At 40.1% G+C, this 144,179-nt stretch overlaps 2 protein-coding genes and 1 long non-coding RNA gene across 10 annotated transcripts; 2 read left to right on the top strand and 1 right to left on the bottom strand.

The window, feature by feature from the left end:
- The first annotated feature begins 26,480 nt into the window (after positions 1 to 26,480).
- On the top strand, positions 26,481 to 28,327 carry LOC134158168 (uncharacterized). Its single transcript, XR_009962623.1, has 3 exons — positions 26,481 to 26,873; positions 27,433 to 27,538; positions 28,262 to 28,327. It is a non-coding gene; the product is annotated as an uncharacterized LOC134158168 (long non-coding RNA).
- Positions 28,328 to 30,397: 2,070 nt separating this feature from the next.
- On the top strand, positions 30,398 to 77,109 carry VRK2 (VRK serine/threonine kinase 2). 6 transcript variants are annotated; one of them, XM_062609421.1, is made up of 15 exons: positions 30,539 to 30,597; positions 30,754 to 30,894; positions 41,713 to 41,768; positions 42,254 to 42,323; positions 43,137 to 43,224; positions 43,365 to 43,473; positions 44,431 to 44,523; positions 53,942 to 54,074; positions 64,458 to 64,578; positions 67,133 to 67,191; positions 68,918 to 69,099; positions 73,004 to 73,192; positions 73,509 to 73,673; positions 74,380 to 74,474; positions 76,478 to 76,684. In XM_062609421.1, coding segments are annotated over exons 2-15 (1,497 nt in total). In that variant the 5' UTR covers positions 30,539 to 30,597; positions 30,754 to 30,758; the 3' UTR covers positions 76,479 to 76,684. The 6 variants fall into 6 exon arrangements, with proteins under 6 accessions (XP_062465383.1, XP_062465405.1, XP_062465410.1 ...); XM_062609426.1 differs by having other exon boundaries at positions 74,383 to 74,474; XM_062609399.1 differs by lacking the exons at positions 30,539 to 30,597; positions 74,380 to 74,474 and adding an exon at positions 30,398 to 30,514 and having other exon boundaries at positions 76,478 to 77,109.
- FANCL (FA complementation group L) lies at positions 76,681 to 107,468 on the bottom strand. 3 transcript variants are annotated; one of them, XM_062609508.1, is made up of 14 exons: positions 107,363 to 107,468; positions 103,843 to 103,901; positions 102,903 to 102,963; positions 101,887 to 101,943; positions 100,106 to 100,203; positions 94,270 to 94,366; positions 89,402 to 89,470; positions 81,533 to 81,683; positions 79,506 to 79,589; positions 78,905 to 78,950; positions 78,733 to 78,814; positions 77,886 to 78,002; positions 77,253 to 77,324; positions 76,681 to 76,816 (listed from the first exon to the last, which is right to left on the bottom strand). In XM_062609508.1, the coding sequence occupies exons 1-14, from the start codon at positions 107,453 to 107,455 to the stop codon at positions 76,781 to 76,783; spliced, it is 1,122 nt and encodes a 373-aa protein (XP_062465492.1). In that variant the 5' UTR covers positions 107,456 to 107,468; the 3' UTR covers positions 76,681 to 76,780. The 3 variants fall into 3 exon arrangements, with proteins under 3 accessions (XP_062465492.1, XP_062465511.1, XP_062465500.1); XM_062609527.1 differs by having other exon boundaries at positions 103,843 to 103,896; positions 107,363 to 107,467; XM_062609516.1 differs by lacking the exon at positions 102,903 to 102,963 and having other exon boundaries at positions 103,843 to 103,896; positions 107,363 to 107,467.
- Positions 107,469 to 144,179: the final 36,711 nt, after the last annotated feature.

The raw sequence follows: 144,179 nt of genomic DNA on the forward strand, positions 1-144,179 counted from the left end.
CAAGAGGGATAAAAGCAGCATTGTTAAACATGTTGTCCCAGTTCTTAGCAAAGCTCAAAGCTGGACTGAAGAAAACACAAGATATTAGTACTAAGGCAAAGATTTATAATTATAGCTGGAATATCAGTTAAATAAGTCAACTTTGACTCCAGAGTACAAATGCATGTCCATGGAAAGATGAGATACACAGGTATGAAATAAAGAGATAAATTCTCTTTTTACTTCTGCTACTGATCCCCTTGCTGTCTCTGTGTTTCCTGTCACTCTATCCACAACTTTAGTTTTGGTTCTACTGTTTTGGTTTGGTTTTCACGCTTGCTTTGTGGGTTTTTTTCATATTTACCCTGTAAGGTAAAGGACTTGATCTCTAGTGGAACCACTTGGTGCTACCAGAGCACACAGCAACATCTGACTTACTGGGGTGTGTGTGAGAACAACCACAAAATTTGTAGTTAATGCTAAAATATGCTGTTGTGCTTAACAAATCAAGTATTTGTAACATGCCACCTTCCTGAGAGGCATGCTTATTGTAGCCATAAGACAATGGGTGATAGGCTCAAACGGAAACGGGAAGTTCAGGTTAGGTATAAGGAAGAAGTTCTTTACTGTGAGGGTGCTGAGGCACTGGAACAGGTTGCCCAGAGAAGTGGTAAATGCTCTACCCCTGGCAGTGCTCAAGGCCAGGTTGGACAGAGCCTTGGGCCACATGGTCTAGTGTGAGGCATCCCTGCCCACGGCATTGGGTTGGAACTGAATGATCTTAAGGTCCTTCCCAGCCCTAACTGTTCTATGATTCTATGCTAGTGTCCGTGCTGGTTACACTGCTTGCTTTCATCTGACACTGCTTGCAATCAACTTTGAAAAACAAAACCAAACCAAAGCCACCACTTGGTACAAACATTTCCTTCAGGAAATGCCAACAGTTTCTGAAGACACACACCAAAGTGCATTTTAGCATTTTATCCCAGAATACAGCAGGTAAAGATCCTTAAGGAGAGCTCTGCTCTGACATGTTTTAAGCAGTGTTATTCATTAGCATTGAAGAGCACAACCTAAATCTGCTGGAGCGCAAAAATTTCATTTTAATATCATCAACAAAGAGCTTTTACATACCCACAATACAGTTTAGAAGCAAAACCCTCCTGTTTAATTATGAGGCAGTGCAGGCTCTCCAAGGCTGAGTACCTATTTCTGTCTACAGATCAACACGAAGTGTTCTAAAATCCACATAATTGCTCAAGTTGCCTTGAAATTTGGTGTGCCTCATGGCACACCAAGGCAAGGTTACAGTCATCAGCTTAGGGTCACATTTGCCTGTGCTTCTCAAGATACGGCGTGAAAAAACGCTAGCTTTTCCTAAGTGATGAAATTATGGTAAACTGCTGTTATTTTCCTGCATATCCACAGTGGATCAAACCAGAGCTTTACACAATGTTCCAAGTGTTAGCATTCAACATTTGGCACCCTGAATAGGTAAGCATTTAAATGCCTGATCCTAAGAGATTATAGAACATATTAGGATTCTCAAATCAAGAATGGCTTCTACCTTACTGACCAGCCTTAAAATGAGGTGGGTGGTACAAGGGGATGTATAATAGTAACTCACTCTATACCTAGAGGCAGTTTGCTTTTAATCCTCAGAAGGAATTGTGAAAGCCAGCTGAGCAGATATTAGGAATGCAGAGACCATTGAAAAAGACATATTTTGTTATTGGGGTCAATACAGTTCAAACATTTCTGAAAAAGAAAGCAAGTTACGTCTATGGATTCTTGCTTTGGAGGACAGGGGAACTAATGAACAGTGAGGAGACCAAGGAAGAGCATTTGAAGGGCAGTGGGGAGCCAGAGAGGAAGGTCACCAGACTCTGCAAAGAACTTGAAGACACCAGGGAGGAAGGGGGTGAGCAATTCTCATGCTCATTTTCCACCATTTTATGTGTATTTCAGGAGGTTCAGAGGCTCCTTCACAATCACATCAGGTCCTCGGAAACCCTGTTCCTCTGGGAAGAAAGGATGGGTCTCCAGAAGTATGTCCTGTCCACACACAAGGAACAGAAAACCAGGACACTAAAAATAAGCTACCTGCCACCTCACTGTAGAGTTGGGATGAGGGAATGGACCAGCCCTCACTGGTCACTTGGACAAAGGCCCAGGTAACAAGGCCACAGAGGTGGGGGAATAAGAAGTCATCAGCGTACAAAGAAAAGGAATCTTATGACCTTATTTCTGGCTTAATGAGACAGAAGAAAGAGCCTGGAAATGGTGACCAGTGAGGCTCTATGTTTTTAGGAAAATTATAGAAGACAGACTCAGCCATTAGTTTTATGCTACATATTTAAAATTCGTGTAGCCATCCCATAATTAAAAAAAAAAAAAGCCCAAATGTTGGGCAATGTGTCATATTTGTGATTTCTCTGTTAGTAAGCAGGAAATTCTGATTACATAAAGCATCTGCTTGCTGATGGTGTTGTGAGGAAAATATGGCATGAGCTGATGACCATACGCTTAGTGATTTCCCTGCAATGATTTGTTGAGGGGCTGCCTCAGCTCAGGGCATGTGGTGTCAGCCTTATAAGGAGAAACTGAAGTTGAGCTTTAATGCTGTTTAAGCTCAAAAAGTCAAACTCATGCATGTCCCTACATATATAAAGCTATATGCTTCGATCACACTTCAAATCTATTTGTTTTGACTCAGAGCTTTGATCGTGACAGTCTTAAGGAGTCCTGTATAGTCCAGGATCACTGGCTCCTCCCTTTCCACTTTAACATGCCTATACATCTTTGGCATGTTAAATTTGGGGGTTAATGTTGCCACAAAAAAGCACAATTTGTATAATCTTATATCTGTGGAATGGGACATCTGTGTATGTGCTATGGTTGTGTATTAGTCAGTAAGGTGTTCTGAATAGAAATTCTCTCAATAAAATGTGGTTTCAAATATCCCCAAACTGTTATTGTAGTCAGGCTGAATTGATTTCAAAGATCCAGGTGAAAAAGAGTACTTGAAGAGAAAATACCACAACAAGAGATTTCCAAGAGGAAATGTGGGTAGCACCAGAAATGGGTCATTTGAGGTTGTGCTGGTATAAAACTCAGTCTAAAGCTCTTGACAGTGGTATAACTTCTTGCAAGTATGACTTTTTCTGTCATTGCTTTAGAGAACAGACAGATTTTGAAAACCAGTATATAATATCCTGGATTGAATCTAATTAGAATCCCAGACTGGTTTGTGTTGGAAGGGACCTTAAAGCTCATCCAGTTCCAACCCCCTGCCACGGGCAGGGACCCCTTCCACTAGAGCAGCTTGCTCCAAGCCCCTGTGTCCAACCTGGCCTTGAATACTGCCAGGGATGGGGCAGCCACAGCTTCTCCGGGCACCCTGTGCCAGCGCCTCAGCACCCTCACAGGGAAGAACTTCTGCCTAAGAGCTCATCTCGGTCTCCCCTCTGGCAGGTTAAAGCCATTCTGCTTGTCCTTGATTTTTAATATTTCATCATATATTTCCCAAATGCATCACACAAAAATAATGCAAAATACAAGCTTATAAAGCCATAACTTAATTCTTCCTCAGTTTTGTCTTTCTTAAATTCACTTCTAAACTTTCATCCACATAAGGCCAAATGATTCTGGAAAGCTAAAAGGCACCAGGTAAAGCTTGTAAAGCTTACAAAAACTGCTCTATGAAGGAAAGATAGAATCAACAAGAGGTAGGAGGAGCCTTTTGTAAGGCTGCAGTACAAGAAACTTTTTGTTAGATCTCCTGTAAGAATGCCACAGCAGAGCTGCTGGCCCATCTGCTGCTGAAACACATACGCCTCCTGGCACCATATCTAACAGTGTCAGACTCACAAAATTGCTGGATTAGGGTTTCCTGGAGGTGCTCAGCCAGGACATGAAACCTTTTCATCAGCCAAGATCTGAGCCTTGAGAAGTAAAAGAGGAAATGCAGTTATAGCATATCAAAGTTGCCTAAAAAAGCCCAACTCCAAGCTACTGTCTTCTTTCAGAATGTGCCCAGTGTACTCCGAAACACATATTGTCCCCTTCTGATACATTACAAGGAAGCTGGTTGCTAGTTTTGTCCTTCTTGTAGTTTGACATACATATGCCTGTTACAGCATTCAGGCATTTGAGTCTGCAGGTATGTGCCATTCATTATATACAAGAAAAATGTTTACAGAAGCCAGAGAGACAGCACTGCAGAGGCCTGTCTTGTGAACACGAGCACAAATCATGCCCCTGTAGCAGCAGCCAGCTCAAACCACAGATGTCCAGAGCATATTGCTGAGAACATGCTGGAGGTCAGAGCTGCTGCTCCAGGTTGGTGTATAGGGAGTGAGAAGGGGAAGCAGCTGGCACGAAGACATTCAATACTAACCTAAGCGGCAGACAGAAGTGTACCTGACACTCCTGAGTGAGCAGCATGCTGCCCATCATGAGGAAAGTCAGCTTCTCATCATTATACACACTTAACAGAGAGTTGAATTTACTATGCAAAACAATAGCTATATTTTTCTCCATTCCCAAACAGATCATAATAGAATTAGATTGAGCAAGACAGCCCAGCAACTGGGGAAAAACATTAGGTGTCATCAGAAAAGACCAGCAAAGCAGCAGTTTCAGACACCATGCCTAAACACTCCAGGAGAACTAATTCGCTTTTCAAATGTAGCCAAGATCTGTTCAGTCACATTCCTGAGCAGTGTAAGGGTTAATGATTTTCCTGATAGCAAAGGCTCTTCCTGTAAGTAGTAATGTAATAGCAGAGGGATGGATTCAGGGACTTGAGAAACACACTATTCAAATGCACAGGGTCAATATGGTGAAACAGATCTTTGCCATTATCCTAGCAACACTGTTCATAAAAGCAAGATCTAAATGGTGGGAACACAGAAGAGGCACACTACTGTGTAGCCACACAGGTGATAATCCATGCATTTATATCAGCACTGACACAATACATAAATATTAATTAAATATTGAAAATACTGAAGACTATTACATCTCTTACTGTACATAAAGTTTTCACCAGGCACCACTTCAGTTCAACTGGGTGGCTCACGGCAGTCTCTTTCAGAAGGGTGAAGGAAGGAAGAATAATAATGGGATAATCAATAGTCAGCCCCTAACATGATGGTTAAAGTCCCAGATACTGATCCATTACTGTACAGACACAACAGCTCACAAAGCAAGAAGTCTTCACTAACCATAGAAATCTGTTGCTCTGGGTAACTACCCAAAGGTGAAGTTACTCCCAGTTTTCTCTTTAGAGGTGTTGTGGCTCCATTCTCTGATATTTTTAAGGGCCACCCCTCTGAAAGCAATCGTGGGAAACAAGCATATAGAAGAGGGGTTTTTGCCTCACTAGAAAGAACATAAGGACCATATGGTTAGAAAGGGACAGGCTTCAGTTTCTTTGTCAGCATGAGGACTGTGCACACTACAGCACAGAATAAAAGCTTCTGAAAACTGTGGGAGAAAATGGTTAGTGTAAGCCATTAACTCTGTAATTTTCTACATGTGCTGGGCAAGTATCCTGTGAAATAGCAGGACTCTCTCTGCGGTTACAGGGACTATAAAGCAACCCTCAACAACTGTTTAGATAGGAACTTGTTTTAAATCCTGAAAGCCTGGAACCACTTTATTTAGTCAGCAGTGGGGCAAAAGATGATTTAGAAATAGCTTCCTGGTGTGTCTGGAAATACATCTGTATTTCATCATATAATGGAACAAACATGGCATAGTTCAAATACAGGAATCAGTTATATAGATGATGTGTTCATTATAGGTACAAATTAGGAAGCTCCTTTGGGAAGATCAGCCTATTCTGAAGGTCACTGTAAGGTCAGATTTATTCCAAAGCAGCTTCTTTCTACGGAGCCTGGAACTAACACACTTTTACATGCTCAGCTTTTGTTCAGCTGAGGTTTTATTTGTGTTTTCTTTTTAACTTCAGAGAAGCCCCAAACACTGGCATACTCATTGCTGTCTTTACAGCATTTCAAAACTTCATGCTGCATTGTCATACCACTTGCCACTGCTGTCACTCTCTTTCTGCTCCTGATGCGAGGCTCCTGACTGCATACACTGAGCCCTGTTTCCCCTGAAGCTCTACTCCAGTAACAGATGATGCTTTGCATTTCTGAGCAGAGGAGCAGCATAGCTGTCCCCTAGACTTCTCACCCCAGTTGGATCTCACATCTCAATGAAAGAGGCATTACAGCTGGACAGGAGTGCTGAAAGGATTTTCTGCCAAGAAGTGAAAGGAGTGTGCAGTGGTCTAGAAAAGAAGAGCTGAGGGATAAGGTTGTTCTTTTCCAAGAAGAGTGGAGTGCAATGGGAAGGGAAAAGCAAGGGAAAAGGAAAGGGATCAATAGGAAGAACAGGGTGAAAACACTAACAGAAAGACAGTCAAGGAAGGAAAAGTCTCACAATTATAAATGTCCAAAGTGTAGATGAGGCCCCCAGAGATATGCTTTAGTGGTGGTCTTAGCAGTCTTGGAGTAATGGCTGGACTCAATCTTAAAAGTCTTTTCCAACTCTGCTGATTCTATACATTTATGTATACATATACACATCTATTTTGATCTTTGATACTGATTTCCTGTGGGACCTTAAAAAAGGTGTGACTTTTTCATTTGCATCTGTAAAGTGAAGATACAGACACTTCCACCCCACAAGAAAGTGGCAGTAGCTCCAGCTACTTGGAAGGAAATACTGCTGCTTATACAGGCTATAGCTATAGCAGAACTAATGGGTTTGTATTAAAAGCAGGCAGTGAAAATAATCAGTGCAAACTCTTAAGTAGTTTATTGGGGTAAACCAGGCTGAGGAACAATACACAAAATTCTATCTTTTCTTCTCCAAGCCAAAAATTCAAGACTCTTATGAGTTTATTCCAGTTAGAAGGCAGAACTGGCAGTGGAGCTATGTATCCCCTTCCAAGCAATTCTGTTCATCTGTAAAGAGCATACGAAGCTCTATTTCCCTGAAGGTGCCAAGGCTTAACAAGAAGCACTTTTTCTACTCAAATTCCAAGACCCCTTCTCAGCCAGTTCCTAAGTCTGTACTCATCCCCCTAGGATCTTTCTGTGACCAAAACACTTAGCCTTGTTTTTCTTCTCTCTCCAATGCTCAGGAATGCAGATACACGCACTTAGTTAATTCCACTTAGAATCATAGAGAAGTTAGGATTGGAAAGACCCTTAAGATCATCTAGCTCCAATCCCCCTGCCATGGCAGATGTATCAGTCCCTGGAAATACATCTTAGTGCTGTTTGTCCTCACTTTTGTCTTCTTTTGACAGATTAAAATATAGAGTGGCACATTTGGATCAAAACTAAAACTAGTTTTACCCCTTCTGAAGCTTAGTTCTTAGAATCATAGAATGGTTTGGGTTGGAAATGACCTTAAGATCATCCAGTTCCAATCCCCTGCCATGGGCAGGGACACCTCACACTAGACCATTTCACCCAAGGCCCTGTGCAACCTGGCCTTGATCACTGCCAGAGATGGAGCATTTACCACTTCTCTGGGCAACCTGTTTCGGCACCTCACCACCCTCACAGTAAAGAACTTTCCTGTTGTATTTAACCTGAACTTCCCCTGTTTCAGTTTTAACCTATCACCCCTTGTCCTATCACTACAGTCCCTGATGAAGAGTCCCTCTCCAGCATCCCTGTAGGCCCCGTTCAGACACTGGAAGCTGCTCTGAAGTCTCTATGCAACTTTTCTCCAGGCTGAACAGCTCCAACTTTCTCACAGCCTTTTTCATACCAAAGGTGTTCCAGCCCCTGATCATCCTCGTGGCCTCCTCTGGACTTGCTCCAACAACAGACTGCTTTGTACTTACCAGATGGTAGGGCAATGCACCACCTGCAGCTGTTTGTGCATGGTATTAGCCTCAAAAATGAGCAAAATATGTCAAATCAGTTGTGTCTCATCAAGGACCTTCTTTGTTCTTTCATTGTTGCCCTCTGATACTTGAAGTATCTCAAATGCCTGAGTTTCTTGGGGTATTGTGAGTCAATAAAAATTCCAGCTCATTCTAAAAGACTGCAAACTTTGCAATTAAAAAGAAAAGTTGGAAAACACAAACTCCTAGAAACCCAGAAGATAAACTTGACAAATTTGTACTCAATCAATTCTAGTCAATGCTGAAATTTTGCAGAGGTGGGTGTACAAGTTTGAACACTTGAAACTGACAATTCTGCAGCTTTAAAAACTGAATTTTCAAGTTACATAGAATTCACGTGACAGATGAGACACAGCCACTTCCCAGCAAAAGCAGATCCATGTATGCAGCAGCTGTGTCAGAAAGCTTCAGTGATTTTTATCTCTTCCTTTTTGAATTGAAAATTTCACAATGTTATCACTAGTCCATAGGATAGGTAAAAAGCCTTACAACGGGGTCCTTATAGACAATCTTATTTAGACTAGAAAATATACATAACACATAAATATACCTTCAGCCTACACTTTTGTCAGGACTGGAATGACTGCCTGTCATGTGAAATATTAATAAGTGCTAAAGGGTAAGCTGCTTTCAGAAATTAACATTACTTTAAAGCAAAAAACCTCAGCCAAACCAACACCACAACAACCCCCTAAAAAAAATTACAGAATCATAGAATCATAAAACGGTTTGGGTTGGAAGGAACCTTAAGCTCATCCAGTTCCAACCCCCTGCCATAGGCAGGGACACCTTCCACTAGGTTGCTCCATGCCCCATCCAACCTAGCCTTGAACAGTCAGGGATGGGGCACAGCTTCTCTGGGTACCCTGTGCCAGTGCTTCAGCACCCTCACAGGGAAGAACTTGTGCTTTATATCTTATCTGAACTTCCCCTGTTTCAATTTGAAACCATCAGCACTTGTCTTATCATTATAGTCCCCAGTGCGGAGTCCTCCCCTGCAGCACCCTTGGAGCCTTCCAATACCTGAGGGGGGGCTACAAGGGGGGAATACACACAAACTTAAGATTTAAAATAAAAGGAGATGTTCCGAGTACCTGCTGGAATTTGGAAATCCATTAGATTTCTGAATAGGAAGTTGTTTTTATTTTTATCAGATCACAAACATCTTGTGAACATTTTAGGTCAAAACTTAAATGGTTAAAAAAGCCTCGTATCACTAAGTGAAGGTTTCTGCCAGTTACTTTCTGGGAAATCAGTCAAATCAATGGCTCACTTTACAGATGCACAACTCTGCCTGTTCAGGGTTTAAAATACTGCGTTGGGATGGATAGCAAAAATCTAGCTGCAATCACCTGCTAAAGCCAGCAGAAAAATACAGAAATTTGGATGCAATCTGTAGCTGCCATTAGATACAAGAGAATGAAAACCCTGCAATCTTGTAGAGCCTCAAAGAAAATCAGACTGAGAATATCCCCATCGCAGGGAAGATAATCCTGTTGAAAGAATTGTGTCTGGGGCTCAGATGAGGCTCCTTCTAAATTCATCTGAACAGCCAAATACTATAAGGGGAAGGGATATATAGACCATATTTTGTGATGTTTATGTATCATGACAAAGGTCTTCTTGACAGAATTGCTTGGAAGGATCTCCTGAAAGACTGGGATAAATACCAAATCAGCAAAAAGGAATTTTTGGGGCCACACATATAGGAGATGACTGTAGAAGAGAACAGATACCAGTAAGAACAAAGCAGTCCGTTGAGTCTGGCAATGTAATCTATTAGGAAAACATGACTGAGCATACGGAGCAAATGTTCCCCATAATGTGCTATAACATCGCATCCTGCCAAACATACTTTAAGCAACAGGGCTTCCAAGAAGACTTCTAAAGTTCTAGTTGTTATGGGTTTTGCATAAAATCTTACAAAAACTTTTCAAACATAATGGGTTTAAACTTAAACAGTGAAAGTTCAGGTTAGATAGAAGGAAGAAGTTCTTCACTGTGAGGGGGGTAAGGCACAGGGTGCCAAAAGAAGTGGTAAATGCTCCATCCCTGGCAGTGTTCAAGGCCAGGTTGGACAGAGCCTTGGGTGACATGGTTTAGTGTGAGGTGTCCCTGCCCATAGCAGGGGGGTTGGAACTAGAAGTTTCCAACCCAAACCATTCTATGATTCACCTTTATATCTGAAGAACTCTAAACATTTCCAGTAAGACAAAAAAAGATGAAACACAATGACTGGCTTTTCAACACCTTAACTCAAATAGGATCACAAAGTTTTCTGTCCAAATATCAGCATGCTAGAAATGGTATTTTTGGGAAAAGCACCCTATTCAGTCTATGGATGAGTGCCACATAACTAGCTTAATCTTTTCTTCCTGTGCTGACCTAATTAAACATATCATCTTTGAATCCAATTTCCATTTTCACATGAGAATTGCATGAAGATAGGCTGAGAAAGTTGGGGCTACTCAGCCTGGAGAAGAGAAGCTACGTGGAGACCTCAAAACTGTCTTCCAGTATCTGAAGGGGGCCTATAAGGATGCTGGGGAGGGACTCTTCATTAGGGACTGTACTGACAGGACAAGGGGTAACAGGTTAAAACTTAAACAGGGGAAGTTTAGATTGGATATAAGGAGGAAAGTCTTTACTGTAAGGGTGGTGAGGCACTGGAATGGGTTGACAAGGAAGTTGTGAATGCTCCATCCCTGGCGGTGTTAAGGCTAGGCTGGACAGAGCCTTGGGTGACATGGTTTAGTGTGAGGTGTCTCTGCCCATGGCAGGCGGGTTGGAACTGGATGATCTTAAGGTCCTTTCCAACTCTATCTATTCTATGATTCTATTCTGTGATTCTATGATTCTATCCTAAGCCTCTTGTGTTTCCACAGAACACAAAGAGTTTTCCAATTGACTTCACTGAGCTGGGATTTTGCTTCAAGGAAGTGGAGAGAAGTAAAAGAAAATAGCGCAGTATTTAGGCTTCTAATACACATTGTGAGTACACAACATAAAAAGATTCAAAGGAACTCAAGTAATTTAGCCATTAGATAGTTAATAAGACTTTTCAGATTCTTGAAAGCCTTCTGTAAGTAAAAATTTTGCAGAAGGCAGTTATCTTCCCTTTATTTAATAAGCTAAATTTTCATGCCACAGACCAAAGAGGACTTTCTGATGTGGTACAGGCCTTGATTAAATTCAAATTATTCTAGATATTCTGTTCTATGTTACAGTTGACTCAGTGGATTTGTTCAGAATAACAGAAAAAGAACAAACCATTAATAATTATATTCCTTAAACAATTTTAACAAGGGGTAAAAAGATAGAGGAGAAAGCAAAATAGTTGAAAAGGCTTTTCGCTTGATTGAAAAAACAATTGAAATTACTCTGTATATATCTGAAAAGTTGTGTTTGTAGTGGGGTGAAAAATTATAAGGAAAAGGATTTTTACTGTGATGGTGGTGAGGAAGCTGGGAATGCTCCATCCCTGGTGGTGTTCAAGGCCAGGTTGGACAGAGCCTTGGGTGATATGGTTTAGTAGGAGGTGTCCCTGCCCATGGCAGGGGGGTTGGAACTGGGTGATCTTAAGGTCTTTTCCAACCCTAACTGTTCCATGATTCTGTGATTATATATCTGTCACACAGGATGCATTTTAATTATATGAATTAAAATATAAAAATATAGTATTCAATTAAGTTTTAAATACATTCTTTGTATTCTGGAAATCCACTATGATGTCACTGCCTTCATGGGCTACCAACAGCACTGTAGAGCAATTCACTAACACTACACAAATGCACTTTCATACAGGCTTGCTAATGTGCCGCTTTCCTCGGAAGTCAGTGGTTTAATTACACAGCACCACAACAACCACCACAAACAAATTAACAAAACCCCTACACAGATACAGATGTTTTGTGAAATAAAACCCTCCAAGTTCTGAATGTGTGTTATGCACCTTGCACTGGCATCTGCCAAAGAGATGCACATTCCACAAAAACCTTAATACTGACAGAGGTGAGTTTGATTCCCTTTAGTGCCTCAGGCTTCTGCCAAATAGCCATTAATTACATCATCAGACTAATTGCCCATTGTACCTCACCAAAGCAAAGACCTGAGGTTTGTTTGGATTCCATTTAAACTTCAGAGCAACTTCAATGCTGTGATCACCCCAGTAAAAGCACCTGCTTTGACTCTATTTTCAACTGCTTCACTTTTCAAAGCAGCACATGCTCTTTAACAGGCTTTTTTTCCCCCTCCCTTTTATGATAGTGCATAGTCTCGAGCTTGGTGCAGAGAAGAGACTCACACTTGTAAGTTAGTAGTTTGATGCATAAACTACAAAGCTTGTGCTTTCTTTGCAAAACTGCAAAATCCTCAAATGACCTCGTATGTAAGCATCATAAATCACCTGGGACAGTCCATCATGTACAAGCTCACAGCATATCATAAGAGTGAAAAACAAAACCAAACTTGAAAGCATGTTGCATGCCTTAACAGTAACCAGATAAACAGAAGAATAATGCATTGAACTTTAATACTTTTCCACGCTTGTGTACGTTTCTGTTTCTTCTGCTTGTGTTCCTTCACTCATTCAAATGTCAGCATGAAAATCCCACTTATGAACACAGCCCCGTAAGCATTTACTGTGCATTTCAAACAACCTTTCTGATATTCATTTTACAAGCAATTAATGAAAAACCACTCTGAGCTATAAAGAGGAAATTATGCCAGGTTCTGACAGAGGTTTTGCATGCAGATGTGCTGCAGTTATTACAATGGTTTCACTGTAAAGCTAAAACGAGGAGCTGCAAATAATATGTTAATTTGTTGCACCTTAAAAATGCATTTTGGGGAACAGTCAAGAAAATCAATGAAGAAACTCATTCCAGACATTGAGAACAAAGTTCCTTGAAGTTCCCAACATTCCTGCCCTATAGAATGAAAATTGAAGTTCTTTTCTTATTCTCTTTTACTTCTCTTTTTACAGTCTCTTTAACCCTGGAATGTAAAACATCTACTACCCTTTTCCACTTACTACACTTGGATGTTCTTTGCCTTCTAGATTTCGCTATAGAATCAGATCCTGGAGGAGTACCACCAGAACCTTTCAGCAGAGGCTGAGCCTGAGTCTTTGTATCAGTGATTATTGCTTGCAATAGTCTCATTAAACTGTTTTGTCCCCAGCTACAGAGTTCAACAGGGAGATGGTTTATATGCCTTCTCCGTTTAGAAATTACCTCTGTCAAATCCACAAACATCCTTCTTTCCTTAAATATTGTTTTTAAAAAAGCTATATTATACCAGCAATTCTTATTTTGCCATAAAAAAGAAAAAACAAAGCAAATAATCCCTTCTATAACAACAAAAATTTAAAACTCACGTTACCCTTGACTTTTTTTCCGAATGGCCTCATACAAAACATCCCAGAGTATCTGATAAAAAGAACACACCTTTTAAAACTTAATCTTGCTGAAGTTCTACCTTTTCTAACTGAAAATTCTAATGGCTTTTTCATCAACCTGCCTCACACAGTTGCATTACAGCGATGCTCAGCATCAGCAGCAGTGGGTCATCCAGGGCAGCGTGGGGCTGTGGAGGATAAACCTGAACTGAAGAAGCAAATTCCTCTGAGGGCTGCAGTGACTCCCTCATGAAGCTCATCAGGAATCACAAGCAGGGCTGCATTTAGGCTCTCTGCACTAAGCAGCAGGTTGCTCATGACAGTAACTGCTCACTAAAGGAGATGAGCTAAAACATGGGAGCAGGAAGGTTTACACAGGGCAAGGTAACTTCTCTGCCATGGACTGACACCAAGATTTTGCTCAGTGTTAGGAAGACCCTCTGGAGAGGCCATTCTCCAAGCAGATCAAAGGTGATATGGGCAGTTACCAAGCATACACTTATTTAATCAGGAAGCCTGTAGAAGAACACTGATGAGATTAAAGCCTCTTATTAGACAAATACAAAAGCATCACAGAACTGAGGAGTCAAGAAACAGAGTAATGCCCAAACTGTTTGGAATTATCTTACTCTTCCTTACACCAAAAAATAAACCCCTAATAGTACAGAACTGGGGACAAGAAATATCCTCCATGAACTAGAAATGAACCTCACTCCCTTGTGCATTTAGCTATTAGAAAAGAGTTTTAAAAGTCACAGTGAAACTCCAATACAGAGTCAAGAACAAAGCACTTGAGAGCTAGAGAATTACAACATCTCTGATAGCTTGAGGGAAACTTTGAGAACCTGGAAACAACCTATTCTGAAAATGAAGCAATTCCAATTCCTCTAATTGTAGGGAACAAGTGCCTTCTGTAGGGCAGTAAACCAGCCTGAACTGATTTCTATTGGGATTACAAACTTATGTTAAACTACTGCACAGAATTGCTATGAAACCAGAAACAATGCTTATATCCAATTAACAATATGCTAAAACATCACTGGATGATAGCATCTATTTTCAAGTTAGGAGCAACTATACAGAGGCGGGGAACAGAGCTTCCTTTTAATAACAGGAGTGGCAACCAGGGTTACAACTATGCAGTAGGCACACCTTTGCCTGACAGTGCATACAGCTGAAAGGCCTAGAGATTTCAGATGTGAAGACTGTGACATCCACTGTGATCATCTGTTCAAATGATCACAAGCTATAAAACTTGACCTCACAATTTCTCCACCCAACCTAGGTAATGGGGCTAAACCTGTGGCCTGTCATAACTTGGTAGGATAGAAGAGCTGATAGGGATTTAATCTGAAAGGATACTGTTATAGCATGTAAGCAAGAAATCTCACAAGACACCTACCCATACTTCCTCTCTTCCATACTTTATAATTTGCAGTCAGTACACAAGGCAAACCAAAAAGGTTTCTAGACATTTTAGAGTAAACACAGTTTTGGGAAGCTGAGGTATGGATTTACTTCCTCTGCCAACACTGTGACTTGATCATTAACTTAATCTTATAACAGTTGGCTGGGAGCTTTTGGCTTCATGTCATCAAGTCTCTTTTAAAATAATCTGGCCATTTTCCATGGAGAAAAGGAATCTATTTGTCAATATGCATTGTGTGTAACCATACATCTGAAAACATCTCTACTTGGTAACTGGCTACTTTTCCCTTCTGGAAGAGGAAGGTGGGCCTGTAGCCAAATACATATCATATAGACAATGCAACGGGAAGCTGTACAGTATGCTTTAAAATCTGTGATTCCAGGAATGATAAAGAAGACTCAGCAGCAAAGCAGATGTTTTGAGGCCTGGATTGGTGTTGGATTAAAGCTGATGGCAAGGATTCTATGAAGGCCTTTTTGTTGAGGTGCTCCTCATACATGTGTTCTGACCATACTGTGCAGCACATATACACACCCTATAACATTAGTACACAGTGGGCTTATCTTTTGTATGGGTGACATTTACCTTGGCTGCATTATTGCTTTCTTTATACGCCTTGTGAACAAATTTACAAAGACCTTCTTTATAGATATTCTGCTACCTATTAGAATACGGAATAAAACTCCCTTTTCTCTACATGTATTGTCTGTCATTAGGATTCAGGTGCCCTTCACTCATTAAGAGTAGGGTCAGGTTTTTGATAAAGAAAGTGCAAGACTTCCTTAATCCAAACAGGATGTTCTCTATATGGCGATACTGCTGCTGGTTTGCATATGGCTCTTGTAGTGTTTATAATGGCCATATAAGAATGCAAATACAATTCAAAATAACTTATAAAGCTGTGCTGCTTACAACTGTTGTATAGCTAAAACTATACTTCCTCCTTATAGTGTTCAATTCCAATCTCTTCCAGAAATTTAGCCACATGCCTACCAAGACCTCTCGCCAAAATTCCTGGGATATCAGTTTCTAGCACTGTTTCCACAATCATTAACTCCATTAGGTGCTGAACTGAGCCACACTGATGGAATAGATACAACAGATAAGACCTGGAGTATTGTGTGCAGTTCTGGGGTCCTCAACATAAAAAGGACATGGAACTGTTGGAACAAGTCCAGGGAAGGGCCACGAGGATGATCAGGGGACTGGAGCACCTCCCATATGAAGACAGGCTGAGGAAGCTGGGGCTGTTCAGCCTGGAGAAGAGAAGGCTGCGTGCAGACCTCATAGCAGCCTTCCAGTATCTGAAGGGGGCCTATAGGGATGCTGGAGAGGGACTGTTCATTAGAGACTGCAGTGACAGGACAAGGGGGAACGGGTTAAAACTTAAACAGGGGAAGTTTAGATTGGATATAAGAAGGAAATTCTTTCCTGTTAGGGTGGTGAGGCACTGGAATGGGTTGCCCAGAGAGGTTGTGAATGCTCCAGCCCTGGCAGTGCTCAAGGCCAGGTTGGACGAGGCCTTGGGTGATATGATTTAGCATAAGGTGTCCCTGCCCACAGTAGGGGGGCTGGAACTAGATGATCTTAAGGTCCTTTCCAACCCTAACGATTCTGTGATTCTATGATTCTACGATTCTATTGACTTACTGTGTATGTACACAGGCAGTGGTGTAGCAGAGGAGAATGGAAGGTGTGGGCTTTTTTCCCCCAGCTCCAGCCCCAGAGACAGGAAGAGAGCCATGTGTATGTCTTTTCCCACATAAAAAGTGATAGGACAAAAGGAAATAGCCTCAAGATGTGCTACGGAGGCTTAGATAGGATATTAGGAAAAATTACTTCACTGAAAGGCTTGTCAAGCACTGGAACAGGCTGCCCAGGGAAGTGGATGAATCACCTGCCCTAGAGTTATTCAAAAGACATGTAGATGTGGCACTTACAGAGAAGGGTTAGTGGTGGACTTAGCAGTGTTAGGTTTATGGTTGGACTTGATGATCTTAAGTGCCTTTTCCAACCTAAATGATTCTACCATTCTATTCTACATGAACAAAGAGACAGACTGGGTTAAATTACTAGATCTTTATGTCCCCTTAATTTGTTGTTGACATTTACTCAGAGGAGGCAACAGAACAGAGAAGAGAGCTATAAGCAAAGGCAAGGAGATTGTCTGGGGTTCGGTGCCTGTGTAAGCAAAGTTAGTGTATGCTTTCAACGGTTATGCTAAACAGTTGTTCCATTATTTATGTAAAAAGTAGTAACACATTAAGATTTGGATTCTTGGAAGGAATCTTATTTTTTCTTTTCCTAAAGACATGCCTCTGTATTCCTGAAAGTAATGCTTATATCCTTAAGGAATTTCATCAAATGCCTCCTCATAGCAATTTACTCTCCCTAAAGCCTCAATCTGATGAGCCACTCAAGTACAGTAGGTCACTGCAATGATGTAACGACAATGTCAGGGATAGACACTTATACAAGGCAGTAAGGCAGATTTATCTTATAGAAGTAGAAAAACTGTAGTCATCTCAGCTGAATTTCTGGTTATTTCAGTTACAGTGCTTTATTTTAGAGTTGCTTTTATCCTCTTGGTGTCATTTTCCAAGTGGGGCTTAACACAGTTTGCAAACAAAGTTCCCTGTGAAACTAAAGCATTCTAAGATGGTCTAAACAACTGCTTTCCAGACCTGCCTGCACCAGATTTCAGGAGCAGCCTTCTTCCTGCCCAAGCCACTCCAGAACACTGGCTGCGAGGGGGATGGCACAAAGCCTTGACCCTCTGCTGACTGCTCATGATCCTGCTAAAGGGAGAGTCTTGTAATCTACATATTAGTGATGAGCCTCTTCTGATTTATGCCTAATGCTGTAAAAACTACCATGACCCCTCCTTGGCTCCCTTCCTGCCAGCTTTTTCTCCATTCTCATCTAATCTTTTTATCTTTGGGAATGTTCCTGCCACTTGGACTCTAATAGAGCAAAATCCTCTCCAAGTACTCAACTCCCCTTGGACCCCTGTAGCTTCACCACCTCTATTTCTACCATGTTTGCTATGAGAAAGATCCTAACAAAAGCCTGTGGATGCCACTATAATATACAGCTGTTATTAGTGCAGATGAAAGCAATCAGAAAAAATGCAAATTGTAATAAAACTGCCAGACATGCAGTAACTACTACAGCTTTCAAATGACAGGAAAGCTCTGGCTCTGAGCAATTTCACTTCAAAGATTGATATAACTTCAGAATTGGTCCTGCTTTGTGTATTGGCATGGGACCAGGTGACCTCAAGAGACTTCAAGTCCTTTTTGGTCTAAGTTATGATTTTTGTGAAATTATATTTACCAAAGTGAAATATAGTCTCAAACTTTTACACAATATTAATTTACACCTTCAAACTGTAACTTGTATATATGGTACAATTAATTCCACGAGCTACCTAAAAGCCTTCGTTAGATGTAATGCATGACGAGAATTTATCACCCAAGGAATCAAATTCTCAATAAAGAAATTAATATGGTACATAACACCATAATGCACAAAAAGAAATAGGATATTTTGTGCAGAAGCTTTCTATTACTACAGTCCTTTTACCATCAAGTTTAACTTGCAAACTCTCCTGTCTAAATGTGGTTGTTTAGCAGTAATGCTGGAGACCTGGACCTGTACTTGCTTCACCTTTTCTTCTAAACTATGGATGCACCTCCATTTGTTTTCATGGAATCACTGAGGTTGGAAAAGACTTAAGATCATCAAGTCCAACCATTACCCCAGGACTACCAAGACCACCACTAAAGCAGAAAGTTTTAGTTCAGATCCTGGTTGTCTCCCCTTGTCATGCATTGGTTTGCGTTATGGAACAGTTGTGCAGAATGAGACTTGACCCCTTTTAGAGTGAATAAAGCTGTGCACATTTTGGAGTGAATGAGACTATAACTAGAAAGTTATTTACTGGTGAGTTCTAGGATACTGATGCTGTTGAGCTGAGCTGCCTTTTTCCACTGTGCACATCAAACATTACTAAAAACTAATCCTGTGATACACATAAAAGGTAAGTAAATATGATTCATATATTACCAGTGATGGTAATGGCCTACCCAGCTAATACCACAGCATTGGCAGAGTGACTATTAGAAGGCCAGCAGCACCCTGAATTCCTGCTCTCCTCCATTGTTAGGCATTGAGATGGAACTGGAATGTCAGTAAGTGAGAACTATTGCAAGCTACTGCTCAGTGGGCCAAAAGTCCTTTTAATGCCCCAGCACAGAAGGAACAGTTAACGGCTTTCGTACAACCTTTGACACCCTATTTGCAACTTTGAGGGATGACTGCTGTAATTTGTCCTAATGCCCATCCTCTGGCTTGCTCACGAATTCATAGTTTCACTGCTGTGTCTATATAATACCTTAAATATTGGTGATATGGTCTCCGTTCAGCAGTTAAAGCAAGTATGGTGTGTGCTGCAGTAAAACAAACAGCTGTACCCTACACAGAACAGTTCAAACCTCCAAATGAAATACTGAAATGAATCTCTACAGTACATCTAGCTTTATTGCACAGAGAGATGAGTCCATGAAGACTATATACACAGAAGCATTATTTTTTGATGGAAGTATAGTACTTAGGTTTTAGAAAAGCAGTGCTGACTGGTTTTCCTGTGCTCAACTTGTAAGTACCATGTACCCAGCTGTCCGTTTTACACAGCTTTGTGTATCATTCTATGTATTATTTATACTTGGAAAAGACAGAGCCTCACAGGAGTCAGAACTTTGTTATGTATCAGTTATGTAGCAAGCCATTGATATGGTTGTGTCAAAGGTTTTTTGTTTATTAGTCTTATGATCCACAGACAAAAAAAGAAATTAAAAGCCCCACAAAAATGAAGTTTCAATTCAGAAACACTTGTGACAGTTCCTCCCAAATATATTATAGTTCTATACTGATTTAATGGCCTGCTACTTTTAAAGTGACTGCTTTTCAGATAGCTGCACATAGTTGCTTTTATTATTACAAAAGCATTGTCAAGTGTAGAAGTACAGAATTAGTGTACTTACATTAGAGAAAATTAAGGCAGAATGCCCATCTTTTTAACTCTATGTTCCTATAATAGACACTCATTCTTCATCTTTTTCCTTTCAAATGTAAGAAAGCTTGAAAGACTTAAACTAGGTTTAGTTTAATAAGAGAAAATAAGGAGCCTGCCACACAGAAAATGACTAGATTATGCTCAGTTTAGGGGTTCCACTTTTGCCTCAGGCTTTTGGGACATTAAGGCCACCTTATAAATCCTGGTCAGCGCTTTTTTTCTAAAGAGCAGAAATGAGAGTTTATTAGCATCACAGTGGTTGCCTCAATAATGACAAAACAGTTGCTCATTACTGCTCATTAGATTCATATTAGATTCATTTGCAATAGCAATACATCTTCTATTCATACTCGATTGCAGAACAACAGATATGATTTGACACCTGCTGTAGTACAGAATTCATTAGAAAGTAATAATACAAATAGGAACTCAATGGATGGACTTAGTCTTCTGTCTCTGATGGGTCTAAAATCTGTCATTTAATGTTGAATTTATATAGGATAAATACCACAGCAGGCAATCAGGGTCTTCAAATCATACGTACTCCAGTAAAATATCACACACAGAAGCAGATATGCAAAGAGCAGACATACAAGTAAGCAAATAAACAGTACCAGATGCAGTATTTTTTGCACAGCGGTAACATACGTGGACCGTTTCTGTTGATATCACTCATATAAATGTAGTTACTAATCTTTAAAATTGTAGAAAAATGTAAAAAGTTAAGTTTTTCATCACTATTAAGTCAACAAGTAAACAGGCCTGATTTTCCCTTGAAAACATCTGGGACAAACCAAGCCCAGGAGGTTACTTAGCTGCTGTTGTCTTAATTTACTCAAATAGTAAATCAGTATTGTATTGCTATACTTTGGAAGCACCAATCTAGTGATAGTGCTTAAATGACCTAAAATCTCTACTTCTTCCCAAAAATTCCATGGGGAAAAAGACCCCAAATTATATCAAAATTCAAAAGTTCTTGCCTTTTTTCCTGTACCAGGGATGAAAGTATACCCAATAGGCCTTCACATCATGAAGCAGAGAAAGAGAGGAATGGGCCGATTCCAAAATATAGCCTTGCATATCCTAAAATAATTCACTTTATATCATCCTCAGCCTTACTATTACCTTTCACGATATTTCTGATGCTCTTTCTCAAGGTACAAACCAAATATCCCCTTGCTGTCTTCTGCCCAGCTCCTCATTATCCCTGGTGGTGTTCAAGGCCAGGTTGGACAAAGCCTTGGGTGACATGGTTTAGCATTAGGTGTCCCTGCTCATGGCAGGTGGGTTGGAACTAGACGATTTTAAGGTCCTTTCCAACCCTAACTATTCTATGACAGCTATGATAATTCATCAATTCAGTTAAATAATTCCTACCACTTACTGTTTATGTAAAGGGATTTCTGTGTGTTCCTACTACCTCAGCACAAATAATATGAAAAACTATATCACTTTGCTTAATCTATCCCTGGAAAGAAATTTCTTCACAACTTCTTTTCAAATCCATTTCTTACAAGAGGCGCTTTCCAACAGAAGAGGTCCTCTTTCAATTCAATCCACAGTCATAATTTAGCTCTGCTTTCCACTGCAGAACTGAATATAGTCATTGCTCTCTGCATGCACTGGATAGCATTCATGATTTCACGCTCAAGGAGCATATAGGACAGTAGAGATGAATTCTCAATGAAACACTTCCAAATAAGTCTTCTGAATCTCATAATGAAAGTACCAATACAACCTACAATCAGGCCTGACTTTTGGACTCCTTAAGTCACATTATCAGCTCATGGCCATTCTGTGATTCTCTTTTTCTTTCAAACCAGCACTCTAAAAGAAGCATAGCCTCAAATGTTGCATTATGAAATACTGTTGTTTCTCTTGCACCGATACTCCAATGCCTCACAACTTCATATTCGGCAGCAAATTGTGTAAGGACACATCTGTTTTGGTTTTGCTGCTCATGAAATAAGTAATAATGTTGTGGTTTAAGCCATTAAATAGGTGCTGAAGTTGATCCTTAGGAAACCAGTAACCTCTTTGTCATTCACTGTTTCCCCATTCAGTTTATTACTTGCTCATTTCACCAGTTTCACACTTTTTACACTTACATTCTCCAGCTTAATTAATAATTTCCTATACGATTCTGCATAAAATGCCTGAAAGCCCAAATAAATTGGTTCTATCATACTTCTCTTGTCCAGTAAATCGTTACCTTAAACATAGATACAAGTTAGTTTGGCATGACACAAAGCAATACTGCATTTTATCTCAGTTTCCATTTATCATCATGGACTCTTCTTCCAAAATCAAAGTTCTAAAGGTACAAACTGTTGAAGTCAGGCAACCAGATATTTGGTTGCTCAAATCACTTTCTTTACTTAATTGTAATTATTTTCTGCATGGCAATATGCCATACTAGACATTTCTTCCCCTTGCTGTCTGTAAACTATGGAAGTTGTCGTCTTTCCTCTTGACTTAAGTCACCTGACACAAAGCACTCAAAACATGCACTAAAAAGAAAGACCACGTATAAAACTGTTCATAAAAGGCATACAAATATTCCTCCTCTGTCTAAGCGAGCACAACTTTCTCAGGACCACTATGCAGTATTATTTAAAGGTTATTTCAATGTGAGCTCTCTTCTCCCTGTGTTTTACAGAGCAGACTTGATAGAAAATTCATACACAATCACTCTATGAGGAATACTTAAAGCCACCAGATCTGCCTTGGTTCAGCCACCAGTAGAACAGCAGTTCTAAGCCTGGATTTTCAAGAGTTACCATAAATGTAAAAAAAAAAGGGGGAAAAAAAACATCAAATTATCCCATCAGTCTTCTTTCACAAGTGTGATTCTCCTCATGGAATTGACTATGACTATCAGGTAATGACAGCACCTTGCTTTCTTGGGCATGCTGGAAAAGCAACACATATCTATCTTATTAGATGCATTACACAACCTATTTGCCACTTCACTACTGTTCTTAATTTTAAAAACAAAAAAAAACACAAACCCTAAAACAAAGCAAAACATCACATTTAAAGGAGTCTGAACAGTCATTAGAAATAACAGCTTCCTGATTTCTCCTAGAAAAGAAGGCATTGGTACCTTGCCTCTTTCCTTCTGGATGGGATCTGAGAAATAACAATGCAAATATATTAATATTGCATGGTCAGGGCTACTTTCTATTAATATGCCATTAATAAAATGACCTTTGCACTACATTTAAAGATCATGAAAATCAATATTTATTCTGAGGTCAGGGGAAAAAGAAATCAATCTTGCAGTGAAATGTGTCATATTTAACATATCCTATCATCGTAATTAACTTTATACATAAAAAGTAGCATTGACAGGTGAATAATTAATGTTATAACAGATGAGTTTCCTTTCTCAAACAACTTTATGTGGATAATCTCAGAAATGGAAAGCCCTTCTCCCCAGATGCTTTGCCAGATTCATTCCTCTCCATTTCTCTAAACCTTTTCACATCACTGCTCTACAGGGGGGGGAAAAGTCACTGTTTCCTGTAAATCAAGAACACTAGTGAGATCCTACTAATATTCCTGTAATTTCTTCATTTCCATTTCTAGATATCCTTTGAAAAGGCCTGGTGTCTAAGCATTAACCACCATAGAAGCTTAGCAACCTTCCCCCTGCTCTTATGCCTAGGATAAAATGTACAATACCGCCAGTGGAGGCAAACTTTTTATTTTCTTTGCAAGGCTGTAATACCCAACTTCATAGAAATCTTGTGTTCTGTATGTGTTTGGTTTTGGAGGGGAAAAGCCTACATTAGAAAAGAAAGCTTGAAACAACAACAGAAACAATGACAAACACAAACATACATTGGAGCTGACTATATGGGATACCATTTCTAATGCATCACCTGTCCTACAAGAAGGTAGAGCTAATGTTCACCATCAGGTAATAGCCATGGCAATTGCACATACACAGTAACTCTCACCTGAGAATACCAGCACCTTAAAACAAGCCACCCAGACTGCTTCAGATAGATTAAATGCAACAAATAGGAAATAATTTGTATATGGTCAGTCTGTAGCAAAGCCAGGATTCTGATTCCAGGAATTACTCCCATAAAGAATATAATTCCTGATCCCTTTCTGTGCTCTAACCACTAGACATTCTGCTCTCCCTGTAAATTCAATCCATTCCCACAGCAACAATAAACTTACAGTATATCTTTGTGCTTTTCTGAAAGTAAATAAACATGAGTAAGAAAACACTTTCTCATAAACACCTGCTTTCTTAAAGGTATGAGCAATAAAACCTCTGACATACAAGAGATAAGGAAGACACCCTCCAGCTATAGTGGAAGGAGCTGGGAGTAACATCTCATCCCAATAGCCATTAAAATGATGCAAGAGCAGGAACACATTAGGGGAGAGGAATCCTAACTGGGCAGATGGATTCTGCACCTCATTCAAAAACCAAACATAATTTCTTCCCTGTTTCAGGAGTTTTGGTGCTTTTCTCACTGGAAAGTTTAACCTCAGGGTATTAATCCCCCCTATTAATCAGTTCTGTGTGGAGTGCTGATTACAAATTTCCACAGTATTGGCAGCAAGGTGAGTGTTAAGAGACTGGATGGAAAAGTTACAGTGGTAAAACAGCCCCTCTAAGTGTGGAGTCATTCATTCATTCAGGCTGCTTGGCATTAAAGCAAATATCACCTATTGCCATTGTCATTTCCTGTACTTTAATAGAGCTCTTCAAATAATTCGTTTGCAGTATATTTAACATGAAAGCTCCAAGATCTCCAATTTATTGTATTGTCTTTCAAGAGATAACTGATTTCTTGCCTGCCTTTTAAAAGTCTCAGCTGTTTTCTTCTGCTCTGTTTAACACATAAAAGCATTTAATACTTTAAACTTACTGTGAGATGCAAAATACGAGAACTGTCTACATGGAAAACCTTAATCAGTCAGAAAGTTGGTAAATTATGTCTTCATGCCATCCATATTGAATGTCCATTACTCCTGGACATAGCACATTAACTGACTCATTAGCTATTTCAAACCATATGGACTTAGGTTTGGGTGGGTTGCTCTGATAATATGCTGAGGTGAGCTTCCTAATTATTGTAATTATGTGATCTCAATCACGGGGCCAGTCACACAAAATAGAGTCAAGGGTCTTTAAAATGGGTGTCAATGCACCCAGACAATGACTGAGTTGAGCAACATGCCCTCTGGATGTTGGAGATCCCTTGGTACTGCAAGAAATAATTACTTCAAAAGTTCTATGAAAGTGACAGGGAGCACAGTGACTTAGCACAGCAAGCACGGGACTCCACACAGATGCACCAACACAAATAGATTCCTCAGCAGAAGCTGGGAAGCAGCTCTGAAACTTGATGCCTTGTTGTCAATGGTCTTAATACAGAGATGTTACAGCTGTTGGGTAAACTTAGACATGGTATTTTAAGCAACAAGGAGTTCTGGAGGGGTGGGGGGAAATAAATGTGGAAGTGTTAAAATGACAGTATTAAATACCACAAAAGCATCACAATGCAGCAGGGAGCAAAGAAACAAGTTGCTCACCTACTGCAGCAAATTTAAGGATCTTTTTGTTACATGATACTGCAAGATTTCATATAATTGAGTAAAACCTTGTATCCTCAAGCTTAGGTTTGAGTAAGGAGAAGAAGAAAGGATTGAAATAAATGGAAAATGCATCAAGTATTTAATATATAGTGTTTCAAAACAAAGCCAAAACCAAATACAGCCTCAGGCCTGAAATAAAAATAGTTTGCTATGTTTTTAAACACCTAAAGAAAGCACTCACTCCCTGAGAATCCTACCACACTTTTTAAATGCAACCCATGGTAATACAACATAACTTTTTGTCACCTGCTAGACCTTATTCTAGAAAGACAATTAGAAATAGGGTGCTGCTTCTGAATCACAGGTGTGGATAGAACTTCCAAAGTTTAAACTTTACAGACTCACTTATAACTTTCAAAGTGCCTTTGGGACACCTACAAATCCAGAAAGCCAGATATTAAATAGCACCAGGCACCTGAATACATAACAAAATAGCAGAACCTTTTATTGAAATGCTACTTAGGTATATAACTTTGAACCATTGTATGAACTAAAGTTATCTACACACAGATCTTCACTCCAAAACTAGATCCCTGTATTTGCCTTGCAGAAAACACAGCTTAGGGCATTAACAAATACACAGATTAGCCTAAAAAGTATTGCACCACCATTATCTTTATCAGGAATACAACAGCAACCATACCTGTATCAACTCTGCAGAGAAGCTCACATTTCCTCAGCCATCATGTATTGTTGTAATATCAGTATAATAGTAAATATATACCAAGCAAAGCAAATGAATAAGCCCCTGAAGATGTCAGGAGCACTAAAACATCCAGAAAGAGGTCTTTCTACCACTTTTAATATATAGCTCTGACTAATAAGAAAATGCCTACCTGAGATGCATGAAGGATAGATGCTTCATGAGAAGGGCCTGTGGCCCTCAGCTGTTTGAAACAATGTGCTCTGAGGAAGTGCAATAACAGTAATTTGTTAGCATTTCCAGTCGGATGCAGGCATGATTTGTGTATTTTTACTCTTATTACATACACACCTCTCTCCTATGATTCTTGAATTTGGCAGTAATGGTGGCTATACCACCTTAAAGGGAAATTACTTCCACCATAATTAGTCTTTTCTGAAAACAAACCAAAACCAAACAAACCCAAATACCAAATAAAAGCCCACACCCCTACCTGCCATTATTTTTGCCATTCACCCCCCCTTAAATCACAACAGCTAACTGCTAATTTGAAGCAACTGTGAAGAGGCAACAGAGGCTTTAACCTGACTAAATGAAGCTCATGTTTGTTGGGAGAGTTGCTAACTGGCTGACAGTAAGCAGGAGAAAAAGAAACCAACCCTATCTCCAGTTCAGCCCAGCAGCACAAGAGGTTTTCTCAGTCCCACCCACAAAGCATAGGGATGTGTTATATATAGGGCCAAAGGACCTAGTACCAAGGTCTAGTCTGATTAGAGCTTTTCTCAGGTAAAGTTTTTGGTCTTTATTGATTTTTAAGTAGGTCCATGTGTTGATTCCTTGTTCAGCGTTGTCTAGAACAGAGTTGTATGAAATACATTCTAGACACTTGTATATATTTCTGTCAGCCTTATTAATAAATATCTGATTTTAAGTGACAGATGAACTCATCCTTCAGAAGGAGTCTGATATATGCAGGAAGCTTCTCTTTTTAATAAATTGTTTTTTGCTTATTAGTCTGAGTAGTATTATTAGTCCTTATCACATTCCTGTACACTTGTCTGAGGGATTTTTAACTCTTGCAATAAACAATAAAAGTTTTTAAGCCTTCAATTTTATGTAAATGCTTTTTTAAATAAAAATAAGCCAAATTCCCAAACGTCAACAAACTGATAATTATTTTCTGTGACTTGCAGAATATATATTTTAAACCTTTTTATGCTACATGACATTGTTAAGTTGTACAAGCTGTGAAAGAGCCACATGATATTAAAGGGAACTAAGACTTCAGATACCTTTGCTTTTGAGTAGAGTTCAAGCTGTAGAGTTGTTTGTTTTTTTTTTTTAGGAAAGGAAAGCTTTAGTTGAAAATTGAAGACCTTAAACCTCAGCTGCCTATGGATGTATCAGTCTTGCATGGGTAAAAAGGGTGTTGTGTAGCCTGACTTCAAAGAGTAATAGATTATGCTACTATACTCATTAACAGTTAAATAGAGCCTGGTGTATTAGTTTCTACTTTTAGTTTTGCTATTAGCTTGAAATGAGTATTTTTGAAATAGCCTTTTCTGATGACTTCATTATGCATCAGAACTTGTTTTCGTTTTGTGATCTTATCCTTGCTCAGGAATAAAAAGCAGTAAGTAAGTTTAAAACAACTTACATTTCTGAATTGTGAAGTTTTGTAATGAACACCAACCTTTCATTAAATCAATGTATTCTACTAACTTCCTGATGTTAAAAGTATTCTCAATGGTTTTGGGGGAATGAAATGTAAATGAACTGCAGGCCTTGTGTACTCAGAAAAAAAACAGGAATATCTAATCAATTTTGTTTCTTTAGGAACATGTACCTTTTTATTCATCCATACTTAATGTGTGGGGGAAAAAAAAAAACCACACCACAATTTCTACACAATTTTGTCTCTTAATTTGTAGGTGTTTTCTCCTGGTTCCCCAAAAAAGGAGCCTTAAACTACGTAACAATGTAGGTCTCTGCTAGCAACCTAATGCTATCGTTGGTGTCTGCTGAACGCGTAGAAGACAGATGCAAACCTCACCAGATTTGTTTCACTTTCTTATCCTGATGTACTTCTACAGGCACGGTAAGATAGCTCAGAAGCAGTAAGCTCTCTAATGCATCCTTTTCGGTTTAATCATGTGAATCCCTTTTTGCAACAGTTGAGCAGAAAAGGTTTCTCCTTCAACACAAGCAAGTTCTCTGGTTCCCAGGTAACTATTTGAAGACAATTTTCTTTGAGACGACTTTTTGCGTGTGGCAGAAGAGTGGCTCTCATCCCAAGTGAGACACCCTGACAGCATTGCCCAAGTGCTCTGTGTGAATAAAGGTGCTAGCTCTCTCCAGAGAATGGTAATGGTTTCTTTGACGCAGCACTAGGCATCTCGGGTTGTTTGGGTGGTTTTTGCAGGGGAAACACAACAAAAACCCCGACACACAAACAAAACTATCCCAACACTACCCTCCTACAGCCTGTTTTGACAGCTGTTCCAAAGAGGAGAAAAACCCTACAAAAAGTTTTATGGCATAAAGCAAATGAATCTTGACTTTTTTATGGATGAGTTTTCTACTGGCAATTCTTTAGCTGGTCCTTTCAGTAATGCTAAAACAACAAAGCCTGCAAGACTGATGAAGCAGTAAAGGTTGTTATGTTAAGGCCTACTCTACTGATGGCATTATGTACTTTCAGTCGCAATCTGTGTTAATATTAACTGTAGTGATAAAACAAGGAGTAATTCTTTTAAGCTTAAGCAGGGAAAGTTTGGGTTAGCTATAAGGAGGAAGTTCTTTACTGTGAGGGTGATGAGGAACTGAAACAGGGTGCCCAGAGAAGCTATTGCAGCCCCATCCCTGGTAGTGTTCAAGGCCAGGCTGGACAGGGCTTGGAGCAACCTGCTCTAGGAGAAGGTGGCCCTGCCCGTTGCAGGGGTTTGGAACTAGATCTTAAGATCCTTTCCAACCCAAACCATTTTGTGATTCTACGATTTTAAGTTTACTTGCAAACTGTGGTTGCTGAAGAAGTTCTGGACTTCCATCGTTTGTGAAATTTATTTATGTATAAGGACAAGAAGTCACTGCTGGGAAGATGTGGTGGTCCCCAGGGAGCTCTAACTAGGTGTAGTGTGCTGGCTGGGTGAGTGGACCCTGTTAATAAATCAAAGATCACACAAGATGGTGGCTTGTGATCAGAGGTATGCTCTATGTGCTTGGGGAGCTAAAGGGCACTGAGGGTTTGTTGTTGGTTCTAATTATCAGCTCACAAGCTAATGGCAGTGATATGACTGACCCACCACCCCTGGTTCAGCTCCATCTGTACTTCTGTGCAGGAATGGCTGTCATTTGGCCTTTGCTCTTCTCACTGCACTCTGGGGCAGCGCCAGCCTCTGCCATGTCACCCAGTGTGAACACGAGAGGTGCTGCATGATGGCTTTGGGGTAAGTTTGGAAATCAAAGAACCAAAAAGGTTGGAAAAGACCTTCAAAATCATGAAGTCCAATCTTTGCCCCAGCCCTGCCAAGGCCACCACTAACCCATGGCACTGAGGGCCTCGTCTACACGGTGTGTGAACATTTGCAGGGATGGTGGCTCCAGCACTGCCCTGGGAAAGTGTTTGTATGTGTAGGATTGATCCTTGAGCTATGCCAGGAAGATCCTGAGGCCAAAGTGAGGTGGCTTGACTGAGGGGTGGTACCATGATGGCTCTATGACTTCATTACAGCTCCTGAAGTCCTTGCTGTGTCATGAAACCACAGGGTTCAAACTTAAAATGGGAGATTCAGGTTAGACCTTAGAAGCTCTTCCCTGTGAGGGTGCTGAGGCGCTGGCACAGGGTGCCCAGAGAAGCTGTGGCTGCCCCATCCCTGGCAGTGTTCAAGGCCAGGTTGGACACAGGGGCTTGGAGCAAGCTGCTCTAGTGGAAGGGGTCCCTGCCTGTGGCAGGGGTTGGAGCTGGAGGAGCTTTGAGGTCCTTTCCCAAGCTACAACCTGACTTTTGTACTTTATTTTAACCCCGGGCACGGAACACCCCGATCACACACACCTATATGCACCAAAACAGTTTAAAAAGGAAAAAAACAACCCAAATAGATGAGTTCCTCACTCGCCAGCGCACCTTTAGAAGCGGGACAGCCGAAGGGATGGGAAATCTCCGCTGTTCATCGACCTCCTCCATGTCCCGCCGCCGCCTCAGCGGGCAGCGCCACACGGCCGGGAGGCGGGAAACGGCGCGCGCCTCCCCCAGGGCGGGCTCCGCGCTGCTGAGGGGAGCCGGGCGGCGGAGCGGGGCCCGAGCCGGGGCTCCAGCGGGAGGACGGCCGCTCACCGCCTCCGCTGCCTCCTGCACCCGCCCCGCGGGAAGTTCCCGGCCGGGAAGTTTGCGGCCGGCGGCGGAGGGAGCCCGAGGGGCTCCTGTGGAGGTGCGTGTGTGTGTGTGGGGGGGGAGCGGGCGGCGGGGCCCAGCGCTCACTGCCCTATCCCGGTGGAGCGGACGCCGCAGTGGGTGAGCAGACCCGGCTTCCGCTCCGCTGAAAGGCCCGGGACGGGGAAAAGCGGCCAGAGGGGGAGCGAGCTGGGCCCGCTGGGCAAAGGACTTGGAGGGATGTTGTTTCTTCTGATCAAAGTCAGCTTTTGATTTCGTTTTTTCCTCTCTCTCAAGGTGCGATGCCGCCAAAGGATCGCGGCAAAGGCAAGCTGCCGGTTCCTCTCCCCAGAGACATGATCCTGAAAGACACCGAAGGGAAAGTGTGGCGGCTGGGCAGCCAGATCGGCCAGGGAGGATTTGGCTTGATCTACTTAGGTAAAATAGTGGTGGTAGTTAAGAGGGTAACTTGTAAAAAGTCTTTGCAACTTCTTAACATAAATCAGAATGGTCTTTAAAAGTTACATGCTTGTGGTCAGCTGTGTTGAAGTGTGGTTTTCTGACGTTTGCAGCACCCTGTTGGGCGTCTGTCTTGGTCTAATGCTGTTGATGGTACAGTGTGTTCTCCACGCCCAGTTTGCTGGCTCCTTGTGCGCTTTGCTGTGGAGCTCAGGTGGGGTAGGCAAGGTGCTGCTGCTGTCAAAGACCACGGAAGAGTGTTGCCAAGTGAGGCTATATAATGGTGATGCTTTCCTTCGCTGCTGCTTTGGACTGATGCCAGTTCTGTGTTCTGGAGCACTCCTTGGGTTTCCGCTTACTGGAAATGTTCTCTTCTGGCCAAGACTACATTAGTTTCCATCCAGGACGCGTAGCAGTTAGCTGGGTGTTGCCTCTGAAATAAAACTTTTCACCAGAGGTGGAAAAGCTGTCCTTTATTTGCTCTGTCCTAGCTAGCTTTCTGTGTTTCCTTCGGAAGAAGCTGTTGCATTTCACTCAGGCGGCGTTTTCTGAGGAATGAATGGTTCTGAAAGGCAGTTTGTAAAGCATTTTGGGTCACTGGAGAGCATATAATGTATGTTACTATTGCTGGTCTCTATGAAACAGCAAATCCTGTTTGCAAGGCAATATTAAATTTGGGATTTTTTGGGGAGGGGGGTGTGTTTTATTTGTTTTTCCCCACGGCAAACACGTACAGGCAAAGTGGTCCGCAGTGGCTGTTAGGAACTAAACTGAACTTGTATAAGACAGCAGTAAAGAGTTATCTAGAAGTAGTTTAGTACATCGCCTCTGGAGCCAAACATGATCTGTGTAAGTTAGAGATATGTTATCTCTCTATTTAGAGTATTAACGTTTAAATCTTCATGAGCAAGTCACTCCTATACATAAATCAACTTCCCTTTGCATAAACCAGCTAAACCTTCTTGTTTTACGATTTTTCTTTTTGTGTGGTTGCCGTGGAAAATAGTTTTGATTGTTTCCTACTCCTGGGTTTGTTTTTTTTTCAGTTGGTTTCTTAATGATGTTTCCTTCATATTGAGTGATTTGTTGGAAAATGATCTGTTCAAACACTGTTACGAAGCATGAGCTTTCCACTTAGTGTGATTTCCAGATCTTTATAATGAGACAAGTATTCATTAGAACAGGCATCATGTGCCATGTGCATTATCAATTGTCTTTAGTAACTCCTTTCTAATATGCTGAGCTGTGCTGGATTTAATGTGGTTTCATGGAGGTGAAGGAGTTGTCCATCAGGAGTTGTCAGCATCAGGCACCTACAGTAGAGAGAAAAAGTGTGCTCTTTCTGTAGAAGGGTTAGCATGTTTGCTCTTTTGGTATTTGCAGACATAAATGTAGCACTTGGGTGCCACTGGTCTCTTAGTGACAGATTGATTGTGACCTTTGTTACATCTGCCTGGCTATCTCATGGTGCTCGTCTGCTTTCAGCTGTTTAGGAACATTTTATGTTGCACTGAAGTGTTTTTCATTTCCTTTTTTTGTTTTTTTTTTTTCTTTTTTTTTTCCCCCCTCCTCATGCCCATTATGGTTAATCACAAAGAACTGAATGGCAACTGAAGACTTGTATTTTATTTCATGGTGCCATAGTCCCATATGTGTTCAGATGTTGCTTCTCTAAAGTGGGTGCCCAGTTGTGCTGTTCTTCCAGCTATTTGTGTGTGACTGTAAACTACAGGAGGGTGGGTAATTTTACTTGTGCAATTGGACTTAGTTCATCTAGACTTCAGATTTGAGTGGAGAAACTTTCTGGGAGGGGAAAAAGGCGTAAACTTGCACTTCATCCTACTGAATGCACGTGTAGATGAAGCAAAAAGATTTCAGTAACAACCTAAATGTCACTGCTTCTACTTTCCTGCCAAGTAAACACAGTCATTGAAAAACCTGGAGAAAAGGTTTGCAAATAGTTTGGTATAACAGAAATGAATGAGTAAATGGCAACAGTTGGTGGGTATGGCCCTACACCTACACTCAAATAAAGTGGAAGGTTTGTTTTACTTTGGACTGGATTTGGTGTGGTCTGATCTGGACTAGATTCGGTGGGATTCCTCAAAAAGTGCGTGTTTGAGGCTGTCTGAAGAAACTGGTTTGCATCTTTATGTTGCTGTTAGTAGTTGGAGTGCATCTGATGGGTTCCTGTAGTGGAGTTTCTGGTTTGGCTTCCTATGGAATTCATATCATTGACACATTCCTAACTGCTCAACAGACTGAACCAGAAGCTTCAACTAATAGTTATAGAGGAGCCAAAGGTTAGGGCAGTATTAGAATTTTTAGATTCTTTTCTTTTTGATATATCTGATAGCTTGTTATGACCTTTCCTGAACCATCTAGTTGATTCTGTGATTCTATAATCAGTGGATTATGTTCAACAGATGCTGTGCATAGAGCATGTATGAGATGTTACCATAAGAAAATAGAGCTTAGCGTGAGCTAAGAAATGATGTTAAGGTGTCTCTGGATATTGCCATTCAAGGATAAATGACTGGAAGATGGAACTTGCAGAAGGACCCTACAGAGAGGAAGAACAGAGGGAATGCAGTGCAGCAAGCAAGGTTGTAGTGGGTGTAGCTCTCCAGTGTAAGACAAAAAATGTTGTGTTCCTGAATCACTTAGAATATAGCTTTGTCATTTTCTGTTGCAGTCAAACCACACCGGACCTTGTGGGTGTACAGCACATGGGATCTGGACAGTCTCATGCAGATCTGATTAGTTTTCTGCTGATCACACAGACTGCTGAGGTGATTTCACATTGTGGTGTTTGTTGAGCTTGGCTCCCACTGAACTGAGGTGTAAAGCAGTCAGTGATTAGTTGGGAATGAGAATACAACCTAGGAGCCTTGGTGTTACTATTCTGTGGGGTTTTTTTTGTAAGTGGCAGCATGGCTGAAGAAATGCAGCTGCCACTTTTGTAATGGTATTTGCATTCATTTAATCTCTTCTTTCAGAAGGGGTAGTGAATGATACATGATACATGAATGATAACTGAAGGCTCAGTTCTCTGCATAGCTCATCCTACAGTTAAAAGGAGATATGGGCTAGATTTAGCCCCAGATATTGACACTGGAGCTTTCTCACTTTGTCCACCTCTTTATCTCTGATATATTATGTATTATGTAAATATCATTCAGTAGCATTTTTTTTTTTTACACTTGATCATATGAAAGAGTTCAGCTATCTTTGAGAGTCAAGGGGAATGAAGTAGATGACAAAACTTTTGAGACTAAGATATGGATGCTTGGTGCTGAGAGGCACCTTCTTCCTCTGTGCTGTTCAGACTAGTTTTTAGTGCATATGTGCATATACAACAAGATGTGAGAGGACCACTAAACTTTTCAGTGAGATGCTAACCCAGAAAGAGCAGTAGAGAGGTGGGAAAGACAAGGGGGTGGAGACAGGTTCGACTGCCTTCCAGATATGAACAGTACAGCCCATTTATAAAAGTAAAGGTTAACTTTGCTGGCTATATCTTTTAATAAGTCTTTTTACAGTACTGGTGTAAAGATTTTGATGTGCATTGTTATAGCTTAATTTCCCATTAAGGCTACTCCATACTCCATAAATCTATATTATAATAATATAATCATGCTCTTGAGAAATTTTACATTATCTCTGCAAAATCTGTTTACAAGGGATGCATTCCATGGAAGGTTCTATTCACTAAATCAAAGCTGCTGAAAGGCATTTACTGGCCCTGAGTCCTCGGATGCAAGTAGTCTCTTTGTGAGCGGGGCTTCCAAATTTCTAATCACATACCTGAAAGTCACTGCTATCTGCAAGTTCAGTCCTGCCTAACTTAACATTTTCCTTGGTTTTCTTTCTCTTTTCCATCTGTGCCATCTTGTCTATTTCTTTATTGACTCATTCCTTCCCTTGGATTCCCTTTTTGCATTTTGATCTTGACCAGAGCAAATCCAGCAGCTGAAGGCTTACAAATACTGATTCTTCCCAATGCTCCTGAAAAGAACAGTTTCCTCTGCTGCCAGAAGCAATAGAAGCTGCCTAATGATGTTCTCTCAAACACTGGTTTTGCCATAACAAGGGCAAGATGGATCATAAGCAGAAATTAGCTATGCCTTTTTTTGTTAGAAGGTTTATCTCTGTTACTGGTGCTCAGTTTCTGTCAGGCACCTCAGACAGAACTGTTAGCTCTTTGATAGAGCAAATTGAAGAGCAACTGGGGAAGAACATGGCATATTGGTGGTCTCATGACTGGTTTGTAGCCCTGTAGAGAACAGTGGCAGTACACTGGAAAATGAAGCAAGAGTTGAGGAGGGTGCTACTGAGATCCTTACATTTCCTCATTTATCTTCCTGATCCCAGTCAGTAATTAACACCAGTCTTTATATAAATCATTCTCTAATCCTGCTGCAAGCACTCTGTTAACGCACAATTTGGACTGAAAATTTAAATGCAGAAAGGTCACACAATGTTTTGTTAAAATTCCAGTGTTACAGTGAAATGTGCTGCACACAGCACTCACTACCTGCCTACAGGCTTCTTTCTCATGGAAGCTGATGGTTCTGCAAAATATTATTTTTTTACATTTATATACATATGTTTTGTTAGATGGGGTCTTTTACAATAGAACTTATTCCATGGTAAAAGTGTTTTTATTGTATTTAACAATTTTAGTGTGTTAGCACCAAGTGGTAGATGAACATTAACAGTTTTGAAACCATTGTTTGAGCTGCTTTGCAGCAGGTATTCAGGTGATGCTGTCTGTCTGCTATTTTTGCATGTGTTGTTAGAATATCGGAAGCTCAGGAAAGTATGTACTGATAAAGTCATAATCAAATTCAGCCCTACTTGGAGATCAGTCACCACTACAGCCAGCACACTGGCATTTTCTTCCCCCTCCCCATGATTTTCCAGAAGAGGCAAAGAATATCCACTTGAGCAGCAACCAGTGATTAAATGGGTGAATATTGCCTTTTAATACTAGCAGCAAAGGGAGATCTGCTGTGGGCAGGGAAGAAGCCTGGCTGTGGCTTGTTCTGTGTAAAGTTTGGACCATAGTATACCCTGCTGTTGATGTTCTGAGGCCTGGTGTTCTGGGGACCAGGCTGAGGTGTGAAATAAACTTTGTTTCTGTTACAGAAAGAGTAATTTCCATGGATAGTTTGTATAGCTGTGAGCAGGGGTGTGCATCTGTCAAGGGAGAGAAGCCTCGATGGGAGCACATTCTGTCATCGTCATGCTGATCATTCATAGGGTCATGCAATAGTTAGGGGTTGGAGAGGACCTTAAGATCATCTAGTTCCACCCCCTGGTTTACATTAGGCATTGTTTTAGTAATTGGTTCTAGAGAAACTTCAGCCGTGGGTTAAATTAACTTCACTGAAAATATTTACAACAGTGCAGCAATTTACAAAAATGCAGTAAAAATGACACCAAAAGATATATGTTCAGCAGGATTTTTATAAACTCAGTGGAGACAAGAATATTAATAGCAAGCCCCTGTAATTAATAGCAATATCAGATAATTGTCTGGTTAGGGTTGGATTTTTCTTAACCTTCAGATGTTAGAATGCATTTCAGCAAAGGTCTCATTGTACCTGCAGGTGTGAAGCTTAGTGTGAAAATAAATTCATTGTTAGACAAACACCACTTCAGGAAAGAGGCTTTATATCTTGTTACTAATATAAAACTGTATAAATATAGATACAGCAAGCAGATGATCTAATTGTTCACCATGTCTGTAGGCAACCAAATCATATATTTAGCCTGATTTTGTTACTTAGTGGTTACTTAGAGCTGACCACATGGTGCAGGATCAGCCTGCACCATTTGTTAAAGAGGAAATACTCCTTACTTCAACTAGCTCTTGCTGATGGCTGCTTCCCCTTGAATCTTCCCTTTTCTTCTTTTTTTTTTGGTCCTCTGTAGGCTAGAAGTCCTAACTTGGAAAGCAGAACTCATTTTGACACAGTAGTCTACAGCCTGTTACAAAGTCTGCAGAGATCATTGCCATTATATTTGAGTATCTGCCACATAATGTGTTGGTTTGTTTTGTTTGTTCCATATGTATGGACCTGTGATTTGGGAGCCATTGTCATGCTGTTCATTAGTCCACCACACTAGTCCACAAGTCAGACTAGTGGATGGGCTGGAGCAGAATCTTGCCAGATTGCAGTTTGTACATCAAGTTTGAAATATTAGAGGGCTGGAAGGCCAGGTCGGACGGGGCTTGGAGCAACCTGATCTGGTGGAAGGTGTCCCTGCCCATAGCAGGGAGTTGGAACTGGATGGGCTTTAGGATCCCTTCCAACCCCAATCATTCTAGGATTCCCAGACTCCCATTTGAGAGTGCTGTAAGAGCAGATCATGGATACCTTTTTTTTTGCCTGGGGTTAAAGGATGTGTCATACCTATTCCAGCTTAAAGTTAGTAATTCTGAAAGTCAAACAGTGGCTTCCATTGCAGTGGAATACAAAACTTTGGCTCTAGTGAGTCATGATTAAGGGTTCATTCGAAGATGAGTAAGAAATGTAGTGAAATTTCCTGCCAGTACTGATTGTCCTTAACCTGGGAGGTATTTGCAGTTGTCTGCAAAACAGTTCAGCAGTTGAGCACAATTTTCTACCAAAGCCAGTTTAGTTAGGGTTGATGGCAGGTGGTTTCACAAGCGTGGTACACGGGTACATATAATTTGTGTAAATAACCCCCTATATTCATAAAACTACATAGAAGAAGAATCTATACAAAAACCATGTCATGTAAACACTGCTCAGGAAAGAGTTTGTCCAGGAAATGATAATGCATGATAAAGTAACAATATAAGCAGAGAAGTAGGTGTTCCTTGGGCTACATTAAAAGCGGACTGCAAACACCCTTCAAGCACTGAATATTTCAGTTCTTGGGAAACACTGGATATTGTGAAGGCAGAGTGGAGAAAGTGATGTCCTTTGTTCTCCTTAGTACCAGTACTTCCCAGTACTGGTATTTCCCTCCATAGGCAGGAAATATTCAAAGTCATGTGTTAAATAGTAGATACGACTTTTTATTTACATGTGTACATTTTGATTTTGGTAACTATATTCCTGCAGCTTGGATTGGTTTTTATTGTTAGATGCTTTGAGCAACACTTCCCCCGCCCCTGTTTGTTAGCCATTGAATTGAACAGCTCTTGGCTTGACTTAAACAGGGTCAGAATTTTCCCAGCTTTTTAACAGGTAGCCTGTAACTTCCAAGTGTGGTATTTTTGAGGTTAGTTTTTATTCCTGCAAAAAACTCAAGTGCCCATATAACTCTTTGGGATCAGTTAACCAATGAAACAAAGCAAAAAACCCAGCTAGCAACCCAAGAACTTCTGAAACCAATTTTACACGTTTTCTAAACAAATATATCTTCAAAATAGCCAGCAGTGGCAAAGACACCAGCTGCGGACAGGAGCAGGGATGTTTTTCCAAACTGCCAAATCAATGCTGTTTTCTTTTCCACTGTGTAAACTTTGTCAACAAAACTGGTTCTGGGAGAGCCATTGAAAATATTTCACCATATTCCAAGTGTGACTGCCACAAATGAACTGCTAAAAGTGCAACAAGCACGTTTGAACTGGCAAATAGAATTGGCACTGTTCTTTGTCAAACTGCACGCAATTGTGCTGTGTGGTTGTAGGAAACCAGCTCATCCAGAAACACCCTTTTGTTACCATGTCTTATTAACATTTAGAAATCTCCATTCATTAAAGTTGTGGCACTCGGCAACAAAACAAATGGAATTTACCATTAAAGTGGATGATGAGACTGTAACTACTGTGCCTGGGTGAAACTAGGGAATTCTGGACATTGGTTAATTTGGGGTGAGTTATTTGCTGTGTTGTGTAGGCACAACAGTTGGAAATGATGGCAAAGAATGTGAATCTCACTGCACAGCTTCATTTCGGAGTGCATGTTAAGTTTGTATGCTTTTCACTGGCGTGGTAGCTGTGACTGTGGAATGAAAGGGAGGAAGGGAAAATAGAGCTGTCCTTTGCCCTTTGCAAGTGTTTGGTGAGACTCATCTTGGCATGAAATAGAAACAGCTACAGCCCCCTACACAGGTTCATCTTGCACCAGTGTTCCCAGTTAACAATTATGTAGACAATGGTTTTGATTGTGTGCATACATCAACAGCACCACCCACAAACCCCCACTCCCAGATATAAGGAGATTGTGCATATCTAGTTGATCAAAACAATGTGAACTGTAAACTGGGAACTCTTACACTTGTTATGCTATTTCAAGATATCCTTTGCAAACACAATGTTGCCATATAGTGCTCCTGGTACTCTATACATGTACTTACATGCCATCAGAGACCTCCTGCCTATCAGCATTGCTCTCCTGCAGGGTCTCTGCTTACTGTCCTGCAGTCTAGCATTAAACTGCTTGTAGTATTATAAATAGCCATGTGCTACCACACAGAACGAGGCTAGCACATGGCTAATTACGAGTATACAGTAATTAACTATGAGCTAAACTCGCAGGAGAGTATGTGGTGGTGGTCTATGAGGTATGTAATCAGACTGTTTGTTAAACCTTGGGAGCCTTTCCAGTCTGTTAAGTAACTATACATAGTAATGAGACAATTTTTTAAAAACCATTTATGTTTATTTATGGACACAAAAAAATTAGTCTGTCTTATTTCTGAGCTGCACTAAAATGTTGCTGCCTGAATGGTTAATTAAAATGATGCAACACAAGGTACACATGCAGCTCCTGCTTAGCTGTATGTATGAGACTAATTGTCTCAGCCTCATCTGTGTGAAGTTTAGAGTGTTATTCATTGTGAATGTTACACCTTGTTTCATGGATGTGCAGTAAACCCAATAATACAATTTCTCCTTTTGTGGATTTGAATGTCATGCTACTCATTTTGAGGAGCATCTGTTCCTGAATCTTGTTGGGCTTTGCCTGACTTTTCTCCCTTTTCACATTGTTAACAACTGCCAGTTAGTTTTGGTTGTATTTTTCTTCAGGATGTTCTTTCAGTGTGACTCCAAAACCCATCCACGCTGGCACAGTGGAAGAACCATGGGGGTCAGGCCCTTTTGCTGGGCTACCTCCTGTTAATTGCTCTTCTTCATTACCCTGACAGCTGTTTCTGTCTGTTCCAGATTACCATGATTGAGGCCTCTCTTTAGAAAATGTCAGGTTGTCTACAGGGAAGTTAGATCAGACTCTTTCAAATACATTTAAATTTGATTCTTCTCTATACCTATCAAACCTTGTTAAGTAATTTGATATTAAAATACATTTTTCTTATACACAGGTTCTTTTCTGATCTGTGTCACGGAGCATATCTAATTGTTTGGGTAATGTGATGTTGTTGAATACCATGAAAACACATGGGATATATTCCTTTAAAGTAATGTCTTCGGTTATTAACACATAGTCTGCATGTGTCAGAGACTCAAGCACTTGTGTCTCAATTCCCAGTTCAGTACAATAATATGGTAAGAATGAAGTTTACCAAAACTTCCTTCCTGGTTGTATGATAGTTTTAAATTGTCTTTTGAATATGACCACTTCTTGTTCCAGTCCACAGACAGTTCACACCTTCCAGAGCTACTGTTTTAGGATATGTTCATTTTATCTTAATGCGTTACTAGTATAGAAGCATTCACGCAGGGGAGTGTCAAGCAGAAGGCAGTGGGGACCCTATGGGTGTTTGGGGTGTATATGCTGCCAGATTCAACCCAATTGCCGAATAGAATTAAAGGAAGATGGCAGCTGAAGGGGGCTGTTCAAAATATTTTTGTGCCCTGACCACCAAAAAATATAAGCTTTGATGGTTTGGTGAGATCCAAGTTTACTTTATTTTTATTACATGGATAAAAGGAGTCTATTTTTGTGTGTGCTGATAGTTGAAGTGTTTCACACCTGGGCTGTTGTTGGTATTTGATCATTACAAGAAGTTTGAAAGGGACATTTATTTCCTAGGAACTGTATTCTTTTTTAGTTTTCTTTTCAGTGATGATTCTAAAAGATGATTTAGTCTCATTAAATTTTAATCCCAGTGTAGCTCCATGTAGCTTCAGTAGTATCAGAGAGAACTGATAGTTCTCTCAGGGTCAGAAAAAAATAGGATTGCATTGTCTGTGCAGAGAGGTTCTGTCTCCTGGGCTGTAATTGGCACATGTGGTCAATTATTGTTTTGAAATCTGTACTTGCAGTTAGAGGCACAATCCCTTGTCTCCCCTTTAGGCAGGTGGTGGCTGTGCTATCCCTAACTTAGGCCAGTGTCTAAATAATGTCAGAATAGAAATCACAGTTCTAGGGCCAAACTAATTTGTAATAGAGGAAAGCAGACAATCCTCTCTAAAGGCATAATGTAGGTCACAACTTTTAAGTGGTGTCTTTGTCACGACAGTGAATTGGCAGCAACCAAATACAGAGGTTATCCAATTGACTGGAATGACTTCAACATAGTGTGTTATAATGGAATACCTCATTGTGGTGCAAAGGTGTAGTGGGCACATCCTGCTTACTCCTTAATTAGCATCTAGGAAGAGAGTTCTGAAAATGTGGGTTAAAATTGCCTCAGTACTTGTTGATTAAAGCTTCCACATGTGTGTGGGATTTGTTTTGGTTCTCTTTGAACTTTGCAAACCTCTAGCTTTTAAAAGCAGGAATTCAGAGAAAATGTTGGGTATCTTTGTCATGTATTTTGTTGGTCACCTTATGCATTGTTAGCTTGGTTTTTATTTGTAATCGTATTTTGCTTCACACAACTTGATCCCTTCTCTTTCTCATTTTGCAGCTTCCCCTCATACTCGTGTTCCTGTAGAAGATGATGCAGTGCATGTAATTAAAGTGGTAATGTGTAGATCTCATTACTAAATTATTAACTTGTGCACACAGTTCTTTCTCTTTATTGTCTGTCCTTATTGTCAGCATTGGGTCTGTACTGAGTGCTTGTGCTTTTTGTTTTTTATATCTTGAATTACTTTCCCTGCTTGGGGATGTTTTTGGCATTTCTATGACTCACAATGTTTCCTTGAGTTGATTCCTTCCTTTCCTTGGTTACTGCCCTCAACAGTTTAGTAAGGAAAATCAGGATATGAACTTGAACACACCTCATTTACAGGATTTTTGAAAAAAGTGTCTTAAATCATTCCTGAATCTGAGTTGTTTAAGAAAATGTGTGGCCAAACAACTTATTAAAATGACATCTCATATGGCATGAAGTATGGGAGGGGGGGGGGGGGAAGGGGTTTCATTCTCTTGAATTTCTCTTTTCTTGAGAAACCATTGCTTTTCTAATGTGTTTTATGATACTGAATTTGCTTATTTCTCAATAGGAATATCTTGAAAATGGCCCCTTATTTTCTGAACTGAAATTTTACCAGAGGGCTGCAAAACAAGAGCAGAGTAAGTAATATATCAGTTCTGATTCTGATAGATTTAAGAGCAAGTTTGGGTTTAACTGCTTCTAGTAAGAACTGTTGTTGATAGTGAACTCATTTCGTATCCACTGACTTAATACTGTTGGTGCTGTAATAATTTTAGATTGCTCTTATGTTTCTTTGCTTGGATGTTATCTTTCTCCTTTTTGATCAGAAGGGAGAGTAAAAGTGTGCCAAATGCATTCTGTGCTCACTTCAGAGTGCACAGTGAATGGACTCAAGAGAGAGGCCAGCCTTAGAACAGAGGTAGTACATGGACTAATTGCTGAGTGTATTTCTGCTAGTAACAATTTCCATGTGCAGAGCTAAGAGTGTGCGTAATCATCGCAGGATTTAGTAGTAATCAAGGCACTTGATTCTGCACACACTTAAACATGGATTTGATTGATTCACAGGAAATGTCCTAAAGACTTTAGATGACTTAGCTTGCTGGTAGACACAAGCACTTCTGATGCCTTGAATCATTCTGTATGGAACGAAGCAGATTTTCAGAAGGAATTATTTCTCCAGCTATTGATAATTGTTTATCTGCCTTCTAAGAGAACCAAGTACCACACTGATAGAACAAAAGCTGCTTCTTGTTTTGCAAAATGCAGAGAACTTTAAAGTTATGGGCTGACTTGTTTGCTACACAAACTACAAAATCATTACTTGTTTCATTGTTTCATTCGATGTCTTGGCTTGATAGCTAAAACAAAACCAGCAAGAAAACCTCACTCCAAACCTGAAATTCTCCAGTTTTCTTTAACCCAATGTTTTTTCTTTATTATTATTACAGTAAGAAAATGGACGAATCTCAAGAAAATAAGATGTTTAGGAATTCCAGTGTTTTGGGGATCAGGCTTGGCTGAGTACAAGGGAAAAAGGTAATAAAAGATGAATTGTAATTAAGCCTCAAATTCATTGAAGATCCATTTTCAAGAAAATGGAGATAAGTCCTTTCAATTTGACACAAACTTGCAGTACTGCCTTAAAGGATTCCTTCCTGTTACATCTTTCCTGGTAGCTATAGGTTCATGGTTATGGAGAGACTGGGGCAAGACCTTCAGCGAATCTTTGAAGGTTGTGGAAGCAGATTTAAGAAGGAGACTGTTCTGCAACTTGGGGCACGAATGGTATGTACAGAGAGAGGCAAAATTGCTGTGTCTTGAACTTGCTGAGTTCAATTGGAAAATTATCTTTCCAATATTGTTCCTTTAGGTGGCTCTTGAGTTCAGAAAAAAATATGTAAATGCTATGTATGTTCTTGGTTTTAATCTGAGTGTAAGGATAAGCTTTTACAGAAAGAGTGTCTTAGCACTGGAACATGCTTCCCAGAGGCTGTTAAATGTCCCTCCTTGGGGACTCTGAAACCTGACTATCTAAATCTCTTTTACAGCCTGATCTAACTTACATTAGACCTGCTTGAAGCAGGGGATTTAAGCTGGACACCTCCAAAGTTTCCTTTTAAACTGAATAATAATAATAATAATTATTAAAAAAAGTGAAAGGCTTTTGTAGCCACATGGTTGACAAACTTGTAACACTCTCTGTACCTTCCAAACACGAGGACTAGAATGTTCTTTTCATGAGTTTCCAAGTGCAAACATGATTTGAATAACAATTGGAGCTATTTTGTACCTCAGTAAAGAGGTGAAAGAGGATGGTGATGATGCAGGGGGATGGTGACATGAAATGCAGGTAACAGAATAACTGTCAGGATCAAATATATTATAAACCTTAAGGTTTAGAGTATGTTCTTTTTGAGAGCTTTGTGTTCCCAAAATTTCCTTCAGTGTTTATAAAGTACTAGATTCATTCTTGCTTTGTGACCTTACGCTAGTGCTTGTAGTTACAGAGGGATACCTCATGGCAAAGCACAGCCTATTTTTGATTTGCCATACACCTATGTGTCTGGTGGGAGCAGACCCTGTGGACAGAGTGGGTAGTCCTTGTGCTCTAACACAAAAACAGTTAGCCAGCTCAGTCTGTGTAGCCTAGATTTCCATGTGTGAGAAATATTTGGTGGTGGGGTTAGGGACAGAGTGGAGAAGATGATGATGTTTTCTTTTCTGTTCTAAATCCTTTCCTAGTTGGATACCTTAGAATATATACATGAAAATGAGTATGTTCATGGTGATATTAAAGCAGCAAATCTACTTTTGGGCTACGCCAATCCACACGAGGTAAATATGTTTACTTATCTACACTGTTCCTCTAATGTGTTCATAACAGTTTGATAGTTTTAAGTCATGTATATTCAGCATCACCAATTCACATATTAAAAGAAATTTATGCATGAGCACTCACAACCTCTTACAACAAATCTGAGAGGGGTTCTGTGGTGTTTAAGGTCTGAGAAGCAAGCAGAACAGACCTCTGCTTTGTGCTCTGCTGACTGGGGTGCTGGTATGTATGGGTCAGCTAAACAAGAGGGTAAGCCAAAGATCTAATTGCTGTTCTAGGTTGTGCCAGTTTATTAGTAAAGTTTAAGGATGTGGCTCTTTGTATTGTCATTCTTGGGAAGGTCTACCTGGCTAATATTGTCATATGTTTCCATGCTTGCGAACTCTTATGTCCTGCTTGTTGTAATAGATATTACAATGGATATTACAACACCTGGCCTGGCGGTGTTCAAGGCCAGGTTGGACAAAGCTTTGGGTGATATGGTTTAGTGTGAGGTGTCCCTGCCCATGGCAGGGGAGTTGGAACTGGATGATCTTAAGTCCTTTCCAAACCTAACTATTCTATGATTCTGTATAACAGGTAAGTAGGATTACAGTTGCTGCTCTCTAACACTCTAAAGCCTAAAGCCAGCCTAGAAATTGAAGTATTTTGGTGAAACGTTTTGAAACAAATCTTTTGATCCTGTCATATTCCACACACTTTTACCATGTCTTTTTGTTTTTTTTTATTCCTGTATTAATAAAATCTAAGTTTGCTTTTTTTCTTGGGAAAAATATCATTTAGGAAGAAAGGATGTCTCTAACTTCACTTAAATATAATGAGCCGTAAGCAATACTTCTGTTCTTTCAGTATTTGTGTTTTCTGCTGCAGTGATTAAGAAACAGATCTTGCAAAACAGCTCCTGCCATTGGGGGTTGAACGATTAACTATAGCTGCTTTTTTACAAGTTTCAAGTTAGATGTTGAAGTCAAAATTAACTTTCCAGCTTTCTAAACCCCATAGTTTGAAAACTATGATGGCTGTTTAAAACAACCAGGGTCTTAAAAAGTAGTAGCAGCCAGTACATAATCTCAGTTTATGGTGTTTTCCAGCCTACTGAATCCAAAGGAGGTGGCTGTTTAGAGGCAAAATGATCTGCTACCCAGACCCATTAACATACTCAAATGACTTTTTTTGTCTTAGCTATTGTATATTTTTATGACAGCAAGATATGCTGCTGTTTTTCATATTGAAGTCATTTTGGAAGTGTCCATTTACAGTAATCATAAAATTTTAAGACATGTAGCTGACTTTGATCTGCTGCTTTTGTATTAGCCACATTGTGGGGTGATATTCTGATTTGCTTCTTATCTTTTCTGCATGAAGATTGTGCTATACTAGTATTTTGTTTTCATGAATTCACTGAGAGATTAAAAATAAGGTACTTGTGAGTTGCTGGACAGAGGTTTTTGGTGGAAACTTGTTACATTAAATAAATCAATACTTATTCCATTTTAAGTACTGCCTAGCCCAACATATACAAAGTATATGTTACTGCTGAGAGGTTTTGTGTAGAATTTTGTTTCAGTACAATTTCTTTTCCATTGAAATTATTCTATGAAACGTTTTAAGAAGTTCACATTCTAATTCAGAAGAGCTCACAGGAGAGAATTTCTAATATTTGCTTGAGTTTGTAAGGTGTGAATTAAATTTTCATTTCTGTGTGCTTAAGAAAACTCAGAGCTGTTCAGCTGTTATTCAGATAAAGCTCCCAGTCATGTGCCCCAGAAATTCTGCAAGTGGCCAAAGGTCTGCTGTTTTCACTGAAGCTATGGCAACTATACCATGCCAGTCTACAGTTATGTAGAGAGTGATGATTCTAAATGCATTTTAAGGTAATGTGCACTATATTTAGCTTACACAGCAGGGCAGATGGCTTAATGGGACTGTTTCTGGTCAAATAAATTCTTTTACAGACACAGCTTTGACAATACCTTGAAACATGTATGCTCTGCGGCTTGTGGGGCATGAAAAGAAGGACTAACCTCACCAACACCAGAGAAAAAACTTTCAAACTGGCAGACCTACATAAGCCACTAATTGAATATCCCTCCTCTGGAATTGCTGGCTTTCGTGTCCTTCTGCCCCATACTTCAGTGAATGCTCTTTATCTGGATTAGGAGCAGTACTAGACAATATTCTCACATGGATTCAGGTATTCAGAACAGCACATGTCTACTTGCACAGATCATTTTTTCACTTGTCATGTCCTGACTATTTGCATGTGCCATTAATTTGCATGTAATTTTGCCATGGAAGTTGCTGCTTCCTATTCCAAACCTGTCCAGTTCCTATGTAAGACTTCATGATGTTGTGACAGCCTTTTCTACAAATCAAGATGTCTTTATAACTTGCGGGTGAGCTGAATGTATTATCTGTTTTTACCAGAATAGTATCAGTGGAGCATTACTACCAATTAAATATGACAACAATATGGAATACAATGTCTTGTATCTTTCAAACTGTTGTCAGAGATGCTATATTTTAAGTTGGCAATCTTGTACTACCCTTGGACACTTCAGATAAAACCTCAGACACTGTTACTGCTACCAAATGCCTGTAAAGTGGTTTGTCCAACCTTCTCTCTCTGCTAAAATTGTGCATAGCTAGATTGCCTTGGTCTTGTTTTATTACAACAATGGAACTGGGAGGTAACATGATCAACCTAATCTCTTAAATATAGAGTGAGAGCATCCAGCCAGTGGCAAACTCAAACTCAGGAATATAAACTGAGGGACCTATAGCTCCAGCAGCAGTTGGCATAATAAAGCTGTCTGACCTAACTATTTATGTGGTGAGGTCTTTTAAGTAATTTTATGTTAGTGGATTGTCTTTAGGTTCTAGGATTTTAAGAGAAAATAAATTGGAATTGTTCTTTATTTCCAGAAATTTGCTTTTAAAAGACCATAACCAATCTCTTTAAGATATATATATTCAAAATGTATTTCCATATTCTGTTTTCGTGAAGAGAGAGAAATCTGCTCCAAAAACCATGTGTACCTTTACATGCTTTTTGTCATTTAGTGACTGTTCATGTGCACTGTGATGTGTGAATTTGTTTCTGACTTCCTGCAGTTCCCAAAAAGATCTTTCTTCCATGTTAGACTTTCTGCTGCTACTTTCTGTCATTCTTTAAATTAACCTGGTAAATTTACACCACAGCCAATAACTACCATAGCTCCCTTTTTGAAAGAATGTGTGAAATCCATACTGCTTTCCCCTATCTTCTGTGGCAAAGCAAAGAAACAAATAAAGGTCCTGTCACTCGCTGACCTCCGAATGATGTTTAGAAATGGTTTTAAGATCAGAATCAACTGACCTCAAAGAGCAGCTTGCTGCAGATCTATTCAGCAGAAGGGAGAGAGGCCATTCAGTGAGTTACAGGTCAAAAGATCAATTCTGTAGTCAATATGTTTCTGAACATGGACCCAGCACAATGACTGACAGAGCAGGAGTGATGTACTGAGGGAAGTGCGCAGCCCATGAATCTTGGAGAGGCCTGAAAGAAAACTTGAAGCCATCAGACCTCTAAATTACAGAAGAAGCAAAGCACTGTCTCAGTATTACAGTGAGTTAAAGATAATTTGGTGTGTAGCAGCAGCTGTTTGTATGATCAGAGTAAGCAACATCGATACAGGCTCTAAAAGGGAAATTCAAATCCATTAAACTCATTTAAATTGTGGTACTATTAGAAGGGACAAACTGTCACCAGAGAAGCTCTTAAAATCAGAATTTTTAATACATCAAATTAGGCTTGGAAATATGTCCCTTCAAAACAATTGCCTTGTTGTATTTTCCTTTTCTTCCCCTATGGAATATATGGGCAGACGTACTGCAGGCTCCAGGCTGCACCAGACATTGCTTACTTGGATTTCTAAGCTGTACATTTAAATTGCATTTGCACCTCAGTTCTAGTTTTGATTTTAAACGTTTCTTAGACAAGATAGTTACAGAATAAAGCTCCCAGACTTGATTACCATAGATAGCCCTAACTGAAAAGTAAAAAAGAATACAAAAATGTTAACTTTCAAGAGCAGCTTTCAGTGGACTGGCATAGAAGATACAGAGCTCACACACTGATCATAGGGGGAAAACATGCATGAAAATAATTCCAACTTTAAGCTGTTTTTCATTGTGAGATGAATCATTGTGATTCCTGCTCTTTAGTCCAGTATGACAGATATGACAGATTTGCTAAAGGGAAGATGAATTGAGAAAAAAGAAAATCTTCTGCTCTCCTTCACATGTTTTTAGGAAGGATACAGTGTGCAGAGACACCGCACAGAAACAGCTGAGGTGTAGCTCATGGCTACAACCCTGGTCGGAGATGTAGCTTCACAATCAGATGGCCTTAATGTTCTTTCATCAATCCAACTGCTACATTTGGATAGAACAGTTTACAGTCATCTAACTTCTTTTGTTAGTAATGCCCCAAATAACTTGGAGTTCAGTTGATCCTAGCATCAGGACTTGCCATGTCACAGAAGATTTCTTTGCCACTTCCCTTTGTTTAACCTGCTCTCCTCCTTGACTGCTGTTTTGTGGAAGATGCTATTTCTGTCCCAAAGACTATAGTTCAGACTTCCTCTCCCAGGATAGACTTCAGTCTGCCTTTACCCTTTTTGTAGTGCAGTGTCCAACTGAAGCTGACAGCAATACGGCCATTAGCAACCAATCTGCCTCTTGTTAGTAGGTATCTACTTAATTATTTACAGCACATTACATAAGCTGAGTAATGGAACCACTGGAAAGCAAATGTACAAAAAAATCACTGTATTGTTGTCCTTTCGGCAATAAATCTCCTGCTATGTGTGCTTCGAGAATGCCATGAGAATCCCAAGTGCCAGGCTTATGGCTTCCCAGATCAGTGGAGTTTATAGATATATCAAAACATATGCAATTTGCAAGAGTTTTATAAATTTAGCAGATTTTTAGCACTTCAGATGTAAAACACCATGAGGGAGTCCTGCCCAGGAAGGACAAGGGGACGCTGAATCTATGGCTGGGTGCTCATGCACATCAATAATTACTTGTGCCTGTGTGGCTGTTTGCATGGAATTAAGTGTGAAGACTTTAGAAATCTGGCTCCTGATCTGTAATAAAATCTATTAATAACAGACTGTGCTAAGCACAGCTGAGTCTAGTGCAAGCTGGGATGTGTAAAACAGAGAAACTTGAACAAAAACAGGAGTTAAAATAAGTCACTGTGTGGGAAGGAGTGTGCAGGGTAACACAGCTAAACCCAGCTGTTCCAGGCTTATGTCACTGTTGCACCTTCGTCATCCATGTTACCACTTCTTGTTTCAAGTGTCTTGTTTATCTGACTCTGCATATGTTTTGTCCCGTTTTTTTTTGTTCTTGTTTTGTTGTTCCTAAAAAAAAGGCAAGCAGATGAAAAATATTTGTTATTGAAACACATACTAACACTGACTTAATTTTCTCTATATACTCTAATATTAATCTTCTTTTCCCCTCCCCATACCCTTAAAAAACCTGCAACAGTGAGGCCTTGGGTGATATGGTTTAGTGGGAGGTGTCCCTGCCCATGGCAGGGGGGTTGGAACTGGATGATTTTAAGGTCCTTTCCAACCCTAACTGTTCTATGATTCTATGAGCAGGCTACAATTTCATTACTACCTCGACCCACCATGTTCTGAGCAAATTTGGAAGGACATGCTATGTTACATTATCAAAAAGTGACAACTAGCTATAAAGAACTATATATCTCTTTAATGATGAAAGGGTTATAATGAGAATTGATGAAATGAAATTAATGGTAATTTAAAAGAACGTAGTTGTTCTGATAATGATTGTGGCAAGGTTGTAACAGTGCTTTGCTGGTTTTGTACAGGCTGAGGGGGATTGATTTTTGTTGGTGGCCAAGAATCTTTGCCTTGAGAGGTTTGTGGCACAGATCTGATGTGAAAGTTATGGAAGTGATAAATGGCTCAACTAGAAGGAAGCTGGGCAATGACGCTCATGACCAACTTCTGGAGCAAACTGCGGTGCTGTCATAGATGGTGTTACAATCATGTATGAGTGGCTTTAGGGCAAAATTACTTCTTGGTTTTCAGATCTTGCCACCACCAGCCAAGGCAAGATAACCTAAAGCTACTTCACACTTTTAGAGGGTTTTTTCAGTATAAATTTAAAACTGCTCTGCTGATGCTACTACTGAGGGTATTTAAAGCAAATCTCTTGCTTAAAAATAGATTAAGAGTACACAGTAACTGTGATTTATCTGTAGGATAACTGGTAGCTCTTTTACATAGTTCAAGTTTGACTCACAAATGTTTGTGGCTACTTTCTAGATGCCCTGCTATTTAGTTTGAAAGACCCCAAGGCTGGGCTGCCATATGGGAGTGTCTATCACATAAACTAGCATTCCCAGGCAGACACAACCAGAGAGCTTGCAGAGATGCTTTGGTTGTATTGGTTTTTCTAACAGACACAGCCTGAATTTGTGAAAGTTGAAATCCGCTCTATTTCATCTTATTGTATCTGGTCAACTGTACCTGTTGGAAATCTGAAGTCAAGCAAAACCCAAGATGTACCACTTAGCCTGGGAGGGATGCACCTTCTAGCCTGCTCTTTCCTTCCCAGCCCACAAAGGATGCTGAAGTCTCTCAAAACTTGATATTAGGGTAGTTTAAATTAGTTCTCTGATGCTGACTGTGGGCTTGATTACAACAGGTAACAGAGCATCAGGAATATATAGGAGAAAGGATGCAGGAGAAAATCAAATCGGTCAACTCGACAAAGTTTATGCCTTGTCCCAGATTTTCTAAACATGCCTATGGTCTTTAATCTTGTATCACAGTTTGCATAGTCTGTCAGGTGAAAAACATCATCTGCAATCTTAAAAGCCATCACCCTGCAGGAAGCTAGTTCTGTATCCCAGCTTACACGCTCCAAATAAGCACAGATCCTGCAGCAGAAACAGTAAAACCAAGAGACCAGCCGTCCCAGGATTTGAAGCTGCCTCGAGCACAAACAGGAATCAGTAGTTCAACAGAATGTGCTCCAAAATAATGTGTTAAGTTTTCTTGAGGGTTTTTTTGTTCATTTGTTTGTTTCCTACCACGAGTGATATAATTCAATTACAAAGGAGTGCCATAAGAGTTTATTTGAGACTTGTAGGACAAACTGTTCTTTAGCTAAAGAGGGAACAAAACTAAGGTTCAAATAAGAAGTTTATCTTTCTAATATAATGTGATTTAGTAGAAATGATCTCTGTGTGCCTTCTGATGATGTAGCTTTTGCCCCAGAGATCACTTCCACTGGCAAAACAATAACAGTCTGTAGCATTTACTTTTTTCCCAACTGAAAGTACCATACTTGGATATTTATTAAAAAAAGCAATTACCTAATGTGAGAAGTGGTCAATGTAGGGGGCAAAAGCCAGGGGGGGGTGTGAGAATGACAGAGGGAGAAAATAACCTATGGAATATTGGGGAGTGGACAGACTGTGATTAAATTCCAGCTGCTTTCAACAAGTTACTGCTTGTCAGCGGCGCTGCAGTAATTGCCCATGTGCATGTATTAAGTCCACCCCGCTGGAGGGTATAGCATCAACGTAATGGTTAACCTCAACTTCATAGACTGGAATGATCTAAATTATGTGAGTGGCAGAACTGCTATGGCTGCAGGACTGCCTGCACTATGTCTGCAGAGAAATAGAGGTGTAGGGGCCAGATGGGGTGTTTGCGATTGTCTTCACTGCCAGCAGCAGAACTGTCCTGGTTTTGTCTGGGATAAAGCGAATTTTCGTTCTCGTAGCTGGTCAAATGCTGTGTTCTGGATTTAGGATGATAGTAATGTAGATAACACACCGATGTTTTAGCTTTTGCTGAGCAGTGCTTACCCTGGGTCAAGGACTTTTCATTTTCCCATGCTCTGCCGGTGAGGAGAGGCACAGGTAGCCAGGAGGGAGCACAGCCAGGACACCTGACCCACACTAACCAAAGGGTTATTCCAGAGCTTGGAATGGCAGGCTCAGTATAGAAACGGCAGCAAGTTGGCCGGGAGCCCCTGATCACTGCTTAGGCTGGTCATCAGTCAGTGGGTGGTGGGTGATTGTATTGTGCATTACTTGATTGTCCTCAGTTTTATTGCTCCTTTTTTTTCCCCATTGCTATTACTGATTATAGTGTTTTACTTTACTTCCATTATTCACATCTTTCACAGTTAATTCCCAAGAACATGCAAGTGCATCTCCAAGATACGTTTTTCATAACTGAGGGGTTTCCTCCCCCAGCTTATTTAGGTAGTGAAGCATCTTGAGGAATAAAAATTACCTATGCCAGGATGGAAAGGTAAATCCTAGAATCACAGAATGGTTTGAGATAGAATGGACCTTAAAGCTCATCCAGTTCCAACCCCTGCAACGGGCGGGGACACCTTCCACTGGAGCAGCTTAATCCAAGCCCCTGTGTCCAACCTGGCCTTGAACACTGCCAGGGATGGGGCAACCACAGCCTCTCTGGGCACCCTGTGCCAGCGCCTCAGCACCCTCACAGGGAAGATTTCTTCCCTAGTATCTAATCTAAATCTCCCCCTTTTAGTTTAAAGCCATGTGGCAGAATGTATAAACATGCTGCAGTATACACAGTGGGAGCCCTAAGTTTTAACTTTACACTGATTTAGCTCCATAGATTTCCTTCAGAGTAACTTTGAGTGAAGTCTGGCTCTGTAGCTTTTTTAAAACTTATTAAAAATGATTTATTAAGATTGCTCTTTGGGGTAGAGGGTATAGTTTGTTATGCTTTATCTTATCCTTTATATTTAAATAGTTGCTGTCAGTACAAAGTTACTGACAGTGACACGCAAAAAGAGGAGGCTGCTGTCAGGCTAAAGCTCAATAGCCCTGTGGCCATGGTCCCTGTCAGTGCTGGGGCCCTGTGTGCAGCAGTGCTAGGGGAAGCTGCTGCCTCTCCCTTCCTCTGGCTTTCAAGTGTCACTGCTGTTCTGAAGTCGCACAGTCTCAGCTGATGGGAAATGTGAACTGGGGTGTGTATGTGCCTTGAAGTAAGGAGGGGAAGGGGTCCCATAAGCAATGTGAGGGTATATAAAAGGCATATTGCACTTTATGATATCTAGATGCCCACCTGGAGAGGAGAGAGCTTATGAACAAAATAAAAAGACTGAAATTCAGCTCGACTCTGAAATAAGATAAGAGTATAGTAGTGGAAGGATTTAAATGGGGAGGGCAGCTGTTATAGCCCCCAGATGTACATATTTTATTCTGAGGCACCATTTGGTTTAATAAAATTTAGATCTAAGGCTGTCCTTAACCTATCAGTTTCTTAAGACTTAATTATAAAGGTTATACTTTCAAAGGACAAAAGCATTATTCATTTGTCTGTTCATGTCTTCCAGGTTTATCTTGCAGATTATGGACTTTCCTACAGATATTGTCCCAATGGGAACCACAAACAGTATCAGGAAAATCCTAGGAAGGGCCATAATGGGACAATAGAGTTTACCAGCGTAGATGCCCACAAGGGAGTAGGTAGGTTTCCTTTTTTTATTCCAGAGGAGTGATTACAGAATGAGTAATCAGGCTGTGTGAGCTGATGTATACAGTACAAGCAGTCCTGGGGATTGCTCAGGGTTGATCAGACCCTTGTGTGGTGACCTCTTCCTGTACCTGGGAATGCTTCTCCAGGGCTGCTGGGGGAAGGGGAGCAGTGTAAGTACAATTGAAAGGCTGCAGAATGCATGGTACTGGGAGGTGGACAAAAATGCCCCAAGAAGAGCTTGCCAGTAAACCTAATTGGTTCATATTGGGAGTACTGGTTTGGGTTTGCTATGTGCTGTAAAGGCAGAGACATTCGCTAATGCTGCACTGTCAAGGAAAAATGCTCCGAGCCTGCACTGTCCTTTAGGGAGAGCTGTGTCTGAGTGTCACCATCTGTGTTATGAGAGGATATTTCACAATGACATTCCTTCTGCGAGGAGAAAAACCTGGTTTGAAGCCATAAAGTGTTAACTTTTTGAAATCTTTTTCCAGTAGCCTTTCATATATCTTACTTATTTAAACTCACTTTGATGGTATTGGAAACACATTTGCAGGTAAATTACATACATAGTCCTTTTATTGGATATTGATTGGACTGCCTTGCATTCCAAGGCAGACTTAATTCAACAATTCCCTAATTAGTTAAAGTCATAACCTATGTCTTGTATTCATTTACCATTAATTAAACCTTAGCTGTTTATTACACTGCAGTCCAAATCCAATAGCAGACCCATAGAGCCATGGAAAAGGGAATGGGAGGTCAATATCGAAAATATATATGGTGCAAAGTCCCACTGATGGCTGCATTGTTCACAATCAATATGGTCAATGCAACACAACTTTCGTAGTTGCTATGTCAGCAAGACAAAAAGTCAATTCTAATGTTATGCTAGTGAAAAAAATGGTGATTATTGAAAAACTTTGACTCTTGCTATGAAATGGTGTTTTTGTTAACTTTTCTTCTCCCTGTTCCCCACCTCCTTACCCCGAAGATCTCCTGAAACAAAAGGAATGAGTTTGTGCTGCCAGCTTGGCCAGGATCATAATGTCACAAGTGATAACTGTAGAAATTTGTGCTTGTTAATAGCTGCTGAACTGTTACCTTAAACTAATACTTTCTAACGAGTTTTAGTTGGCACAAACAACTGTGTATTATTGCTTTTTCTATTAAAAGGACCATTGACCATGTAATGTAGAGGGTCTTGATAATTTGCTGGTGCTGTTAAAACCTGCAATCGTTTAACTCTGGTCATTAGGAAAAATGAAATAAGACTGTCAAGTATTTGTTGCTGAGACAATTGCACCATTTCACCTGCTACAAAATATTTTGTGGTGGAGAGGGACCGTTTACAAGGGCATGTAGTGATAAAACAGGGGGAATGGCTTTAAACTGACAGAGGGGAGATTGAGATGGGACTTCAGGAAGAAGCTCTTCCCTGTTAGGGTGCTGAGGCACTGACACAGGTTGCCCAGAGAAGCTGTGGCTGCCCCATCCCTGGCAGTGTTCAAGGCCAGGTTGGACAGGGCTTGGAGCAAGCTGCTCTAGTGGAAGGTGAAGGTGTCCCTGCCCATGGTTGGTCCCTCCCAACCCAAACAATTCCATGAAGAGGACATCTGTTTCGGACTCTTTGTGCCTCCCAAGCACGCATTTCCTGGATTTCCTGGAGGTGTGACTCTGGCTGGTTTCTGTGGTAGTGTGGGCGACATGGCTGTGTTATCAGTATTTGCTGTGGATGCTGTTTGACCAGTAGGTGGAAGCTGGAATATTTGGGATTTGGCAGCTGGATACTTATAGCTGCTAGAGGGCAGGTGTCTGTTGATGGGTATGTGATTACAGGACAGATGGTTCCTTTAATTTCAAAGAGCAGGGAGATGGGTGACAAAAGGTGTGTACATGCAAGTGTGAGTGAAGTTGTTGTCTTTTGTAATCTGTGGGTTAGAATACACCCTCAAATAGCTAAAACCATGATGGAATTGGTGAAAAGTGTAAGATTCCAGAAAATAAAATATTCAGAAAATGGCTTGAAAGGAGCTAATCCCTCTCTTACACATGAAATTTTTTTGCTTGTTAATAGCTGCAAACAGAAGATCTGCAGATCTGTGTGATGCTCCTGCTGGAAGAGCCTGCAGAACATCATGTGGTATCTGGCATGTCGCAGAGAATCCAAACTATTCACACTGAATACTTCAGCTTTGCCCTTGTAACAGCCTGAATCCATTAAGGTCAAATTACCTGTTCCCCATTTACAGCAGGTCTCTCAGCATCTCAGGGCAGATTGCGCAGGTCCAGATGGCAGAACACAGGGACTGGTTTCCCTCGTCTCATCTCTTGTCGGGAGGTTTAGAGTTGCAGAGGTGTTTCAGGATTCTAAACCACGTCCAGCAGCTGCGACAAGGGGTTCATGGGTCAACAACCTCCTGTACTCCTGACTTGGGATTGAGTCTCAGCACAGTCTCAGCTACCAAGTGAGGTGGGGTGCTCTTCTCAAAGTGTTTAAAGCCTGGCAAATTGAAGTGCATAGACAGCCTTCATCCTGGTGTTACCCAGTTTTTCAGAGTGGAGTATTCTTATATTTCAATGTAGTTGTAATTTTTAAATGTAATTTTCTATAAATGAGATCCTCTCTAGAGGGCATTTCCTGAATGTACGTAGTAGCATAAATATCTCAAGCCTCAAAACCCCTGAAGAGCTCCAGTTGCTGTATTGAGCTAGACAAATGAGAACATTTTGACTTGCTCATGAAGTAGTTACCTGAATGCAGCAATTTGAGGTACATGCTGAAACCTAAAAGAAAATTATGAATTTGTTGCTTTCAAAAGTGCCTCTTGGCAATGCTTGAAGCTGATAACCTCCTTGCATAAAGCCAATCAAATGCAACCACTTCCCACTAATTTAAATCAGCACTGGTGTTTCCCTAGCTGAATTGAGAGTTTAACTCAGCTGCATGTCTATTTATTCCCCAAGCTCTCCAGGGAGTTCATCAGGTGTAGAGGATATGCAGTCCTGTGAGATACAGACAGTTTCTTGCCAGCACCCACTGCATGGTAGCACTTTTGGGTGGCAGAAGTAGTCCACGTTTTTCTAGCAATCTCTGGTAAGGGCTGCATTGAATGTGCCATTCCTGTGGTGACTGATGGTAAATTGCTGTCTCCAAACAAGTCACTTTAGTGTGTGCTGGTGTGCACTGATGGTGTTGGCAACCTTGACTTTGTGCTGCAGCTGAAGAGGAATTCCCCTGAGCTGGGAAAGGCTGGGAGCAGCTGCCCTGCCTCATGTCTCAGCTCTTCATGCTGGTTTTGGCTTCAGTTTTGCAGGGCTCTGCACAGTGAGTGTGGGCTCCACAGGGTGGCTCCTCTGTACCATTGTCTGGGGGCTTCAAGACTTGTGGAAGTACAAGTATTCATTGCAACCTCAGTTACATCCCTATGTCTACAGCTCGCTTTGAACCAAGTCAGGCCCGAGTTGGGCTCTGCCACAGGATTTGCCCCACACCACCAGCATTCCTGTATTTGGTGGCTAGATATCATTGCAACCAACATGTGAGGATTTCAAATTGAAAACCTTTTTATTTTGCTGTGAATTCCGTATGGCCCAACTGCACTGTGAGTTTTAGTGCAGTATTTGAGTGTATTCATCATATTCATTTGAAATGACCATACTGTATAAACAATCTTACATTTTTGTTTGTTGATTGATACTTAAAGAGAATTAAATGTACACTGGGTACAGATATAAAAAATTGTTACATAGTTAGTGTTAAAAAGTAATATTTGGATCAATGCCTCCTATGGATTTTTGTAGATTTTCTACTCAGTGAGGCATGCAGTCAATACCTAATTTCTCTGGAGATATACTGCGCTTAACATATTGAGGTTTTTTTAAATACTCCAGTCCTGTGCATTGAGTGTGTAAGACCAGTTTTAATTTGCTATCATTGATGAACATAAGAGTATGAACTGTCTATGTTGAATTCCCTCCAGCATATATTTGTGTTTGCCATCGATTGCAAGATGACTCTCTTCTTTCTTTTCACGACGTCTCACAGTAACTCTTAGCACTTGTGCTACCTCTCACATTGGGTAGATGGATCTGCCCAAATCCTTGCAGAACTTATGCCTATATAAGTTACTATATCTTATATAGTAAAAGCTGCTTAAGACAGTAGTGGTGACTTGGTAAACTTAAGGGTAATTAGAATGTGTGATCACATTTGCCTCTATTAGGACCACTGGTTGTCATTTCTTCAGAGCTGGTGAATACATTTTGTGGGAGCTGATTTCATTGAGCAAAAGTGTATTTTCGTCTCCTGTGTTGGGGAGGGCAGTTGCAGCTGTATCTGATGCCATAGTTCAGCCAGTTCTTCATGCTCCTCACACTGGGTTATTGCAGCACACACTCCTTGAGGTTCATCCAAATGCTTGTACACTGTGTTTGAACAGGGCAATGCAGGCATCAGGCTGATGGTGGGGAAAACTCTGCAGTGCTTGTTCTTGTTTTCCCCACTGGTCTGACAGAACTGTTGCTGTTTGATGTGAAAAACATAGCTTGATGCTTGTCCATTTCTCCTTTTCTTTTACGTGCAGGGGTTGTCTAGAATATATTGGGAGTTCATTTTGTGAGGAAGGATGTGCAAGAATATAAATACCTATGCCTGGAAACATATTCTTTCTAAGCCTGCGTGGCTTCCAGAGAACAGAGCTCTAAATGGCTCTGGATCAAGAGGTTTATTTGGCATCTGTCCATGTATAGTTTGGATTCAGAGGGAGCCTGCTGGATTTTTCTGTTGGTCAAATGAATTATTGATTTGCTGCAGTTTGGTGTGTGCTTCCCAAAGACTGTGTGCAGGACAAACTGTAAATCCTAAAAATAAAAGGAAAATATCATTGGTCTTGCAAAAAAACCACGGGTAGAACTTTGCAGTGTGAAGTAAATACACAGATATTTCAATTTCTGAGTGTGGCATCAGAAATGTGTGCCCAGCAAAAGAGGGAGCATGAGGTCATTGTAAGGGAAAGAAGAGCCAGGCTTTAGCAGGGAGATGATTTAATAGGCTCCTATACCCACCAGTGTAGGCTTATTCTGTCCTGCCAGAATGTCTAGAAGCAGCAAAAATAAGATGCTGACCATCACAGCTTCTAGCACAACTGAGGAGCGTGGCTGGGAATTGACTGTTTGAATTTGCCTCTCACTCTCTCCATCAGGAATTCAGAAAGCTTGGGAATCTCACAGCTGCTTGCCAGCCCCAACCTGTCAGCCCCTTACCTTTGTGATTTCTTTTCTGCCACACAGATGTGAAAGAAGAGTAAAACTTCCTGTCCCCACTCTCCTGCCACATGTTCTCCTTACTGCAAACTTGGAACCTTTTGCTTCCGACCAGGTACCTGCATCTCTTGCCACCACCGTTTTATCTCCCATCTATATGTTACGGTGAAGTTCCCTTGCATCTCCCAACCTTCCCTCTGCATAACCTTCTCACCAAATCAGGATCTCAGCCCTCTTCCTTTCAGCATCCCATTCCACTAATCCTGATGGTTGTTCACTCTCTGTCCATGTTGAGAGGAGAATTCTGCTGCTGGCTGCACTCTTCTGTTGTGGCTGCAGCAGAGCAAATGCAAGATCAAGGAGGCTCTGCAGTTAGATTTGCTGGTCAGTGGATGTGTGTAACTGCTTGGTTGGAGGTTGCTGGGCACGTGTCTGCACATTAGGCTGTTGTGATTGTCCAGGAAAGCTCTGCTATTTTGGGGAGGCTCGGGGGTCACAGTTTGGGAACTTGTGGCTTGCAAGACCTGCTGAGGTCTCCGTGTGCCCATGAGCTTGCTCAAGGCAGGACAGCAGCAGTAGTGTTGCAGCTTTTGTGGCTCTTGAAACAAGTTATCCAGCTCCTGTGCTGACACTGCCTCCTGCATCTGACAGGCCAGTGCTGATGTGCAGGCTGGTTTCCAGCTTTGATGCTGCCTGAGATGAGTGACCCCTCAGGACTGTGAGGCTGATATTGTCACCAGGGCACCTCTGTGACCACCAAGGCATGGTCAGTGCTAGGGAGCCATGGTTGTATCCTCCATGTGAACCCCTGCAGGAACTCCTGCCCACCAGCTGTGTGACCAGTTGAATGTACATCTATGGGACTCAAGTTTAGGAGGGAGACCACAGCTGGCACAGGAGAAGTGACTCATTGCCACATCCCAGACTGGGTTCTCTGGGAGAGATGTTGTCCACTTGTGGTGACACCATGTTTGCACTGGATTTTCCTTTCAGCATTCCGTGGTGTTGGTTATTGTCCAGCAGCGTGCCAAGCTAATGGTGCAGAACTGTACATGAGGGGAGGAGAGGTTGTTCCCATCCCCTGCTGGCAGCTGCCCTGCCTGAGAAGGGATAACACTGCACAGAATGGCATCCAAGCACTAAAATGAATCATAAATTTAACTATATTTATCTAACCTTTTCCCTGTTTCCAGTCACTCTATTCAATTAGCCACTCTCCTGCTGCAGTGAACTCCTCAGACTGACCAGTTCCTTGGGGAAACGGTACTTCATTAGCTTTTTCGGTCTTCTCCTTTTTCTTTCCCCTAATACAGACACTGATTTTTGATAGTCTTGTATTTGGGAAACAGTACTTCATTAGCTTTTTTGGTCTTCTCCTTTTTCTTTCCCCTAATACAGACACTGATTTTTGATAGTCTTGTATTTGGGAAACAGTACTTCATTAGCTTTTTTGGTCTTCTCCTTTTTCTTTCCCCTAATACAGACACTGATTTTTGATAGTCTTGTATTTGTCTGTTTTTATAAGAACCTCAACCTTGAGTACAGAAATTATATCACTTTCAGTTCATTTGTTAAAACATTGTGGTGATGCATTTTTAACATAATGGTATTTCTCCATGGTCATGTTAACACTCCTTTCCTTTATGGGCTTTTGGATTAATGGCTATGGGTATGAGTTATATTTGTTTGTGCATTAACATGAATTTGTATGCTGTAATGCCAGGGAGAACTGGAGGCTCCACTGCATGTAGATGCAATATGAGCAACTGAAATGATCCTTTTTATGAAAAGCTTCCAATCTAAAGCAACGCTAATGGTGAAATTATAATGTAACAGTGCTAATTAAAAATAATAGAAGAACATTTCATCTGTCACTCGTTAGAGCCTTACAAAAAGCTTGAGAAAGTTAGTTTAATAAGGGCTGGAAAGGAAAACTCCGATTTTCACATGAGTTTCAGATGAGTTTTTGGGAGCAGGGTACTTTTGAGAGCACATTGTGGTCGGGGTGATATCATTCTTCATCTCTAGTAACATGAATCCAAATTAAGGCTCAGAGAGCTGCCAAATCCACTATATGGAGATACATAATATATTTTCTTCTCAGGATGAATTGCTTCAGTTATGGGGTTCTGAGTTACCACTGATCCCCATTCCTGCACCTTGAGCGTATGGTTGTGATATATATAAAACTAGTTATGGCCCAACTCTGATTTCATTGACGTGGTTGTTAGTTCATTAACTTCAGTGGAGCTGTTCCTGATTTATCTTGGCAGGAGTGAGGGCAGAATCAGGCCTTAAATCTTCAAATTAAAAAATTAAACTATAAAAATATTGTGGAATAAAATATCACCAATGTGCTCCCATTAAATAGGATTAAATATGAGACTAAAATAATAATAAAGAAATTCCCGGTGAATAGAAAAGCAGAAATCAAAAATCTATTAAAAAAGAAAGAAAAAAAACCCAAGGTTTTAACCCACAGCAAAGGAAGAGAATTTGATTTAAATAAGTTCTATTTTGAGTGTTTATTCTTCTAGTGGTGACAAGTTATAAAGCAGAATCGTTTCGTTTTTGTATGGCTATCACATGTAAAATGAAACCAGACTGACTTCCCTCGCTTAATGTTTATCAGAAGTTCTGTACCCTCCAATTGTATTAGCAGATCTCTTTCTGCAAGTGAACTTACAGTTGAAACCTATGTGTTCGTGCTGTATTTGGGGTGAAAATTGAATGTTTCTATTGTTCACAGATAATATTAATTCCTTAGATATTAGTTAGTTGAATACTTCTATAATAAGGATCTAAATGATTTCAAAACTTGAGGAAGTAGCATCTCTAGCAGCAAGCTGACAAAGAAGCAGAGAGAAAGACTATGCTCGTACAGTCAAATAATCAAACACTGACATTTTCATGTGGTTCTATCTATGAAAACCACATGTGAACGTCTGTGTGTAGTAACACTTGCAGTGACCTGGGAGATAAAGTGACACTGGATTTCTCCATCTCTCTGTAAAACATTTCCCCTTTTGTTTTTTAGTGATGTATGGCTTAGTTACATGTACCTTTTATTTCTTTTTCCCCAGCTGACTACTGTGGCTTTAGGAAGGAATTAGTAAAGTCTTAGTTGTGCACATCTCCCTGTTTCCAGTGGATTTGGGCTGGTGTTAGTCAGGAAATGGCTAGAAGGACTGCACGGGAGTGAGGAGGTAAATTAGACCCATCCAAACTATTGACTGTGAAGGAAACTTTACTCTCTGGGGACTGTTTTGTCAGAAAATGAGGTATCTTGGGTGAGCTTCTGAAAAATAATGGACTTAGCATCAGTTACAGATTCCTATCAGTTAGCACCTCAGTGGGTAAAAAGGTGGTCCACTCTCTTGGACTTCAAAAGGCCACTTTCTATAGCCTGTTCTGCACAAGCAGGTACCAGAAAAGCCTTGTATGAAAAAAAAATGCTGGCTGATAGGGTTATAATCTGGAATTGCCATGATGGAAAAGGGAGTTGTGAGCACATGTGTATGAATGGAATTGTTCCACAGTTAACAGGAGATTTATGGCTGAAGAAATCACTACAGAACAGCAAGAGGTAGAGATTGTGTTTTTATTTTAATACGAGAGCCAAGTCTTGCATTAGGATGTTGCTGAATCTAGTGCAGAAAACAGATGACACCCAAGGGACAGTGCAGCATTCTGTTAGATTGAAGGGCCTTTAATAATCCCATCGTCTAATAGCAGTTAAGATAGAGAATGTAGAAGAACTAATCTGCTTTTACAATAATGTGTGTACGGTAACAAGCAGCAGTTATGATGTGTTGGCCCTGTAGCTTTTAGCAGATGACTTCTTAAATTAAAAGATAAGTTTGCTGAGTGACTTTCTGGAATGTATTTAATGAAGGCCCATAAAATATGATATCTGTTTACAGCTGGATTAACAGCACTGTGCTCAACTACTAGTCTTTACACTAGACAAAAAGTACTGAAAGAATCTGAAATCTTCTTTCCTTCCTGGAAAGTGCAAATCCAGTTTGGAAAAGCATAAATTGAACTTCTGCCTCTGTCTGGTTTTAATCACGATGAACGGCCTCTGGTTTGGCAGATTCCATGTGGTCTTGACTTGCACACTACGGCTGCAAGTCAGATGTGTACAAAGAAATAGAGCAGCAATCCTGCTTGCTCAGGTCTTTCAAGTTGGTTTCCTGTGAATAGCAGCAAGGAATAGCAATTCTTTTGGTATCACTTTTTTCTCCTCTTTCTCTTGGAGAAGTTAATCAATAGATTAACTCAGTGACCTGGTTTTCTGCACAGATGATGTTTGTGGATGGGGTTAATTTTGGATCGAATGATATCTACTGTATATCTGTTCTGTAGTTAGTGTTATCTGTTTGGGGTGTGCAAAATGAGAGTAAGTTGTTCCTGAAACCAGTTCCTTTTTGGAAGTGTAGTAGTAGGTTTACACAGGACTTGCTAAACAGCAAGTGTCCTTTAGCTTGTGCTCCGACTCTAAACAGTTCGTGGTGCTTGTAAGCAGACTACTCTGGTGTGTAAATGTACACTAGATGGCAGTTTTGTCATATCTTCCAAGTTCAAATAGCTCTGTAGGAGAACAGGAAAGGCCATCAGTGTTTAGTCTGCACTCACAGGGTCCCTGCATGACCAATGTGGACCCCATGGACTTCCTGGAACATGTGTTAGCAATTTAGCAGCAGACATTTATTTCTTTGTTTTACTGCTTGGCTCTTTGAGAAAGTGTTGGTACTCAGTTATGGGCTGTCTGGATCATGTCAGAGGCCATGGGGATCAAGTCCATGTGACAGGCCAGACCGAGGAAGGATGAAGTTGGAGGAGGTGAGGAAACTGACCCTTACTTCAACAGCAACAAGTCACTGCCTGTCTGTGGCCTGTGGCCAAATGCCGGGGCGGTTTAGGTCTAATACAGCTGAATAAACAAAACACTTTGCCCATTTGGCTTTTCATATTTCATCAACACAAGTTCAATCAAAAGACTTTTCTATTTCCTAAGAAGAGGTTCATATTCTTCATCTTTTGGGGTTTCTTTTCTGTTATTTTTTTTTATTTTCCTTTCCTCCCCCCACCCTTTCCCATCCCTTTAGCCCCATCCAGACGAGGTGACCTTGAAATCCTTGGCTACTGCATGCTGCAATGGTTGTGTGGGAAGCTGCCCTGGGAACAGAACCTGAAGGACCCTGTGGCTGTCCAGGCTGCCAAAACAAGGTAAAACTAAACAGCACACACATGTGCACATATGTGCATATACACACACATCACCCTAGAACCCTGTAGCAGCATCATCACTTAACAGGACAGGTCAGGAAAAGACACCTTTACATGCTGAACAATATACAAAAGCTAAAACAATATCCCTTAGTTCAGAGAGATGTTAGAAGCAGTTAAAAATGTGACCTCTGTGTGTGTTATACCCTCTTCCACATGTTCCTGTGTGCACTGCTATGGAGAGATGATAAATTCAAATGCACAGCACACACTCATTTTGTCTGCTGTGTATTTTATAATGCTCTTTTTTTAAAGCAAACATTTGTGAATCAGTGCAGGCCTTACTGCACATCCAGAGGGTGGTTGTGCGTTCCCACTGAACTTCGTGAGTGCTTCGTAGAGACTATAGCACAGGCATCCCTTGGAAGTTTTTCCACATGTGCATCCAATTTATTTAACTTTCTGTATGATACTATTTTTCAGCTGTTTTTAAGTAGGTTTTTCATGTTACATAAGCCTACTGCCATTACAAACAATTAAATGCCAAAATGCTAGAGAACTCGATTAAAATCTTTCCCTTGTCCCAGCATGACTTATTTAGAGCTTACTAAAGCAATGGAGTGTAGTAGTTTTTCTTTTCTCTGCTTTCACAGTTGGGACTCGAGAGAGTTAATTGCATGTGGTACGGTGCAGCCTGTAGAAGGCAACAGAAGAGTAGTTACCCGTAAATGTAACATCACAACTGGAGAAGGCAGCAAACTTTTAAGTAGGGCAAGTCACAACAGAGGTACACAATAGGGATAGCTGAGCCACAGAAATCAATCTGCAAATTCAGTGTGGCACTGGCTCTCAGCAGAGAGAAAGGTTAGCCTGCAGACGGTGGATAATACAGATTGCATCTGTAAATGTTGACATCACATGTTATGTTTAATATTTCTCCTTTAGAAGTTCTGATCATTACCCAACCCCCTGCAAGGTAACACTTACACAATTCAATGTTAAATCAATTTAATCAATCAAGCTGTTTCACTAATTCTTCCCTTGTGGTTAACCCTTAAGCTCCTATTCTTTTCAGGATGCTGGGCAAACAAATGATTCCAGGAGGTGTACAGAAAATGATAGAGATTCTGTTTGTCAGAAATACCCTGTTAATCTAATGAATTATGGGTTTGGTATTAGGTCATTTGCCCAGGCCATCCCCTTTTATTTATCATCATTTTTAATGCCAATGCTGTTTCTAAAGGCCAGAAGTAGATACCTGGATATATATGTGTGTGTATCCAGTTGCTCCGAAGTTAGTAAGTACATTAAGGATCACATCTGAGTTGCTTCTGAGCATGCCACACCTTTGCTGTGGAGTCTGTGTGATGGTGAGGAAGAGGAGCTGGGCCTGGAAGATGGGATGCAGTGAAAGACAGAAGCCAGGGCAGAGCCTCCAACTGCTGTTCACCAGTTATCTCCTCATCACTTCACTGCAAGTTCTTAGTCTCCTCCATGTACTGCTGGGGCAGTGAGGCAATGCTGCCAAAGCTTTGGGCATTGCTCAGGGGTATTTAAGGTCTGCTGGTATATTTGAATGCAGAAATGTTTGTGCTATGCAATAATTAGAGGAGAGGCTCTGTTTGAATGGAAATTCAGGCTAGGTTACAGGAAAACGTTTAAATGCTTCATTTCCCCAAAATAGAACTCTCTGTTGCTGATACTAAACAACAGATCACTGAAGGGAAGGTTATTACCCAGTGTACCCCTACTTCATGCATTAGAGAATGCACCCTGTTACTTATTGGTGGAGCTTTATGGCTCCTTTAAACAAACAGAGGGATCCTTTAATAGGATTAGCAGCCAGACTGAGGTGATAATTTCACTTCCTCAGAGCAAGGGGCTTGTTCAGGTGCCCAGAGGCCTAGGAGATGCTTCTGGTTCATGCTTACACAAAGATGAGAGCTGCTGTTACTTCATTTGCTTTTAGGGTGTGATTGATTCTTAGCACCATCCTTCTTGGCTATTGCTGTTCCTGGGTAGATAGGAAGTACACCAGTGGCATTGCCCTTTGGTTTATGAAGTCCATGGAGCTTGAGGTCAGTTAACATCCCTCTCCCCTTTCAGCCCTGTCAGGCCTGTTTGTAATTTTGACAGCCATCACCCATGAGCTGCGTGGCAGAAAGGACCTGATGCCAAATGACTTGTAGGCAGAGCAGTACTGCCTCTTAAATTCCAAAATACAGACATTAATCACTGAGCTGAAATCAGAACAAGCCATTTCAGCTCCAAGGATGCTGCTTTATCTGTCTAGAAAGCTTAAAAGAGCTGCAAAGAAAAACTTCATGTTAAAGTGCAGACTGTAAGCCCATCTTGGTGAAATCAGCAGTCTCCAAAGAGTTAAAACTATAGCTGGTAAAAGGAGATTTTTGTTTTAAAAGCAGCCCTGTGAATCATTAGCTATCCCGGAGGTCCACTCTGTTTGGAATTGAGACTTGCTGTCTTCCTAAATCCCAAATGAAGAATCACCTGCTCCAAAACCACATTAAATTGTTGCACTCTCCTGTTGTTTCAGGCTTATGGATGAGCTCCCAGATTCAGTGATGGAATGGGATTCTTCTGGAAGCAGCTGTCGTAAGTGTACTTGCACTATGTACCACATAGCTCTTTAGCCTGTTACAGAAAATACTTGTGTCTTACTCTATTTGGGGGGTGAAGATTAAGTAGAGTAAAAGTAACACAAAGTTAACAAAGTCTTCACTTACATCAATTGCAAAGGTTTGACCCTTAAAGCCTGAGTTGGTGCAGTATGACCAGTCGTAGGGCGAACTGTTGTGTGCAAGCGGAAGGCATCCTTGAACAAACCTCTTCCTGTCAAGCCTGTGTACGCCACTCTTACCCATACCTAGCCAAGAGAAGGATTCAGCCTGCACTGTCTGTATTTAGCTTGCTGATAGGAGATGCTTGGAATGTGTCACAGGAAGTCTTTTTCTGCTGCTTTCCTGCATTATCCCATAAACAAGCACTAAGGAGATGAAATAGCCATTGAGGGCTGTGTTTTCAACCCTAGTGTGAGGTCGTATAAAAAAGCTTCATCAGTCTCATCTGTGGTGCGTGCCATAGAGTGACATAAGGGACCTCAGCCATGTGTAATTCAAGGTGTGAGGGAGCAGTGCCTATCTTAGAAACAGAAGTAGCTGTTGGTATGGAAATAGTAAGCAACTGTCTACAAAAGGTTTATTGCTCAGTATTCAGAGTGAAAAAGCAAGTGAATGGATGGTTTGTCTTGTTCTTCCTTCACTGAAATACTAAAGTATTTCAGGGAAAAACCTAAATTTCCTTCAAAAGTCAATGTCCCTTTGGGATTTATTCACTTATTTTGTCAACATTATTCTCATCAGGAATTATTGGAACACATCATCTATTACATAAACTATATCCATGATGTGCATACGTATTTAACAAATTTTTACTTCTGGGATTTACCAGATGCTAATATCTGGTGTTGTTCTCGAGTCTTAGGATACGTGTGGGTCTTCAACTGAAAGAAAGGTTTGATTCTTCCCTGTACATTTCTCCTGCCAGCGTTATTTCTGCCCATTCATAGAATCATAGAATCCCAGGCTGGTTTGGGTTGGGAAGGGCCTTAAGATCATTCAGTTCCAACCTGCTGCTATGGGCAGGAACACCTCACACTAGACCATGTTATCCAAGGCTCTGTCCAACCTGGCCTTGAACACTGGCAGGGAGGGAGTGTTCATCACTTCTTTGGGCAACCTTTGCCAGCACCTCACCAGCCTCACAGTAGAGAACTCCTTTGTATCTAACCTGAATGGCCTCTCTGTCTAGAACCATTTGGTAATGACAGCAAAATAATGCTGCTGCTTTAGGATGCAATCTCAAACCCAAGTATTAGAAGTAAAAACCAACACCCGTTTTTTTTTCCAAAGCATTTGAAGTACAATATCTATGCAGATTAAAAGTGCTGTTGACAGTAGTTAATATTTAAAGGGGTATTACAACCTATCAAATATAAAATGCTTCTATTTTACACACAACTATCAATATTGATAAAGTATTTTGATTAATTTTTATCCTTGGATAACTTTTGGTGCTACATGAATTAATACATGACAAGATGCGGCCCTTAAGGGTTTCTTTGTTTATCCATAAGGGTTACCTTGTTTACCCAAGTCTTCTTTTCCTTTCGCATCCAAACATGATCAGATATTGTCAGGTCTGTGTCCTGAGTAGTGTCATCTCATTTCCAGTGTAGGATTTGCATCCATTTTGGCATGAAATTCTTTCTGAAGTTCTAAGTCCACACCAAGTGAACTGTACATTAAAATATGCTCCACAGGTGAACTCTCCAAATTCTTGGCATGTGTTTGTGGCTTAGCATATGATGAGAAGCCAAAGTATGAAGTGCTCAAGAAAATCCTGCTGGATGGACTGGAGTCAAGCGGAATTCGCTATGATGGCCCTCTGGAATTTTCCGCTCCAGCGTGCACACGGAATCACACTGCTCCTAAAGTGTCCAAAGTAAGGCAGGCAGTTCTGGGATTATTTCTGACATCTCCTGTTTGATTGTTGCCTTTTCTTTTGCAGGAGAGGAAATAGTTTAAGATCTCAAAATGAGACTGACACAGCAGTTCTTTTGCCTTAAATACACCATGTTTGTTAATTCCTGTTTCCCCTGGCTCTGCTAAAATGTGGGATGTCAGCCCTTAAGGAGGAAGAACTGTCATGAGTCCTTTTGACCTACAGCCTCTGGCTTCAAAGCGGTAGGTCTGTGGAGAATGATTTACTTTCAGGATAATGGGGAAGTCAAGGACTTTGTTCACTAACATCTCGAAGATGAGCCCGAATGCCACGTTTTTCCTTTGCTCCAGATTAAAAGCAAAGTTACCTTTATTAGTGAAAGCATTTAATTCATTTTCTCCCTTTCAAACCGTTCTTTGTCATTTGCCTTCACCCTCCTGCAGCCACTGATGGGGAGGAGGCATTATCCTAGGGTTTAACTGTGCGATTGGTATGCAGCACTATGTGATGCGCTGACACTGAATTGGGAAGTGGCAGCTATCGTGTTCTATTTTCCTCTTGTGCTTTTAAGTCTGAAACTATGTGGTTAATAAAGCTGTGCTTTAATAAAGGGAGATGGAGGTAATTAACAATCTTACTGGACTTGCCATGAAATGTCAGTCCCGTCATACCTCTGCCTGGAAACCCCCTGTATGCAAGAGCCCTGCTCCTGTCTCAGCTACGTGGGCAATAAGGCAGGGTCAGGGTCCTGCTCATTCCTAATATTTCTGGTGAACTTTGGACCATCACAAGTGTACGTGAGCCAAGAATGCAGGATGCAAACTAATGTGACTGATCGGCTGCAAGATGAATGGTGATTCAAGTATCAGTGCACAGATGGTTCTGATTTGCTGAGTTTTGTAGCTGCTGCAACTGAAGACATAAAATATCCTTCTAGTCATAAATTAGCTCTTTGGAAGCAAAACCTTGGCACCAGAGCTTTACAACCTTCAATTAGTAGGGAAAGAAGTATTTGAATGACTGTGGTATTGACATCTGTAGGCCTGCATAGTAATCATTCCTAATAGAAGAGAATATCTGTTTGAGGGGGTTTTGCATGGCTAATTAACCACCAGTGAGAATATGTAATTTTTTCATGATCTCCTGATTGTCACCTTTCTCTCATGATACAATTACATTTTATTGTAGCAAGTGCCTCACAAACCAATTGTCAGCACTATTTACGTATGATGGGAGGCAGAACAAAAGTTCATGTTTAATAAAAAGCCACTGGGTTTTGATCTTGGTAATTACACAGACTTATTTTAGCAATTTTATTGACTTTTCTGGGTTTATCACTTGGAGGTTTACTTTTAACAAGCCCAAACGCTGTTTCAGGGACATTATGTCTCTTGTTATGCTGGTGACCACTTTGTCCTCACTGATTTGAGAAGCTTTAAATAAAGTTTGCACTGTTTTCTGAACACAACTGAGGGATCAGCCAGCAGTGACCCCATCCCGGATCTCTGCATCACAGGAGGCTTTGATTTCTTAGTCAGATACTGAATAGTCAATCTATTTTCCTCTTATTCCCTGCCCTAAGACATGGCTGTGCTGGCAGAAAAGATGATCCTGACCTTCCAGCCTGTAAAAGCTGCTGTAGCTCTTGCTATTTGCAGGTGCACAACCCCACTGTGAAACCTGTGCATGAGGGGTGTCAGCGATCAACGCTCTTGCGCTGTAGGGCTAAGCGGAATTGGTTTTGATGGCCAAGAACAAGATCAGAGTGTGTCTGCATATTACTAAATCCTGGCACCTGTCATCACTGCTTCAGAGGAATGTTTAATGCTGAGTGTCTTGATCCTCAGTACAGTAGCGCTGCTCCAGCCATCACCTATTTTTCACTTGAGTGTGTTTCTTCAGCCAGTTCTGCCGCTTATGTGTACATGTTTCCTGTAACATCCACTGCAGAACAGCTGCAGAGAGATCTCTAGGGTTATTCCAAGGACTTCAGGAGTACTTAAATACAAGTAGGGAGAGGAGAGAACTGAACTTTGTCTAAATTTACTGCTGTGTGCAGAAAATCCTGTTTTTCAGGCTGTCGAGGATAGCCAAGGCCTGGTGCACTCCGGTGCTACAGCCCTGACAAAGTGTTCGATGACAGGCAGGCACTTCCCACTGCATCTCTTCTCAGCACTGTCTGTAGTTATCCTTGGTCTGATGCTTTTCATCTCTGCGTTCCCTTTCCACCTCTCCTTTTAGTCACCAAACACTTCTCCCATTAAAGAGGCAACCTCAGAATAGTGGGAGCCACTACAAACAATCCCCTGTCTCCTCACTTCTTGCTTACGAGCAGAATCTGCCTCCAGATGACCTGTCAGAGCCACTTGTACCAGTGTGGTACACAGGGAAGAGGTGATTTGGGGTTAATTCCCTTCTGAACACCAGTAAACACCCGTAAATACCAATAAGGGGATCTTGTAGCACAAGCTGCTTGAAGGAGGCGTGAATAGGAATTGCTACAGAACATGAGTTTTCAGATGCAGCTCCCTGTGTATAACACATGAATCTAATCTCGAGGTGACATAAAAAGGGTAGCAGCGCCTACGTCCTGGCTCTTTGTTCCAATCACACACCAAACATAGGTGATAAAATATTAATTGCATTAATTATCAAACTTGTTTTCCCCAGTCTTTGGCACTGGATAAATATTTTCAGCATTTTCACCTGCAGTGGAAGCATTGGCATTAGGGCCAGCTGAAGTGTGGTGAGGCCAGCTGAGGCCTTGCTGCAGTTTGTAGATCTGATAGTGAAAATTAATGGCTTGTCAGTTATATTAGTATGGAATATGGCAAGTTTTAGGGATAAAACACATATATTTTCACTAGTGCCACAAGCCCTGCTTTGAAAGCGATGCTGTCACTTGGGGTATGTATCTACATTGTGAAGACACCAGAGCTGTCAGCAAGATGAGCTGTTCTGGCTCGATGCACTGACACAAGCAGCTTGGGTCCCTGCATTCAGGTAAGGGTCAGTGTGGCACTGAGACTCCCCTGGGCATCTCCATTTCTGAGGCCAGCTGCAGTGTTATGTCCTGAGGTAGCCCAAAACTAGCTTGAGTTGTTCAGATACACCTTCACGTCACTGAACGTGAGCGATTTTCACAGAGCAGAGCTCTGGTTTATGTTCTTAAAAGGTGCTTTGGATTAAGCAATACAAGAAGTGCCCACTGGCACTTCTATTTGTGCAGGTTCTATCTCCTGCATGTATTTAATTTGCAGTACAGAAAAGCAGCTCATTATTTCAAGGGCTGTATTTGGATCCAGCTGCTGCAGAGGCCCATATGCAAACGTTACAGTGAGAGGGCTGTTGGTGTGCCAGAAGTACCAAAGGCATGTGGCATACAGCCTCTGTTTTGGCTATGTTTGTCTTCCAAGGCACAAAAGCCAAAACCAGGCATCATTTGATACTTACTGCTTCGAGCAGCACTGGAAAAAGCTTGTGTTAACTCAAGCAACTATTCACTGTGTGCTCCTCACTTACATCTTTGGGAATATAACCCTTCACTCTGAAATTAGATTACCAGAGTCAGAACACTTCGTGGTTACCTTGCTTTTGGGGCTTTGGCCACTCAGTTCAGTGACATGAAATGCCTCCAGCTCTACTTGTCAATGACCCAGTGACCTCCTGGCTTCATCCCCAGTGAAGGTTGCTAGTGAATGGCCTGAAATCCATACCTGAAGTTTATTTTAGAGCATTCTTTCCAAGTTTCAACTTTGTGCTGTTCAAAGGAGGCATTTATTGATATGAAAACAGTTCTTTTGAGAGATGAAAGCTTTCTCTTGTTCTGTGTTCTCAGTACTGAAGGTGGAATGCTTTCCCTTTTGAAACACTTTTTCACTGTACAAACCTGTTTACTGTCCATCAGCAGGTTCGCTTACCAAAGCCTAAGCCAAAACCAGTTCAGCAGAAGCAAAAGAAGATGGAAGGTGAGGAATATGAGGAATACGTCTGCCAAAACAGAGCTTGTGCTGGGGCAACAAACAAACACCCCCATGATGAAGAAAAGCCAAGTAGATTAAACAGGAGGCTTCACCAAACAAAGCCTCAGCAGGTGAGGATTTGGGCACTGCAGTGCTTTGTGGCATCTGGAGCTTGGCTGCTCCTTTAGCTTCATGTCTACCTTTTGGGGTGGGCAAGGAAGAGGAGTGCTTGAAGAGCCAAGTGCTCTGTCCTAGGCTCCAGAAGGTGGCAACTGCTTCCTGGCTCCTGTTAGTCCAAACATAAAACTGAGTTCCTTGTAAGCACAATGACTAAGTGCAATCAGAGCACTACTTACACCTGACAGGTCCAAGTAGCAGGATGGTACCTGTGGTGGTGTTGAACGTTACTCAGCCCAGCATACAGAACTGCTGTGTGTGCCTCAACAGGGTCCCTTCCTGAAGCCTTCCCTGGAACCAGTGCCACAGAAGCAAAACAAGGTGAAAGAGGAAGAACCCAACGGGCTGAGCAGGCCCCGTGCTCGGGTGACCCGCCAGCACTTCCAGCCTGAGGAGAGGCCACTCACGATTTGGGAGCCCAACCGGGCACAGAAGGTGAGGGTTTGGTGGCCCCTGACAACAGGCACGGCACCCTGAATGCGAGGAGTTTCAGACAGCACTAACCTCACACCACCCAAACTGAGCCCAAACTCAATGTGTACAAAGGAGACGCTGGCCACAAACACTCAAAGTTTGGGTAGTTGCTTGGTCCTGCTGTTAGGAAACTAACATTCCGGTTTCTCTATAGTTCACTTGTAAAGTGCTGCAGTGTGGGTCATGTGTTAGAAGTGTTGGGAAATGAGTCTCCCTTTGTTTTCTTGGTAGAATATTTCTTACTGCAGTAGTTTCCTTTTCTTCATAGTGGAAAACTTCATAGCACTCTTCAAGTAAGTTCTTAAATTCTCACTTCTTAATTTGAGGATTTTAGCAGTTAACTAACTCACCTCATATATTACTGGTAATTTACCACATAAAAGGAAGGGCTGAATGGATGTGTTCAGTCTTACTCTGCAGCTGTACATGAAAAAGTTGATGAAAGAAGTTAATCAAGGTTTAGTAAAACTAATGCAGAACTAAGCACATGTTGGTAATCACCCTGTGCTGTTTCTGTGGAGTTAAATGTGTGTTGTAACAAAGGGATGCTCCTCTGGGGTTCTTTCAGATAGAAAAATAGCTTGTGAAATGCAGCCGATTGCTGATAAGCACAAAACCGCACCTTTAAAGAGAGCTTTGTGATTAACACACGATTCTTTGCTTCAAGCAGTTTGCTGGTCACTGCCTGGAGACTCCAGTACAAGCTGGGAGAGGGAAGCAGGAAAAGCACAGCTGTACCCGAGAGCATCAGGCAGTCAAGTGGTGAGCAGAGTGGGGTCTGGAGATGTGCTGACAGCAAGGTAGCCAGAGACCTGACACAGCAGTGACTCAAAGTAACACGTACAGCTTTGCAGTAGATATTCCAGTGCTACTTAGGACTATAGTCCTAAGAAAGAAGTAGATATGGAAAAGGAGCAAGATCTAGGTTTCCAAGCATGACATAGGGAGGAAAAAGAGCTGGTGTAACTTCCCCTGTTCAGTGCAATAGCAAGCATAAAGTAAGTATGGGTTGTAGATCTTGACTCCAGTGAGTAACCTGGGGCTTTGGGTTTCCCCCAGAGGGTTTGGTATTTATATTGTATTTGTGGCTTTATTTAGTCTTTATAAAGGGAAAGCTGCTGTTCCAATCTGATTAATAATGCTGCATCTGTGTAGTCATTCTGGGGTACTCACTGAATATTGTCAATAAGATGGGAGTTAAAATGGATGTCGGGTAACAGTTAAGATATTCAAATGGGGAAGGAAAAAAGGCAGGATTGCACTAGTTTGTTTTGCAGACTCCTCTCCCTTCCTTTCATAATTGAGGAGGTTGGTAAAGCAGTGCTATATAGACAGTGTAGAGAACTGAGGTTGGGAAAAAAGGGTCATCTACAAAGCAGGGAAAAATGCACTGGTCCATGCAGGAGCTGGAGGGTGAAGCTAACAAGGGTCCTGCAGAGAGCAATGCCACACACCTCGGCCAGGCAGCTGTGGAGCAGGTAACTGCAGGCACCATGCTCTGACTCGGGCACCAAGATGGAATGGTGGCCCTGGTGCAACTGAAGGTGTGAACAGAGAGCATGGAGGGGAAGTTCTCTTCCTCCGTGGTGTATCTCTGGGGGAAGAACAGGCAAATGCCACATAGCTGGGGCTGCTGGAAAGCAGCTATAGTCTAGGTATCAATTAAAACAGGAAACACTGCTATGCTGAAAGGAGAACACCTGACTGAGAGGAGGAGGACAAGAAGGGTAGGACACTTGGGAGAGATGAACTGGGAAAGACAAAATGAGGAAGACAGGTAATATCTATTATAATGATATATCGTTATAATAAACATCTATTAATTAAAACAATATGGAAACAACAAAAAGCAGGGAAGACAAATAACCTATGAGCTGCCTTCACGGTGGATGTACTAGTGTCTATCAGATGGGGCCCATATTTAGTTAAAAGAAAAGAAACAGATGTCTGTCAGTAATCTGAAAGAGGAATAAAACAGGAAGACAGGAAATTTTATATTAGAAAGATGCAGATTTTCTCCTATTGCTGAGGTTGAAATTAAGGGCTGTATTGCTAAAAAATTACCTATTGAGAATGGGAAAGGAAACCAAAGCTGAAAGTTTTGCTGAGGGACAGTGGAAAAAATGGCTAAGTCTGGGATGTGTGAGAGACAGATTCCTTTCTGATGGATTTCCTTTCCTCCCAGAAAGGAGATTTAAAAGGGTAAGCTAAGGATGACATTGCTCCTGGAGACCTAAAATCCCCCAGCCAACTAGAACTGACCCCACATAAATACTACAGAGTCATGCTGTCTGTATAAATCACAAGTTTGGCTTCACCATGAAAGGCAAAACCTGCACAAATTAAAACAGCAAATCAGACTTCAGACTCAGGTTGAGGGTTTCCAGGCTAAAGCTTTATTAGCAGGAACACTAATAAAAAGTGTAGTTTTATACATTACATATGTAAACACTGTAAAGACTTAAATATTGACAGTTTTGGGAACAAGTTAAAGATAGAGAAGAATTTCAGCTGTTGAATTCAGTAAAATATAGAGGACGGCTCTGGAGACTTCAGTATAGAGATGGCTCTGGAGAAGATGTTTAATCATACCTAATGTTATACACTTAATATACAGTATACTTGTACCTAGAAATGCCAGAGCTGAGGCTTTGCAAGACTGGTATTGCTTCCTTTAGGATAACTGGATGTCCTCTTTGGCATCCTTGTTTTTCCGATTCACATCTCAATATTAAATTTAATGATTACTATTTTTTCCCCTGCAGAAATACCCTGCAAGAGAATTGCCCCCATTCACCCCCCAAGCACTATTCTCAGAGCCCAGAAAGGAACACCATCGACTCTTAACTGTGCATCACCCACTGCCATGGCAAGAAACTGGTTCTGACTTCACTCGTCCTTCGCTTCCTACTGCATTTAGGCTTGCATTTACTGACAGAACGTACCATTACACTACAGCAGTACTTGTACTCCTGCTGCTGATAGTACTTTCCTTGTATTTTCTTTGATGGCACCATCTCGGGGGCTTCAGTGCACGTGTGGTGGTGCTCCCATCACACAGTTTCTTCTCAGAGTTTCTTCGTTGAAGATTTCAACGTCAGTGGCTTGAAAAAGATGTTTAAGTAACGCTGTCAATACAGATCCTTCCCAGGCAAGTCCCGCACTCCGTAGTTACACATGCACTAAACCATGTGTACAAGGCTCGTCTCTGTCACAAGCGGTGGGATTTCTTTTTGCTTTATTTGTGAAACTGGACCTTTGCTACAGCAATATTAGAAATGTATCGTGAAATACAACAGGGTGTGAGACTGAATTACTGACACCGCTGTGTTGGTAACTTGTGCTGTTTCAGCAAACCTTTGGGTAAATCCCAGTGCGTTAAATGTGTGGGAATTTACTTTTCCTCTCTTTATTCCACAGTATAAAGGGAAGATCATAGCCACAAATTCCATTTTAGAAAAGACTTTGTTACTGGTTTTGCCTGTACCTGAGCTACCACTCATGGTTTAATTCAATCACTCATTTTTTGCCTTTCCTTACCTTATTACAATATGGACATTCACCAAAGATGACATTAAAGCTCTGTCTGCTTGAAGGAAGACCTTGTAGCCACTGCAACACAATTAAGTGGATTAGAATTCACATTTGTTTCATATCAAATTTAAGAACTACCTATTACTGGGGATTTCTCCCAAACAGAGTTCATGGTGTGTGTCAAGGCAGAGTCCATGTGAGCACAAAGTGAGGCAGGTTCCCCTTCACAGACAGCTTATGCCTGATGTGTGGGGTTACAAGATGAGAGGGGCTTTGGACAAGGGATGTAGGGACAGGACAAGGGGAATGGCTTGAACCTGCCAGAGGGGAGACTGAGATGAGCTCTTAGGCAGAAGCTCTTCCCTGTGAGGGTGCTGAGGCACTGGCACAGGGTGCCCAGAGAAGCTGTGGCTGCCCCATCCCTGGCAGTGTTCAAGGCCAGGTTGGACACAGGGGCTTGGAGCAAGCTGCTCTAGTGGAAGGTGCCCTGCCCACACCACTCTGCGGCTCTATGACTCAAAGAGGCTGTGGTGGTTGTAACACTCCTTCAAGGACTTTGCTGCTTCTGAAATTCGAGAGGGCAACACTTGTTTTCCAGAGTCTGACAGGCAATGAACAAAGTCTGTCCTGTTACTGTACCTCATACAGACAAGCCTGGTGGAAGGGTTGTCCACAGCGGGGGTCATCACACACCTGATCTGGAGTAGTGCCCTTGAGGCGATAGGCGTAGCAGATCCCACAGTCCTTGGCAAAATCCTTACAACACAACATGGTTTAGCTTACAGGCCCACCCAAAGGAAGAAACAGAGCTGGTAACACAGCCAACACGTTCATCTGTTGGTCTCTGCTTTTGCAAGTTTTGCTTTCAATCAGTACGTTTATACCCTCATGGCATAAACTGAGACTATTGAAGCCTTGTGCATCTGAAGCCAGGTTGTATTTTATCCCCTCACTGAATTACATCTACTTTGACAGGCATTTTCATACTCTGTTGTTTCTTTTTCCTCAAACACAATGATTTGTCATTACATGTGAGCATCAGGCATAACCCTCAGTCAGATATTAATGTCAGAATTCCACAAGTGGAAGCAAAGCTGATAATCCAGTGTTGCAGTGCTATTTGGATGGCCTCTTGTCCCCCCTGAGCAGCTCCACCTCATTAGAACTTAAGTCATCAGCATCCATAACAGAATGTTTGGGTTTGCCACATCTCATTAGCTACTCTGGAACTTCCTCCTTCCCTTTTAATAGCGAAGCCTGTTATTAATGGCCTCACTGCTAGGAAGGCCACAGGGAAGTGAGCACCTCTAATCAGGGGTTAACAAGCTCTGACAATTGTTGCTTGAAGTCCAGAAGTCCTTATGACAATATATTAATGCCATTACCTCTCCTCTAAGTCTCTTCTTTTTGCTGGCAGTTGTAAAGTGACCATTTAACTGTTACTTATTCAGGAATAACGACTGAGCATTACCAAAAAGCAACTTACACTTTTCTCTAACACAGCACGAGAGGGGAAATCGATTTCTAAGAGGCCTTTCAAGTTTTGCAATAAACTGATTTCTGGATCCCTGCAGGTAGGATCGAGAGAGAGAAAAGTCAACACGAGGAAGGGCAAATTCCATTTCAGTTTCAAAGCTGTGCTCTTTAAAGGTACTTACCACAAGTGCATGTTGTCGTTCAGCTTGGTTCTCAAGGGGTTAACCGCTGCAATACAACACATAACTCATTACATACCTTTAGCATCCCTTTTGCTTCCCCCCTCAGATACCAGCACTGGAGAAGAAAGCATGGGCTGGGGTTTAATCGCTTGAACTACGTAAGTCAGTGACTGCTTTTAGTTTGGGGAATTCATTGCACTATCATTTTAAATACCACACTGCTGAAGATAGGGTTGCATTACCTTTAAAAGTGGCAAAAAGCTGTGGGACACAGAGTAAAAGACTGAAGTATTTTCAAACACTATTAGGACATATGCAGTGCTATTCCAATATAAACATGATGGGTAATCTGTAGGACACAGGGAAACATAGTGCCAGGAAAGCACTGGAAAACCAGCATCACTCGCAGAGCAAACCAGCGTGCTGTGGATTTAGGTTGTTAAACCCCCAGCATCCACTGTGTAAAACCCTCTTCCACACCCATTCAGCTTAATCCCCAGCTCTGGGTAAGTACAGTTTACGCCAGGAGTCTGCCACAGTGCGTGCTCAGCAGAGATGTGATTCTGGAAGAGAAACTAGCAGTGCAGGTCTGTGCTCTTACCGTGATCTGCCCCGAGGAAGTAGCACTCGGGGAGCATGGCTGGGTGCCGAGGATCCACCTCCACACTCACAGAGACGTTGTTCCCTACAGAGAGCACAAGAGTCACTGGGGGCTTTGCTTGGCAGGCAAGTGTTTGTGTCAAAATAGGAACATAACCTTTCTTTAGGAGCAGTTTTAAATGGGTTCATTTCATGGGTTCAAACTGAAGCAGGGGAAGTTCAGGTTGGAGATAAGGCAGAAGCTCTTCCCTGTGAGGGTGCTGAGGCGCTGGCACAGGGTGCCCAGAGAAGCTGTGGTTGCCCCATCCCTGGCAGTGTTCAAGGCCAGGTTGGACACGGGCTTGGAGCAAGCTGCTCTAGTGGAAGGTGTCCCTGCCCGTGGCAGGGGGTTCGAAGTGCATAAGCTTTAAGGTTCCTTCAACCCAAACCAGTCTGGGATTCTATGATTGTTTTAATCCAGACTCATTTTCGTTACGCTAAATGATAACAGTTGGTAGGTATCTCTATTAACTGTACAAAGTATCAGTCTCTATAGGAAATATTTACATTTCAATGGGCTGTAAATAAAAATAGCAACTGACTGAAAAAAAACCCCACCAGTCTTGAATTTCTTTAAGTCTTAACCTTAACACTTCAACTTATTTCTGACTGATCAAACTCAAGCCAGATGAGAATCCAGTTGAAATCTTAGTGGAGATGTAATTATTATTAATTCCTTGTTATCTTTTACAGTCAAAAAGAGAAGCCTAAAACCAATTTTAAGCAGTAGAAGTCAGTCCCCTCTGCAGCACACACACTCAGTGATGCAGTGATGCACTCACTGATGGAGTGAACAATGGCTTACGCCTGAAGTGGCTAATGTCCTTGCACAAGGTGCGCTCACCCTCGGAAGGGCTGTGTATTCCTAAAGGGTAAACAGCCCCAAAATGGTCTGGATCCAGGTTAAAAACCTCACGGCAAATTCTTCTCTAAATAAAACCAGGTGAAGTCCAATGTGTTTTCATAATTAAGAAGTACATGAGGCTTCCCCTCCCTGAAGACACTGGAATGAATGAAATCCAGTCCTAACCAAAGACTGTGACTGTTGACAAAGGGCTCCCAGTCCACAGTGCCCTCCCCTGATCTCCTCTGAGGTGCCTCCTGAGGCTTTTCCTTAGTCTGTGTCAAGATACAATGGAACCAAGACAAAGCCACGCACAGAAAAGCGGTGTCCAACCCACAGCTGCTGAACCTTTCCTTGCCTGTCCCTTCCCTCTGTCCCTGGGGATGGAGCAGTTTCAGCATCCCGTTGGCTCCATTCCTTCCTCACAACTCAGGTCTGTTTCGGCCCATTGTGTGTTCTCACATTTCTCCAATATCCTCTTGATGTTTTGGATTTAAGCTAAAAATCAGAACTCTTCTTTCAAAAGTAACATTTCCCTCCCTTCTCTACCCTCTGACAGCAGCAAGCTTCGCCCCTGCCATTAGAAGCCTCCTTATCCCATAGATACTCAGACCTTAAATGCCAGTCATCAGCATATGAATCGAACAGTTCACAGTGTAAGCCTCCAATCTCCTCTCTTCTCTTCCTTTTTGTCCTTTCCACCTGCCTCTTTTAACCCCCTTTTCTCCCTTTTGACTGCACTCTGACACTCCTTTCCCTCTTCCAGGACAGGATCAATCTAAAGCAACGGTCTGTGAATGAGATAAGGGCTTCACCTAAGCTGATTTTTCTTACAAATACAGGTTTTTCTAGAGTTCTCCTGCACAGCCTCAGTTTCTGACAGGTCCATGTTTATCATTCACAAACACACAGTTTTCCTGGAGAAATGTAGGTTTTCTGTAACACCATAAAGCTGTAATTGGTATCCTAAACCAGGTTGGCCATTCTGGGGCAGGGTCTTTTAACACACAAAAGAAGACAGTGGTGTCTTGCCAGTTTTAAGAGCTTCCTTGCATTTTCCTGACTCCCAGAAACACCATCTGTTCAGATCAGTAAAGCAAACAGCACCCCTCAAATCCATCACATTCCTTTAAATCTTTCCATACCTATAGCGATTCTTCTTGTTGTAGCACCCCGCGTGGGATTTTCTGGCTCAAGCACCCATGTCTTCCCATCTATTTCATCCATGGCATCCCAGAATTCTTTCAGTGATTCCAATGCTGCCAGGAACTGATTATAAATGTCCAGTAAGGAGCTCTAAGAAAAGAAGAAGTTAAAACTAATTTCATACGGTTCTCACCCACAGTCATATCTATAAGGGGTATGGATCTAGGTGATCTTTAAGTCCCTCCCCATCCAAACCATTCTGTGATTCTATATCCATGAAAACCAAACTGCAGGTGATTTAAGAAGCATTAAGATCAAGTGTGTGTCCTTCTATATTGTGGTAGCATAAAACTTGGAACCTCACAGGTTTTCCAATAGAAACAACACTGGGTTCCAAGTCCAAACACGTACTCCTGGTGGTTGTAATGTGTTGTGATACACGTACACCATACCTTGAACTGACAGTGGTTTATACTCCTCAGAAAACTGGTAACTATCGAATTGCATTGTAACTTGTAACAAACTACAGTAAAATGAAAGTAAAAATCCTCATTGTCTACTATTAAACATCTCACATTCAGCACCTTCTCTCTCTGCTTCAGGTGAGCAACACGGTGGTGGTACCCCATAAATACACAGAAATACCCACATAACTAAAGTAGCTGATTCGGTTTTTGGATTCTGAAATGCAGCTTAGCAGTGTCATAATTAGCTCAAAATTAAGCAGTACAGAAACACGTACTTAACGTTAGGTTTTAAACCATGTAAATGGGGTAAGAGAAGGAGAAACTGTCTCCTAATCAGAGGATTACACTTGAGGGATTTCAGTATTTGAGAGTGGATTAGATGGAATCAGATCTCTCATTGTACAGGACAACACAGAACAGCAATGGCAAAGAGGTGTCCTGGTGACCACTGAGCACAGAAGCAGTGACTGTTCCTACAGGGAAGGGCTGCTGCAAGTAGAGCAAACACTTGCCAAAGGCAAGGACCACAGGGTACAAACCTGATTCCAGGGAACCAAAGGGAGATGAAGACCACAAAAGGAGGAGAAGGAAGGGGAGTTCTGCTTGAGTAACACCCCTATGGGTTTGAGTCCACTGTGGAATCAATGGAGGAACTGGGAAGTGCCACAGGCAGAGCAGCAACAGAATGAGGAGCCATGGGCTGTGGCTCTGTGGGGAGAGGTGAAGCTATGACAGGAGAAAAGGCAGCAGGGAAGGGAGACCAAGGAGGGGGGAAGCATTCTGGGGACAAACTCTTCCCCAGTAACTTGTTTTCTTCTATTGTTCAGTAGTGAGGAACTCAAGAGTAGAAAAAGAGGAATTGTTTGGGAGCACCAATGGGTGTTTTGAAATGGTTTACACAGAATACAAGTGAGCAAATGAATACATGAGTAAAATAGCAGGAAGGATGGGAGAGAACCGAGAGGATCTCAGCAATGTGGAGAAAGACACAGCAAAGTAAGCTTTGAAAGCAAAAAGAGGTAGCAAGGGCCAGGTTTCAGGTGTTCTTTTCCCAGTTTTCAGGTATTTTTTAGCCAGATTTCAGGTGGTTTTTTTTTTTACCAGATTTCAGGTATTCTTTTCCCAGTTTTCAGGTATTCTTTTCCCAGTTTTCAGGTATTCTTTTCCCAGTTTTCAGGTATTTTTTAGCCAGATTAGCAAATTAAATAGGTCATGAAGAGGTATTAGTCTCTAAATAACACAAAACACAGAACAGCTTCCTTTACTCACTAGTGACGATGTCCTTCCTTTCTCACCTGGACAAACAGCAGTGAATTATAGGAACATTCTCCAATGAGGAACTGTGATTTTTGTATGGAACAAGGTTTTAGGCTTTGTGCGCACATTTTAGAAGGAAACAGCGTAGCTTGGAAATAAAATGCTCCTTTTTTTTTGCCCTGCTGTTATTAGAGTATATGAAAGTAGGGAAGCACCTAAACAGGAGAGTGTGAACACTGCCAATCTCCAACTGTAACGCTTATTATCTTTAAAAGCATTTTGTTACTTTTATAATACCTGAAGTGATATCGTAGTGTCAGTCACTTAACCACATCTTAGGGTATAATATCTTCATCTTAAGTACTATTATTTCCAGTATTTTAATAATTTTCACACAGTCCTGAAATGTGATCTTTTGTGCTCTGATGACACTTAAATTAATAGCATAATTTTCTGGTCCTTGCAACAGTTGCTTTCCATTTTGATTTTGTACATTTTTCTCTATCACATCCAGATAAATCCTCTAATAATCATTTTTATCTTTATCTTCTGGGAATTCAAAGGGTTTCACTAGAAAAAGGAAACATCAAGGGATTAGAACCCACAGATAAATTTTAAAATCCAATTAATTTTAATACTAATTGTAATTTTTCAATGATGTTCCTTAAAAAGGTAGTTAAATCTCTTCTTTTTTCTTAATGCGCTGTTCATTTGATCTTATTTGCATGCTTCATTGATGTTGCCAGCTGTCTCCTGCTATATACATCAATGCATCTATAGCTATTTAAATACACTGCATGCTTGTCATGCAAACCATGAAAACTTTAACATTCCTTTTTATTTGATTAACCAACTGATTTTTGGTCATTGCCCAATGCTTCTAGAAAAGACTATCAGGGTTTTTGCTTTGTCTACAATGCACCAAGACGGTTGTCAGGAACGGTGTCAAACACCACAAACTCCTTGTTCCCCGGTCACCTTTGTACAACTGGATAAGAATTTGTAAGAAATATGTCAAATGGTGATTGGAAAATAAGGCATTCATCACCCAGGATATTGTAAGGGGCTTCCCTGGCTCTACAGAGCATGAGCAAACCCAGACCTCGGCATCCGCTGGATTTCCATGCTCATCGGGTAAAACATCCCCTAGAGAAAAAGGACATTGTGGAGCTTTGTCTTTCACAACAACTTAAAACTAAATGAAGATGCTACCCAGGGGAGGCAACGGAGATGCTGCGAGGGCTGGAGCAGCTCTGCTCTGGAGCCAGGCTGAGAGAGCTGGGCTGGGGCAGCCTGGAGAAGAGAAGGCTCCTGAAGGGGAGACCTGAGAGCAGCTCCAGTGCCTGAAGGGGCTGCAGGAAACCTGGAGAGGGGCTTGGGACAAGGGATGGAGGGACAGGCCAAGGGGAATGGCTTGAACCTGCCAGAGGGGAGACTGAGCTGAGCTCTTAGGCAGAAGCTCTTCCCTGTGAGGGTGCTGAGGCGCTGGCACAGGGTGCCCAGAGAAGCTGTGGCTGCCCCATCCCTGGCAGTGTTCAAGGCCAGGTTGGACACAGGGGCTTGGAGCAAGCTGCTCTGGTGGAAGGTGTCCCTGCCCGTGGCAGGGGTTGGAACTGGAGGAGCTTTAAGGTCCCTTCCCACACAAACCAGGCTGGGATTCTATCATTTTTAATGTACAATATAAACCTTGCACCAGCACCTATAGCTGGCTTCCCCTCCATTACAGCACTGAGCTCCTCAGAAAGCCTTACAGACCCAGGACACACTGCAGCATTTTCAAGTGTGAGGTTGGTAAGTTTTCAACAGTTCCTTTAATGCTTTCTATGGTGCCCATCAGAGCAACCGAGCAGCCCAAAACCATTCCTGAGGTTACCACAAAACACATTTTCAGATTGGATGGCCTCATTCTGAGTTTCATATGGAAAAATATCAGACTGTGATAATGGTTGGTTGGAATACTGGGCTCAAGATCCCTTCACCTGGCTTTAGGAGACTGTTTCTATGACAGCATCACCAACTGGGACCAGAGTCCCAGCTTCAACCACTCAACACTTCTCCACATTTCTTAACTTCCAAGTTGTGAGCGCAGAAAACAAAGAACACACTCAGTGATGCCATGTGAAAAAGCACTGTGAGGGACTCTCACAGACAGCTTTCTCTCTCCACAAGTGTATATTCAGTGCTAGTTACTGAAGACACTATGAGGCAAGAGTCAGATACTGGTACAAGTTATACCAACAGAGTCCTTGGACAGAACAGCGATTCAGTGTATTTGAGGGCTGTGATCCTCACTTCCGAGCATGGGTATTTGCAGAGATGGAGCTGAAATGGGTATTTGACAGGAAAACAGGACGTAAACACGTCAGCTTTGATGATTCTCCAGCAGTCTTAGAGAGCTTTGAGCCAAGTGGCACCTCTGTGCTATCAGACTACATGTGTCCTCTGCTCACTTCAACAACTGCTGGGATACACAGCACTCCTTTGGTCAGTGACAATCAGATGTTCTGGACCTATCTGTTTGAGGGGAACCTACCTTCTACCTTGTAGTTTTGCAACATTTCTGTTTCATTTCTATCCTCTGCATTCTCACCTCTATCTCATCACCGGTAGCTTCTCATGCCAGTTCTTTCCTGCTTTAAGTTCATTCCAATTCAAACACTTTCCCAAGCTCAACCCTATTGCCCAGGCACAGTTTTCTTCAATTAAAGGAATGAGAAGTGGGGAAAATAATCACTGTACTCTTGGTTCTTATCTCTAGAGCCATAGGAGATGGGAAGAATAAGGAGAAAGACTTGAGTCTGCACCTGCCATACATAAAGCCCATGAAGCCTCTCAGTAGCTTTTAAGAAGTGCTATATGCCTATATGGCCATGCTGCCCAGTTTCAAACACCTGCTCCAACTCCTGGATGAACTAGACTTGAATCAAATGGCATTAAGTAAGTTCTAATTCAGGGAAATACAGCACAATTGATTCAAGTTTATATTTTTATTAAAAGATAGAAATGTGGTCTTTATTTTGAGGGGTTTTTGCTAAAAAATCTTCCTAACACAAAATTTGCTTACCCAAAATGAAAGCAGTTAAAGCATCATGGAAAAGGGAAAACAGCCTCAACTGCAGGTGCTGGTACCCCCTTGCCCTTACAAACTCATAGATAGAATGTAATTTAATAAAGTGAACAGTTCCTGCATGGAGAAGGGGTCACCTAAATAATGGATGATTCTTTAGATTTGTTTGGGAGCTGTTTCTTTCCCACCAACAGTAGTTTAACAATCCCTGAGGCACAACAGTCCGAAACCTGTCTAACGCCTCGTCAACCACCTCCATTTTCTGTATTTGCCTGTGAAGCTCCTTTGCTAAGAAAAAGCACAATTATGATGCATTTTACTGTGCTTTCATCAAGATAACCGAAGAATAACCCCATTCACATCACTGCACCTCGGGATCTTGTATCCTGGTTTCCGCGCTGGCTGGCTGCGTGACCTCATTAGTCATTAATCCCCACTCTCATGACCTTCATGTAGCCAACCAGGTGGGCAGTGGTCAGTATAGAAAGAACACCCTGATGCGAGGGCAGCAGAATATAGATGCACTGAGGCTGCAGAACCCCGCTTAGTGAGGCTGAAACGTGGAGGCAGCACATTTGTCTGGTTATTTAGAAAAAGAATATAACTGAAATAAGTAGATGTTCTTGCACTTGTCATTGAGAAGCACTCTGCATTTATCTGGCACTTAAAACAGTAGCAGCAGCAGCATTGCCCTTGGTGCTGATTTCTTACTACTCTAAAATGTCTCCTCTGAGCCAGAATACACTGGCTGTTGCTGCTCATGCTGTGAGACACCTGCACTGGCTACTAGGCTTGTCATGACGCACAAAACCCTACCATCTTCAGCTTGACATTGTGCAAGTTATAATTATTCATCCAAATGAATATGTCAGAGCAGCAGCAGCAGACCTCTCATCAGAGCAAAAGAAAAATACATCAAAACATTATCAACCCAGCAGGAAGACAGGGACCATAAGGAAAATTACCCATTTTTAATATGGATGCCATAATGCCACGTCTATTATTACACAGAGGGAAAGGGGAAAAAAAAAAGGGAGGAAAAAAACCCAACCACCCAACAACCCCTCAAGTTTAAAGTCCACGAGCACTGAAAAGACCCTGAAATAGGCAACAGCACACATGAGGAAGTGGGGAAAAACAAGAGGAAATCGATTACTTGAAATCTATTTCTAATTTCTTTCATAGGAGTTTATATTCTAATAGTGCAATTGCATCATTTTAGTTAAGCCTTGTCAGTTTTTACATTGCATACCAATAAATATTAAAGGCTAAGACTTAACAGTATCAAAAGTTCATGTTATTTTACTAGATAAGAAGTATAGTATGTTCTTTTTCCAGTTTGGGAACCTAAATTTTAAGCACTTAAGCTACAAGGGGTGTTCCAGCATTCTCTAAGCTTAACCCTCCCTTTACCGTGGTGTAAGGACTGCTTCCTGCAATGACTTCAATGCATTTTGAAAGTAACCCCAATTTACACAATGCTTAACACCCATTTTGATCCAGAAGGTTTAGGTTTCTGTCACCTACACTGATAAGGTTGATTTCCCCAAAAGAGCAGGTAACAAAAGCATTTCTATGAGCACAAAGCGCAGGCTGCTGGTATTTGGTTCAGTTTTGTAACGGGCTGTCTGCAGCCAGAATTAGGACCTCTTGATTCCAAAGCAGGGTCTTCAGTCACATACAAACATCTATTGTTTACAAATAACCCATAGATAATTCAACTGTATAAAGACTTGAAGCATTAGAAAGCCATATTTGTAACATCAGGTTTTTACTTGTAGTGTCAATATTAATACACTCATTCCCATCTTTATCCTGTCAAAAAAGGCTGCTTTGTACCATGTTTTTCAAGAACACTTCATTAAAACATAAGGGCAGTTAGTAGCTTTCAACATACTAACAGTAAACACAGCAGAAAGGGCTGTCAAGGATATTTGAAACGTTGTTAATTTGAGGCAGCACAAGTTGCAAGGCTGTAAAATTAATAAAATACTATTAAAAGTATGGATGGAGATTGAGGTTAGGAACAGTACTTCTGGTATATGGAATCCAGTATAATGTAAGGGACAAACAGTATCTGTTTATATTGTTCCAAACTGTGCCAGAGAATCAAACCCTACTATTATATGGGAAACTAATTATAGATTTATTTTATATATATATATTTAGGGTTTTTATATATATATATATATATATATATACACTTCATTTGCAGTGGCCACTGTTGCAGTTAAAGCTCTCAGAGGATGTCAGAACCTTAAGCTTTGCCGCCAATTATATGCCTTCCCTAAAATTCTTCTGCTGCAACCTTTTCCCATGTTCCCTACTAAATCTATGTAGATTTAGTGCCATCAAGACAGGCTTTATGGATGGGTAGGAATCCTCGCGAGAGTCAGAGTTATGAAACACAATCATTTAGGTAAAATCTATTTTCCTGAATGAAATGAAATTAAACATCAACTATTTTCTAGAGATAATTCAAATTAACTTACATCTAAGTGGTCACATTTAAATCCATTTAATCAAGTACACATGCTCTATTAAGGGGAAAAGATACATGAAATAATGCAAGAGAGACTAAGACAGTGGCCCTTGGTTCTTTATATTAATAGTATCTGTTAAACTACGAGATCAGGATTCTATTAAGTACTTCCCTGTTGTTCTTTTGATTTTAACTGGAAAAGTTTTATCGCATTATGAATACTATATGGGATAAATTGTGGGACTGCCTTTTTTAATGTCGCTCAACTTTAGAGGGTGTTTCTCATGCCTGTATTTCCCCAGTTTCATTCCCAAAGAGATCTGAGCCATATGAACAGCTTAAGAAAACTCCAGCCAGTATAAGCATAAAGCATACAGCATGCAAGATGTATCTATGTGGCAAGGAAAATATTGAGACCACTCTCATAAGGAATAAGGGGTGCAGTAATATTACATTTACATAAGCATGTATAAAAGGAAAATGCACACGGGGGGGAAAGCTGGAGTTAAATAATAAAATCCAACCCCTCATTACCACCAACACATTGTGTAGATATCTCAGTTATTAAAAAGAGATGGGGAGTACAGCAGTTTACCTGGGGCATCCAAGAAACAGCAAATGGAACTGGAAAATCCACAAGGCAATCCGGTGGTTCTGTTGGATACTGAGGGAGGGAAAGAACATTTAGAATCAGCCCGGTACACTGATGCCAAATGTGATAACAAAATACGAGCACTTCAAGCACCTTGAGAACTTGGCTTTTAGAGGAAACAGCGTGGCAAGCATTTTCAGGAATAGTTATGAATGTTCATTGTAATTTAAAGAAGAAATCTAGATGTGAACAGGTTTTATACATCAGTTTGCAGTAAGGGCAGGAGAATCGCAGTTTGCTGTGCTCAGCGTGCTCAGAGACATTAAAACAATTTGAGACAAAAACATCAGATATTCAAAATTTCTCCTCATGTACCTGTACTGGAAAGTTAATAAATAACATACCACCTTTTCATGAGTCAAGGATGAAGTTTCATTTCAACTAGAATATCTGCTCTAGTTGGCAACATTTCTTGGCTTGAAACTGAAAGTCATCAAAGCAAGTATGTAACTATTTAGAAAGAGATGAATGAATTAAAAAACCCAAATTAAAAGACCCCAAATTAAAAGAACTTGCTGCCCCCTCCCCCCCAAATTAAAAGGCATCTGTGAGGAAGATTAAAAATAGCTGTATTAAAAAATCCAAAGCTATAAAAGGTTTGCTAACTCCAAAAATAACCATACATTACACCAGTAAATCATAGAAGCATAGAAACATAGAATGGTTTGGGTTGGAAAGGACCTTAAGATCATCCAGTTCCAACCCCCTGCCATGGGCAGGGACACCTCACACTAAACCATGGCACCCAAGGGTCTGTCCAACCTGGCCTTGAACACTGCCAGGGATGGAGCATTCACAACCTCCCTGGGCAACCCATTCCAGTGCCTCACCACCCTCACAGTAAAGAACTTCTTCCTTATATCCAATCTACATCTTATATACAAATCTAAATTCCACCAATGATTTACACAGCAGGTTTATAGAAACTGTATTGGGGTTTATATCGTGTTAGTACAAGAAAATGTTACAGAGAATCTTATCTGGGGAGACATGAAAAGAAGTCACAGCTTCCTGTCAGAATTAAAGAGTTAAGGCAAAGAGGTGAAGTTCAGCTGTGCTGCTTCCCATAATCATTCTCCATCCAAAGTAAACGTGTAGACATAGATATTTATCTTATTTATCAGGTACATGGCAATCAATTGATCCTAAGTTTTTAAATGTCTTCATCTTATGTAAAATGTAATTCTACAGTAATGTAGAATGATGTAATTCTAGAGGAATTCGTTTCTAATTGCTCTCTATGGCACAGAGCAAAAAATAGACAAGCTTCTCGAGGGCATCCATCCTTCATTGCTTTGATTTTAATAACAACCTAGCGAATTTATGAATTCACTAGGTTGTTATATAATAATATATAATATCTATAATATATGTATTATATACTATATTATATATAATTAGATATAATATCTATAACAAATATAGATATTTAAGTTGCTTTTTAATTTGCCTTCCTTTGTGGTTTGCATTTGGCATCTCCTCTCTGAAGACACATCCTAAAACCTCAATATCCTGTGCCTTTCCCTTTTATCATACCTGTGGCAGACAAGTTAAGAGTGACAGAGCAAGAGAAGTGAAACAAGTGATTTGGAGGGGGGGCAGTTACAGCTTGCAGATGTACAGACACCAAAGCTGTTTCTCCTACTGCAGTGTTACTGTAAGCACTGGTTTTGTATTGTAGGCATTATTTTGCATGAAATAGTTTGATACTTGCATAGAAATACACTTGTTTTCAATGTATAAAAGTAAGTCTAGAACAAACAATTTTTCCATAGAATTAGGTTTAGGGCTACCTCATTTAAATCCCAGTGGCACAAGACAATTATGTGGTTTCTTTCCAGGGGAATTCATTTTATGCAGTCTTTTGTAGGGTGCCTTTGAACAAGTGCTTGCAAACAGCTTCTGCTAACTTTGTATTACTTTAAAAACAACCCAAACCAAAAAACCTACAGTCCCTTTTTCCCTGCATTTTCAGTCACGTTTTCTTCAAGAGCACAGTATTGGGCTGTGCACCAGGTAAGTGCCAAGAACTATGCAATGATTCTGTACATATGTACATGATGGTTTTCATCCTTGCAGTGTGAAATCCTATGTAAGTAAGGCGAGTGATTCCTCAGGAGATTATAGTGTTTTAAAATACTATACCAGAACATATCAGCACCATCCTATTGCCTACAGTTACAGTCAGATGTATACGTTGGCAATCATCCTACTCTTTAGAACTTAAGCAATTATGAGACCAAATGTTTATATTGTATTTTTGAGCATGCAGCTAACTTTATCTAGAAAAAGGATTTCCATAACCCAAATCATTCAGACAAATATCAGAGCATCCCGAGTACTACGTGGCATGCAAATTCTTGCAATGGTCTATTTGAATGCTTGGGATCTGAAATGAAACCTGAGAAATAAAGGCCACACTTTTGAAGTTGCATGCTTTTTTTTCAGAAATCTTCTCCAGTCATGTATGTAAATTGTGAACAGATGAAGGTTTCTGGACCAAATAAGTCAGAAAACTAGTTCACAAAATGTAATCTGAGCATTAAACAATATAGCCTCTTATAAGACTTAACCTTAATCACTTATACAAATCAAAATTGGGAAGGAGATGATTTGGGTAGCATACCTAGCTATGACCATTCTCAGGTCTTCCAGGTTTAATTATGACCCCAAGTTTCCTAGACACTTCACAAACAGTTTACAGAGAGCAAGGGTTTTGAAAGGGTAGTTCCTAACACAAAGCACCTTCAGACATGGAGAGCAGGTGGAAAGGGTGCCAATGCACACAGGAAAAGTCCTCAAAACACACCCAAACTGCTAAGAATGATGGCAAAGGAATATTATGGGGATTATCTCAATACACATAAGTTTATGAAAAAGAATTTCCTAAATCACTTCATTGAAGAGTTTCTTCCCCAGAACATTGTTGACAGGCTTAGAAACTCATTTACCTGCATGGCATCCATGAGGGCAAGGCTGAACAAACCCATCTGCCAGAACACAGGCAGGAGCCAGCCATAGATGCTGGGGAGGAAAGGTTTAGCTCACATACTAACCTTAATCAAAGCAGCAGCATTACAAAAATAGATGCATTTTGGGGTGTAGTTTTACTAAAGAAAGTTCTTAAAAGAAATCCCTTCAAAAAAAAACCACTTCAGTGAAGTCTTTTCAAATGTTTTAGATACATATATGAAAGAAAATCAAATCCCCATGTCACCCAAACCACATTTCACACAGGAATTTTCTCTTGTGACAAGTTTAAATGCCAGACATGGTTTAAAAAGGACAAGCAATTGATCCTTCATCATAACAACTGCTTGGAAAAAAAACAAAAGAAAAGGAAAAAGATTGATGACTGCTTGTTACAACAGACACGTTGGATAATCTGGTCTCTTTCTTACACCATAACCTTAGATGGTGCTTTCTTCTGCTATTAGAAGTCTCAGATTCAGATATTTCTTTACTATAAGGAAAACACACAAGTTTTCACAAACCCAGAGGTTATAATCTCTGTTCTCTATTCTCTATGATATATTATGGCTAAACTGAACCAGCCAGTGCTTAAGTGTAACAGTGTTTGACCACAGCTGCTGCTTGGTACAACTGGCTAATGCACTGTATTTTTCCTATAGTTTTATACTTCCAAATAGTTGAAATACTTTTCCTTGCATCACCATAAAAATCAAGACAAAACTTAGGGGCACCAGGCTGCACTTAATTGCTTGTGTCATACTAAGTCTGTGATAGCAGCTCCATTATAAATCACGACAACACAGTCTGGTCATTCTCCTCGCATGCTAAATAAGCCATAATTGTACTTCCCGATATATCTTTTCCATCAATGTATTTAATGGAAAATTAATTGTGCATCCATTAGTCTGTGCATGTAGGACAGTTATACTCTTTTTAATATCCACTTTAGCAACCTTAATTCCTAACCAGCCCTTTTTCCATGGGCTTTTTCCCCTCTAAGGTAAAGTTAACTTGTTTTATGATAAACTCAAAACTCCAGGTATTTAAAGGAATATGGGATGTCTGTAGAGGTGAAATTTAACCTTCAGTCCACTCCTCATGCCTTCAAGATTATTAGTCCAAACAATAGTTCAAGGATAGTCCAAACAACAATATTTAGACATTTCTGGATCCATTTTTGTCCCCTAGACTGATTTTCTGAAGACAACAGCTATTACCACCCAATTGTCACCATCCCTGGATAATCATGAAATGAGAAATTCTGGAAATGAGAAGTTCTATGAAGAAACACTGCAATTTGAGTTCAGCTTTAAGTATGAGGAAGAACTAAATGCCATGGATTTGCTTCGCAAGCTATCACAATCAGACAATAGTTTAGACTAAAAAGAAGTAACTTTTTTTAACGTAAGAAGTTCACTTCTGTAGTTAGTTTTTCATACATCTTTACATCTATAGCTTTAACAGTAAGGCTTCCTAAACAAGCAACCCACCATCCTCTCTTTCTTGTTATATGTATGGTCTCTGGATGGAGCGATAATGAATCAAAGCCTCCCAGGAGGCTTTGTCTGTAACCCAGTAAAATAACTGCAATAGCATAAAGTGCTTTGATGCATAAAGTGTGATGCACAGTTTCATATGGAAAGATTCTTACATATAACCATAATGCAATATTAATTTTAAATATAGTCTGAAAACTCTATTTTCTATTAACACCTGCCCCCCCAGTTATCTTGCAGAACAGATACACTAACAAACCAACTCTGTAAAACCCTTTCAAATTAAGAAACATCCATTTATCACAAGGAAGCCTTAAGATATTTTCTCCCCCATAAACTCACCTTTGCATTGAACTTTAGAGTGATGATATGCTGTCGACCACAAGAGTCTTCAGCTTTCAGCTTGATTGTGGTGAGACCAGTATCCATGTATGCAACTCTGAAAGAGAAAAGAAAACTCCATACAGCATTGTGAAGTCCAGTTTGAAACGTCTGCATTACTCTTATTAGTCTGTTACAAATATTAATCAGAGGAAGCCCTGTATGCCAACCATTTCTGCTGTTCTGGATTTACTGCTGTTAATACACCAGTCAACTGCTTAATGCAGTCATATATCTTTGGGTTATTTACAATGTGTGTCAAGGCTCATGCTGTGGTCAGTGAGCACTGTGTTTCAGTTTTCCATCACCGGAACCTTTGACACCCACAGCATGTTCCTGTCAGCCTCTACTTATGTACACATTAAACTTCCTGTCAAATCTTTGATCCATTTCTGCAGTTTCTTTACTGTATGAGACTTTTATGCCCTTGATTTGCTTTTCTCTTCAATGAAGTTCTCTTTTATTATCAATACTATTATTGTAGAAAATTCGGTGGATATTAGCTCATATCCTAGAATTGATTTCCTGCAGAAAATAATACCCAAACAGGTAGAAAATGAGTTATTTATGATGATTTGCCTCTGCTTCGTGAGAGTTTTACACAGTATACATGCACCTAACCAAGTAGCAAGTACACATTAAATGTAAGTTTTAAAACTTCTGACAGAATCACAGACTCTTTGCTCGAAGATGTCACTGATTTGTGCTTCCCACAACAATAAAGATGAATACAACTGTAAAACACATTGTTCTCTAGAAATGGGTTCAACTGAATACCTTCAACAACTGCCAAAAAGGTTCAAACTTCTCCATCTATTTCCCAGTGAACTGGGCCCGTGGATAATCTGGCATTTTTACTATGTTGTTCTTGTTGAAAGATAAAAAGCAGCCCAAGACTATTGTACAACTTATCACCTCTGACTGATGGAAAGGCCTTAGCAGAGTTCAAAGAAAGCATCTGCTTGCTGGCCTAAGTAACATTTATTTTTTCAAATCATTACATACTAGTCCAGACACTTGAGCCAGCGTGCTGGGAAAAACAGTTCTCTTTCCAGTGGAAACGGCAGTGGAGTTACAGAAGCCTGTACACGAAAAAGCAGGCATACAGCAAAGGGTGTGCATGTAGGAAGGAAGGGAAAAGAAAATGATCTCCATAAATGATACAGCCTCAAGTATGAATGGACTTAAAAATACAGACGGAAAAAGCAGTGCTTGTAGTGAGTAGGGAAAGAGATCTATTATCTCATGTTTAACTTTAATGCAATATTAAATAGTCCTGGTAGTACTTTGACGCTCCTTTTCTCCACAACAGTTGAAAGAAATAAGGCTTTATAAAAGTGTAATTCAACTGTAGCCAATTAAACTTGATTTATTTAGAAAGAATTAGAGCATTCTGCCTCTAACTGGAAGAAAATCATGTTCCTGCTTTGTTCCAACTTCACCTTAAAATTACATCACAAAGTTTTACAAAGATAAGAAACCTATATCTCACCTCTCCAACTATTGTTGCCTAGAGTGGGGAAATCCTAAACCAGCAGCTAAGGCACAGAATGGTTACTGTGATAAAACACATAGCAGTATCCAAACCAAAGTACAACCGGCACCTGCGTCAGTGCACTATAAGGTTAAATGGCAAAAGAGAATGGAAAAAATAAAGGGATGCTGTCAAGGCGTTTAGGATTTAAAATGATCTGTTCCAACAATCATAATGTTTGGACCACCTCACTCTGGAGATGCCAGAAAGGTGTGGATTATTTTAGTTTAAAAATAATGTTTGCATTTCCTTATTCTATATTGGGTGGGAGGAAACAAGATTAAAATATTATGTGGATTTCTTAAATAGTGATGGACATACATAACTTTAAATTTACTTCTGAAATCCTAAAGGGTTTCGTACTTTTACAATTACTTTCACAACCTAACAGTCTTTAAAAGAAACACGCATGCGTGCACCTAGCTACAGATTTTAAAATAGAAATATATGCACACCCTTATAATAAAAATATAGTGACAATATGATTATGTTCAACCATATTTGGAAAGAATCTTCACCTTCAGTTTTACTGACAGTGTAAATTAGACAAAGTTTAAGAAGAAAAAAGGTAAGCATTTGGAAAAGGTGCAGAGAGCACCGATAATGCTCCCCATTGAGTTACCTATAGAGGGATACATCATAAAGTGGTTTTTCAAGTTCTGTCCCTAACTTGATTTTTAACATATGTAAAGTATCTTTTCAAACCAGTTTCAAATATGATTTTCACTGAGCTTGGAAATAAGTGGAAAAAATGTAGATCATCACAGCTATTAAGCACCACTACAACCTGAACCCATCTCCAACTCTTCTGACTTTTATTTCATTGACATCAACGACTGGTTGTTAGTAGGAGATAACCATACAAGCTAAACAAGACAACACCTTTTAAGTATTATTCATCACAAACCATCTACTTAGAGGCTTTCTAGTAAGATGTCCCCTTTCAAACTTTGTCCCAAACAGGAACACTATGGGGCCTGTAAGGATGCTGGCAAGGGCCTCTTCATTAGGGACTGTAGTGATAGGACAAGGGGCAACAGGTTAAAACTTAAAAGATTGGATGTAAGGAGGGAGCTCTTTACTGTAAGGGTGGTGAGGCACTGGAATGGGTTGCCCAGGGAGGTTGTGAATGCTCCATCCCTGGCGGTGTTCAGGGCCAGGTTGGACAGAGCCTTGGGTGAGATGGTTTAGTGGGAGGTGTCCCTGCCCATGGCAGGGGGGGGTTGGAACTGGATGACCTTAAGGTCCTTTCCAACCCTAACTGTTCTATGATTCTATGAATAAAAACACTGTGACAAGGGGCATACAAGGTTAAAGAATGCTCAGAATTAAAATTCATAGCCAGCCTTCCTTCTTCCCAACAAAATGTAACAACAGTAAACTAACTCTGGGATATGAAGGAGGATTCAGTTTTCCATTTAGGTTAGAAAAAAGGAACTCGGTAGCTTTGTGCCTACCTGTTCTATATAACACCACTACTATTCTTTGGATAAGAAGGGATGAAAGGGGCAGTTCCATTAGAGTGGAGAAAGTTGGACAGTGCTGCAAAAGTCAGAGGAACTACTTCACATGATTGCCTAATCAAATAAGGAATTGTTTGCATAGGTGGTATTTCAGTTATAGATACCTTCATTCCTCTGTAGGCTCCATCGTTTTATCACACAAAAAAAATGGAATGACCATAAAGATGGAAAGCCTCGGTTAAATCTCTGAAGTACTGTAATTCAGCATAACACATGAATGATTGAGAGCAGATGACAATGCCTCCCCTTGGAAATGGGGAAGGAAAGAAAAGAAGATACATGAACAACCTTAGCAAGTATCAAGCAAGACCACATTGAGACTTGAGAGATCATGACTCACACCATGGCCTTAGGAGGTATTAGCAACCTTCATGAATCCATACGAGGGTGACAGGAGTCCTACAAATCTTTGAAAGTCCATAATTTACCTCCCCAAGATACTGTCACTGAATCAACCAGTGAGGTTATGAGATAGTATTAGAAGAGCCTTTCCTATAGCTTAGTACTACTACACATGTATTCTCTCCCACCTCAGCTGATTAGGTTTGTGCTGGTATTTTTCCATGTTCTTTCCAAGTATCCTTTGAACTCCTCAGCTTGTAGGACAGCACTTAGTGTTGGAAATCTGGTACAATTTTATAACCTGCTTAAACTGTGACTGTTGTGTACAAGTAGTTGAATAGGAAAGCGTATTCACCCTCTCCCACACCTAACTTAGGTCAAAGAATCAAGTTCTCTATGATACAGAGAAAGTGATTATATGTAACCACAGCAGCCTGCCCATTTGCAATCCTCATTACTGTTTGTACTTTCAGTGGCTTAGGATGGAAGAGGTGCAAGATCATTGCAGATAATGCCTTCAATTTGTTTCTGAGAAACTTCACATATTCCTTAGATAAAAGCCATTAGAAAAAACTAACTTTGTGCCATACCTGGAAGCTTCTTAACTCACTTCAGAGGTAAAGGAACCATAGTTTATTGTTTTGATTTATCTTCAAACAAAAGATCCTTCTGCTTTTCAGTTGGATTTGGATGCAGTCAGCTTCCAGCATGACCCAAAACTCACTAGGAAATAGTAAATCTAGGGTCCACAACAAGCCAGTTCTTTTCTAAGAAAAATCCTGATAAATAAAGCTGGAGGCTTCTCAAGGTGTGAGCAGGGATGGATCCTTACTGCCAGTACCAAATGCAGGCTTAATTTTGTGCTGAAAGACCATACCAGGATGTTTTCAACTAACATGCAAATACACATTGCCTGCAACTCAGAATCAATCTTGATTATGAGGCCTTCTTAACAGCTCATTATATTGTTTAAAGCACTCTAAAATTAGAGGTCTAACTTACCAATGCACTTTGAATTGCCCCTCTAAGTTCTTTTCCTTCCAACTCATAATAAACCAGGTATGATACCCTATGTACAGCCCAGCCCTTCAGTTAACAACTTCCCAACCAAAAAACCCTGAAGAGGTACCTTATCAAGGTGTATCTTTACTGAATTACATGACTCAACTTGATAAAAGCACAGCATAATTTGTGTGTCTACACAAAGACCCTCTTTGCTAGAAACCAGGTCAAATTCTGCCCTAGAAGTGTGCCAACAAACCACTGGATGTTTTGTATATGCAGTGACTCAGAAGAAATGTCAGTTTTGAGAAGCTACTCAAATGTGTTTTCAAAGTGTATTTTTAGTATATTTAGCTATATTTATACAGAAAAACAAAAATGTAGTACATTTCATATATTTATATTTTTAAAGTATATTTATTGTCTTTAATTATATACTGTGTTTGTTTTGCTGGCATGGGATTTCTGAAGGTTTTGGGGTTTGGGTTTTAGTTGGGGTGAAAAGAGTCACTTCCAGCTCTCCTTCTCCCAGAAAATGAACTGAACTGTCTCTTCTTCCACACTCAGTTTATAGCACAGCATACACATGAAACAACGTTCTTAGGTGCACCAAGCCTCCAGCCTCAGGTGACACAGTTACACAGTTTATACTCCCTTTGTGCAGTAACCAACATTTTCCCACTTCTCCCCCAACCATGGTCTACTTTGGAGACTAAGGAGTGCTTTTCAATAGCCCTTATCTCCATTGGAATGCATCTGGGTAGCAAACTATATATATATACACGAGTTTCTCTCTGCAGGTGTCACAAATTGCTGGCTTTACAGCTTTCCAAATTCTTCCCTCACCCACTTTTTTCCCCTAGATCTACCTTTTTATGGATTAACTACCTTATTCCTTTGTATAAGGAGATCATTGCAGTACGGAGAGCAAGATAGAACTGTTTCTTTAAGAACAATTATTCTAGTTCTAAAAAATGCGTGAACTGTTTTCATAAAAGCATAAAAGTACATGAAGATGAACCATAGCATATGGGAACAGTCAAAAAGAAAAGCTGTACAAAGTAGGAAAAAGAATGAAGAAAAAGGAGAGCTATAACTGCTGTATTAAATACAGTTACTATGCTAATAGTTTATAGGTCAAAGAAGAACTTATTTCTTGGTAGTAGCATCTCACCTTTCAGCTTAGTTATTTCAGACTTGAAAATACACCTTCAGTTGATACAGGTTTGTCTGTTGTTTTTTTTTAAGTAAAAACAAAGCAGCAGAGATTTGAAAGCAAAGCCAGTTTCTGAACAGGATAAATTAAGAGAACAAGCACAGTGACGCGTTCAGCTCACACATACAAAAGAAGAACCGATATTCTAAAGATGTCTGTTAAGAAATAAAATGAACATACTTATTCCAACCCAGTATTTCAAGATCTCTGACAAGACAGGAGTAGTATTCTGGCGGCCGTGGTATATGCAGGTCTTGTGTATTCTTTAAAGCAATTTCCTGTTTAAAAAACATTTAAAACATCATTAAGAGAGATTTCAATATTTTTGCATCTATTTAGCCATGTGATTTTTGCAATCCATTCAAAAATATTAAGCTTATGTAAAATTAACTGTACACTGCATTTGTTTTGTTATAGCCTCCAGCTAAAGCAGACAAAGAAGCTGTTTGGTAAATTACTTCAGATACTGGTAATGAAAACATCTGCAATTTAAAAAAACAACCCCACAGATGTTGACAACTTGGTCTTCAGATGCAAATATCAAATGTGTCTCTTTTTCAGCTAATAAATTTGAAGTCAAGCATCTCGACTGAAAGAACGTTTCAAAAGAAGGTTCTATTAAGCCCACAGCTGTCTCCTGGGCCCCACAGCCACAAAAGATGATACATGTATGAAATCCCTCATATTATTTTTAAGTAGCTATATACAACTTTATATAGCAATAAAAAATATAAATCAAAAAATCAGTTTCTCAGTTTTAATATCATAGGAACCCAGAGAGTAAGTTTTGGTACAGACACTCATCAAGTATGTCGTAATGCCTCAAGAAGAGGTTTTTATCAAAGAGGTAAAGCCACGTTATAGAGGAAAACCTAAACCAGATGTTCCACATTTCTATTGTGCTACTTGGTCTTTAAAGGTTTATTTCAGTTGAAATCATGCTTACAGGAATTAATGAAACAGATAATAAAATTATTAATAATTGAAAATAAAGGAAATTTAAATGAAAGAAAGAATAAATAAAATGAATCATAAAATCAGTATAACAGCCATTTCTGCCCAGTTCTCCTGAGGTGTCTGTTGTTTTTACTCTCTGCACCGAGGATCACTACTTTATTATTTTGAATTAATTATACTTTGTCTACATTCTCATCTTCTGAGGGCTTGTGTATCCAGGCACAGATTAGAGACTAACTATTGGAAAATATTTCAAAACAGCCACATAGAGACATTCCTACTCAGTCCTGTTCCAAGCACCTTTGCCTGGTTTAGTGTAATCCTGCTTGGCAGGGATTGAACCAATACTGAGAAGAGGCATTTCCAGTGTAAAGCAGTAGTGTAATACCAGGAGGGTATTTTGCTGTTGTTTTGAAGAATGCTTACTGTGTTTCATATCTAATTAAGTAAGTTGTATGCAAGTAATCTTTGCCAAGAACACTCAGAGAGTAATGTTCCACTAATGGACAAGAAATGGTCAGTTAACCATAGACTTTGCTACTCTTCAATCCCACATTAGAAAAAAGTAATAATAAATAATAATAAGCCTCTGAACTACAAAAAAAAAAAGCTTTCTGCATTTATTGGTCATGCTGTTGCACAGGTGAAAGCACCTTCAGCAGTCCAGTGACTGTATAATCATTTGTATGATTACCAGCTTTTTTTGCCACCAGGACAATATCAGGAATTCCAAGAAAATCATTGCAAAAAGGATGGCTCTATCCTGAAATCCCCTGCTGCGATTCTAATTTTCCCATGACACTCAAATTTGCAGAAGGTCACTTAAAATTCTAAAGGATATTTACACAAATATTACATGAACATCGTACATACAAAATTACCTTCTCTTAAAATAAAACCCAACACAAAAATCCATCTATCAAACAGTAAGCTGTAAAAAACTGAAAGTGAAAACCAAAGCTTTGAGAACATCCCATCTCCCACATACATATTCTGTCACTTACCAAAATAGTTTTCAGTTCCACCATAAAGCTGCTGAGATCTGGACAGCTGTGCAGCCTCTGAAGGGAACACAGCGTGAGTTCTTCAACTCATAACTTTCAGTGGCAAACAATTTCAGTCTAATTCTTTTTGTAGCGTTGTCAAACTGACTCTTATAAAAAGCCCCAACTTTATATCACATGTTTAAATATTTCAATTACAGAACAAATGTCCCAGAGTACAGGAAACTTTCCTGAAAAAGTGAAAATCACTGCTGGTGAAAATGAACCATCACCTTTGTCACATGACACATCTGTATAGTTTATAAAGACATTATATATTTATAAAGACATTTATGAAGACTTCAGTCTTCACCAATGAGAACAGAAGCTTTAAAATCAGTCAAAAATGTTTCACAGTTGGTTACATTTTCTTTAGTCTCCAGACCCATTTGCTTTTAGATGCTGTACAAGACTGAGGATCCCTGTTTATCTTCAGAAGCTGTGCTCTTTCCTCAGCTCTGTATCTTTAGTTACTCCCAACTCATAGCCCCTGATCTACAAAGGGGTGCACAGTCCATGAGATAGAGAGTCTCAACTAGCACTCCTGGCAAAGATGCCTTCTTAGAAAGTTTCTTCTAGATAGAGGGGTTTAATTTAGACTCTGACTACGACACAGTTTGTACTACACCAGCAATAGTTAACGTGAATTCTTTTTGCACTATGAACACAAAAATAGATAAAAAATGAAAACCAAAATCTGTTTCTGAGAGATTAAAGACAAATTCCAGTAAAATGTCAGCAGCCATTTATTTTTAAAATGTCCTATCTCAATCTTAAAAAAAAAAAGCTTGAATAAAGCTAAGTATTTACTACATTCTGTTCATCTGTCCTTAAACTGACCTGCAAATCCTTAAATACACAAGAATAAATCTTGGCTGTACAATGAAAGGAGAGTTCTTTAGCAGTTTTAGAATAGGTTTGTGAATATAAGCTTTTCAAGTATGCACTTAACAAAAATGGGTATAAAAGTTCTATACCTGCTTTAAAATATGCTGGTATTGATTCAGTATCTTCTTTAGGTGCCAGCTACACTCTAGCCTAGACAAACAGTATGTTGTGTAAGTTTTAAATTCACAGTAAACGATTTTTATAAGAGATCAGAAAGTCTGCTACACAGCAATATAAAATAACAAAGGAAGTAAATAACACTCCAGAATTTCTTTGAGTTTCACATTCAAAGTTATTTAAAACTTTCAAATGTCACTATCCCAAAGCCCATTAAAAATTAAGCATTTACCTACAAAAGCCTGTTCTTTGCTGAAAACAACATAATTCTTGCAAGCTAGTATGACTTCATAAAATACACCTATGTATAAAAATTACAACCTGAAAATGTCAAAGTTACCTATAATGTGCTTTTAAGTATCTGACCTAGAATGTAATAAAGCTCTCGAATACCACATCTGTTCACATTCAGAGCAGGCTTGCCCAGGAAGAACTATGGACTGTTGAAGTGCGCATACAGCACACACACAGCTCCATGTATTACTGTGATAAACACAGTGATAAATCAGAGCTTTTAAATAAAAGTTCACCAAGTCCATAATTGCTTAAATTTACAACTTTGCACTGAATTTTCTGTTTTCCAAATGGTGACACACAAATAATCTGACTTAAATGAACATTTTTCCTCCCTTTCTATATAAATACACCCAATTAATTGCAACAGGTTCCAAAGTTAATTAACAGGTTTTAAAGTTAATTAAAGAAAATATTTTGATATAAGCAATGTTTATTGTCAAGATTTTACTAACACTGAAGAATATTCTTGCAAGGTTAACTAGAAATCAGTAAGAATTAATTACCAACATTGATATGGGAAAAAAATAATAATTCATATGCATATCCATCATTGCTTTTATCAGAATAAACTTCTGTTATATACATTTACAAATTGCTTTCATAAAACTATCTTACCTTGCATTTTTCAGTTGACAATCCATTGGTAACAGTATCCTGATGTGGAAGTCTCTACCCTTGAAAATAATCATTTAGTTAATAGGAAGGTCAGGAAAACTATAAAAAAGTAGACACTTGTAGTAAATATTTCCCATAAGGTCAGCTACTAAGAAAGTAAGTTTGTCTTATGTGACTTTCAGGAATATTATTCAGGATTTCTTTATTCAGGAAAAAAAATACTAGCATGAGTGACAGGGAGAAATAAAACTGATTTTAATTTTGAAGTTGAAGCAGTCTTGACCTCTAACTCCGAGTATCTAGTAAAAACTTTTCAGCGCATCACCTTTCATAAAGCAAAAATAACACCTTTCAGAAGAAAAATAAACATCATCTAAACCTGGGCAAAACCAAGTAATATAATTTAATCCAAGTTATGCTGAAGCATATAAAAGTCTGTCTTCAACTCGAATAAAAGTCAAAGCAGACTTTTACCATAAAAGTACTTCACTGAAAGGAACTTGGGCACTGATCCACAACACAATCCTGCAAGTCTTTAGAAACTGGAAACAAAAACAGTCCCAAATACATGGATCTAATAATTTTTTCTTTTTAATGCAATTCACCCTCTTGTATTTTCAGTAATTGTCCCTATTTGTGATACTCCTACTTTCTTACGAGATGATCAAAATAAAACTGAAATAAGGAAGGTTTGCTAGCAGGTTTAACTCCTCCTTGATGCAAGGAGGGCAGTTAACTCCTCTCAAAACTTTTATTCCAGACTCTCTTCCAGCTAAGCATACCCTGAATTATATCCACAAATTCTGAGATTTCTTCAGCAGGAAGTGAAGAACAAACCCAGATTTCCTCCTGTGATTAGATGACTGGCAGAGTGGATGCTTTATCTCAATTTCAGAAAGGATTTTATTTGTGTTTCCCACAATGTCCTCACAGACAAACTGAAGAAAGATGAACTAGATGAGGTGACAGTGAGGTGGGCTGAAAACTTTCTGAAGAGCTGGGCTCAAAGGATTGTGATCAGCAGGACAAAGTCCAGTGGGAAGTCCCTGACTGATGGTGCTCACCAGGGGTCAGTCCTGGGCCCAACACTGTGTCATTAGTGACTCTCACTCAGCAAGTTGGCAGAGGATAGAACACTGTGAGGAATGGTTGGTAGACTATGTGACTGTGCTACCAGTCAGAAGAACCTCAACAGAATGAGGAAATGGGCCGACAGGAGCCTCATGAACTTAAGAAAGTGGAAAGTCCTGCACCAGGAGAGAATTCACACCATGCAACAGCACATGCTGGTGGCTGATCAGCTAGAGAGCATCACTGCAGAAAAGGACCAGGTGGTCCTCGTGGACCTGAAGTGAGCCTGAGCCAACAGCATGCTTGCAGCAAAGATGGCCAACTGCCACATGTGCTGGATTAGGTGAGCATTTCCAATAGGTTGAGTGAGGTGATCCTTCATACCTGGTTAGGGTAGGTGAGGCACACCTGAGGTGCTGGGTCCCCAGTACAGGAGAGGCATGGGCATACTGGAGTTAAACCTGTGAGGAGCTATGAGGGTGATTAAGAACTTGAAGCACGTGACATACAAGGAGAGCCTGCTTAGACTGGAGAAAAGAAGGCACAGAGGGTAACTTGCCAGTGCATACAAATACCTGCTAGGGATGGGGCTTTGAGCAACCTGCCCATGGTAGGTCATTCCTAATCATTCCAAAACAAGATTCTATGACTAAAGAAGGTGCAGATTTCAAGTGACACATACTAGCAAGGTGAGAGGCAATGGATACAGGTTGAAATACAAGATATTTCACCTAAATGCAATTAGAAAAAACTCAGTAACAGTGAGGGTGATCAAACACTGGAACATTCAAGACATTAGCAGTATCCATGCTTGGAGGCATTCAAAACACAGCGGGACACTATCTTGAGCAACCTGCTCCAGCTAGAAGACCTCCAGAGGTTTCTTTCAACCTCAGTGCACCTGCGATGATCACAAGTAAAACCAAGACCATAGAACCATAGAATAGTTAGGGTTGGAAAGGACTTTAAGATATCTGTTTCGGAGCTGAATATAACCCATTGGCACATCAAGTACTTCCAATCTCCTCCAAAGCTGATATTTATTGCACACTTAAGTGCATAACCTCAGACTTGGCTATGCTATGGCCTCAGCCCTAATAAAAAAAAAAAATAAATCACATCTAAGAACAGATGCTCACACTCACATCCCAAGCTTCCCATTAAATCCAGGACGCATTCTAGCACACAGCAGTTTAGAAGTCACATCTGTTGGAGTCATACAAACATAAACACACACTTCCAAATGTCCTGTGAAAGCTGGATGCAAGAGTCACAAAATCATTAGGGTTGGAAGGGACCTCTGGAGATCACCTAGGTCCAACCCACCTGCCAAGGCAGGTCACCCAGAGCAGGTTAAACAGGAAACCTTCCTGTATTTTGACTGCAAAAACGATGCTTTTGGAAATGCAAGTTTGACACAGACCATGCTGTCTGACTTTACAGGAGGAAAATACCTGCTATTTCTAAATAAAAATACACCTGCAAAAGGCTGTTTCTGTGGTCTGTCTGCACATGCATGTGTGATATATTAACAAGCCACGCCTGCAGCATCACTGCATAGTGCCTCTGATGGCAAAGTTGTCTTTAGAGCATCCACTCTCAATGCATCCCAGGTGCTGTTCTCCCCACACTGTAACTTACTACACCCTGAGTGAGATGATGCAGCTACTTAAGCGTTAACCTCAGAAACACAGGAAGTGAAACGAAAATACACACAATTAGACACTTGCTTCATAGAATCACAGAACAGTTAGGGTTGGAGAGGACCTTAAGATCATCCAGTTCCAACCCCCCAGCCATGGGCAGGGACACCTTACACTAAACCATGTCACCCAAGGCCTCGTCCAACCTTGCCTTGAGCACTGCCAGGGATGGAGCATTCACAACCTCCCTGGGCAACCCATTCCAGTGCCTCACCACCCTAACAAGAAAGAATTTCCTCCTTATATCCAATCGAAACTTCCCCTGTTCCAGTTTTAACCCATTCTCCCATGTCCTGTCACTACAGTCTCTAATGAAGAGTCCCTCCCCAGCATCCCTATAGGCCCCCTTCAGACACTGGAAGGCTGCTATGAGGTCTCCACGCAGCTTTATCCCAGGCCTAGAGTGCAGACACACTGAACCTGCCCCAGACCACATACGCCGGCGCAACAAACCCGGACCACAGGCCATCAGCCTGCCCGCGCTGCCACAACACCAGCAGTTGGGCGGGCATAGACAGCGAGCACCCGGAGGACCGCGGCACGGGCGCCTTGGCACAGCACCGTCAGCACACAGCAAGGGCCCGTGCGCTGCTGAAGTGCCCCGTTTCCTGCCTCACAACCCCGGCGGCCCCGCGCCCGGCAGGGAAGCTGCCGGCCGGGGACGAGGCGGGAAACGCTCCTCCCTCAAACAGACCCGGTCCCGCAGGAAGGGAGAGCTGAGGCCGAGCGAGCACCGCCGGCGGTACCTGCGCGGTGACGAAGCCCTCATAGACGGTCCGCTCGCGGTTCTGTGGAAGCAGCAGCGGGCACTGCCGGAGCAGAGCGGCCGAAGCCGCCATGGCCGCGCCGCTCCTGCCCGGCTCCTTCCCGCCCGGCACCGCCGTTCGAATCCGACGCGCCTCTGGCTGAGGCCCCGCCCTCCGTCGGCGCACGCGCCTGAGGGGAGGGGAGGGGCGGGTCGCGCGGCGCGGCAGTTAGGGCGGGCGCGTGCCGGCCGTTACCTGAGGCGGGGGAAGCGGGCGCCATGGAGGAGTGAGGATAATGTCGGGCGAGGCTCTTAACGCGAAGCCAAGGCAAGGGGGTAACTTCTGGCTTGGTCAGTGCATTGCTTTGGGTTCTAGGAATATCAGAGTTCTTCCCTGTGAGGGTGCTGAGGCACTGGCACAGGGTGCCCAGAGAAGCTGTGGCTGCCCCATCCCTGGCAGTGTTCAAGGCCAGGTTGGACACAGGGGCTTGGAGCAAGCTGCTCTAGTGGAAGGTGTCCCTGCCTGTGGCAGGGGGTTGCAATGGATGAGCTTTAAGGTCCTTTCCCACCCCAACCAGTCCATGAATTGTACCGTGTTTTCTGCTGCAACACATTTAGAGCAATAAGAGCTCTTCTGCCTTCTCACTAAAGTGTTGGATGAAAAAACTTCCTCTCTTTCCTGGGTGGGCTGTGTTTGGGAAAGCCTGAGGGGACCTAAAGAAAACATTGGGGCTTATACGTGTTTCACAAGGACTTACGACTTTGCATAACTTTGTGGCTTGGCATCACATAAAGCACAGTAAGATGCAGCTTCTGCCTAAATAAACAAGTTTAAGAAAGAAAAAAGGTCTTACAAAGTGGTAGGTTATTTACCAAAGTCACCTACTTGGGGTGTTGCATTAGCTTTGGAGGAGTAGCCTCAGAGAAACCCGGAGGCTGCTTCCCTTGGGCACAGATGCAGTCTCATTCGCATGCAGTGTATTGCTGAAGGTCCTAGAAGGTCATGTATTTGCAGGTCATCTGGTAAGGCCTCCACTGTTGGTTGTGGTGTGAATGGCTGAAGTGGCTAAATGCAGACAACTTTTACAGTTACTTATCTCTTGGAATAGATGAGGTTGTTCCTCCCAGCACCTGTTGAGTTGTTTATATCTTTAAACCAGTGCTTCTTGCTGTGGAACTGAGTGCAAAAGGCTCAGGAAAATATAGACAAAGCAGTATCAGCAGGAGCACGGCTGTTCCAGGCCAGGAAACTGGGAAGCAGCTGCAAGTTGAAGGCAGTTGGAGAACTACTGTTTCTGCTGGCAGCAGCTCAGTACCTGTAGAAGACATGACTTGATAGGGAAGCAAAAAACCCCAATGAAATGTTTTAACTTCCAGGTATGTCTTGTTCCCTTAGCTTGGGACAGCTGTACATGGGGACTGCATGGAAATAGGAGTCAAAAGGGCTCAAACCCTTTGCAATTTTATATTGGCTATTAGAAATACAGCTGCTATATGAGGGAATGAACATGAAGCTTTGCTCATTTGAGCTAGGTGTTAGTCTCTTGTGTTCTCTGCTTGTTTTGCGTGCTGCCAGAGTTCCTCTGTCCTGCATCTAAATCCTGCCAGTGGTTTGCCCAAGCACCTGGCATACAGTGCACTAGCAAGAGTCGATAGGAAGGTGCAGGAGTCTTAAGATTTGCCACTTCATCATAGGAATACATGCTAAAAAAAAAACCAATATATCCTCAGTGCTGGCTAACAAGGGTTGTTTGGGGTTTGTTGTTTTTTGTTGTTGTTGTTTTTACACCTCATAGGTATCACTGATGATTTCCAGACTTAAATTTTCAGTGTACCTGAGGAGGACATGTTCTAGCAGTGGAGGTCTTTGCAAGAATGCTGCTCTCATCACATTTTTGTCCTTCAGAGAACTTCGGACAATGCAAGACTCGGTTACCAGTTCAAGAAATATTTTCTAAATAGGTGCACAAAAGGGGCTTAAATACCACTATATTTAACTCATGGACATGGCTTGCTCCCCTCAAGCTGTTGGTGTGCATTTCAATACCCAGCAGGGCTCATCTGGAACAGTTAATCAATGCTTCATAGTAAACTGTGTCCTTTGTATCTATTAATTTCATTTTGCTCAAAACATTTATTGAGCTGTTTTCTCTCAATATGCGTTACACTCAAAATTACCTTACTGAATTGTGAAATATCTCTGTACTTTACCAAGTACAGAGATTATTTCTTAATTGCATCAAATGCAAAACTCAAGACAGTTTTTCTTCTTCTTTAGCCATGTTTCTCTTACTCTCTGACTTTAAAATAAATGTGAAATCACTTTAGCCAAGTGCCCTTATGGAGTAATTTATCTAAATAAAAATACTGCAATATCAGAACCATAAAATATTTTAGTACTGAGGCCCAGAGAACATCAGTCACTATGTTACACTGTATGCACTGCACACTTTTAAGCTTTGTATAAAAAATCATTTAACTGAAACCTGTTACTTTGATCTGGCACACAGACTTCAGCATCTTTAAGACATGACAATAACAAAGTAAAAGCAAGGAGGTTTGATAGATACACTTGTTAAGGGAAAGGAGTTTGATCTGATTTGATCTTTCAGCCACAGGCCAACTTAATTGCAATCATGGTTTGCCAGAAAAATCATAATGGAGTTTCTTATTAATTATCTGTCCATTCAGATATCACATTCAACCAGCTAAGTAATAAAAAAATCATGAGTGACAAAACAAACAGTTTGCAGACCTAGCACTGGAAAGCAACAGATGTTAGTAAAATTATCCCATGAGCAGTCAGAGAGCAAGTACAGTCACAGGAAACAATTCACATGAACCCACTCAGTTACCTAACCCCCCCTACATTATTGAAATAATGTAGCTTTCTTAAGAGCTTGATTTTTAAGTATACTTAAGGATATTATGAAAGGCAAGAAAATAAGCGTGTTATTCCCCAACATTAGTATCTCCAACAAAGCAATCAATTTAAAACCATGCAAAATTGCTAATATTGTTATTGCTGTCCTCCTTCATAACTGTGTCATTTTATTCATCTTGCACCCAAGAAATGACCTTTTCTGTGCATATCCCGCCTTTTTTCCACAAATCCCCCGAGTGACAGAATCTCATCCTAATCCTATTTCCATTTAGATGTTAGAGAAAAGCACTGTAGACCTTCGAGGGAATAAGTAATCAAAATGGGAAGATAATAATATGTTTATGAAATCTGGATTTTATAATAGCAAATTGAAAAATTGCATTAGTATTTCAAGCCACTGAAGGTCAATGTTACTGAGAGTTCAGAGCCATCGATCAAGTGTTTTTAAATGTTCGTAGTTAAGATTATTTTTAATACAGAACATCTCTGTTTCAGAGAGCACCTTTTCAGAGGTGATTTGCCATCTACCTAGCAACCACAAAATCTGGTGCTAAAAGCAGATGTTTCTAATGGAAAGCCACACTAGGAAAAATCTACTACATGTTTTAGCTGTCTTTTAAGCAGAACTAAAAACACAGAACAACTTCACAGGCCTCACAAAATGCACCATACACCACAGTTTAAGAATTCGAGCCCTAATGACGGCTTAAAGGTAAAAGCATATGAAATTCAATATTGCAAAAGAATACTTTGAGTTAATATGCAGTTGTACCTTTTTTTACTAAAGGTAAATTTGCTTGCTTGCGCCTAAAAGCTACATGAAAGGAGTACATTCTGAAAGCCAGTGAAACTTAACTGAGGTCCTAGACAAAAAAGTAACATTTAAACCTCCTCAAGAGTTTCTCTGTCTTGAGCTTCAATTTTCCACTGTTTGAAAGACAGCTTAGACACACTAGCAGCCATTGGGATTAGATGGAGTTTTCTGTGACTAAACCTAGAGGCCATATTTGTCATCTGGAGAAGGTTTTACTGTACTGTTGCTCTGACTGAATGGCTCACTGTTGTTCTGTGACAGTCATTCTCTTCCCTTCACCTTCCTCCTGTTCCTGCAACCCTTCCTTTGTTTTACCAGAGAGCTTTTGCTACAAAATACTTCTAGTGATTTTCATAGAGTTGTTTTACACTGTACTTCTGGCTATTTTCAAACCATTTTGTGTCATTAACAATTCACAAAATCAGATGGAGACTCTGGGTATCTCTATTATAATACCTCACTACAAAGCAGCACAGCTGTTAACAGAAGTGTCTGAAGCAGCAAATGTGTCTGGTTTGATGATTTGGAATGCAGTTGTTCTTATGTATTGAAGAACTTTCGTATTAGAAAGCACATGCTGGTACTGAAACCAAGAACACTGATTGATCTATTAACAGCATAAAATGATTAAGTAAGCATTGGATATTTTAAAATGTCTTGGGTGTAGAGGGTCTCAAAGCTCCTGTTCATCTCTGTATGTACAGGCAAAATCTTGGCACTCTTTTTGGCAGGTGACCTGGTGAAATGACTGATGTATTAACATTAATACATTCACATAAATTAACTTTTGCACATAAAACCCATGGAGGCTTTGAGCCCAATTACATCTGTCTGAATTGTACAAATACTCCCTTTGCGGTCAGTGGCAACTCAAGAAGATGAGGCCAATCCATATGTTATATTGATTCTAAATGCACAAGAATATGCAGTTAATCCCTTTCAAACCTTGCAGAGTACAAACTCTTGGAGCTCTTCCAAGCAGCCAGACGAAATTTGCCTTTCAGAACCAGGGAATGTATGTTGTTAGAGATTCCAGACGATGCTGGGCCAAAATCTGGCTTTGCTTTTACTAGTGTAAAATGAGACTATTTCAGTGGATGTGTACACCAATATGAAAGTGATTCTTATCTCACAAGGTAGAGTACAATGCTAACATCTTCCTTCCTCTTAATTCCTAAGAAAATGAAAGTGAAGATAACAAGCAAGTGAAAATACTGTTTTGTTCCAGCTAGAATTTTTATAGCATACAAACCATTTGTCAGTTACTTCATGATAGCTTTTCAGGTCTCTTGTGCGCTCCTAGTAGGTTTTATCTGGAGATAATTCAGATACCAGAGTCATGACTGACAGTATAAATCTTCCCAGGTAGGTTGAAAACTATTCAAAATTGCAGACACCTGTGGTCTGTGCTTGCATGTGAATGGAATCTCCTGTACACACAGGACTTGTAGCACCTGTGACAGTCATTACAGATGTGAAAAATGTTTCTGTGAACTTAAAGTTAGCACCTTTAGATGTGTTCAAACTGATTTTTTTTTGTCCATCAGGCAGCCCCTGAACCTGAGTATTCTGAACTTACAGCATTTTACTTGGGTGTTGGTACTGCCTTCTTGTATGATTTCTAAATGCTGAAAGAATACAAAACCATTTCTCAAGCATAGCTCAGAGTGCACAGTCTAACTCCCAATATCCGGTTCAGAATCCTCAGTTTTCATGGCATAGTTGGATCATGCAAGTAACTGAAGTAGAAATGCACTTGCTTAATAAATAAGTGCTGTATTTGCATGGTGTTAAAGTATATGCTTATGACTGGCTAAGTTCCAGCCTTCATGCCTTTGTAAGTTGATATTGTCTAGCAAAACAAAATAAAATGCCTGTATTATCCAAAGTGAGGAAAATCATTTAGGCAAGGCCATAGCACTGAGCATTATTTTCTCTACGTTTTCATTGTTTCCTTGCCACATTTTAGAAAGGTTATATAATAAAAATTCTGAAGCAAACTCAAATATGTTTTCATGGGCTTCATGGTGACATAAGCATGTGAAACAAGAAAGAACTACATTTGTATGCATATTTAATGATAAAATTACTCCATATTCCCAGGTTGGTGGGAGGTACAGAGTATACTCACGGCAAACGCTAATTTTCAAACACTAAGGTCAGAAAGGTGAGTCATTGCTGCCTAGTACATTAAGAATGTCTGACTTAACTCTTGATCCATTTAAAAGAATTGCCTCAAAACTCACAGCAAAACCAGACATTATTCAAGGGTAGCAGTCGATAAACTGGGGCAAATCTGGGGCAAATCCACTCTTTGTCTTACAAAGATGAATTGTTGGTCTGTCTAAACTTAAAGTTGTATGTGCTCAGTGGCTTTAAAACCTCATTGTCTCTGCACATGCACTTTACGAGGAAAGCTGATTTGTCTAGATTAGTTTTCAAGCCAGTAGTTGCAACTCTGGTGATTTTACTCTAAGCTAAAAAGTTTGTTATAGCACTTTATTACATTTAGCTTCATGCCAGTTTTAAGTAAATGCGTCAGAGGAGCACAGACTATAAAAGTAGTGAATGCTGTGCAGAAATTAGAAAAAAGAAAAATACATAATATATGATATAAAAAGAAACAGATAACAAAAATTAAAAGGATTTTACGAGAGGAAAAACAATTTCATTTTATTGTAAAGCTCTAAATGAATAAAATAAAGTCTTTGAATGTGAAGATGATTAAAAAGACAAAATCATTAGCTAAAGATATTTACAAGTTTAGACTTTCATTTTGATTGTAATTTTAATTAGCTGGACACTGGGGGGGATGAAAATGAAAGCCTACATCATCTACTTACTCTTTAAATTGCATTCCACCTTAATTTTCTGCTCTTCAGTTCTTAATTTTCTCTATTTTTGTTCTAACTAATCCGGTTATCAGAATAAAGCGATTTTCTCTCAGCCAGGTTTAACATTCAGTGTTTGAACCAAAAGTTCACCCCACTGCTTCAATTTTTATTCTTTCAATAGCAGAAACTCTCCAGGAAACTTTTCCAGTCTTTTGTCTGTACAGCAGGGTGCTTTATGTACACATGACAGTTATGTAGCTAATAACAAAAGATTCTATTTTAAAAATAATTATGTTCCATTTACACAGTTTCCCAAGGAATTTACTCATAAAATGCAGGATGCACCAAAAGATTAAATGCCATTTTCCTGTTCATTAAAGCCATTTTTCTAAATGTAACTGAGTTATTTGCCTTTTTGTCTTGAAGGAACCACATGCCCAAGAAGCAGTTAGAGTCAGTTTATTCTTAAACAAAAGAACTAATTACATTTAGGCTGTGTCTGCAGCATGCAGTTAACTTGCAGATTTGTACCCCAATGTCAGGCCATGGACAGATACTACTTTTATGAATAGCTGCACTGGTTGGAGATGCTGAAGAAATTGTTGACCTGACTGGTCCTTCTATGCCAAGAAGTGCTTCTTCAGCTGCTCAGTCCAAGTGAGGGAGCACAGTACATCCTCCTGCTTCTAGCAAAGCCATCCAGGTTGAGTTAAATATTTGATGAAGGCTATTGAAGCATATTATGTTGCTTTTTCCAGAAAATCTGGAAGCAGAAACCGAGAGCCAAGGTGGCTGTCTTGCTTATGAGGGTGAACTGTGGAAAAGGAATTAAAAGGATTATCAACACATAAGGGCTTTCATCTGCACTGAAAATGGAAGATGTGATATAAAAGGGAGCAAGCCTGTATCTCAGCCCTTAACCAGCCAGGTTCGCTGTTTTGGGCTAAAAATGTCTACACGACAATTGAAGTTACCTCTTAAAGGTCAGCAGAAAAGTTAGTGTCATCTCAGTAAGTCCTTGCTCCTTTCCAAATAGCTTCTTTTAGGAACAGTTCAGTCCTAAGAGATATCTTGTATGCCATTCTTACATTACATGATTAGTTTTAGCTGGCTAAAAAACAGCAATCAGAGTTTGATCTTGACAAGTTCATTTTATCTTATTGTTTTATAAAGCACTTCATTCACAGGCCTTCTTGCCCTAACTTCCCACTTCAGGAAAGAATGCAGGCCTTTTTGTAAGAGAATTTCCACTGAGTGTATAAACAATCTTCAGCAAAGCCTACAAACACCTTTTTGTACTTGGGAGTTCTTCTCTTTTTAGTGTCATTTTAGTTCAGATCAGTATTGTGCTTTTGAAGGGAATCTGATTATCCTGATGGTCTGTGCTTTGATTCACATCAAGATGTGGTATTGAAGCACATGAACTGAATTCCTTTTGGATTAAACTGAAGTGGAAAATGCTGGAATGTATCTAATGCACTCCAGCTGCAAATGGACATTCAGTCAATTGAACCCAACTACAGCTTTTTTTAAATTAAAAATTTGACATGGACATCACACCCTCTTCTGCTTTAAGTTAGCAATCTTTCTGGTCTAGAAATGTTGCAGATGCAAAATCAAGGATAATCTACTTCAAATTCAGCACCACCTAATTTTCTAAAAGATAACTAAAAAGAGGACATTCATCATGTAGTCGCTGTCTCCCAACTAATTCTAGTAGGTTCAGAACTCTGTCGAGATACTGTGTCTGTCCCTTGGGCAGAGCTGCCAATTGCAAATGTTATATTTAAAACTAAAGGTCCAATTACAGGAACAATTTATGATCTCAGTCGAGCCAGTATAAATCTTATATAGTTCATTGACTTTAACCTGACTGCCGGAGCTTCATTCCAGATTTGTTCATGTGTAATGAAACTGGGTACTATGGCTCCAATTATGACTTGCCTAAGAATTAACTAATAATATAAGTTTCAATACAGAGTCCTTCCACCTTTGAAACAAGGTTTCATAATTACCACTCCTGAGTCAAAAAACATATATTCAGTCCAATGGTGCTTCAAGGACTGAAGTGCTTTAAAGATTCTGCTTAAGAAAGTAAGAGGTAGGCATTTTGAGACATGAAGACTCCAGTGGCAACCCCAGGAAAAAAGAACTGGTCACTTGCTGTAAGACATAAGTACAAAAAGGGTTTTCTTTATCCAGAGTAACTGGCAAGGTTGGCTTTCTTTCTGTGTGCACGCTGTAGAAGTATTAAGAATGTTTATGGGTTTCAGTTTGCAAGGTTTGGTGGAATTCTCCAAAGGGCAGGTATGCTGTGAAGAATCTGCAAGGGCCACATATCTGCAGGCTGATTTTCAACATCCATATTGAAAGCAGAGATACTGCCCTAGAGTTTCAGTACTTCCATCTTATTCTTTAGTGGCTCTGCACATATGCTGACTTGATTGTTGTCAAGCAATATCTGCATAGTAAGAACCCAACCTTCTCAAAAGCAATTCAAAGCACTTAAAATTGGGCTTTTGCTCTGGATTGGTCCCCAGAGGAACCTGTCTATTTGCAATGACCAATGCAGTTTAGTGAACCAAATCTCCATAGACAAAATTCAGATATTTTTTTTTCAGTACATTCCCTTATTCCTATAGAAACATTCGTTTTCCATGTGTATCATTAAATATGTAGTACATATCTGTATACAAGTTATTTATTTTTTTTAAACACATAAGAAGAAAATACAATCTCGTTTTTGCTCACTCTGCAGAATGTGGGTTAAAATCCAAGTAGACACATGCAAATAGACACATGGACATATGCACACAGCTACTGAATAAGCAAGCACCGGTACTGCCCAGTTACTGTTGCAACCAGAATTTAAAACATGTTTTCAAGTTTGATTTTTCCTGTTTCCCCGTACTATAAGGACTAGCAGACATATGTCAAAGGGAAAACATAGAATCATAGAGTAGTTAGGGTTGGAAAGGACTTTAAGATCATCCAGGTCCAACCCCCCTGCCATGGGCAGGGACACATCGCACTAAACCATGTCACCCAAGGCTCTGTCCAACCTGGCCTTGAACACCACCAAGGATGTTGCAGTGGAACTCTTTTTTTTGTGTTTTCACTGTCAATCTGGTCCTTTTTTTCTCTGATAGCTACTTATGAATTGGTATAGAAGAAAGGAGCAGATAGTCTCGTAGGTAGCTTGCTTACAGTAAATACTCCTCTTGAAGTAAGCATGACCATTCAACCCACACATTTGAGAAAGAAGAGTCATTGAGAAAAATATTAACACATTTAACATAAATATGTATTTTGGAGCTGTCCTGGTCAGGTATGGTTTTAAGTAGGTGCTATGCTCAGGGAAGCTTTGATCCAGAATTCCCTGAAATACATAGATATCCCACTTTACCATATGGAGTTTTATTTTCATCAAATTAACAAGAAGGAAATTAAGTAACTGGATAGATGCTTAAACCCAGTTAGTCAGCTACAGAACAGCCACAGACAGTTGATTTTGAGAGTCTCTGACTTAAAGTACACTGGAAAACAGGACTAACTGCAGACAGTAAGTGCTTGATCCAACACAGCAAGTACATAGGGACTGAACAGAGAGTTAGAATTTAGGTGTCTAAACTCTAACAACACCGCATACCTTACATTAGATGCATAACAGAGCAAGTTTCAGTCAAAACTGGAAGTCACAGTCTTGACACTATCAGAATTTTCTTATCTAAGAATACTGAAGAACACAACCTAGCAAAATTTTGTGAGCTTCTGAGTGTCTGCTGGCCCTGGTTTTAAGTCTGTATATTTGAATGCTTGGAATTAGTTTCAGGTGCGGTAATCACAGAAAGAAAACATGTGCAGGAGAAGTTACTTTTTAAAGAAACAACAAAACTGAAACAGGTTTAGAGAATTATACATCAAATTACATTTTTAAGAGTGGCTATTAAAATGTTGATGAAAGAATATAAGATGATGAGTCAGGGACACTAAAAGACCAAATGTATGGGTTCTACAAGATATTACACTAAGTACTAAGAATTTCACTTTATAACCCAATGTGATTAAATAGCATATTGCTGAAAATGCAGATGTTATACTACTATAGTAAAAAATAAAAGAAGTGCCTTTGAAAGATGTTTCTAATTAAGTCATGAAAGATCACAAAGAAAATAGGGAGAGGCTTTACTAAGAGTGCAGTCATAGAAGAACTAGGATTTGAGGCTGAGCTTTGAAGTTTCCTTGTTCAAACTGCATGGCCTTGAAGCTATTGAAAGCTTGAAAGATTTTTTTCTGGTGAAACTGGGTAATGTCTTGTTATGTTGTACTACTCAGAAATATGTGTGAGTTGTTTGTAAGGAAGAATTATTTTTAATGAAAATCTGTTTTCAGATTGACCTTGGACTTGCATTTTGAAAGCAGCTAAAGACAAGGCAACATTCACAGCAGTGAGGATTCCTGCTAGCTATAGAACATTCAAATCTTGGTTATGCATGTTTTAAAATGGCAGTGATAGTTAGAAAAAGCAAAATAATTCATCTGTTTTTCAAAACAGAGGTGTTAGTACGAAAACAATCATTTGTGTATGGGTTGGTTTTATTTCTAAATAATCCTGATTTCATAGGCATTAGACAAGAGACTGTTTCTGAATTAAAAGAAGTGTGAGCATTCTGTTATGTTGCATAGGGTTAGAAGCACACGTCCCTAAATAATAAAATAGTCCCTATCACAGTTGAGATTGTGGACCTTGCTTCATCTCAAAATATTCCAGTACTTGGCAGGATAATGTCTCATGTATTCTGAAGGCTTTTCTTCGGCCATTCAACCTGCTGTCATTATGTATTGCTTGACGGAAGTACTTAGCCATAAGAATTTATGAGTATGTTCACATATGGAAACAAGCCCATCAGTATATGCCAGGCCCCTTGTTTAGGGATATTCCAGTCATTCACTTAAATCCATTTTTACAGGGTCAAGTCTGGCTTTTCGTTGCTATTTTCTTCTACATAATCAGGTTCTTCCAGGCTGACCAGGAAGTGTGTTTCTGCTCAGTCTAATGTTCTTTCTTCTTTATAGAAATTAAGCATTCTGCTTGGGAGCTAATCTTCATCACTTTCCAGCAGGTCAGTAGTATTTACTTGATTCCATGCTGTCCACACCCTTCAAAATCTGTGACAAGACATTCCTAAAAATCAGGTGCTGATGGAATTGTGAAAATCTTCTGAAAAGGCTTGAAGGAACAAATCCTTTATAGAGTTAGAATTGCCAGGCTCCTTGGCTGACATCCCAAACTGAAAGCTCTCTTACATTTTGATGTCTGGATGTGACCTCTTCACCAGCTCTTTCAGGGAACTACGTTAGGTCCCCTACTAGGTTGGATTGCCTTACTCATGGCTTTATCTCTAAAGTTCTCGTAACTTGTTTTGTTATTTTAGCACAGTGACCATACTATTAACCCAGTCAGTAATGTCTGAATTAACTCCAAATGATTCAGCCATCTGGTGAAGTTCAGTTTGTATTCTGTCTCTGAAAGTTAATTGGGTTTTATGTGGCACATCTACTTCAGAAAGCACACTGGGGCCTATAGCAATGTGATATGTATTTAATGTATGCCAGTTCATTAAAAACTTCATCAGATTCGTTAACTGTAGTTTGTACATTCATTTCAGTGGACAAATTTGTTTAATCATATACATTTGTAGTTGGCTGTTATAGCTGAGCCTGTTTCCTCTTCCACTGCTTATAACTTTAGCCAGTGGCATCTCCTGTGCAGAAAGAACCGTTTGGCTTAGTGTTTTAATTGCTCTCTAATGAATCATATTTAGTACTTTAGCATTTGAGCATTGGGTGGCTGTTAGGTTTTTTGCATATGTTGTTACGCTATTATATTTCACACAATTTGCAAAACTCCTGCATGTTGCCTTTATTTCTGGTGTCATAAACTATTACTGAGAAAGTCTGGGTTTGAACATTTGTGCAGAACCAGAGTAATTAACTCAATCTCTTCATGACCATCTAGTCTTTGTTCTCTTGAGTGCGTATGCCCAGGCATGCAGTTTGGTTTTGCAAATATTACATTTTGTCTGGACAAAAACCAGTTTTGTAGCATGGAAGCTCTCGTGGTATAACTAATATCCAGCCAAAGCTGAGAGTTTTGGAGATGTGACTAGATACCATGGCTACTCTTTAAAAAGCCCAGCTGCTGAGAGCAGCTTAAATCGTGGCTCTTAGCAGAGCCTTGGAAGCACAAAGTCTGTGATCTCTATACTAATAGTAAAACAGGAGAAGTTTTTTCCTTAAAGCAATGACTTTCATGGTAGAGTCATAGAATGGTTAGGTTTGGAAAGAACCTTAAGATCACCCAGTTCCAACCTGAGCAGGGACACCTTCTACTAGACCATGTTGCTCAAGGCTCTGTCCATCCTGGCCTTGAACGCTGCCAGGGATGGAGCATTTATTTCTTCTTTGGGCAATCTATGCCATTGCCTCACCACCCAGAATAATCTCATGATTCAGCAAAGGCTGATTCCTTATTTTTGATCATGTAAAGGTTGCAAGCATTATATTCAGTCTTCCCTCATGTCTCTTCATCCTGGTGTAGTTAATTTTCTTTGGATTTTTTTAATTGTTTAGTATTGAAATTTGTTGAAACAGATTTTTTTTACTCAGATACATTTCAGTTATTTTTCTCAAACTTGCTGTTTCATTTAGAAATATTTTTGTTATTAATGTAAATATTCACTGGTTTTGTAACACCCAAATTACATGACACAGTTAAGTATGTAAAATTGTAACTAGTTATAGCAAGATATTCCAAACAGTTACATGGAAACTGAAATGTATGATTTTTTTAAAATATTTTACAAGAATATTTGTTTTATACTTAGCTAGCCTGTGTTCATCTTAAATTGTTTTGTAATACTTTCTTCCTAGAGATACCACTTTTCATTGAGAGAAGAACATCAGTGATCATTCTCACAAACCTTCTCCAGATTTTTTTAATAAAGAAGGAATAACATTTTTCTAGGAAAATAAACAAAGCTGTAAAGGGTATCATGTTCCACGCCATGTTGGACAGAGCCTTGGGTGACATGGTCTAGTGTGAGGCATCCCTGCCTGTGGCCGGGGATTGGAACTAGATGGTCTTAAGTTCCTTTCCAGCCTAAACCACTCTATGATTCGATGATTCCTCACAATACTTAAAAGCTTCAGTTTAGAAAAAGACTGAATTCAATTCAAATTCAGTTAAAATCTCTGAATTCAATTGTTTTGGTCCAGACTTTTGAATGTTAGTTGGCTACTCACAGCTAAAACATTCTGCACTGTCATGTGCATGTTTGAAATATCACTTCGTGGTCTCTCCATGCTGCTTATTGTAAAAGGACATGTTTCTGTACCAATAACTTTTGAGGAGAGATAAGTGTTTGATTTTTTTTCCTGAATTGTTCAGCAATTTCCAGCTGTTTCTGGTTGCCATGCAATGTCATATACAATGCAATATACATAGATTTTGAAACCCTCTGAGCCTATGACAAGCAGCATACAATGTAGATAATTTCTCTCCCTTCTGTCTTATTTTTTTCACAGTTCTTCTTCCAGGAAAATTTGGAAGTGCTTCACCTGCTTCTGGGGTTGCGAAGTTCCTTCCAGCATGAGGAAAAGTGGTAAGTTCCTTTGCTTTACTTTTGTCAAGATCCCATTTATTTCTGACACTATATAATTAGAACAAGTGGTTCTTGGTTAAAAATTCTCCCAGAAACTCAGTTTTCTGCTCCCATTCAAAAGTATAAATCAAGGTCATGATAGGCTGTGCTCCTCTCACATCAGCATGTACTGACTCTGTTGGATCCTCCACAAAATTCTGGAGTTGATGCACCTAAAGAAGGCATTTCTTCCATGACATTGTGAGTTTTCCTCCTTTTAAAGACAAATGAAAACAGAAATCCCAACCATTTAAACAGAAATTCAGTGGAACAATTAAATGTGTTCAACATATGGCATCCTAAACCAGCTGATATTTTAAATCTATGGTAAATGTCAAGAACATTTTAACTGTCCTCCCTGCATTACCTCACTTGGATCATTCACCTTTCAGAGGACTAGTAAACTTTAATTTGCTTTAGCAGCTTGGAATGGATTTTTATTGTTTCTTACCACAGCCTTTCAACTGTAGTAATTTGAAAGTTAAATATGAACTGCAAAACTCAATCAATCCTGTAGTATTCTTTTAATATCAATTTTTATATAATTAGCCCCCAAACTGTGTTCAATTACTGACAATTATTCTCATGCACTTTGAGGGACAACACTAATTTCACACTTAGCAGCATTTTAAAAGGAAGGTGATTCAAAGGCTGTATAAAAAAGTTCCTCTCTCAAGAGCTCTACAGCTTTGTTGCAGACTTTATGAGAAAAATAGGATTCCACTGTGGTACAATACTAGAATTCAGATTTCACAAAACCACGTGTGTATGTGATTCTGTTTGGCAGGTAGCTGTGTTATATTCCTATAATACCAACTAAGCCTATTATGAGCTTGGATGTGTTCTTTTTAAACCAATAAAATTATGGAGAAATCCACAGAAATTGATGCACCAGGTTAAGACTGATGATTAAAGTAATGTAATCAGGATCTCTTGCATCCAGATTCCTTTCTTTTACACTGTCTTACAGATATTAGAAGCATCCCTCTTACAGCTGTTACAAGGTGCCTTCCTTCAGTTTATAAAATCATGTTTTCTCACCTTCAGCTCATTCTTTCTCCCTATCCTATAACAATAGAGGTGGAAAGGATTGGTGATGGTGCTATGGTAATGATATACAGGTACTGTTCCACTGGGGTCATTGGAACGATCAGCCACTTTGTAGGGACAAATTATTTTTGTTATATCTATTTTGTTGCTGTGCTCTCTGATGGATCTTGTGGCAACTGGAAATTCTATTTATTTATGTGCATATTTTTAAAAGGTTGTCAGTGGAGCCCAGAGCATTGACTGGGAGCTCCTGTTACAGAGTAGTAAATATCCAAATAAAGGAATGAATCAAGTGACACCTTTCTCAAAGGCGAGTTACAAGATGGAGCTAACAGGGATATTGATAAGTAGTGGTCTTCAGAAGATCTTCTAAATTATCTAGTTTGTGCTATGAAGTTTAAGTAGAGGAGACAAGGAAACAGAAGAGTTATTGTCAAAACAGCATGCAGACACATAACAGCAAAAATAACAGCCTTTTGTTGGCAAATGACAGCCACTCTTAGCTCTAGTGTATATCTCTGTGGTATGAAGGGAAGTTATATGATAAACAAAACTATGCATTGCAACTTCCCAAACCCACTGGATGGCTGAAGAATAAAGACCAGTATCTAATATCCTGCAAAGAGTAGATACAAAGTTATCTTGGTTTAAATGTAAATTTGGGGTAGAGTCCTACAAGCACCATGAAGTTTAGTGGGTTTGTTGTTACAGTACCATTCCTTAGAGTAGGCTCTAATTTCAAGTGAAATGCTGGCTTAAACCTCTATAATCATGATTTTAAGGTAGATCAGAGCCAGCCTACAGTACTCACTGTGATAACCAGTTGTAAGTTTTTGCAGTATCTTGTGTTGTCTTGGTTTATTTATTTTCCAGAAGGCTGAGCTCTATCTTATTTCCCCTTTATGGCTTACCAGTGCTATTGTAAGTCGCCAGGAAAAAAGCCAAAACTTTATAAAATTGTAAAAGTCAACTACAGATCGTGCCAGGGACTGCTTGGGTAACATAAGTGATAAGATGAGAATGAAATAATAAAAGGAAGTCCTAAATCATGTTCAGTCAGCAGCACTGGGAAAGAGAAGACCTAACTTGGAGGAAAGAGGTGACCAAAATGCAGTGGAGTAACAAATAAACTGTGACTCATAGACAAAGTAGGATCTGTCTTTGGGGAAAAAGAGGAGCCATGCATGTATAAACCCCATCTTTGAAGGTATATTAAAATGCAGACTAATCCAAACCCACTGAAGGTAATAATTTTTTTTTGCTGCTGACTTGGGAGGCTTTGGATAATAATTATGCGGGTGACAGAAACAGTCTCAAAAGCTTTTGCAGGCTAAGGAAGGGTTTGATTTCTACAGTATTCTGCCATTTGTATAGGTATAGTATTGAAAACAATCTCAATGCTTAACAATCTGCAGCTTCAGAGCAGTAGTTATCCTCCCTGAAGTAAATGTCTATTAGAGTCAGGGCAAAAAGTATTGATAAAAAACGCTGTAATGCCTCTGACAAGAGCTTTTACAGTTTATCAGGCAAGTAATATACATTGTAAAATTAGGATGCTCTAATCTAGCTAATTGCAGTGGGTTTTAACACTGTAGATCCAAACTGTTACATGAATAATGTCTTTTAAAAGAAATGTTTAGATAAAAATATGTTTAGATAACCATATTATGTATTTACACATGAGATCTCTTAAGGATATTTTTTACTGGATCACACAGCCTCAACAAACATTATAAACTTGAAAAACTGAAATAACAAAAGATGAAATTCAGGGAATAGAAGAAGTCTGGTTAAAACATCAGGGCACAGAATCTCATAGTGAAGACTGAAGTTGTATTGTGAACTCACCTGCTTTTGTTTACCTATTGCAGTGTTCTTGGTATATATCAAAACAATATGTACAGCAATACCCAGGCACAACAGAGCAAGTTAATAATGGAGCTTCAGTCTTAACTGTGAATTCCCTTGCATGACTTGGTATATTGCTGATATAGAGAGGGTTTTGTGGCTTAATACATAGAAGCACACAGAGTGTCAGCTGGAAATCCATTTCGTGGTGGTGGAACAATATACAGAATACAATAAACCCATTCCCACCTTCCCATTCCTTTCTTACAGTAGGAAGCCAACAGTTAGAAACCCATAGCAAACAAACACCTGCTAAGCATAAATCACAAGCAGGAACACCGCACTGGACAAGTTCAGAGAGATACAATGGGAGAAAAATCCATGAAAAACCTTAATAGTCATTAGGAAAACCTAACATTTATTTCCACACACTGACAGGTGGCCAGTGAATTGACTTCAGAACAACCATAAAGAGAGAAGTGGTTATTATGCTACTAAAACTTAAACAGCAGAGCTTTTTAATAAGCTGCACTCTGTTAGGATTACACTGAGGGAGCCCAAGCAGGAAAAACCAATAATCACATCTAGCAATAACAAGAGGATCAACTAATATCCATCATAATTTCTCCCTGTTTTGCTTCTCCCTATTAGTATGACATATAGGAGAAGCAGAAGCACCCTAACAAGATACTGAGCAGAACAGGTGCAGAAACAAAAGCATCTTCCATTTAGAGAGTCAGCATTTTTCTTTGGGAAAACTACTTTGCACCGTGCAGGTTGGAGCTTAGGTTGCCCATTGTTTATACCCATTGGGTGATGTGTGCACTATTTTATCTCTTCCTGCAGAGTTTGGTTGTGACATACATAACACATATGCCCATAAAGTTACCCAGAAATGCACTGAGAAGGTTCAATATATGTCATAGCAAGCATATTTCTTTGTTAATTCCATAAAGACAGTGTGGAAGAGCCAAGTCTCCTACGATTTTTGTGTCCACAGTGGGAAGAAAACAGCACATTGCACGCTATCGTTACCACAGAATTATAGTGCACTGTGTACTCTTTTACTCTTGCCAGAGAATGATAGTGGAAACGGCATTGCCCCATTACTAATGCTTAATGTATGACCAATCAGAAGCTGAAAATCATATGACCAGTGGCAGCTTATGGCATCCCATCAGTTAGTAAATTGGATGCAGTTTGTCAGATGGACACAATATCCCTCCACTGTAGGTGGTCTCTGTTTCATTAGGTTTCAGATTGATGGTGGTGAACAATAATCCAAAAGTGTGCAATAGGTACATCAACCTCATTTTTCATTAACAGTGCTTCCCAAACGTATTGGAAGCAGGTACAAAACATAGATTTTGTTTGGCTTACTTTGATCCATGCAGAGCCTATTGGGTATCTGACTTCGCTGCTGGAGGCTTATGGTTTCGGTTAGCAGAACCTGGTGCAGCAACTGGATGAGGTGTTTTTGAGATAATCTAGTCATTTAGGTATGATGCACAAATAGTGGGTGGCAAAGCTGCTAATTTTGTTTTTTATGAAGTAATATGCAACCAACATTCTATTTACATACCAGGCATTGGAGTTACAGAGCATCCTTCTAAATTACGTGGTAAATACAGGAGTGAGAGTGATTATTTTTTCTGTATTTCCCAAGAGATTAACAGAAATGTTGGTGCATTTTTGCTGCTTCTAAAAGAAATGAAAAGACTGAAAGTCTTTCCCAGGGTCACTGAAATGACATATAAAACAGCTACTGGTGTATCTTACACATCTTTGGCTTTGAAGGATCTGTTTTACTTCACAGTGAAATAAAGTAGTATACGATGTTGCTCAAATACAGGCTAATTGAAAAGGCATTTTTAAAGCAGGGGACTTTGGATCCCTGCAAATAATACAATATTTATAAAGGTGGCAGAAAACTGATATTAGACACTGCAGCAGATGAGTAACAACTGCTATCATCTGAACTGATAGGGTATCACATGCTTTCACTATCTTTGATACACTTTTCTGGTTTGCATATTGAAAAAGCAAGCATATGCATTATTAGCAAGTTAAAGAAGCTTGCTTTGAAAAATAAAATGAAAGCTTTAAGTATTATGAAGTAAATAATCAATTTTCTCTTAGTTTTTAATGTTAAGATGAATGGATCTTACCACGTAGAAGTATATATACTGTTAATCATGTGACATCAAGCTATACATGTAGTCAAGACAGGCAATATGGTTTACTATTTAGATGCATTTTTTATCTCAATTTTACACAAAATTTCCATCCACAATATTTCATTGTCTCGTTCTGAGAAATGCATGTCCTGAAGATTTAAAGAAACCTCTCTGAACAGCACGAACCTGAGCACTGTTCTGTACAGAGCCAAGGGAGGGGGATCTCCATTTATTTGGCATGATTTATATGGAATATATTGACGCAGGCTCTCACATCATGCCATTTTTTCCAACACCATTTCTTATCATTGTTTAAGAATATCTTTTCACTTTTATGCTTTTCTGTAGTTATCTAACATAACTGGGCAACTTCACTTCTGAAGTTCTAAAACATGTCCATTGCCCTGGTTTTTCAGCCTTGGGCGTCTCTCTTTAAGAGACCACTTTCATGATGATAATACATTGATATTCTACTTTAATTAGTGTCATGAAAGGGAAAAAGACCTTCAGATGTCAATGGCTTGGCAAAGTTGTTGGAGCATCTTCTTAAGTCAAATCTGAAGGACTGGCCTTCACTCATTTTTTTCTTCCTTTCACATGATCCTATTACAGGAGTTTTTTTGTAAACTGGTGTTATAAACGATTATTTTTAGTTAAGAGGAGCACCAGGAAAGATTAAAAAATGGATATAAAGACATTTTGGTTCTTGATCTTCTTTCTTCTCATCTCAACCTTTAGAAAGTCTTGCTGGAAGAACACAAGGAACAGCAGGAAGGTTTCTAACAGATCTTTGAGACCTCCTTGCAGTCAGATCCCAGGGGAGCTAGAACAGTGTACCTCTGTGGTTCAAAAACTCTTTGGGCCAGAAAAGGGGCCTTTATCTGCTGACATTTCAAACATATTCAATCAAATATTGATCTAGAAAATCAGCCACTTTTTCTCTAGCAAAGAAATTAAATTAGTGCTACCTACTGAAGATCTACAAATGGTTCTCCTGAAGATAATGACAGTACCCTAGGCTATTCCTAGGATCAAAAGTTTTTATGGACACCAAACTGATTTAATATTTTCTGTAATGCATGGAGAAAAAAGGGTGAAAGATCTGCTTGCCAATAGTAATGTGCTGGAGATTATCTCATGTGGCGAGGCCTTGTATCAAGGAGCCAGGTAGGTTTTTCAAATCCATCTCATCTTCAGAATCAAAGGAACAGAATGTAGCCCATTTCACCTTACACAAAGATTTTCATCACCAGAGACATCTGATACCTCTTATTTAAGTTGGCTCTGGTAGCACATGCTCCTCTAACTCATAAACATTTCCTGTCTGTTATGTTCTGCTTTCAAGATGTACCTTACGTTGCTTTGGAAGAAGTGAAAAGTCTCTTCTTCATGCTCTAAACACTAACATATCGTAAAACATGTCTAATGTGCAATAATGGGATAAAGATTCCTTCAAAAATATGTTAAATACCCTTGTTGAAACGTTTTCAGCATTTGTATTATGAAAAAAGGAAGTCTTTCAACACAGCATAAGGGTTCAATTAGTACTCTATCCTGTGAATTTACTGGAAATAATAATGAAGCAGTAGTTTTTATTAAAGCTTTTCTCACATTCTCACCTATAAAATCATGTCTTGAGAATTCACCTATACTGAGACAAAGAACTGAATCAGTATTACTGGTTGAATCAATTACTGGCTGAATCAGTAAAAGGTAGATTTTTCACTTCTCTTGCCTCTTCACGAGGGAGCGGTGCATAGATTTGATAGTGTTTTGAAATTGAATTTATATTCATACTGAACCTGTATAATTGGACTAAACGTATGTACAAAGAAGCAGCACTAGGAATAAATTCTGTGAATGTATTGAAGAGTTTCCTAAGTTTGGAAGGACTTTGAAATGAGTTAGTTAAGTAGTTTGGAAATTCCATGCTTCTCCACAGACTGAACTACTCTCATCTGTTGTTTGCTTTGGCTGGTTTTGGATTCTGTTTGACTTGTTGATTTGTTCCTGTGTTTGAACTGTCTATTAGTAGTTACGGCTATCATTAAATAATTTAAAATAATAATCATTAAATATTCTGTACACATTTACACAGAATTTTTTGGTGGGAAGGGACCTCTTGGATTATCTAGTCCAAGCCCCTGGCTCAAGTAGTCAGCTGGAGCTGGTTGCCTAGGCCTGTTTCCGGTCAAGTTTTGAGCATCTCCACAAATGGACTCCACAGCCTCTCTGGGCAACCTGTTCTAGTGTGTGACTGCCCTTACAGTAAAAAAGATTTCTTATGTTCAGACTGAATTTTATGCTTTTTAATTTGTCCCTCTCTCTTTTTTAATTTTCATGGCACCACTGAGAAGTCTTGCTCCTTATTCTTCATTCCTTCTGATGAGGTATTTGTGAACTTTGATAAGATTCCCCATTATCCTTCTCTTTTCCAGGCTGCAGTTCTCTGAGCCTTTCCTTATATGAAGTGATGACCTTGTGTCATCAGCCCACCACCAGAAATTGAATTTACATATCTTGAAAATGTTTGCACAATGCAATATAAAGTTCCACAGAACTTAGAACCAAAAAAAATCGACATGTGCCATCCTTTCACTAGAATTTTTCCAACAGGGATCTTGTATGCAACAGGTACTCCAACAAAGTGGTAGGGACTCCTTGTAAAAGGACTCCTTTGTGTAAGAGTAGTTCTACTCTGCATCTTGAGCTCTCAGGTGTTCAGAAAGCCCTGGAAGTCTAATGCATGGAAAAGAATTCTGTAACATGGGCTACATGCAGATTATATAATTACCAGAGACACGTGTTAATCCTGTGTAAAATAAACTGCAACCTATGTTAGTGGGAAAATAATAATATAGTTTCCTTTTCAAGGAACTGCAGAGCATCAAGACATGGAGTTAAATACTAATGTAACTTGAGAGGATTGCTTTACAATTTTAGGGAAGCATCAGTGAAAATTCTGTAGGGCCCAGCCACCTCTCTACTAAATCCTTAGCAAACTCAATAAACTTCACCAAGATATCTCAGGGAAGTCAGTAGATCTGTCCTCTGTTATTCGTTCCCTTTTCCACTTTCCAAAACTTTGTTGGGCTTCAGAAAGGTGCTTTTGTTTCAGACAGGGGAAGGCCCTAATGTTGCTATTAATTTCACTTTACTTGCTTACAGTATGGTTACTTCCAGAGTAGTAGTATGGCCCCTTCTTTGGCTTTCATTGAACTGATAAGTTGCTCTCAAGGGGCAGAAAACCAAGGAAATCTGCTATTTAGTTAGAAATACGGAGAAATTTTTATGTTAGAACTAACAACTGCAAATCCTTCCTTGCAGGAACAAGAAACAGCCTCTCAGTGCTGGTAATGATTTTACTTGCCAGACTATCCTAGGGAGCAATTATGTGTCAGGTGGGAAAACAGGTTGCTTGTTTGCTTCTGAAAATGGGCTAAAAGAGGCTCTGAGTGCGCTGAGTGTCCTCTCAAACAGAAATGACAAATATGGGGAGTCACACATCCTGAAGGAATGCAATTAACCCCTTCAGACTAATATTCTATAGGCATGTTGTGTCTTAGACCAACACACCCTAGAATTAGTATAGTATAAATGATATTTTTAGATGTATGATTTGGTAAGCAAAATTGGATTTCCTGTATACAACAGGCCATTCATATACCAATTTATCTATTAGAACCCATTGAGAATACGTCATAAAAACGTGGATAAAGGTGAACTGCTTAAGCATTTAAGTGTGGGCTTTCAGACCCTCACAAAATGTAAAGACATTCAGTAGCCGCAAAGGTGGAGACAAAACTAGAAATGCTTCCCCCCCGCAAGCTTCTCATAGCTAGCAGTCAAAAAAGATTTCACTTAAGTTTTGTCATGACTCAGTCTAACTAGGAGATACAAGAAGGAGGAAGAAATGAATTCTCAGTTTTCACCATAGCAGAACCTGACATCCAAGTTCAGGCTGTTCTGCTGCAGAGTGGCAGAGTTGAATACATTTTTTAATGAACAGGAAAAAAGGGATGAGCATTGAGGTGATAAAATTTGCAGGTGACACAAAATTATTCAGGTTAATCAAGTCCAGAGAGGGTAATAGAAACTTCAGGAGAAAATAAACAAGTTCAGTGAATGATCAGTCTGATGGCAGATTAAATTCAGTGTTGAGGTATGCAAATTAATGTACTTTAGAAGGATTTTTTAAAATCTATTTTTACACTTTAGTGAGTTATAAATTAATTGTATCAAAGGAAAAGGACCTATATGGTGTTGTCAAGAGTGCAGTAAAGTCTTTGCTTGGCATACAGCTATAGCAGAAAGTTTGGTACAGGAAGCAAGAATAACATGAAAAACTCTTTAAATGTTGTTAAATCAGTTGTCTTCTGCATTTCAAACATCATAGAGAATCTTGGTCACCAACTGCAAAATGAGAAGCAGCTCAGTTCTGTCCAGCAAGAGTGACAGAAGCTGAGGAGAAAAGACTGAAACAACTGGCGTCACCAGCTTCACAGAAGGGCTTCATGGTAGCTGTGATAAAAAGCTATGACATAATGTCTTGATAAGGGTAGTTAGGATCTTGTCATGTATGATAAGAACACTCGTTGAAACTTAAAGCAGAAGATGCACTTCTCACACAGTGTGGAGCTTGTCTCTGTGGGATGTTAGTCTGGCAAATGTCAAACAGAGATTGGACATGTATATGAGCACAGAGATCTTAAACTCTGGAGTTAAATTTTTCAGTGTGTGCTTTGCTTAGCAAAGCTATTTCTGCAGGAATTGCTTCTATCTATTATATATAAACTGTTTAGTCATAATTTTCCTCAAAAGTATGTCTTCAGGATGATAATTTCTCATTAAGAACATCTGTAGTAAGATAAATAAGAGAAAAATTGAGAGATAGAGTGATAAAGAGGATAAGAACTGTTATGTAAATAGAACCTAAATGCAGGTAATGTACTTTTAGTATGGGTCAGCTGTGCTTTAATTGTGAGCTGAATTTAGTGGAATTAGGAGACTGCAAACAGGCAACACAGATTGCTAAAGAGCTGTCCTTGAGTTAATTTGGGAGCATAGACTCAGAATCAACTAGGCTGGAAAACATACTTGTACTTTTGAAAAGTGCTCATAGTATTTCTTTAAGGAGAGTTCCCACTAGTTTGTTTAAGGTTGATTGCTATTGAAATTGAATCCACAGAAGCAATTAACAGTAAGCAGTGCTTTACTGTAACCAGGGGGGAAGCCAGATACTGTACAGCGTGGTGAACATGAGGTTTAATAAATAGAAATTCCAAGGGATTTTCACAGGTTTAGTAGAGTGGTGACATATGTTATCATCTTGCTCACAACAGACTGAAATATGATTTTACACTGTCATGTCACATCGGCCCATGATAACCAGAAGTCATTTCTTTCCTAAGAAAATAGTAACTAGATATGACAACCTGCGTTGCCTCATGGTGAGGTTATGGTAGTATTTACTGATTATGTGAAGTATAACTTGTGTCATCTATTACAGTTTTCAGTAGAAATTCAGAGCATTTCTAAGGTGAAAAGAGCAGTCCAGGTCTTTTGTGTCTTTTTGGTTGGTAATATGTAAGAACTTCTATCACTTGCATGAAGCTTACATTAAAAATTTTATAGAAATTCTCACATTAAGCATTAATATACTTCAGAGTAAAATAAATAGACTGCTTTGTAATTATAAAATTCCTCATTAGTTAGCTCTGTTTTCTGCAGAGGTAGGGAGAGAGGTGTCTGTCTCTCTCATGGGTCTCTTGCTTTTACTCTTCTAAATAGGAAATAATAGTTGTATTTTAATGCTGCAGAATCTAAAATGAGACCTCTATTAAACTAAGAACGCATAGTTATCTTTTTGGTTTTATTTTGCTCATAAAACATAAATAATTACATTTCAAATAAAAAGGTGAAGGCAGCCTTCCTACTGTACCACAGTCTTTTCTCCTTTATGGTTTGTCTAGCAGCATGGTCATCCTGTACTCTTTCTATGATACGATGCTAGAAATTACCACGTAAGGGTTCTCTTCATTTTAGTCCTTTTGCAAGATGGATGCAGTGGATGTACACAACACAATTTAAAAGGCTTTTCATCAGGCTTCATTCTTGATTTCTACTGTAAATTCCACAAGCTACAGTAGTTTAATGCAGAAGCGTAGATGTCCATAAAAAGCTGGAAGGAATGGTGTAAGTTATAATGCTGTTATAAAACTGTCTGTGATATTAACACACACTGTATATTAAATACACAAAACTGTTACAATAACTTGAAGGTTGAGACAAACTCATGAAAACAAATAAATTCTTTAGGACAGTAGGCAAAAGGTTGTTCTTTGCAAAGAGATTTAAATACATTTTTACAGCAGTCCCAATTAACCACCCCCTCCCCCCCCAAATAAAAAGCATTCTCCCACTAGTCATATAGTCTATGCACAAAATTCCATGCACAAAAGAGATTCTTCATGTAAGTTTAGGCACCCAATGTGTTTAAAAGTATTAATTAATATTCTATGATTATAAAATCTCCCTAGGTATAAAGAGAGTGAAAGGGCCCTTTGCAGAGCAGTTCAGAGCAGAAGCCTAATCCAGGTGCTCTAAGACTCTCTGGAGGAGCCTTTCTTTCTGCATGGATTATACAGGAAGCATTTGGAGACTAACCCTCTCACTAGAACAACTTCCTCTGTTTACTGTCAGCTATCAGAAGGAATTAATACTTCCCTGTTGCCTGCCACATTGATGCCATTGGCCCTCCCAGTGTGGCAAATCAAGTAATAACTAAATTGGGAAACCTGCATATAAAAATGGCATGTTACACAAATTCATGCTGTCACTCTGCTCATACTTACATTACTGCAAATCTGGAATAACTCCAGTGATACCCTTCAAGATAATTTAGCTTCGTTTATAAAAGAATTATCCTACATTATGTGAAGTGAAAGTAGGTTCTTCTGTTATCATAACTAAGAACTGCTCTGAGTGTTGTGGCTCAAGACTAATTGAGTGGTTGTCCCATAAACCTGATGGGGTTTGCAACCCTTGCAAATATTTTTGGTGTTTTGAACAGAAATACCCCTGTTACGTGGTTTTTGTCAAGTACCATAAAGAACCTAAGGAAAGAAACGCAGTGGGTTTGGATATGTTTCTTTTCAGTTAACTTTGAAAGATAGATAAATGTTGCTTTTAGTTGTAATAATACAATACATGGGAAACACCACCATCTGCTAAATGATGTATTTAGGATCCTGTATTGCAGGCCTCTGGCAATTTCAGATGTTTTAAATGTTCACATTTGTCTGAAATGTTGGTGCAAATGATGAGAGTGAGCACTGGATATTGTTAAGATAAAGCGCAATGAAGGCATTTGTCTCACAAGGATTAGACATCGACAGTGAGGTGCCCCCTGTACATGAAGCTCCCTTTTAGGTCAACAGAGAAAAACACTGAACTATTTTAGGGTCTCCTTCGAGGTGAAACAAACTGAGCTTTTGGCTCTTTTGGCTAGATCTGAACTAACTGTACCAAGACAGTGTGAGTAAAGCCCAGGTGGTCTTTTCACTCACAACAGACAGGAATGCAATATTAAAATATGTGCAAAACCTCACTGTTTTAACAGTGATTTTCCAGGCACATGGGATGGTTCTTTAATGTACAGCAGTGACACAGACTTCAGGATAGGACAGAGCACTCAAACTTAATTTACTAGATTATATATCTCTTTTTTTTTTCTCAATTTATAACATTACCACCTGAGTTGTAAGACTGTTTTACATGGCAGGGTCCCTCATTTCTGGCCTACCATAGTGTCTGGCTTTTAAAAATGCCTCCTAAACCCACTCAACATTCATCTTCTCATGGTCTTTTTGTCTCTTGAAACATCAATACAGTGAAAGTACAGATGTGCTTGGGCACAGTTGCATTGAATTAAAGGTGGAGCCATTTTAGGTAGTCCCAAGGTCATGAATAGCAGAATATGAAAATTTCAACGTTTTACTGTTGGTCAAAGCCTTAATATGTTCCATGACCCCACACTGGATTCAACTTATAAAATGAGAGAAGCTTAATAAATCTCTCTGTAATAAGAATTACACATTATGACAAGGAAAACTTAGATCAGGCTTCTCCTTTGAAGTTTTAATGGACACTCCAATTTGATGACAGCAACTCACCTGTGCTTGTAATAAGTTCGCAAAGCCTGGAGCAGCTCCACTCATCTTTGGACTGTAGCTTTGGATGACAGCGAACTCAGGCAACTGCAAGCTTCAAAGGGCTGATTCAAATAGTCTGGCTCTGGTCTTACCAGGCATTGCAGGCAAACTTTTAAATACATTTCTCTGTATCAAAGAATATTTCTAGCATGAGCTGTTCATAATAATTTTGTCCTGTAATAAGATTGCAAAGCCTTCCAAAGTGAAAAGGATTAATCAGATATGCCCCTTTGCTCCACCCTTGTGCAAGCGAGAAGAGAAAAAGAAAAGAGAGAACACAGCGCAGCAAAGAGAAGGAAAAGTGGATCTTGGATCTGCACATTTCTCACTGCTTTGTGTAACTCCATCAGGTCCCAGATGGAAAGTCCACCAGACCAAAGGTAAAAAGAATACAGCCATGGAGGATGACAGCAACAAATATGCAAAGAGTTGCTGTAAGCAACACGCTCCCCTCTGTGCACTTGCTGTGTCTGTTGGTAGATAATGTTTCAACTCATTCTGCATGTTCTGTGACAAGGGACAAAGCATTTGGCTGCCAGATGCTAGCAATGAGGAAGAGACCTGACATTTCAGACTGATGCAGAAGGGCATCAGGATGATGTGTGGAAGGAGAATGTTTACCTGCTTGTTTCTAGGGGGAAGAGCAAAGGGATCTAATGCATCGGCAGCTCTAAGGTACCTGTAATACAATTCCAGATAATGCCGAATGAGGGGTGAGAGATGTAACCATTCTCAGGCAAAGACTGCATGAATTGGATGGTTTCTTCTTCTAATTTGAGATATTTTAAAACAAAAATTAAATGTGGTTCTCCCCACTGACTTCAGTAAAGCTTTGGAGAGGAAGAAGACATTTCCTCCAAGATACATAGTTGAGACCTTCACTGTCTGCAGCCTTGGGACCAGTTATCTAAACATCCTCACCTAGTGCCAGTTTGAATGCCCTAGGGTGTCCTAGAGCCAAAAAAAAATGTTCTTACTATCTGGTCTATGAAGTGGATGTTATCCTGTGTTCATGCTTTGGAAGGGATGAACTGAAAAAGATGATGGAAGAGAGACAGAAAATTATAATAATTTATAATATTATAATTTGTAGTCTAAAGTATAATAAATGATACTGGAAAGAGTTTCTAACATGGAGCTCTCTATGTAAAGGCACTGTCACTTTGAGATGAGGGCAAATGAGCGAACACTGCAGTGAATGCACAGAGACTGAGCCCATTTGTTATTATGACGTGACTCTTGCAAAGCTGTATGCATATATTTAACTTACTGCATTGCATCTCTCTTGATTTCACTGGGGCTGCCAACAGTATATACAGGAAATCATTTGTATAAATCTGTCTGATAATGAGCATCTAAAGGATCAGAGCTGAATATATTCTCTCTTTGCATAGGAAGGATGAAGCAGAAATAATGCTATGTTTGCCTAGGCGTTGTGTGCTATAACTACACTGTTATGTGCCCTGTAGACATGAGTCTCTAGTGATTAAAACTGCTTTAAAAGGCAGGGAAAGTCATTAAACTTCTGTAAGATCAATAGGGGAGAATGTGGCCCAGTACATGTTAAAAAATCAGTTAAATAACAGGGATGTAGCTTACCAACAGAAAACATGAGGCAGTTAGTTCTGAAAGGCTGTTCTGCCTGTGAGAACACAGGAGGCTGCTCCTATCTGGGCACAGGTCTCCTTCTCTTATTCCAGGAGTTAAAGATAACTTTGATTTCCTCAATGAGCCTTCTTTCTGGGCGAATGTGGCACCATATTATCTTGGCTTATATTTTTCATTCCCAGTTTAACAGTTATAAACACCTTTCAACATCAAATAAGAGCAGCAGGGTAATCCAGATAAAAGAAAATTCTTCAACCCTAACAGCGTGACTCAGATTTATAAGCCTGTTTCAAATTTCTGTTCCTCATTCCAAGACTTGCAACATTTCACAAGTGCCATATAATGTGCGACTCCATTGGCCTTTCCAAGGATACAATGTGCTTCAAGACATTGTTCAGGAGTTTTATAGGTATGCATCTCTACCACTTCTGGTATTCATTGAAAAAATATATCACAGGCTTCTCTTTCTGTGCTCCACAATCTTGACGTTTCTTAATATAAGGTTGTCTTCCAAGATGTCAAACTGGTTTTGAATTATTTTACCGTGTTCTCAGTTAAAACAGTGTCATGTAAATCAATCACATCCTCAATTCTCTGTCAGGGACCTGCAATCTTAGAGTACAGCCTTCAAATGGAATCAGTACTGTTACTAGATTTCAGTGTAAGAGAGTAATGATCAGTCTGGGATTTACTTGTTACTGTCCCACGTAAAACCTTTGCTAATAAATTATTACTGAGGGTAAGAACATTTGAAACAAGTTTTCACTTGTTTAACCTTGATCCAGTTATGATGCCAGTTATCACTGTTAACCAAGCAATTATCACTCATTATTACTGTCCTGATGCAACTTTCAAACTGAAGGAGGGCCAAGTGAGATGGTCAAAGCTTAAACACAGTGTACAAGCCAAGGGCAGAGGCCCCCTGTTAGGGGGGCATTTTCTCACAACTTACCTGTTTCCCAGCCATCAAATGCGAGCTTACGCAGCTGCACCGCATCAAAGCTGACTTTAGACATGGGGAAAGAGGTTGTAGAGACAGTTGGTACATGCAGGGCCTTGACATACTGTACAAGTAAACAGAAGAGGCAGAAGAGAAAATGTTCTTAATCTCATTTTACAGAATGGACACTGAATCCTAGAGCTGGGGTCCTGAATTAAAAAAATAGTTCTAGTTCATCTCCTAAGCCTATGCTTAAGTCTTTTTGAAGTCTGTGCTTAAAACTGCTGTGAGTAGGGGTGGTATCACACATCTTTTGCAATCAAGGTACAGGTAACTTACCTGCCATTACAGAAGCCATGTGTGGCATGGGCGAGCATTAATCCCATGTATTGTGGAACACTGGGCAGTGTAGAGAATCATAAATCTGTGTTCCCTGCATGGAACAAATTTTGCTTATTTTCTTTGTTCCCTGAAACTGCTGACCTGGAATTTCACCTAATGTGTGACCATAACCATGATATTCCCAGTTAGTGATCGATCCTGTAAGATCTCTGTCACATTACATTCCTTGCATCCTGCTTTCCCAGGCTTCAGCTTTATGCTTTATGCGGAAAAAAAATCACCATCACTGATTATTTTCTTACTGCTCCAAAGTTTCTTTAACGATTTTATAGAGACCCATGGTTTATAAATGATTTCGTAAGTCCCAGAGTATTAATGTTTATAGCTGGTAGTTAGAGCATCATTTATTAACCATCTTTTGAAACATCATCCGTATGGTTTCCCACATGTTAAGGCATACCTACAGTAATTTAGTTTTAAAGTAATTTCTATTAATCATATTACATTAGTAAAATATTTATAAATGTACCTTAATTTAAAGTGTCACCATTTTATTCTCAGCAGTCAATAGCCAGTGACAAATTACTGGTGAAGAATGATGTTGCATTAGAATAATCCACAATTTTGGAGGCTTCAAAGCTTCAATGCACACTTGTTTCTCCTCATATTGTCAATATATGCAATTTTGCTACTTTTTCTCCCCTTTCAGATTCATAATGCATTTCCTGTTGTCTCTTTCAATGCCCTCAAATCTTGAGGGGGGCAATCTTGTAATTACATGCATTAACTCTATTATATCTTGGACTTCTGTGATTCTGTGCCCACAGAATGAGTAGCTGCTGTGTTCTTAAATGCCAGCTACTCTTTAACTGTAAAGGCACCTACTATTTTATTGGAACTATTCTTGCTTTATTACTGTAAACAACTTTGATCATAATGATGCCATTTGAAAGAGCTGATCAAGCTGAGAAAAATGACACCACAGTCATAAAGTCACACTAAATTTTGCTATTAACATTTTATAGTGCATATAAGGAAAGCGTTCCAAGTTGCAACTACAGACAAAAGAGAAAATTAATTTTACACAGAAATGTAGATTTAAGCATTAGCGATATACTGGTACAATCATTTGCACCATATTCTTAAGCACAACAGATGACCCTCTTTGGAGCTAAGAAAGCATGCTGGTTGTCATATCTTAGATGAATCTGTGCTTGCTTGGTGGCAAACATGAAAATATATTATGGCCCTTTTCCCTGAAACAAAGATAAAATTATTGTGTTAGGAAGAATAGATAGAAATGTCATATAAAACAATTTGACAAGTTATCAGAAAGAAAACACAGTTCACAACATTGCTTTGGATAGAAAAGCAAGCCTTAGCTGAAGGCTAAACCACTTTTGCCAGCAAAACTCATCATCTGACCCCTAGAAGAAGTTTGCTTTCTGAGATACATGCAAAGAGTGGAGTTTGGTGGCAATGGCTGAAGTAGCATTCTCCTTTGGACACGATTAAAATTAGAATAGACTGGTATCTGTACTGGGAAATTTCACTACAAGGACTATAAGGTAAAACAAAGTGATTTTGTTATGTTGTAAATTCACCAAGGACCTGCAAGTGACGGATCCAAACAGTGAATTAACTGCTAGCTCTGCTGTAATACAGAGGAAGCTGTTCATAACAAGGTGAAATGGAAACAAATGGTAGTTGGTAAGAAAGATATGCAACTGTTTTAATGTGAATTAATGAAGTTAGACATACAGGGCTGGAACCTGGCCTTCATTAGGGTAAGTTTCCTTTTCTCTAATAGCACAAACACATTCTCAAGCAGCAAGAAGCGGAAAGTCTTTGGATGAGGGTGTCTTGGTACTGTCAGTAGAAGAAACAGGAGAGGAAGAGCAATGTAACAGAAGCACTCCTAATGCTTTGTGGTTAGCAGCGGCAAGAACAGCCCCTTTTTTGGTCTTAGGTTGCCCAAAGTTATGCCAATGCTTGCAGTTCTCAGTTCCATGCAATGGGAGCTCTTGTCAGCCCTCCTGTCTTACTGTAGCAGACTGAACTGGAATGGGGGGTGGGCAGTAGCTGGCAGTCGGAAAATGAAGTAGAGAAGATCCAGTTCCAGCAGCTGTTGGGTCTCCCTTTGTGAAGGGCAGTGAGGGCTGGGAAGGAAGGAGGAAGTTCCAGAGATCAGTAGGCAATTCTGAAGGAGTCCAGGTTCATAGAGCAGCTTGGGTGGACAATGAAAGGATTAAGCTATCTCTAAGCGGAAAGCATTTTCTGTTTCCTTCCACTTGGGGAAAGTAGGGCTGGGAATGGTGGAGCAGAGGGGCTCTGTTACTTCAGAGCACCTTTGAGTTACAGTATCTAGCTCTCTACTGTCTGAGCAAAGCCAGTTATTGGGGGTCACAGCACTGTGACAATATCCAGTAGCTCTTTGTTTGGTTTGTTTTTTTTTGGTATATGTGGCTGTATCAAAAGGATTACGCTTAATCTCGTAGAGCAGCTCTTCAACACTGCTACTGGAGGGACATCTCTTTGCAGGTTACACTGGGAGTACAATGCCTTCACATGGAAATGGAATAGAATCGCTGCACTACAGCATCTGACAGGGGCTACTTGCCTTACTAACTCCTGAGTACTGTATGCTTATTTATAACTGAGAGCTTGCAAATTAAAGGGCTGGACTTACCCACTGTGTGTCTTTGTAGGTATACTGTGTGACTTGCCCAAGCCAAAGGTGTAGCAGAAAGTGCATTTGACAAAGCTCACAATCAGCTTTTGGAATCAAAGCACATGGAAGAATATTAGAATGGTCTTCATAGAATCATAGAATCGTTAGGGTTGGAAAGGACCTTAAGATCATCTAGTTCCAACCCCCCTGCCTGAAGGAAGGTTAAAACAAAGAGCATTCAGGTTCTGATCAGCATCAGGCTGCTTTACAAGGCTACAGCAGAGGTGTTAGATCCTTCCTGGGAGGTACAGCCTTGTCCTTTGGAATGGCACAGAGCTGCTTTGCCTTGAGGGGTGAAAGTGGGAAGTATCCTTACAATGGAAGGCATTGTGCTCGCCAAGCTAATGGGAATCACACCTTTTTAAGGAGTGCAGCAGGCTTGTCTCTAACGCTAATGCATGAGATGCAGAGTCCTTGCTGAAACTATCACCTCTTATTCCTTTAGGATGTACTACCCTCAAAGCCTAGTTCAGTATCAGCCCTTTACAATTCTTTTTGCATAAGACCAGGAGCAACTTGTGCCAATAGATCAAGTAGGCAGACTGCAGTGCAACCTTCTATTGTGCTCCGCTCTCATGAGATGCTGTCTAGGTACTTCACTGTTACTTCTTGCTGCTTTACACAATGTATTAGGTCTGGTCTTTTAACATTTCTGGGTTTATTTTAACTAGACTTCCACCCCTGTTTCTCTTTTTGCTTTTTCCAGGGCAATAGCATTTTTCCTTTAAGCTCTACTTTTTGGATGATTTTATTTGTAGGTGTTTTGTTAATTTTATGGACTTTTGCATAATAATGTGAAAAGTTCCGTGAAGTTCCACTGTTTTGAGAAGACATTTTTGGTTTATTGCTAAGGCCTGGTAGAGGGAAAAGTGACATTTTAAACAAATACCTGGCACATTAATAAGCTTCATAAATTACAAACTCTCTGAACCTCAGCTGCTGAAATACAATAACTCCCTGACCTGAACCTATTGACTAAGTCTGCTGTATGTACTTCACACCAGAGCTACACATTAAAAATAGCTTCTGTAAAATGACTGCAAGATCTCTTTGGTAGAAGCAGGACTGGTGTCCACTAAGATTGATCCCAGCAGCACTGTCTCCTCTGCTATCTTGTGACTTACATTTTTCTTAGAATGTAATTTATAGTAGTAGTAGTAATTCAGAAATTTGTTTCCTCTTCGTTATGATATAGGTGAATGGCAACTACAGTGTCTGTGATGCTCTATCTCATACCATACATATATAATATAAGTGTATAAGCATATTCAGTTCTATTGTTAGTTCTGTCTTTCTGAAGAGTTCCATTTACTTCAGATAAACAGCTTATCCTGGTGTAAGAAGCAGGAATGTCTCTAAACCAAACCAAACTAAACCCTAAGCAGTTCTCTGTAAAGCTTGGTAAGAAATGCACTGATGCACCTGTGGAGAGCCCACCTGATTTCTTACTGACTTTTATTTCTGTAAGAGGTTTTTGTTTATTCTTCAGGGCAGAAAGGCTGCATTTTCTCTTGCCTTGAGCTAAATTCTCTAAAACTGCTAGGCAGGAAATATAATATCCAATATCCTACTATTTCTCACTTCATTATACTAATATAGTTTCACATACAATGAGGCAGAAATAATGAAGAAAATATGCTGTAGCAATCAGTCTTTATGTGACTACTTTTTTAATGTAGTCTTGTACAGTGCATTCTCAGGTCCCTTATATGCAATTCTCTTTCTATACTAATACATTTAATTGTACATTTTCATTTGATACAAAGCTGCTGGGAAAGAATCTAAAAACCACCAGCAGCCAATGGCCCTGATTCTCAGCTCTCACAAGAGAGGATTCAGGGGGTAGGAGTGGTAGTCAGGGGATGGAATGTCTTTCAAGAACTTAATGTGAGGACTAATTTGAAGGAGTAACTGCTAAGTGGAAGTGTTAAAAATGCTATTCTGAAACTACACTGAAATGACATTGACTTGGTGCATTCTTGCTATAAAGGCTCAATATCAGCATCGTTTGTGCCTCATAAGAGGGAAAACCCAAGACTTTTACAACAGAAACCCTTTTGAGGACCACACTGGCCAACGCTTCAGTGATTTCAACAAAGGACATTCGGCAGTGGTTATGAAGCCTTTTTCAAAGCAGCATGTAGGAAATGTTTACTTATTTCATATTGATTGCAATATTTTGGTCATATGAATCTTAAAGTCCTCCAACAGATTACAGCTTTTTGGAGCCACGAAACACAGCTGCAAATGTGAAATCTACACTCAGGAAAGGCTCTGATCAGCATCCCTCGAGGCTGATAACCTCTGTTTACCTGTGAATTAATACAGCATAGGCAGCAGCTATGTTCCCTTCCACAGAGCCTCCAGCATGACATAGAGGAACCCCACACGGGGCTGACAGCATTGTTCATTCTCTGTGCCCAGTAAATCTGTAGCTACTTGAGGCTTGCCAACAAGGATGCTAACCAGTATCACTCAGAATGATAACTGCTGTTGTGTCAACCTGAGTGATAGGAGACACTGACAGAGCTGTTATGTAGTAATGCCTTTGGTCACTACTAACTTGGGCTGCATTCAAACTAAAGACTTACAAAGTTTCTATAACTAAACTAGTAAATTACTTATAACTCAGTCCAGCTGCTCTCCCTGAATACAGTTTTCTAAAACTATGCTTCCAACTTGGTTGTCATTATTCATGAGGCTTTAGTGGAAGTGCTGATCCTTACATTTAACTTCCTTCATTTTCTCCGTTATATTCCATCTGAAAACACATTTGCTACTCGTAGATTGATAAACAGAGGACGTATCTCCTAAGGGCTCCTAAAGTTTTGAGAAGTAATTGGGTGCTATTATTATGATAAGAAAATGTATCATTAAAATATACATGTACATACTGCAGACCAAGGAGTTATACATGAGGAAAACAATTTTTTTTCTGTATGAAAACCTTCCAAATTTTCAAAACTCTTAAGTGAGCTTATAGAACTTTTAAACATTCTGTTTGTTTTAAAACATAAAAGCTATAATAGAATCTTAGAATCATAGCATAGTTTGGGCTGGAAAGGACCTTAAGATCATTTAGTTCCAGCCCCCTCCTATGGGCAGGGATGCCTCACCCTAGACCATGTCACCCAAGGCTCTGTCCATTCTGGGCTTGAACACTGCCAGGGATGGAGCATTCGGAACATCCTTGGGCAACCCATTCCAGTGCCTCACCACCCTCACGTTAAAGAACAACTTCCTTATATCTAACCTGAACTTCCCCTGTTTCAGTTTGAACCCATCAGCCCTTGTCCTATCACTACAGTCCCTAATGAAGAGTCCCTCTCTAGCACCCTTTAGCCCCCTTCAGACACTGGAAGCTGCTCTGAGGTCTCCATGCAGCTTCTCTTCTCCAGGCTGAACAGCCCCAACTTTCTTTGCCTGTCTTCTTACTGCTACTACAAGTCATCACTATGTAAATACATTTACATAGTTCTTGTGTGGAAAACAGTCTTACAATTATGTGGTTTAAGCATGATTTTTATGCATCATAATGAAACAATTAAAGTTGGTTTTCCATTGACTTTAAGAATTTACTCCCTCAAATTAATCTACCTTGGTTTATTTTCTGCACTGCTGACTCTTTTCTCCACAGTTTGTCTTTGAAGTGTTGTTATCCTTTTGCTTTCAAC

The sequence above is a fragment of the Pezoporus occidentalis genome, unplaced genomic scaffold (assembly GCF_034315485.1).
Source record: "Pezoporus occidentalis ecotype Australia unplaced genomic scaffold, CSIRO_AGI_Poc_V1 ctg10, whole genome shotgun sequence".
Classification (NCBI taxonomy): Eukaryota; Metazoa; Chordata; class Aves; order Psittaciformes; family Psittacidae; genus Pezoporus; species Pezoporus occidentalis.

Bases quoted from the DNA above. Each gene is read 5' to 3' on its own strand.
- VRK2 (XM_062609399.1), top strand. From the start codon at position 30,759: ATGCCGCCAAAGGATCGCGGCAAAGGCAAGCTGCCGGTTCCTCTCCCC. The intron at 42,324-43,136 runs GTAAGTAATATA...TTATTATTACAG, and splicing joins GGCTGCAAAACAAGAGCAGA to TAAGAAAATGGACGAATCTC. The intron at 54,075-64,457 runs GTAGGTTTCCTT...CCATCCCTTTAG, and splicing joins AGATGCCCACAAGGGAGTAG to CCCCATCCAGACGAGGTGAC.
- FANCL (XM_062609508.1), bottom strand. From the start codon at position 107,455: ATGGCGGCTTCGGCCGCTCTGCTCCGGCAGTGCCCGCTGCTGCTTCCA. The intron at 101,944-102,902 runs GTATAGAACTTT...TGTTCCCTTCAG, and splicing joins ACCAGCATATTTTAAAGCAG to AGGCTGCACAGCTGTCCAGA. The intron at 81,684-89,401 runs GTAAACTGCTGT...TTCTTTTCTTAG, and splicing joins CTGTTTCTTGGATGCCCCAG to AGCTCCTTACTGGACATTTA.